At 38.2% G+C, this 144,179-nt stretch overlaps 4 protein-coding genes, 1 non-coding gene and 2 pseudogenes across 14 annotated transcripts; 1 reads left to right on the forward strand and 6 right to left on the reverse strand.

Annotated features, from left to right (window-relative positions):
• Positions 1 to 12,499: 12,499 nt before the first annotated feature.
• On the reverse strand, positions 12,500 to 101,565 carry LOC129767473 (ras-related protein Rab6). 10 transcript variants are annotated; one of them, XM_055768431.1, is made up of 7 exons: positions 101,475 to 101,565; positions 100,814 to 100,978; positions 90,676 to 90,734; positions 58,932 to 59,091; positions 26,454 to 26,659; positions 25,745 to 25,811; positions 12,500 to 15,221 (listed from the first exon to the last, which is right to left on the reverse strand). In XM_055768431.1, the coding sequence occupies exons 2-7, from the start codon at positions 100,881 to 100,883 to the stop codon at positions 15,151 to 15,153; spliced, it is 633 nt and encodes a 210-aa protein (XP_055624406.1). In that variant the 5' UTR covers positions 100,884 to 100,978; positions 101,475 to 101,565; the 3' UTR covers positions 12,500 to 15,150. The 10 variants fall into 10 exon arrangements, with proteins under 10 accessions (XP_055624406.1, XP_055624401.1, XP_055624403.1 ...); XM_055768426.1 differs by having other exon boundaries at positions 101,363 to 101,556; XM_055768428.1 differs by having other exon boundaries at positions 101,350 to 101,556.
• A 7,318-nt stretch (positions 101,566 to 108,883) lies between these two features.
• LOC129770915 (H/ACA ribonucleoprotein complex subunit 2-like protein) lies at positions 108,884 to 109,848 on the forward strand (annotated as a pseudogene).
• A 7-nt stretch (positions 109,849 to 109,855) lies between these two features.
• On the reverse strand, positions 109,856 to 111,431 carry LOC129765898 (jerky protein homolog-like). Its single transcript, XM_055766337.1, has 2 exons — positions 110,267 to 111,431; positions 109,856 to 110,208 (listed from the first exon to the last, which is right to left on the reverse strand). The coding sequence occupies exons 1-2, from the start codon at positions 111,429 to 111,431 to the stop codon at positions 109,856 to 109,858; spliced, it is 1,518 nt and encodes a 505-aa protein (XP_055622312.1).
• A 5,313-nt stretch (positions 111,432 to 116,744) lies between these two features.
• On the reverse strand, positions 116,745 to 118,178 carry LOC129768808 (protein FAM8A1). The gene is made up of 3 exons (XM_055770697.1): positions 117,697 to 118,178; positions 117,496 to 117,637; positions 116,745 to 117,433 (listed from the first exon to the last, which is right to left on the reverse strand). The coding sequence occupies exons 1-3, from the start codon at positions 118,067 to 118,069 to the stop codon at positions 116,965 to 116,967; spliced, it is 984 nt and encodes a 327-aa protein (XP_055626672.1). The 5' UTR covers positions 118,070 to 118,178; the 3' UTR covers positions 116,745 to 116,964.
• A 13,041-nt stretch (positions 118,179 to 131,219) lies between these two features.
• LOC129770638 (H/ACA ribonucleoprotein complex subunit 2-like protein) lies at positions 131,220 to 132,184 on the reverse strand (annotated as a pseudogene).
• A 1,407-nt stretch (positions 132,185 to 133,591) lies between these two features.
• Positions 133,592 to 133,732, reverse strand: LOC129772314 (U4 spliceosomal RNA). The gene has a single exon (XR_008742596.1). It is a non-coding gene; the product is annotated as a U4 spliceosomal RNA (small nuclear RNA).
• Positions 133,733 to 142,577: 8,845 nt separating this feature from the next.
• LOC129767974 (uncharacterized) lies at positions 142,578 to 143,576 on the reverse strand. The gene is made up of 2 exons (XM_055769309.1): positions 143,416 to 143,576; positions 142,578 to 143,351 (listed from the first exon to the last, which is right to left on the reverse strand). The coding sequence occupies exons 1-2, from the start codon at positions 143,486 to 143,488 to the stop codon at positions 142,672 to 142,674; spliced, it is 753 nt and encodes a 250-aa protein (XP_055625284.1). The 5' UTR covers positions 143,489 to 143,576; the 3' UTR covers positions 142,578 to 142,671.
• Positions 143,577 to 144,179: the final 603 nt, after the last annotated feature.

Consider the following 144,179-nt stretch of genomic DNA (forward strand, 5'->3'; position numbering starts at 1 on the left):
CCCATATTGAACGGATCGAGAAGCTCTGGGCATGATTCGTGCCCACACGGCACACGGACCCGAGAGCCACATATTGAACAAAGCGAGTCTCACAATGTTCACAGCCTAGCTTCAGGAAATTGGACGAGTTGCAAGTTGCAGATAGCGGATGGTCTATTAATATACTGAATAAGCGCCCTCGGATAAGCAGCCTGGGAACTTGTGAGCCCAGTAAATTGGCCAAAGGAAAGGAAAAAGGCCACCTAATAGTTCCATTTAGTAATGTGAGTCGACGACGCTATAGCGTTTTACGTCAAAGCCTCGGAGTGTTTGTACTCCAGTGAGAGCTGCCCGTGAGACTAGCCGTTGCTACCCTAAAGGCCCATTTATACGTTGCTAGTAGCTGACTTGTCAATGAGCAGCTACTGACCCGGTGAACTCGCTTGACAATTGGTTTATTCGCCTTGTCCGTTCACACAGTGTGAGCTGTTGGCGAGAAACTAGATATGACGGCACGGGTTTACCAGGGATGCCAGGCGATTTTTCAAAAGTCCATCAAATAGTCAGAAACAGCAATCAGGTCCGAATTTGTCAGATGATTGATCCGAAATCTATTTCTCTATTGGCAGTTTTCTTCTTAGGTTTTCAGTTGAATGTATCATTACACAATTTTATAGCGAAACAGAAGCTGATCGTGATTAAAAATACATACTTTGTGCTGAATTTCTTTGAACTGAAGGTACTATCCGAAAAAACAGAAAGAAAAAAGGGATTCGGGCCAGGAATTGGATGCAAAGAAAAGGAACAACAAATACAATATTGAAGGAACTCTGCGATGAGGATCCCCGAGATTACAAAGCAGTGTTGAGAATAACACCTGAACAGGTGGAAAAACTATTGGGTTTAATTGCTCCACAAATACAACGCCAAGATACACTCATGAGGGATGCTGTACCTGCAAGAGTGAAATTAGAAATGACATTGATGTGCCTTTTTTCTGGAATATCGTTCAGATTGTTATTGATATTTTTTTAGAATCTCGAAAGCATCCATAGCTAAGATAATTCCGGAGGTATGTGATGCTATAAATGGCAGTCTGAAAGATTTTTTTAAATTTTTTTTTTTTTTTATTTATTTCGCCTTGCCAGCAGCTTCGTATACCAATTTGTGAAATGAAAATGATAGTAGATTTGCAGTTGGAATAAATATTCATCAAAAATTAAAATAATGAATGAAAATGTACTTTTTTAAATCGAGTAAGTATTCTGTTTCTTAGAACAATACTTTTTTTTGCAAGTTATGAGTGAATTTTGAATGAAAATTGTGCCTGATAATGATTCTATATTAGAGATTCTCAAGAAAACTATCTCAAAAAGAAAGCGTGCCCCGCCAGCGTGCAAAACGAAATAACAACGATTTCATTTAGAAACTATGAGGGTTTTATTTGTTTTTCCAATAATTCTCAAGTCTTTAAATATCTTCGCATATTTTCAAATATCTTAAAAATAGAGACATTTCTTTATATTTGGCATCCATGATTCGAACGCTAAATTCTGTTTTTGACGTTTTGAGGGATGCGAGTGCAAGTAAATTCAAAAAACTTTGAAGTAGCTCGCACGCCGGATTACACATGACACTAACTGGCATGATGTGTTCACACGGTGTGAGTAGCTCCACTGCAGTAACTGACTAGACCGACTCGTATGCTTACTCGCACCGTCTGAACCCGGCTTAAGGTAGCATAGAGAAACAATATCTCTACGAATAATCAAGAGAGCAGTGTTTGCCAAATGATCCACTCATTGAAAAAATCGCTTTCGGTCGTTCAAATATGATCTTTCAGGAAACATTTCCCCCAGCGGTATTCTATTGTTGTTATGTGCTGCAAATCACGACACAAAAGAGAACGAGACAACTCTGCATCGGCTCGCACTTCATTGCACACCAGCATGCAAGCAAAGCTATCATATACGCTTTCAGTGCAGAAAGCTTATTTTCTTCTTTGCCTCTAACATATGCATACCGACCTCTCCATGCATCATGAAACAGCAGGATCGTACGGACAACGCAAAGCGAAAGATTCATATTCAGCTAATGTAGCAGATCCTGATTTTTAAGTCTCAGAGAGTGCAAACTATATGATTATTTAGCTCGATAGAGGCTAAGGGAAGGGTAGTCAGATTATATTTTCCATTTTTAACGCCGCTATCCCTTGAAATGTGTATATTCATATAGACCGCATAGTTTTACTAGCAACACCGCTCCAGTGAGAAGCAAAAACTCTCGCGTTTTATCTCTTTTCCCATTTGCTGCTCTCCGCAAATGGTGACGTAATGATGACGTAATTTTTCTTGTATCATTTATTGCTTTGCACTTGTCTGTGCAGTGGGTTTCGCTATAGTAAAATGGGACGATATATGCGGTTCAAACTTGTATGCAGGCTTCGAAAATGGTATGCGATGTTTGATACAGATCGGATATGCAATCAACAGTCTTCGTTCCTCCCTCAGTTTAATCACTAAATATTACACAAGTGATTACTGACATTCATACAAGTATCTGAATGATCCTCTCATATTTGGTTATATGTTCGTGAGAGTTTACTTGCATGACACATTGTGTATCATTCGATTTTGATCGTAATCCAAACACTGCAAGAGAGAATACGGTACGGAGCAATCTGTAACGACCTAGGCTTCGAATGAAAAACGACGATTATCATCTCGACACACTGAATACTGTATAGCTATCCCCAGTAGAGACGTCACGTGCAGCATTTCCCGAAGATGGCTAGTGCATAATCCGCACATCCATCAGGGAATCCAGGACGGCGACACTAGGAGTAAAGGTACCGGTCGGCAGAAATGACACATAAATGGTGAGTTGTTCCGTGCCAATGATACGCGAACATTTGCTAGAGCCGTGGTACTCAACCTTTTTTCAAAAGGTTGACGAAAAAAATAAATGAAGAATGTTTTCAAGACAAGAACGTATTGTTAACGTAGAACTACGATGTCAAACTGAAAAATATCTTCTTCTATCCAGTTTGGAAGGCACTGTACTCTTGGCGCTTCTGTAGTACTTCAGAATCATTTACTGCTGTTTTTGCATAAGAAACAATATGACAAAAGGGTAATTTGGCATCAATTCATAAATTCGGGTGTCGACCCGGAAAAAAATTCCCTGATATTCCCTGATTTTCCAGAAGTTTTACAGAAAAATTCCAGATGTAGACTAGCAATCAAATTCTCTAATAGTATTTTAGCTGTAGTTCCTAATACATTTGGTTGGCTTGAAAAAAGAAATTTAAGAACGTCTGACGATATCTTCCAATAAATGAATTGTTTGTTCTATTTTTAATTGAGTAAAAAACGACTGAGAAGTGTAAAAATTAAATAAAAATTAAATAAAGTAAAAATTGAAAAAATGGATTCGCTAATACAGTTGAAAATTATCTTGAAGGCTCAAAACACTAGTACCGAATGAGTCATTTTCATTTCAACTCATTTAACTTAAACGCTTCTTTCTTACATCTTTCCTTATCTTCTAGATTAAGAGAATGAGAATTTCGAACTCGTTGAATAGACTAGCTCACCATTTCTATTGATGCCATCATTCCAAAGTTTGTTTGTTGTGCTCCCGTGGCCGAGTGGCTAGCATCACTCTTAACATGCCGGGGGTTCGGGTTCGATTTCCGTTCTGGTCGGGGGAATTTTTCGTCAAAGAAATTTCGCCCGACTTGCACTGTGGTCACGCGTATTCTAGAGCTTGCTACCACAGAATGCATTCAAGGCGTGTTATTCGGCATAGAAAGCTTAACTAATCCTCTCAACGTTGGGGTTTCCGCACGAGAGACAGAAGAAATTTGTAAAAAGTTCCGTAAACTTATCCTTTCCAAAAATGCTCCAGTCGTTCATTTTTCGGATCATAGTGAGCAAACTTGTTGCTTTTGTTGCTATCAAGATTTTTTCAGTGCTAAGTCTGCTGGAGCTTCAGTGATACGTTCAAAATCTGTCAAATATCAAAAAGGTCAATAAGGACAATAGTCAAAAGTTGCTCGAATCGTTTCCAGCATTTTGACGTAGGACTACGTCTAACCGGAAGATATAGGGGGTGAAATGGAAATCTAGGCACTGAACAAGTAGGAAAAAATGCAAGATTTGGAACGCTTATAACTCGAGCATTTCTCAATAGATCGCAAAGATTTTTGTATCAATTGATAGGAAATATATCTACGCATCTATCATAACGAATAACATTTCATTTTTCTTGAGATAAATAATTGAATAATTGTGAATTATCAACCATTGTCAAAATGCACTATGTGCCCATTTTTGATTGGTCCATTTTGTGCTCCTCAAATCGTACCGACCAAAACGGGCAACCAGAGCAGCAGAGAAATATAATGAAGCACGATTGGAAAGGAAAAAGAAAAAAATGAACGAAACATTGGTCGCAGTCTCACACATGCGTAATTCTCGAGCCAGCCAGTCAGCTTAAAAATCCCCGCTCCGCTGCCGTAACGATCATTCTCATTCAAACCGTACACCACATCGGTTCGCATCACAACACATCAACAAACCAACCCAAGCAGCCATGTCTGGACATGGTAAAGGAGGAAAAGTGAAGGGAAAGGCAAAATCCCGCTCGAACCGTGTTGATCTGGAGTTCCCCGCAAGGGTAGCTAGGCCGAGCGCGTTAGTACCAGTCCACCTAGCCGGCGTTATATAGTTTCGGCCGCCGAAGTGATCGAGTTAGCTGGCAAAGCTGCTCGCGACGATAAGAAAACCCGCATTCGGAACAGAACACATTCGGTTCGGTGGACATCAAGACAACAGGCAGTTGCAGCGAGTAGCGAGTGCCAAACGCAATCGCAAAACGGCAGCTGGTAGCAGAAGAAAAAAGTTTGTTCTTTATACAATCTGTTTTGGTGGCAAATCCAGAACAAGGTGGCATCAATGGCGTTCGAAATGGTTTTTTTCAAAACCACGAGTACTAAGTTTTCTAAATTGGAACCATTCCATAAAACAAGGCGCTTTTCAGGGCCATTAAACCTTCCAAAAAAGAGTTTAGGAAATACAGTTCAATGCTTTCTAAAACATTATGCAAAATAATAATAAAACACAAATTGATTTTTTCATCATTTGTTTGCCAGGATCTGATGAGTATGTGAATTTGGCAGTTGTTCTGAGCTTATTGATAGTTGGGGACTTTCCTGATTATTCAATTTTCACCCATTCTTAAATTGTTTCCAGATTGAAAGTACAGTAATTTACAATTAGTTCGACATTTAGCTAATTGGACGGACATGTAATGCGACTTATTTAGTTGGACATTTTTGTAAACATAGAGTTCGGGGTCCAAATTATGACCCCACATTGAAAGTCGACACTGTACCACTGTCATCGCAAATGTTCAATTACAGGTTAAAATCGCCTCCAATGCGATACTGAGTGGCGCTTCGGCACGTCGCATTGAATGTAATTTACTGTACAACATGTCACAAAGCTGGATGGGAAGAAATTTTCCAACTGTGAAAGCTGTGGCGAGTGGCAACAAATCGCTAAACAGGGAGGTTTAGCCGAACAAGATGGGGATATCGAGTGATAACAAAACAATAAACTCTTTAGATTGAAGATAATTTTGTGATCCTGAAAAGGACCCTTTTTAGCCTGTATGTGAATCCAACGAGCGAACAAATCGTAATGAATGTATTTTTTTGCCATCGCTGCCTTTTAACGGTCATTCGTTCGTCGCGTTGGACTCGCCCCTTTGGCTGAGTCTGCCGATTTGTCTCTATCCTGTGAGTGTGTACCGCTCGAGTATAAAACACGCGGACCCCAAAAAAATATCTTATTTTCTTTCAAACCGTAAACCCGTGTGGTTGTACGGCATCGGCATCGTGGACGTAACAAAGGAGGACAAGTTAAGGGAAAGACAAAGTCTCACTCGAACCGTGCAGGTCTCCAGTTCCCTGTTGATCGCATTCACTGATTGCTCCGCAAGGGTAACTAGGCCGAACGGATTGGTGCCGGAGCACCAGTATACCTAACAGCGATTATAGAGTCTCGGCCGTCGGAGTGCTCGAGTTGGCTTGCAAAGCTGCTCACGACAATCAGAAAACCCGCATCAAGAACAGAGCAGCTTCGGTTCGGCGCTCATCAAGGCAACAATTAGTTTCAATGAGTGGCAAAGTGTTTCTCCGGCACGTCGCATTAAATGTAATTTACTGAACAACATGTCACAAGCTGGATGGGAAGAAATTTTCGAACTGTGAAAGATGTGGCGAGTGGCAAACGCAATAGCTAAACAGGAAGGTTTAACCGAACAAGATGGGAATATCGAGTGATAACAAAAACACAACACCAAAGGTTCTTCTCATAACCATCAACATATTCATAAAGAGTAAACAGTAAACTAATCCATTTTTCAGGTAGATAGGTAGGTATTCACGTAGGAGAAGAAAATAAAACAATACATTTAAAATATATATTTAACAAAAGCTGTCCCCTTTGTATAGTCCTACGTCACTCCGGTTATGTCCCCGACATTACCCACCCGTCTTTTTTTTCTATCGGAATCAATGACGGCAAGATAAGGGATATATCAATGCTTCATAAGCTTTAAAACCAGTGCTCAACATCCCTGATTTGTCTGTCATGAAATATTAGTGAGTTTTTTTGAATCCATTAATCTATTGATGAACCGTGTAAAATATACAATCCGAAGCTACCCAAAATTCAAGAGTTTTTCTTAACCATTTTGAAAGACCTCCCAGCAAACATTAAATCGTATAACTTTGCACATGATAAGTTACATATAAATTCGTATCAAATCACAATCGCATAAAATATCAATCAAAATATCGATCATATATATCTAAAATCGCATAAAATGCAAAAACACGATTTTCCATATATTTGATGAATTGAGTGGTAACATTGTCGGATCAAATCGCATATCAGTCCGAAAAGCATCGTATATCGTTATATACGACTTTATATGCGTACGAAAAATGACATATACGTATATCGCCCCCACTTTTGCGTGTATATACTAGTTATATGCATCATATATCATCCAAATGTGTATTGGTTGTATGTATATCGCCTCCAATTAAAGATATTCATACGACTTAATGTTTGCTGGGCTGTTGCAGCTAGAACTGGGCTGTTTGCTGGGCTGTTGCATATGACAAGAACACGATGGTACCATCCATCTACACAAAAACAAGTTTGTTCAAATATATAATTCTCAGACCTTCTTTAAAAACTGCAAGTTGATCTCTTGAGAACGTTAATGGAACGATTTACCTCCTCAATCTCTTTTTCATCCCAAAATCTGACATGCAGATTCATCTGCAGCCTCTTTGTTGTCTTGTTCAAGGACTCGTCGAAACCAACGACAAAGTATAGTTTACAAAGTTTCATCGAGCTTAGATTTAGAATTCGGGGCAAAGCCAAACATAAAGCTCATTTTATAACGCACTAGAACTTCTCAGTTTTTCGTGTCATCAAAATTTAAAAAAAAAGCAATAATTTAAATTATAATAGGCGGAATTTCATTCTTTCCAGATTTGTGACGTAATTCCCTGATATTCCCTGACATTTTTTGAATTCCCTGATATTCCCTGGTTTTCAAGAATTTTCAAGGTAGTCGACACCCTGTTATGGCATGGTTTAATGAATTGGGGCTTCAGATTCTGGACTGGTCAGCTTGTTTATCAAATCAATACCTTGTCAGGAACTTATGCGGAGTGATCGGACGAATAGTAGATGCAGCTTACAAGCAGTATGAGTCATTTCAATAGCTTAAACGAAAAGTATTCTCTGCGTAGGACGAGATACACACTGCACCATGGTACAGCTTTGTCGTAACCACCCCGAATGGGTTATTTGAACTGATTGAGAACTAAAGATAACCTACGAATTAGAAACTTATCGTAATTCATGTTAAATTGACGTTAATTTTGTAAAGGAGTGAGTGTTCTCCCATCTGGTTCTATAGTTATGAAAAACTGGAATTTTAGTTTTTTAAATGTTTCGCGCCTGACACACAACAATAAAGTTGAAATGACCAGTCTTATAAATGAAGATAGTTATTGTATTCTATACTATATACTTCAATTCAACTGACTTCTTACATATCTCTGGAAACTCAGAAAAAAAATAGTGGTTCTATAATTGTGAAACGCAGTGTACCACTCAGTTCAACCGACACAGAGGTATTAACGCTCAAATCCTTACGCCCCAAACGTAACGTTCTTGTTTTGGAAATTTTTACACCCCAGTACAGATGCAAAAATGCAGAAGCACTCTCCACCAGATGGCATGAAAATTGACACGGTACAATCACCGAACAAAATTGCACCATTGTGTGCAATATCTCTCTTCCATTCTTCCTTTGTATCGAGCAGCTGTGTCTGACATCAACAATGAGGAAGACTGGTATCTGCTAGCTGGAGCGAAACTGTGACTTGAATAATGAAGATCATGGCTTTAATTACCCTTAGAAAAATCCTCGGTCGAAAACTACTAAATACATTTGGTAATGCAAAATTAGTAGAATGTACAAATTTTTTGTACATATTGTCAACAAACCCGCATCCCTACCAGAGATTAGTATATTTTACTCGATAACATTAGTAAGCTTGGATATTGTCATATCTGAAAATTGGTGAGAAAAGCGCGTATTAACCATTTTCATTGTTCCCATAAGGCAATACGGAGGTATAATAAGGATATAATTCTGATACGTGCATTTTCGGCGAGAAAATGTAGCCGATATTGGGCTTCCGAATCATGGTTCTGCTTGACATATGTGTTTATTAGTACGGTCGAAAATGACTATAGATTGGTAGTATTTACCAAAAAATTCGTTATATTTACTAATTATTTCTCTCAGTGTACCTTCTTGAATGGCGCTATTGTGCCATTCAGTGCGAGGAGATAGCGTTGCTTTAACGTTCTCGAAAATCGCGAAAGTTCTTCAAGAAGCTAAACACCTCGCTCAAGGACTTTGTGTCGAAAAAAACAAAGAAAAAGGCATTTTAACGAACGAACGCAACTGGTCGAAAGGATAGGGCAACACTACGATGAACATCAGAACACCGCGCAGACAAGTGACCATCTCCTACGATGGATGATATTAAGGAGGTCATTACTCAGCTAAAGAACCACAAAGAAGCTGGTAAAGATGGGCTCGCAGTGGACATTTTCAAAGGAGGACCTGGAAAACTTGTAGAGTGTATGCACCGTTTGATCAGGATCTTGGATGTGGAACAGGAATAAGCTGCCCCATCTTTGAAAAAGTTGGGGGGTCTTCGTGGCCACTTGGTGACGCGTTCGCTCGCTAAGCGATCGATCGTGAGTTCAAACTCAGGGCCCTCAATTGACCATCTTTGTGTTGTTATAGAATACCTACGTCCACGCAATCATCATCAGCGATGGAGATCGATCCACGGTGGAACAAAGATCGATTCATCCATACAACTGCTCTGTTCTGCAAGAAACATCGGGCTGCTGTTCTGTTAATAACCCAACAATGATCAAAATCAACTGTCTTCGCTGTCCGGTTTGCTGAACAATGGAAGAACTGAAAGAATATCCCTACGCCTAAATTGATACTACTGTGTAATTTACAATTTATAGAAACATAAACATATGTATATGTACACGATTAATAGCATGGCTCTGTTACAGCTAAAATGCAAATGAGCCTAATAAATAAATAAAAATGGGTAAAAAAAACTTTGGAAAAGGCGACAAGCTGGGTTGTAAGAACTACAATCACGATCAGTGTTGCCACATTTAAATCTGTACCAGAGGGGTCAAAAATCTTTCTCATCTGTACTTTATTTTTCAGAAATCTGTACCATCGAAAATATTCGTTGTAAAGAAAAAAATTAAAATTAAATATTAGCATCAAAAAAATACTCATTTATTTACTACAAATACTACATTAACATTTGCAAGTCATTCGTGTGTTTGATGATGCTTATACATAGTAGCCACCACGATGTTTGACCAAATCCTTTGATCTCAAAATAGCGTTCATCGTTGCTGAGCCGATTTCAACGCTTATTTTTGTTCTGATTATATTTTGAAAAAGATCGACCGTTGCAGAGGAGTGAGGTATAGTGAGAACGTTACAAACAAGGCATGGAAGCGTCGAAAAGACGAACGAATCGTCAATTCTTTTTAGGAATCCAATTTTTGTTCACCAAGCCTGCACATGCTCGTTTTCTGAAATTGTGATTTCCTTACACAGTAATTTTATTTTAAGCTACAGAATTATTTCTCCACATCTTATACATTCCCATTGTAGAATCCTGGAAACGCTTCTAACACAACGTTAATGCAAAATTGAAACTTTTTCTGATTTGTTTGATCAGCTCCACGAAAAAACTGCGACAAATATCATTTGAAATTATCTGCCTTTTCATCTGCTGTCCATTGTTCTGACAATTTCTTCTGCTGCTATTCCAACCTAAAATTCTCGTCGCTTTTCAAATTATCTTCATATTTTACCGACGCCTTGGACATTGAAACAACGTAAGATTCCTCGCAGATATTAGTGAGAATGCTCAAATAACAATCTTTCAGCTTTTCATGTAGCACCGTGAATTCTGGGTTTTCAGCCTGGAACAAACTATTGAATCTGTTGATCTGGGGCAAAACATACGTCGCACCGTCTGACGCGAATCCTTCCAGACGATCTTTGTAAGGAATTTCGTCCCTATGGTACTGATCAGTTATTGCATTATAAATGCTTTCATGATCAGCAGCACCAAGCGATACTGCGGCGTAAAAGTCATCATGTACCTCAATGTTGCTTTGTTCAAATGTGAGAAATTTCACAAATGTACCATCTATATATATATAAATGGATTTCTGTCTGTCTGATTCTTATGGACTCGGAAATTACTGAACCGATCGACATGAAAATTGGTGTGTAGGGATTTTTGGAGCCGGGGAAGGTTTTCATGATAGTTTGAGACCCCTCCCCCCTTCTCTAAGGGGGGGGGGGGGATAACTGCCGTACAAATGAAACACAAATTTCTACGTTACTCGCGAATTAATCACGCAAATGCAACCAAATTAGGCATCTGGAGGTTTTAGGGTGCAATAAATGATTCTGTGGTGGTTAGATACTCCTCCCCCCTCTCTTAGGGGGGGGCTGCCATACAAATGAAACACAAATTTTTGCATTACTCGAGAATTAATCAAGCAAATGAAACGAAATTTGGCATGTGGAGGTTTTAGGGTATAATAAATGTTTCTATGGTGGTTAGACACTCCATCCCCCTCTCTAAAGGGAGGCTGCCATACAAATGAAACACAAATTTGCATTACTCGTGAATTAATCAATCAAATGAAACGAAATTAGGCATGTGGAGATTTTAGGATGCAATAAATGTTTCTATGGTGGTAAGACACTCCACCCTCCTCACTAAAGGGGGGGGGGGGGGGTGGTTGCTGCCATACCAATGAAACACAAATTACTGCATTACTTGAAAACTAATCAAGAAAATACCAAATTTGGCATGCGAAGGTTTTGGGGGACACAAAACGATTCCATAGACGATTCCATAGACATGGAATCTACGCGATGGAATGTCCGTCCGATTCCATGGAATTCTTCAACGCACACATCAAAAGTATACACGATGTGTGTATCCCTCTTCGTGTCAGCGCAAGTCGTCGGCGGTACAACCCGTGGTTCACTGATAGTGTACGTCAGTTCCTGCTTGAGCGTGACTTGGCGTACAAAGATTGGTTGCAAGTACCCTCACATTCGAAGGATGTCAAGCGGCAGAGGTACAAGATGTTGAGGAATCGTGCCAACATGAAAATTACTCAAGCTAAACGACAGTACCTAAATTGTTTTTTAGACAGCAGAATACCTTCAAAAACCTTATGGCAGCAGGTAAAGAGTCTTGGAGTAGGCAAGGATAAACAGTCGCGACCTTGTGAATTCGATCCAGATGATGTAAATCGTACATTCGCTGCAAACTTTACGAGCAATACTAATCGAGAAGCAATATCTTCGAGACCAGCACCACTAACGTTGTATAGTTTCTCTTTTCAACCTGTGCGCTACTGGGAAGTCGTGAACGCCATCTGGGATATCAAGTCGAACGCCGTGGGGATGGACGTCTTGCCGATCAACTTCTTGAAGATCATCCTGCCGTTAGTTGTGCAACATATTACACATTTATTCAACATGTTTATTTGGAGTTCCACCTTCCCTGATCCCTGGAAACATGCGAAGGTTTTGCTATTGAAGAAAAAAGCGCATTTGAACGATATCACTTTGTGCGCTCTCAAAAGCTTTCGAGAAACTCCTAAAACACCAGATGACAAACTACATAGGAGGAAATGATTTACTGACTGACTGCCAGGCCGGTTTTCGTAAAGGACAAAGCATCAAAACCGCAGTTCTTCGAGTGTACAACGACTTGGGTACAATCATTGATAAAAAAAAGCTTTAGAAAAGTCGAGCAGTAACAGTATACCAGCTGTTACTGCTCGACTTTTCTAAAGCTTTAGATACTATTCCACATAGCAAATTGCTACGTAAATTAACTTCCCAGTTTAACTTCTCCGACTGCCACCAGACTGAAACTTTTTAACTCTCTGATCCTGCCACATTTTTTGTTTGGCGATGTCCTTCATGTCCGTCCCAGCGCAACCTCTTTCGACCGGCTACGTGTTGCACTAAATTTCTTTCTTTCTTTCTTTGTTTTTAAGAGGCTTTAAACTTTGCAGTTCATTCGCCTCTATCACTAAATTGCTGTGTGAGATACGTATATGGACTGAGCCGCTTTGATCACGTGAGTCATCTGCAACAGAACCTCATTGGGTGTCCTCTACAAAACTTTTACGCGCACCGATCATGCATCTTCTTGTGGAATTTATTAAAGACACAGACTCCTGGCATACTTCATCGAAAACTGATTCAAACTCGTGGGTGACGTTTGCAGAACCTTGTGATACCATCCAACAACACGGCATGCAATGCTAATTCATTGTTCGTTCGAGGTGTGGTAAACTGGAACTCGTTACCGTCCGCTGTGATGCGTTCCCCCTCGGAAGCAATTTTGTGGCTGCGTCAACTTTTGGAACCGGATAAATTGAACTTATTTGAAATAGAGGAGTAGAGAATAGGTTACATTATCATTATATCTGTACCAATTTCAAAATCGGAGGTAGCAAATTTTCAAAAAGATTCACATCTTACGCTACTGGACAATAAATAAACAAAAACACTGCTCCCGTCTCTCTGAGGGGGGAGGGGGGCTGCCATACAAATGAAGCACAAATTTCTGCATAACTCGAGAACTAATCAAGCAAACGAAACCAAATTTGGCATTTGGGGGTTTTTGAAGGTATTGATAACAAAAAACAAATGTTGGGCGGGACGAAGTTTGCCGGGTCAGCTAGTTCCAGATAAATCTGTACGTGGGGCAACACTGATTACGATCCTGAATGTTGACTATTAAATCTTATCCCAGATTCTCCTTTGCCGTCTATCGCCAGTAGTTAACAAATTTGTGGGAAGTTATTAGGCTGGATTCGACGACGGACCAGATTTTTACACTGCGACAGATCCTCCAAAAGTACCGCGAGTATTAGGTACCTACGCACCATATTTTCGTCCGTCCGAATGTTATTATTAGGAAGTTCTATGGGCAACAATTGATTGGTTTGAAGCGAGCATTGAACTGATTATACCATCAGATACGAAGTAGAAATATTCAATCGTGACAATGCTGAGCATTATGTCTTTGAGACGGTATAGAACTATTGAGAAAATTCAAAACTCGATCAATGCAGAGTGCCTACACGTTGGAACAGACACATTGGGTCCAAAGAAGAATAGATATTTTGACAACTTGTCTGAATAATGAGAAAAAGTAGTGGAAAGCAATTGACAATATTTTGAATGACATGTTTTTTTTTCAATAATTCATCCAAATAAAGCGTTCTCCCTAAAAATGTCGGTTTTCACAATCGTATTCTGTCCAAAATTTCTATGTTCACAACATCCATTACCACGAAGAAAAATCTATTCGCCGGAGCACAACTCAGAAAATCCACCGAAATAATACAGGTTTTCTCGCAAGCACTCACATATATTTCGAAGCCGCCATGCAACATTTTCATCTCAGTGCGCTGAACTAAAGTCACTTTCTAACCTTTCCAGCTAACTAACACACAGTGGAAGCCCGGAAAGTTTGCGTACGCAATCCGTGTCAACATTTCCGATTTTTGCTGCGCGGTCTGTGCAGTGATGGGTAAACCATATAACCTATAAACGGCGCTGGGGCTGATAATTGCTTTAAAATCATAATACATACACAATACGGTTCGGTATAAGCATGCACTTGGTTTTGTTTACCGCTTGATGTTTTTTTTTCGAGTTTTTTTGTTAATTCTATTATCTTGTTGGTGTAGTTAACGATTGAAAGGGGTGAGTGGGTGAGTGATTGTGGGTGGGAATGACTTTTTATCGTTTTCTAGAGCGTTTATGATTTGTTAGAATGATAATGTCTTTTTTCTTCAATGTGCTTCTGAGCGTTTAAAACAAACATTTCGTAACTTGTATTCCGCCTGTATGTCTGTTTAGAACAGAGTCCGTGTCCAAAATGAAGTTGATTCAGTAATCACACCTGCTTGCGCTTTTCAATTTTAGCGTTGTCCCCTAATCTAGTACACTACTAATTAGCATTTGTGTGTATTATCCTGCACTGGGTTTTTTGTTTAATGTTTTTCCCCGTCAATTGAGTCACTTAGAAACTAAACTTCACTTTGTGCTTTTTTTTTTCTTTGTCTTGAGATGAATATTCGCTTTGGTTATCTGCATAGCTAAATTGTTAAATCCTAGTGTCCTCCTTCTTTTCGCCTTAATTGAACTCTTTCGTTTTCGCACAAATCGTAATCAGCGGTTTCATTTTCCTATCCTTCTCAACATTCCTACCAATTAGTTGTTTTTTTGCTGTTTATGTTTTATCTCATGTAAATCGATAACGAAAAATATTCTTATGGTGAAAGCAAATACACTGCGTATTGTTTTTTTTCTTGAATTTTTCGTAGGATGCAATACACTGCTTTTGCTTCTGCTGTCTGGTGCGTTTCGTTTCCGTCAGCTGTCCGCACCGCGCACCGCTTAACACATACAACCGCCTTCCGAATCCTGCTGGTCGCCGGAGTTTGAGGGCTGAATCTGCAGGTCGACAGCTGAAAAGCACACGGGGAGTGAGGGGGTTAAGGAAAATCGCAGATGGACAGTGAAATGAATATGATACAATACCACCTCTGCTGCTGTATCTCAAAACCATACTCTCTGTTTAGTGTTTATTTTATCCTGTAGTTATTTTGTTGTCAAAACTTAAAAATGGGAATTATAAGCAATTAACATGGGGTTTGCGTTTCCCTATAGCGACATGACTTTTTTTCTTCGTATAGTAGAACTAAAACCTAGCGTAAAATTATGGAAAGTACCGTTATAGCTTGACAATTCTTACGCAACTTAACTAACGTGTTTTAAATATAGTGTGGATACTAGGTAAGTATTTGCAAGAGAACAATATTACAAAAATCTTGCAGCGACATGTATTCTCATCAATACAAATGAAAAAAAAAATTAAAAAAAAAACAACAAAAAGTACTCATAGAAAAAGTAGAATTTATAGCATAACATAAACTTTTTTCATCTGCCGTTCATACATTATATAATGTGCACTCTCTTTCTAGTGACCCCCTAAATTTTTCAGCGCGAGAATGTCCATTCCAGCACAACTGTTAGCACGTAATTTTCGCTATAAATTAATATTAGTCTCAATAAAAAATGTAGTAAGGATGGAAACGTATCTTCCCCTCTCTCGCTCGCTCTCATTCGCGCTTCGCTCGATTTCAACAGTTCCTGTTGAATTTCAGTAATTGTTTTCCGCTTGATTGGAGACTTGTAGAGACAGACACATAACTTGTGGGGGGAGGAGTGGTGTCTGCACTCACACACACTAGAGGGACACGGAATGTGGTGGTGACCTTCCCGTGTGAGTTTTACTTTCAGCATGCGCATCCACCTTCCGGGTCTTTCGTTTCGTTGGGCGAGTCCTTGAGCACAACCTCTTGCACTGGTAGGAAATCATAAGTTAAGGAAAATAAAGCGACAATAGAACAACAACGACACAACCAAAGTGAACTGAAAATATAAAAGTGAAATCAAAACGATAATAATTTTGGTGGAGGAGTAAAGGAATAGAGGAAATGAAACGGAAAGCTACGCTGGAAGGCTATCGGAATCGGAATGATAGTCGGAGGTGTCACGGGGTGTCGATGGAGAACCAACGGTTGCGTATGGTGGTATTGGGTCGCAAAAATGTAACGGAGAATAAAATCATGGAGACATCTGCTTAAGCGATCTTCCAATAATTTACACATGCCGTATATCTTGAATACACTAGTTGACAATTGCATTTTTTAAAATTTCATCTTACATCCTATTGTAAGATGAGGCAAGCGAATGGCGTGACTATAGTTTATCATTAGAAAAGATTCTAAATCGTGTCCTCATTTGTTACCTACTCGGTTATCAAATAGGGGGCCTGATCACGAACGTTACTTCACGGTGAAAACGAAATGAACTGCATGTGATTTGTATGGACTTCATATCGTATTCACCGTGAAGTGACGTTCGTGATCAGGCCCAGGAGCAAGCAAACCATTTGTCATGACGTAAATGCGAAAACAGAATAGAAACATACGGTATGAGGCATTGGTGCTCCCTTGGCCGAGTGGTTAGCGTCATAACTAACATGCCGGGTGTTCGGGTTCGATTCCCGTTCTGGTCGGGGGAATTTTTCGTCAAAGAAATTTCCTCCGACTTGCACTGTGATTACGCGTATTCTAGAGCTTGCCACTCAAAATGCATTCAAGGCGTGTTATTTGGCATAGAAATCTCAACTAAGTACTAATAAAAATGACGCAAGTAATACTACGTTGAGACGGCGAAGTTCCTCTAGGAACGTTAGTGCCATTGAAGAAGAAGAAGATGAGGCATGATGTCGACGCCAACCTCTCTCAGTTTCTATTCTGTTTTCGCATTTTCGCATGACAATTGTCATGACAAATGGTTTGCTTGCCCAGGAGCTAAAAAGTAAGATGGTTTCCAGAATAAAACGAGAAATTTTGCTATCTCAAGTTACACGTGGTGCAGAATAAAGGGGATCAGCAGGCTAGAAAAAAATACATTCTCATATTTTTCCAACTTTTCCTAAAAAATCCCGACTAATAGTGATAACAGTATGGTAGACTTTTTCCTAGTAAATTTAGAAGATAGTGTTAAGGGATCTATATTGTTCTATTTTTAATGGAAAAACTGCAACATAATGGTAGGAAACGGAAAACGGCACATGAAATGGTTAAAATTACATGAAACGTCAAGATTAAAAGTTATCTCAAAAAAATCTTTTTGTCAAAAATCGACCTTTCAGATAGAAAAACGTTCGTTGTTCGAAATAACAGTGAATCTCGACGATTCGTGCAATTATAAGACATTTGACATCAACTTTTTTTTAAAAACCCCGACTTCCTGTACTTCTCTCTTGCAGAGTTTCCAATTTTATAGTTTTTCCTGTATATTGCCAGTTTCGTTTGGAAAAGCTGGTACGCACGGCACTTTGGGGCATCTAGTTCCCTAATGTGCATCTAGGGTCATCTAGAGTCTAGGCGCATTCCGGTCGATCGAAAATGTCCATAGTAGATCCCTTGGTACTCCCTAGCTTAGACATATATCCCCACGCAAAAAAAAATCAAGAGTATTTAAGTCAGGTGAAATGCCAGCCAATACCATAAATCAGATCTTCACCCGGAGAAATTCATGCTGTGATTGATGGGATTGGAAAAGAATTCTGTATTTTTAGCTACTTTCAAGCAACCAGTCTTAAAATTCCACAAACACTGCATCAGAACTAGTAAAAAGGAAAGGCTTCTGTTTCCATTAGGTTGCAAATGGAACACAATATTCTGCATTACTCGAGAATTAATCAAGCAAACGAAACCAAATCAGGTATATGGAGGTTTTAGGGCGCAATAAATGTTTTCACGGTGGTTAGACACTCCACCCCCCTATCTAAGGGGGAGCTGCCACACAAATGAAACACAAATTTCTGCATAACTCGAGAACTAATCAAGCAAACGAAACCAAATTTGGCATGTGGAGGTTTTAGGGTGCAATAATTGTTTCTATGACGGTTAGATAACCCTCCCCCCTCTCTTAGGGTGAGCTGTCATACAAACGAAAAACAAATTTCTGCATAACTCGAAATCTAATCAAGCAAATGGAGCCAAATTTGGCATGTGAAGATTTTAGGAAGCACGAAACGTTTCTATGGTGAATAAACACTCCTCTCCTCTCTCTAAGGGGTCTTTATTCTATCATATTTTCTGTATCAAACATTTATTCCATGTTATTTGAAATAAACATGTTATTTGCAATAATTTAATATTATAGTGATGAGTTTTGGTAGAAGTACTAGGAATTTTATAGTAAAAGGTAAATTCAACGGGGTCGATTAGATGATCAATCAATGAACAGTTCTGCGATTAGACTCATGAACTTGCGCTTAGTTAGAAAACTTGAATGTTTGAAGGTATTGTTAACAAAAAACAAATTTTGGGCAGGACGAACTTTGCCGGGTCAGCTAGTAAAAATATATTTTTTCAATGTATATCTACCACAAAACGTGGTTTTTACAGTCAGTACATATATTCATAGTTTTATGTTCATTATTTGGCAAATTTCTCGTGTATTAGAACTCTCTGGACTCTTCAGGAAGTGATTCAAGTTTTCCAATTAAAAACTGAAACAAAACATCTCTGCTCTGCTGTTTGGAAGTTTTGCCACGAATTCCAAACATTTGAGATCATTGCAAAAGCTGCCCCATACCAGAAGTTATAAATAAGATAATTTGAAATTCAATAGGCACCACGTGCGTACAAAATTGCAAGAAAAGCGTAGAATTTTCTTAGAGATAGCTCCCATTTGTCACCAAAACTCATAATGCTTTTAGTATTATACAAGTTCTAATATGATCCTCAAAAAACAAAAAAAAAAACAAAAAAAAATAACAAAAAACAGTGTCCTTCGAAGCACAGCAACGAAGCATAATCGTTTTTCATATGTTGAGGGTCCAAATACTGCTTTGAAAATGCTATTTATTGAATTCTTTCCTGGAGTGGATCCAGCATTTCCTTTGTCCAAATAGATCCATCAGCAACAATTTCAGTTTGTTGAAAATCATTCTCAAAGATGACGAACGATATAAGAATTCTTCTTGGCCTTCGTACATTCAGGATGTTCTCTTCTTTACTATTGCTGTCTGAGGAAACAAACACCTCTTCTAATATATGCTGGTCAAATTTCAGGATTAAAATTACCTTGATTGATATCGGAAAAGTCTTCTGCTATATCTGTACATGAAATTTGGAAAATCTAAATTTTGATTTTTCGATGCCAAATGACTGAAAAATGCATGGAACGTCAAGATCTGGTGTGATCTCGGAAAAAAAAATGTTTGGCCGAAATTCAACCTTCTGGGACTTAGCTTGAGTGGCATTGAAAGTATGGAAACAAATTAATCATAGAATTTTAAGAACAGACTATGTAAATTTTGTTTATTGGCCCAAAAAAGGACCTATGCAAAATTTCAGCTCATTCTGACATGATTTAGGAGTGCCTCTAAGCGCCCTAAATGGCCAAAAAATCAAAGCTTTGAGTGCTTCCTTGGCCATCATTAATTGGTTCTTGTTGAGTAAAGCTCTGCTCGTTGGATCGATGTAAATAGCTGCTAACAATATAGGATTAGCCAGAGGTGTACTTTTTCTTCCCTCTATGGACCGTACAACTCCATCTGCAATCGTTCTATCTTACTAGGGCAGAAAATCAGAACTCTTCATTTCAACATAAACTTCATGCTTCAAGCTCTTCAAGCTGACGTGTTTCAGTTAGGTTGAGTGGTTGAAACAGGAGCTTCTTCAGATCGATTGCTTTGTTCCACTGATTCTCGGTTGCGGAAGTGTTCTCATTATCCAGATCATTGAAGAAATTTCTAAATTCAATCAGGCACTGTTTCGTGAGATATGTACTCCTTTTGCGATTGACCTGATCCTAAAATTGCTTCTTTCTCTGCCTTGCTTTTAAGAATTGCATCCGTTTTCGGAGTTCTAGCGGCTATAGCAACTTGCCTCAATTTACTTGCAACTTATAAAAAAAGTAGAGAGCTTTGGTTGACCAACACACAAACAAACGGTTCGGATGTGAATAGGAAATTAATAAGATCATGAAATCATTTTTTTTTAATAAGCTAAATATTTTGATTTTTTTTTTTAACTGGAAGTCGGAGTCGGTAAAATTTTTCCGACTTCAATTCCGACTTCTACAATGAAATTTCTGCCGAAATTGAATAACTGAATCGATTAAGATGATCCATATATCAAATGACATTGAAGAATTTTGAATTAGAGCCAGTTTGAGACCAACAGAACTTGAGCTCAAGGAAAATTTAATAACTCTGTCATAGTTGTAATTTGATCATGTGCGTATGATTTTTTCTTCATTTTTTTGAGTTTGGTTCGATTTGCCAGTTCATCATGGCTGTGAAAAACCCGTGAAAAAGCCCTGAAAAATAATCATCTTCCTCAGAGCAACTAATTCATGCAAACAATGGATGGTTTGCGCAACTCTCTTACTCGACGGAATGAATACATACCGACCCCGTTCGATTTTGGCAACAAGTCCGAATATTTTGTGTTGCCAAAATCGAACCGTGCCAAAAACGAACGGTTTTTTTCATAATTTTTTTAAAACTTTTAAAACTTTTTGAAATTATTAAGGGATCAATAAAAAAATTACATGACGCGAATATTTTAGTTTTTGCTCCACTCGGATACACTATGGTATACACTGAGGGGTCTACTGCTCCGGGGCTAAAGATGGCAAAATATAGAATAACCTTTATGCCATGCGCAAATGCTATGGGTACTCACAAATTCAGAAACTTTCAGAAACGTTCAAATTCTTGTCGAATATGCCGCTTCGAAACATGCATGGACGACTCGCAACATATTTCAGAAGTGGTTTCACGAGTCTCGTACCAAATATTCGAAAAATTTTCAGTAGAGTGGGAATCGAACCAAATGTCGTTCTCTTTCTTGACAGTTGTACGGCCCATCATTTCCAACATGAGCTGATTTCGGATGACGACTTGATAGAGGTAAAGTTTCTACCGCCAAATGTGACCCCTTTACTACAGCCTATGGACCAACATGTCATTCAAATTACCAAAACATACCGAGACAAATTATATCTTGGAATCTCCAATGAGTCTGACTTTAAGCAACGGATTAAGAAAATCAACCTTGAAGACGTTTCTTTTTGGCTGCATGAAGTATGGATGGATGTCTCCGAAACAGTGATTCAACGATCTTGGAAAATATAGGCTGGATAGTTGGAACTGCTGGAAGACAACGCTCTTTTGCGTTTATTTTTCATTTTCCAGATGGACATCGACACAGTTGCAACAACGGAATACCCCGAGGAAGAATTTTGCGTTGATGAATACTCAGACTGAATAAGGACGACAAAGGCTGCGACGGCATAGAGGAAGAAGAAGATGACGAAGATTTCTTGGATAAACAAGGAGACGAATATTCGATTTCGGTTGACATCGTACTTCCAGGTCCAGCATTGACCCGAACCCACCAAGTCGCTCAAGAGCTGGCCCGGGTAATCGAATGGGCTAAGGACAAACACTTCGAGATGGCTGACTGTTGCACCTCAGAAGGATTCGTGATGTTGCGCTGCAGATGTGCTTGGATGAATAAACTTATGACGATACAATAAAATGTTGTTTATCATGAATTGAGATATAGTTTGCATTATTTGAAAATGCAAACACCAATTACTTGAATAAAGATGAAATAAGAGAAAATTAATTTTTCAATAATTATTTCTTAAGGACAAGGTTGTTGGAAACTACGAATGGCTGCCTCTGAGGTTTTTACCATGCCATCAAGCATTTTTTGAGGCACACATCTCAACAAATTGAAACGTCTCATCCCTGTAATTGTTACTCATAGCTAGCTGTAGTGCAGCATGCATGAATTGCATGGATTAACAATTCCAGGTACGAGACGTTTGTGTTTGTCGAGATGTGTACCTCGATAAATGCGGGGTAGCAGGATGAAAAACCGCAGTTGCAGCACTTTGTGATTTCCATCGACCTTCACCTTAAGAAAGTAACATTCCAATGTTACCAAGGGGGATAACAACGGATTGCCGAGGAGTTGGGGACACATGCAGATGAGGCCATGTCAAATGCACCCATTATATTCATCAATTGACTACTTGTTGGATTCCAAGTTGTTAGGGTCAGGGGGTCAATAATAGATGGGCTTACTACGGTTCTAAGTACTGATTTGATCCTGCCCATTATATTACCGGAACATATTCCGGAACCAGTTGAACGATTCCAGTCATTTACAGGGTGGCACATAAGTCACGCAACCGATTTGCACCAAAAAAAAAACCGTATAAAAAAATGTCTCACGATACAAAATATTTATTCTCGAATATTTTTGTTACGATACAAAGTCGACAACTGAACCGCTTAGGAACCAACACGCTCGATAGTTGCAGCGCGATCGTTATTTTTTTTCCTTCAGAGAGCGTTGCGTGACTTATGCGCCACCCTGTATATTGGCAACATAAAGGATCATATTATCTTTCTGTTGTTGAGCTTCAATTGGTTGAATGAAGGACGAGAAAACTAAAAAACAGGATTAAAAAAAAACCCGTTCGAACCGTGCCAAAAACGAGACTTGCCAAAATCGAACGGGGTCTGTATAGGTATAGAACGTTGTTTTGTCATCGCTATGTTCTCTATCAACTGAGTCTGCCGCCTGACCGCTAAAGTCTCCTAAAGAATTTCGTTCAATCGTAGTTTTGCAATACCGAAGGCTCTTGAAAAAAACGCTTTGTAACCATATGTGGTAAAAACATATACCACAAATACACTGTTTTGGAGAAATAGTTTCAAATAGACCACTATTCTCTGAACGACAAATTGTCATGAGATTTAGACGCATATCATTCGAAGGTTTATACTCCCCCTCATTCCACGCGACGAGTGAAGTGAGATAGCAAAGTTTCTCGCTTCATTGTGGAAGTTACCTTACTTTTCAACTTCTATTTGATACCCGAGTCAATAACATATACTGCTGTACTTAACTTTTTTATCTCTACCCTTAATTGTTTCGTGGCTTTCCAAAACAATGCTAAAAAATTTCTTGAAACCAGATTGTCTGACGAATTTATGAAATTACAACGAGAATAGGTTTGAGAAACAACATTGCTTTATTGAGGATAATGTGTATGTAGATGTATCCCCAGAGTTATTAATGTAGGAATACGTTTCAGAGTGAAAAAATCCTTTTTTGAATTGATTTTTTTTGAATCCAGAGTCAATATAAAAAGATTTTATATGTTACCATAGTCCCATCATTAAAGTTGATTCTACTTTGAACTATTGTTCGTCTGATTCAAAATAGAATCAACTTCAATGATGGGTCTATTGTTCGTCTGATTCAAAGTAGAATCAACCTTAATGAAGGGACTATAGTACATATTTTTTTAAACGTACTAAATATCATAAAAATTAGGAAAAATTCAACAAGTCTTCCACTGCTGATATGCTTTCCTCATTTGTTGAGTAAAGATTCATTCCGAAGCTTGGATGATGAATACAGTGAAAATTTTAAATTGATTTCTCTGACTGTAGTGATGCTGTAGTTTTTTCAGAAAAAATATAAACGATCAAAAAGTCAGGCGAAACACTAGCAATTCCGCTTATGTGAGGATTTATACCATGCTAATTAATTCTTCTATATATCCGGTCTTCGCCTGAAGGACGATATACTCTGTTTTTGGTAGGATTTGGAATGAATTCTGTATTATGAGCTACTACCAAGCAACCTGTTTCTCTCGTGTATGCTGCCGTTCTACGCATAGTTGTCCCATGCGTATTGACAGTCACTTTTCTTCATAAATCTATGTTTTTTATGCCTAACCTTCTGGAAAAACACAAAAAAAGATAAAGTTCGTTCTTGGCTTTTAAAAAAAAACATCAAGTTCAATTGTGCCATGTTGATATTCTATTCATTACTGTCTCACCATGTATTTTTTTGTAGATCCATATCAAATAAATCGCTTCAAGTACAATAATTTGATGTCACGCTTTCAGCAGGGCCAATGTACTTATTTCTGGTTTGGAAGAACGAACTAATTCTCAAACAAATAAACAAACACATAAGAACGCGTGTACACCTTGTTAGAGAATGCCTAATAACAATGAGATTTATATTCTGCAAAGGTGTTGGAGATTACTCATTTTTTCATAAAACGATGTTTTTATGCATAATCTTTCGAAAAAAACACTCAAACTCAAACTCATTGTTTGTTCCCAGTATTTCAAAGAAAAACATGAAGGACAATTGTCCCATGTTGATATTCTAAGCATAACTGTCCCACCATGAATTTTAAGCCCGTAACCAAGATTGATTGATTCAAATGAGGGGATCTTTTCACATTTCATTGAACAATAGTTTTCTGCTTATTAAAAACCCAGTGTATTGCTAAACCGAAATGCTTAAAGCTTCTGGTAGACAAATATGCTAGAAAACTTTGAATGCGTTTTCTCAGTTGCTGATTTTGGAACATAGGACAACTATGCGTAGAACGGCAGTATGACTCGCAGCAGTTTTCGACGAGGAAGTAGACATATTCTGGGAGGATAGAATATTCAAGCTGTGTGAAAGATGAAGAAATATTGTGAAACAGAACTATGGATATAAAATTAAATTATAATGCTTTGATTGAAAATAATGTTTTTGTTTTCCCAAAAATTGACATTAGCTGATTTATCCTGATTTTTATTTTGATTTTTCCTGATTTTTTAAAATTATTGTTGGCAACCCTGATGAGGACACGACTTCAAATCTCACTTAGTGACAAACTATAGTCATGCCGTTCGCCTACGGGAATGCAGTGACTTGAGCCATCTCACCTCATTCGCCGCGCGGAATAAAGGGGACTATACATAATTTATATTGGTCTGCAGCAAATGGTCTATTAGCTTTCCGATTAGTTCTAATACTAAACGTTATATGTTCGTTTTAGCCAGGTATACCCTCGCCAGTTATAGTTCTATGTATGATATACAAAAATCTACCACCGCGAGACATCGAGAGCACCGCCAATGAGTTCACATTCGAACTCTTAACGGTAGCATTGCTATACTCACTGCATACCTTTTGCTCGGTATGTTTCGGTACGAACATACGAGCATTTACAGTTGGAGCGAACTTCAATTGAATGCACACGTTAACCTGAGAAAAGTTGAGCAATAATCTTCGCTACGATGTGACGAAAGAAAATTGGGAGCAAGCAACTGAAAACCAGACATTCCATCCGAGTTAACTATACTTCTGTTGGTTGCTGGTACTAGAGAAAATACTTCGAGAGCAATCTATAAAATCCATTTGCCGTTGTTACTCTGAAAACTTTTAGTCCCCTTTAATGAGATGGGGGAATAGAATGGAAACAAAAAAAAAATGACAACTAGCAAAACATCGGGGGAACTTGAATGTGTTATGACTGGATCGGTCTGACGCTGGTTTTCTGTTCTTTTGTAAAAGGATACTGTCTTCTGGTGGCTTGTTCTCCGTGGAATCCATACCGGGCAGTGCGGCGGCCACTCTTCGGAAAAGCTGAAACGAGAGAGGAAAATGCAGACTTGTGAATTGTGTTGGGTGGAGGTGCGGTTGGTCCAATTAAACGAATCAATTAATGCTCTTTCGGGGCTTAATATGGTACATGATTCCATTTGTGTTCTTGTTGTGGTGTGATGGTGCGCAGGGAACCGATTTTTGAATGGGGAACGTTTCATTCAAGAAGCTTGTCGGAGCTTTGGAGGATTCGTAATTCAATGTTACTGCTTGACTATTGATGCCCTAAAATAGGAAATTCCAAACACTGTGCATCCCAACGAATTTAGGGCTACATTTTTCGTCATCACCGACGACCGGCCTAATTAAGTCTTTTTCAGTTCATGGATGTTTATCATTGTTGTTCCATACTTCGATGCTGTTCGACTGGGCGTTGTTTCGCTTGTATGTTTTGTACCATCCGCGTCGAACCAGCTACTAGCTAGTTTGACTTACTATCGAGAACTTGCATCAGCTCTTTAAATAGACATAAGTAACATCTGGACATGGAGAGCTTGCAATCCCTTTCGCGATACACGGAACAAATACCGATGTTCGGGACATGTTGTGGTACGTTGTTTGGCATTGATTCGTTTATTGTTTCCTTCCGTTTTCGCCCCGAGCGGACACCCCCTTTTCTCGTACCTGTTTCACGTTGTACCCAGCCTTCGCACTGGTTTCGATGAACATCACATTAAGCTCTTTCGCTTTCCGCTCGCCTTCCTCCGTCGACACCTGGCGCTTGTCCGAGAGGTCAGTTTTGTTGCCCACTAGCATTATTATTACATCACTGCCACGCTCCGTCCGCACGTCGTCGATCCATTTCGATGTTTGGTGAAATGAATTTGCATCTGTGGACGAAAAAAAAGAGGACAGGCATTAGCAATTTTTTTGTCTGTAAAAAACGACGATGGCGGTGAACGATTGAGGTTCCAAAAGGAGGGCGGGGGAATAAATTAATATAGAGTTAAATAAAATGTGCTGAAAGGTATAAATATTCAATTGATTCGTCTGCTTGTGGGTGTGGACTTTTGGTGCAGCCAATTGTGGTATTAGGATTGATAGATTTAAAATTTGTTTTTGAGTTCTATTTGAGATTGAGTCCTACTGAATGGAAAAAATCAGTTTTACGAGAAATATTTGGAAATACGCGATCGAATGTATGCTCAAGGAAGCAGCTTCCGAAAATGAGTATTGTCATTTTATTAAGCATGTCAGCGAAACAGTCAAAGGCTAAAAATCTCCATTTTCTTTGAATACTTACAGTTTTATTCGGATTTTTCATTCCTTCGTTATTTACAAAAAAAGGCCCAATTAGAAGATCAATCAATGAAGAGTTATACGGTTGAATCCACGAACGTTTGCTTAGTAAGGAAACGTGAATGTTCGAAAAAATTCATATCAAAAAATAAATTTTGAAATTCGCCGGGTCAGCTAGATTAGAATCAAAAATTTCGAAATTTCGAATAAACGTTCCCTGAATTTTCAATATCTTCGTCCGTCAGCAGTGTGTAGCAGGAATCTAGCGTTACAAAGATTTCTCCAGAAAGATAACTCTTGAGTAAAGTTCTGGTGCGATCGAAAAGATAAATAAACAAAGCTCGAGTCACGGAAACGTTCGCTTCTTTTATGGGAGAAACATTTGACAGCATAGTGGAAAAAGATAGCACAAAAAAAAACATTCCAAGGATTTTATTTGAAGCAAAATGCATTTGAAAAATTCGATTGAATCCGCAATCAAGCCGAGAAAAGACGAAACCGAAAACGAAAACGAAACCGAAAACGGAATGCTCAAGCGAGATCAAGAACGTTGTTTGGTGTGACCTGAAGTGGACACGGTTTGCCGAGGAGCGTCGAATGACAATGAAATTGTCTTTGTTAAGGCAACGTTAAAGAAGGAGTTCTGGTAAAAAGTTGCCCCTGTTGGCCCTTTTCAGGGCTAGAGACGAATGAACTGTAAAAGTTCAAAGTCTCTATAATGCAATACCTTACCTTACCTTAGTAGCGAGAAGCATTCAGTATGTTTCAATCGCGAGAGAGCTCAGAAGTGCCGAAGAAAGCAGCCAATCATCCACCGGTGAACATGATCGCAATGAAGACGCTGAGGAAACACAACGGTTTGTGCAAACAAACGACATTGGTGTGTCGGGTTCGTCAAAGATTCCCACTAAGTTCAAACAGGAATCCACGTCACCGGTCCGACCGGTGGGAAAAAACAGCAACCGCTATTATAGGTACAACTGAAGCTAAACCAAAGCCAACTAAACCTTCGGAAACCGTTGCATAGAAGCCGAAAACACCGAATCCAAAGAAAGCAGAAAGCAGAACGGTTTTGAAAATAGTTACAGTCGTCACACATCACGCACAATACGAGGGATTTTGTTTTCAACTAATTAAACCCAGTTCTTCTTAGAACCAAATATTACTTTGAAGAAGAGTTTATAAAATACTGCGATCAAATACATTCTTTTTGTAATTTTGTAATTTTGTAATCGATCAAATGCGATAAACGTAATATTACGTATTTTGGCAACTTATTGGGGATATAGGAATCTTGAGAAAGAATTCATTCTCGTTTATCGCTCGCCAACAAACACACAAATTCTCAAGCAGGAAGTGGGTGTTGTAAGGAAGGAAGAGCGAGTGCAACGTTTATGTAGACTGATTGGAAGCAACAGATTTTTTGTCTATTGGAAATAATATACTATTTTTATCACACACATAGGAAGGAAAGAATTTAATAATTAGTGACAAGCAATGTATTATGTATAGGACAAACATACGAAAGCGGAGAATAAAATTTGCTACTACTTTTGGTGTGCACAAAGCGAACAACAATGTTGCATTGAGGCTCAAAATCTTGTGCCTCCAACGTACCGTTCTCGTTTTCGAAAACACACCCCTCCCCACCCAAATATTCATTCATTCATTCATTGAGAATTGATTCAGATGCAACGAATGATCACTAAACCAACTGTAGTCCTACGTCAACCTTGCGGTTGTACCACAGATATAACCCACTTCCTGTTTTTGGCGTAGGATGACGTCTTTCGGGAACTTATTGGGAGTACAAATTGAAAAATAAAAATCGATGCCGTCGTGAAAAGTGTCCACATTTATTGCTTAGCGATTTCATGATGAACACTTTGCTCGCACATTCTTACTATGCCTATGCCTCACTCCTGGGCAACTATCGAGTATTTTTTTTCTGGCTATATCAACAACAAAACTATACATCTAAATCGACAAAGCAACGATACAATGATCACAGTGTTGAATTCTAAATATTCAATCAAACAGCATATGGCAGCTCGAAACTTTCAATAACTGATGCAGTCAATGTTTAGCAAGAGTGTGTATAACAATCATCAAACAAATTAGTAATTTGAGGCTTGAGTACTATCTTTTGAACATTTTTTTCTATGTAACAAATGTTTCGAATTGTACAGATTGCGATACAGATTTCTGAACGAAATAGTACAGATGAAAAATATTCCAATATAATCAGACTGCTTGCAGAATACTGACTTTCCTCTAATATTCAATGACGTAACCTCTGTTGCCTTTTTGGGGTATTTTTTGCCCCACATCAACAAATTGAATTATTTGTTCCAGGCTTCCAGGTGCTCCCTTGGCCGTTCGATTTCCGTTCTGGTCGGGGGGATTTTTCGTCAAAGAAATTTCCTCCGACTTGCACTGTGATCACGCGTATTCTAGAGCTTGCCACTCAGAATGCATTCAAGGCGTGTTATTTGGCATAGAAATCTCAACTAAGTACTAATAAAAATGACGCAAGTAATACTACGTTGAGACGGCGAAGTTCCTCTAGGAACGTTAGTGCCATTGAAGAAGAAGAAGAAGGCTTAAAAAACCTGAATTCACGATGCTGAAAGATTCTATCTAACATATATCTGCGAGGAATCTAACGTTGTTTCAATGTCCAATGCCACTGAATTTGAAGATCATTTGATGAACGGCAATAATATTTATGTTGAGATCGCAACAAAATAAACTACCAGAATAATGAAGGGATGGCGAAAACAGATAATGTTTAAGGTATAAGAACAGTTTTTTTTGAGCAGCTGATCAAGCAAATGAGAAAAAGACTCAATTTTAAGGCCCGTGACGCTCAAGGCTACTGTTTCTAACGATCTCACTATGCCTCACTCCTCGGGATACGTCGAGCAATTTTGACGTAGGACCAAGTCTTTGATTTCTATATAGGGGGTCACTGTACGTAAATTGTAACGAAAATTAAGAGATTTTAGGTGCATACTACGCATAATCATTCCTACGATATATGTTATAATATACACCATTAGACGGCAAATTTATTCAGCAATGTTTTGCCTAAGACATCAACAGTGGAAATAGTAAAACAAGTGAGCAATTTAACGAATAATAAAATTGGATTTCTGTCTGTCTGTCCATCTGTCCATCATTCTTATGGACTCGGAAACTACTGGACCGATCAACATGAAAATTGGTATGTAGGGGTTTTTGGGGCCGGGGAAGGTTTTCATGATAGTTTGAGACCCCTCCACCTCTCTAAGGGGGGCTGCCATACAAATGAAACACAAATTTCTACATTACTCGAAAATTAATCAAGTAAATGAAACGAAATTTGGCATGTGGAAGTTTTAGGGGGCAATAAATGATTATATGGTGGTTAGACTCTCCACCCCACTCTAATTGGGGGCTGCCATACAAATGACACACAAATTTCTGCATTACTCTAGAATTAATCAAGCAAATGACACCAAATTTGGCATGTGGAGGTTTTAGGGTGCAATAAATGTTTCTATGATGGTTAGACTCTCCACCCCCTCTCTACAGGGGGACTGCCATACAAATGAAACACAAATTTTTGCATTACTCGAGAATTAATCAAGAAAATGAAACCGAATTTTGCATTTGAAGGTTTTAGGGTGCAATAAATGTTTTTATGGTGGTTAGACTCTCCACCCCTCTCTCTAAGAGGGGGCTTCTATACAAATGTAACACAAATTTCTGCATTACTCGATAATTAATTAAGCAAATGAAACCAAATTAGGCATATGGAGGTTTTAGGGTGCAATAAATGTTTCTATGGTGGTTAGACTCACCACCCCCCTCTCTAAGGGGGGTCTGCCATACAAATGAAACACAAATTTCTGCATTACTCAAAAAATAATCAAGCACAATTTGGCATGTGGGGGTTTTTGGGTATGAGAAATGTTTCTATGATGGTATGACAACCCTCTGGAATGGAGAGGGGTTCCCATAAAAATATTACACATATTTCAACCAAAAATATTCCAACCAAACATGACAATTGAAAATTTTCGGAAAACTGTGAAGGAAAAAGGGAAAGTTCTGAAAATTAAATTCCCATATGTTCTACAATTACATAGTGACAAGTGCTGTTAGTCCATTTGATGTTTGCGCTAGCAAAATTGATCTTTGTTCGAAACTGGAAATGTATTTTAATGTGATGAAACGCACTCCTATATGTTCTTCTATCTATAGCAATAAAAAAGTATTGCCGAATGTGTTGATAAGAGCAGAACTCGAGGAAGGAATTGTCCGATTTAGGGCTGTCTTTCTTCTATTATATTTTCTATATAAAATATTTATTCCATGTTACGGAGAAACATGCTATTTGCAACTGATTGAAAAATCTCGAGCGAGAATTGTGTCTGAAAATAATTTGATATTATAATGATGAGTTTTGTTAGAAATACTAGGAATTTTATAGGTAAAAGGTAAATTCAATGGGGTCGATTAGTAGATCAATTAATGGTTTTGCGATTAGACCCATGAACTTGCTCATAGTAAGAAAACGAGAATGTTTGAAGGTATTGATAACAAAAAACAAATTTTTGGCGGGACGAAGTTTGCCGGGTAAGCTAGTTTAACGAATAAAAATGGTGTGTTTGCGAGCGAATGCAAAGGTAAACCATTCATTATGCATTCTTTCTTTCAGCTTGGTTCCCATGAATGTTGTAGGCAAATGTGTGCAATAATTCGTTTTATAAAACGAATTGGACATCCAGTCAATGTGTAGGAACAAGAGTGATGTAGATGGTGGAATGGGTTAGTAAGATGGTTGCAATTCCGTAGAAATTCATTATTTCAGAAAATCCTTATTTCAGCGATACCAAGGTGGTACTGTCACAACTAACAGTGTCAGTGCGTGGGACGTTAATTATAGTCTGCAAACGAACATTATTTAACTGAAAAATCTACTAACGTTTGCATTAAAGGACAAAAATTGCAAATTTTTCATGGGTTTACCTTCACACACACTGACGAAACAGCAGAATAAATTTGACAGTTCTATCAGTCGAACTCTAACCGTGATGGCGTAAATAGTGAAGCTACTCCGTTCAGAAGTGTGCGCGTTCAAAGAACGGTACCCCGCCGCGTCAAAAGCGGACATCGTGTGGCACTTTGTGGACACCGGATACGCCGTTCCGGCATCTACAACATCTTGGCACTATTGGACAACAATCAGAACATCGAAAGAAAGCCCGGTTCCGGACGGCCGATGACCCTGACCCCGATGTGGTACCCAAGTCGGCGAAGCCACCCAACGTCCCCCAGTGGCGTTTCATCGAGATTTTCTGGACAAGTGTAGCGTAAAGTCTATAAAAAATCTACTCCAACAATTTTGTCGCGAAAACTGAGAATTGATAAATAAAACGAAGAAAAAACTCGAAAACATGCCTACATGCATGTTTTCGTCCGCCATGGCGAATGTTCCGGTTAACTGCCGGAAGGCCCATCGCAAGTCAAAATACCACGAAGTCATAGAAAATACCATTTTCAACATTTCTTGTTTCTTCTTCATATTCAATGTAATCAATGATAATAGATTTTTTTGTTTACCGATTCATATATACTTCGTCTACCCTTCCACCCTGTTATGTGTCACTCTGATATTCATTAATCTTTTTCATTTAGACAGTTGAACGTCCTTCCAGAAGCTTATTTTGTTTTTGTTCGTTAGAACCCGTTTGACGGTTATGAGTATATATCACAAACGGCCTTTTCAAAGTCACCATTTGATGTTTCAAAAGAGTTAGAATAATAAATTCTTGAACAATAAAAAGAATTACATTAAAAATGTTCTGAACAATCACATTCCTACGTTAAACTTACGTCCGTGTCACTAGACCCAGACTCTTCTTTTTTTTCTGAATATAATCAGAACAAGAATAAGCTTCGAAATCTGCTTAGCAACGACACGGTGAACGCAATTTTAGGAACAAACGATTTGATTGAACTTCGTGATGGCAGATCGAAAATTTTATTGGATGATGGTATAATACTAAATTTTGAAAGAATGTGTACAAACACAATTTGAGTTTGAGATTGAGATTGGGATTGACGCACGATCAGCGATCTGTACCTTCTAAAGAACTTTTTATAGGGGAAGACGGGGTAAGGCCGCCCCCCTAAGAAAACCATTTTTAAGTTAAACGTCCTTCAGGATTTCCCCTATTTGTTGTACTACATATCATTGAGTATCTAATAATCTACTACTAAAAAATGTGTAACTGTTGATTGTATAACTTTTTTTGCGTTTTTTCATTAATTTTTGAAATGATAAAAAATTGCTTTTTATTTCGCTGGCGGGTAAGAAGGACCACCAGCGGGGTAAAACGGACCATGACGGGGTAAGACGGAGCGATGCTATTTTCAAATAGTTTAGTCTAGTAAAAATAACAGGAACAGTGTTGTCTAAGGTACTAAATGTTTAGGGTTGTTCATAAACTACACACAAACTTCTGAAAAGGCCATCAATATTCCACGTGCAGAATTTTGTAAATATTCGTGAAAAATTTACCAAATTATCGGAATCTACAAGGACGATTATTCGACGACTTTCTTATATACAATCGGGGCATTTGTGTGTAACGAGACAAGCAAAAAGATGGTATTTTATTTGATAGGAAAATCATTCAATATCACGACGTATGGCGCTTTTACCCCGTCGGAAGTAGACCGTCTTCCCCCCAGAGCACCTTTTGCATTATTTTGCACTTTTCACGCATTTTATATTACATTTTACATACCTTCTAACGCAGAAAGGAACAATCTACTGAAGGATTGGGACACTGACAATTAACTGAATACATAGTTTTTGCTGAAAAAATCCTTATTTTGGTTGCCTTGAAAATTAGATCGCTTGCAACCGCAATGGACGAAAACTTTGTTTTGTTTACAATTTTGATATTTCGTGCGCTCAAGTGTTGCCAAGTATTTCGAAACGACAAAAATAGGCTAATCATGCTTCTTGCGTAACATATTTGCCAAAAAACTGAGGATTTCTTATAAAACTAGAGGTGGTCCGTCTTACCCCGCCGGGCGGTCTTACCTTGTCTTCCCCTACTATTGAAAAAGTTCGCGCAGCGCAGCGGTGCGGAATTCAATATGTTAACCGACACATTCTGTAATAAACCCAAAATTAAACCCAAACACTAAGATGTACTCTCAATTTCGCAAGTCACTGTATTCCCACAGTACGCCATGCTTTCCGCTGCCAATAGCGAATAGAGAATGGGAAATGACTGCCAATTTATATGCGATTCTCTGGTGGCTCAGAGCACACACTGGTTTCCTCCCGCACATTTGCATTGTCAGCAAGCTTTTGTGTGGCGACTATACCTCTGTTATGTCTACCATGGAGTTGTTCACCATCTACCCACAACAATCCGAGGTTATTCACGGGAGAAAGAACATAACTATCGGACAACCCAACTTCTGTTGGGTTTTGCCTATTGTCGCAGTCATTTGGAGCTGCACACAAAAAAGCAACTAAATATTTAAATCCGATTTTTTTTTCTCCTTGGGAAAACGAAGCGACAGATAAAATCGCCGCCAAACGTTTTCGCCAATAGCCGCCCCAATGGAAATGATGCGTGGAATATCGTGTGCGGTGCGCGGTTGTACAGCGTCGTAGTGGAATCGAATCCATCGTAGCGTAGCGAAGAACCCCCACCCGCGATAGCGTTTCCGAGTGAGGAAAATGTCGACGCTTCATTGCAGCAGAAAAGCCAAAATCGATCCAAAAATTGTGTCGTTTATTGGCCGCAATACCGGCTAAGCTCACGAAATTCGAGAGGTACGTACAAGTGACCGTTTATTTATTTGACAGCGGCTCATCAGCGGAAAACGAGCAAATTGAATTGCTGGGTCATCGTGATGCAGTCGTGACCTAAATTGGAAGTCAATCTTGCTGAAGCAAGAGTGGTAAAAATAGTGCTTTCGTGATGAAGATTGGTAAACCGAGTTTCTACGTTGTAGGTCCAAGTACTACACTTTTGTTAATAATACAGCAACAGTGGATTCAACCTTGACTTTTAGTCACCACCGGCACAATTCCAATTGCGAAACGTATCGAGCCGGTGATTGTTGGTCACATCGATCCATCGCGGCTTCCTCTAATTGGATGATTCAGTTTTTTATCGACGTATCCACTTTCAATCAATCGCAACTTTCTCGGCAAAAGTGATCATTACACACTTCAACGGGTTTTGCAACATACTTAGGTAACCCGTGCGGCGGCGTTTCGATCGTTTTCAAATTATATCATCCCGAACGAGAGAGGTTGAGAAGCTAACTTGGGCGATTGCGGCCACCAAGAAATGAAATGCTCGAGATCAGCTAAATGGTGGCAGAATTTTTCTATTATGATTGCAATCAATAAATACTTAGGCGAGATGTGATGTTCTTTGCAAAATCAATAATATGTTTCTTCGTTTTCATTTTCACTATGACTCTTGAGGATGTTTTGGATCAGTCAGGAATCGGAAACATTTGTTCAAGCTTTCCCTTCTTCGGGAGAAAACAGTAAATTTGGGATCATCTAGAATATTTCATGACTGCAATTAATTAGGCTGTCAAAAAAGTCCTGCGGTATTTTTTTTGAATTTTCATTTGTTCATAAAATTAGTTACAATCATCTGTTTTAAGTCAAATATGCGCAGTTTTGTTCGATGACTTGTTCCCAACGAGATGCCAACTTCATAATACCCCTGTTATAGAAGCTCGCTTCCTTATTGGCATAAAACTCGAATAGCCAATTCTCACAGGCCTCTTTTGTGGCTAACTTCTGACTACCTAGCTCGTTCGCCATGGACAAAAACAGGTGGTAGTCACTTGGTGCAAGATCCGGACTATACGGCGGATGCAAAAGAACCTCCCATCCGAGCTCCCGGAGCTTCTGGCGCGTCACCAAAGAAGTGTGTGGCCTGGCGCTGTCCTGATGGAAGACAATGCAGCCTCTGTTTATCAAAGATGGCCTCTTCTTCATGAGTGCTACCTACAAGCGGTCCAGTTGTTGGCAGTACAGGTTCGAATTGAGCGTTTGGCCATAGGGAAGCAGCTCATAATAGATTATTCCTTGACAATCCCATCAAACACACAGCAGAACCTTCCTGGCCGTTAATGAGGGCTTGGCCACCGTCTGAGCCGCTTCAGCGGGCTTCGACCACGACCGTTTGCGCTTCACGTTGTCGTAAGTGACCCACTTTTCATCGACAGTCACCATCCGCTTCAGAAACGGGTCGATTTTGTTGCGATTCAGCAGCGATTCACATGCGTCGATACGGTCAAAGATGTTTTTTTGCATCAACGTGTGTGGCACCCATACATCGAGCTTCTTTGTGAATCCAAGCTTCTTCAAATGGTTAATGACGGTTTAATGACTTATCCCCAGCTCGGCTGCTACTATGCCGGTCTTTCTCGGCTAATTCAGTGATTTTGTCGCAATTTTCGACGACATGCCTTCCGGAGCGTGGCGCATCTTCGACGACCTCTACACCAGAACGAAAACGTTGAAACCATCGTTGTGCGGTGGAAATGGAAACTGTATCGGGTCCATAAACTGCACAAATTTTATTGGCAGCTTGAAATGCATTTTTGCCTTCGTCATAGTAGTACTGTAAAATAGTCGGATTTTCTCTTTATTTTGCTCCATATTTGCGACACTATAACTCACGAACGACTTAACCAAACAAAACACTGTCAAGGACTATATTATAGCGCGCAAAAATACCTTTCCAACAAGCTATGACTCGATATAATGAATACAACTAGAACTACGTGCTTACAACGACACCTCGCGGAAATACCGCAAGACTTTTTTGACAGCCTAATATTAGTTGTGCCATCGTAAGCCTAAGGGCCTAGCTGGGTAAAGAAGTAAAAAGTGCCCCCAAACCAAATCACTAACTGTATGGAAAATATTGTATGGGGTAAACCCATCACCATATGATCTACGGTTAAGAAAGTACTATCAATTTTTTTGCACACCATTCCCAATAGCATAGAGATAAAAATTGTAAGGGGTTGTATCTAGGACACGACCGCATATTTTCGACGTACAACTTCGCAATTATTGGGTTGGGGAAAAAGAAATGTCGTATATTGTTAATATATGGCAACACTAAAACATATCTTGTGTTGTACTTATCGCATCGGGTCATACTATACGACTATTTAAAAACGACATTCTGTGCTACAAGTGTCGTTTTGACAGTGATGTGATTGTCCTTTTCAGTCGCGTCAAAGATGGAGTCCACCAAGCAATAAATTCGCCATATTTTACGTTTTTACAACCTGCGAGGTAAAACTGCAACGAAGGCTGCCGAAAAAATTCGTGTAGTTTATGGACTCGATACTGTAATGATTCGCACAGCACAGCGTTGGTTTGATCGATTTCATTCTGGTGTAGCGGCTGTCGAAGATACATCCCGTACTGGTTGGCCAATCGTCGTGGAAACCGAAAAAATCGTTGAAATCATCCAAGTAGACCGGCATGTGAGCACTTGCTCGATTGGCCAGGAACTGGGTATAGACCATAAAACCGTTTGGAACCATTTACAGAAGATTGGATTCCAAAAAAAAGCTGGATGAATGGGTGCCACACGAGTTGACGCAAAAAAATTTTTTGGACCGAATCAACGCCTGCGGTGCACTGCTGAAACGGAACGAACTCGACCCATTTTTGAAGAAGATGGTGACTGGTGATGAAAAGTGGATCACGTACGACAACCTACAGCGAAAAAAGTCGTGGTCGAAGCGCGGTGAGCCGGCCCAAATCATCGCCAAGCCCGGATTGACGGCCAGGAAGGTTTTGCTGTGTGTTTGGTGGGATTGGAAGGGAATCATCCACTATGAGCTGCTCAACTATGGCCAGACCCTCAACTCGGTTCTCTACTGTGAGTAGCTTGACCGTTTGAAGCAGGCGATTGACCAGAAGCGGCCAGAAATGATCAATAGGAATGGTGTTGTTTTTCACCAGGACAACGCTCGGCCTCACACATCTTTGATGACCCGCCAGAAGCTACGGGAGCTTGGATGGGACGTCCTATTGCACCCACCGTATAGTCCGGATCTTGCTCCAAGTGATTATCATCTCTTCCGGTTCATGCGAAACGCTCTTGGTGATACTAAGTTGGCCTCAAAAGAGGCTTGCGAAAACTGGCTGTCTGAGTTTTTTGCAAATAAGGAGGGGGGTTTTATAAGGGGGAAATAATGAAGTTGCCTTCTAAATGGCAACAAGTTTGCGAACAAAACGGCGCATATTTGACTTAAATTGGATAATTTTAAGTATGTTAAATAAAGCGTCAAATTTCGATCAGAAATACGACATTTCTTTTTCCTCAACCCTATACAGGGAAACTTCGATATAACGTACCTTCGTTATAACGTACCCTCGATATAACGTCACTCGATATAACGTACATTTTACCTCGATATAACGTACACATTTCCAAAGTGTAAAGGAAAATTTTTTTCAATATTTTTTTCTGATAGAACAATGAATTACCTGTATTGTGATGCTAAAACAAGTTTTGTACCTTCAATAAATCCCGAAATACAGCTGGTTTTGTGATTCCAGATTCTAAATGAATCAAGCTTTAATCAACAGTACGTTAGAAAACATCATGAGGAAGGCTGACTTCGTCTTCTGATTGAAGTTATTCATTAACTTTACTAAAACAACAACACAATAATGTATTATAGACTACGTTTGTGAGTATTTTATTATGCTTCGATATAACGTACAATTCGATACAACGTACAATTTTGAAAGTGGAATGAACGTTATATCGAAGTTATAAATCCACTTGTTTACCACTTCGAATATTATTTTAGAATGAATTGAAATTTTTGTAATAGATTATGTTCTTCGTTACAAATAAATTTGATGAACGTCCTTTTACGTTTGATATGATGCCTAGGACTACCAAAATATTGGAATTTATTTGAATTGTCAAACGATCATTGTTTTTTACATTTCCCTCTGAAATTATTGCACATCTCATGTTTACATAGTTCTCGAACCGCGAATTTTCATTCACCTCTAGTATCTTAAATGACGATTTTCCCAGGCTTCTTAGTTTAAAAGTACGTTTTAGGGAAACATATTCCGGTCTGCACAACGCCAAGCGGGTACAAAAGTACTCAACACCAAAAATACCCCCGACTTGTATGTATTTGCAAAGCGTATTGCCCCAGGCACATTAATTGCGAAGTCCGTGTTAGGGAAACACAGCTCAGTGGGAAACAATACCCTCAACTTGCATGTTTTGACAAAGCGGATTTCACTAGGCACATTGATTTTGAAGTCCGTGTTAGGGAAACACAGTAAATCGGGATAGGGCGTTTAGATAACGCTTGATATTTTACAGTTATTCAATTGTTCTTCTCATGAAAACTAATATTTTATTAATTGTGATAGACGCGTAGAAATATTTCCTATCAATTGAAGCAAACATCTTTCCGATCTGTTGAAAAAATGTTCGAGTTATAAGCATTCGAAATACGGGTAGGGTTAGCACACAAATCGGCAGAACAAATGTATGGGAGAAAAGGAAGTTCTTCCAGTTTACATGAACTTAAATCGTTTAGAAATTAGCGAATTGTAATGTATAACATATCGAAACAAATCTTAGAGAACTTCCGATTCGATTGGTATGCAAATCATGAGAATTCGTTCACAGTGAAAATAGTTATTAACGTTATTTTTATTTCATAAAAACGTGACCTGTTTTCTGATTTGGCACCCTTCCTGAAAGACGTAGTTCTACATCAAAAATTGACAAAGATACTGAAAGTGCATTTTAATATGGTGTATCGAAAAATATTTAAAACAAAAATTTCATTAAAAATTGAAATATGTACTAGGAAAATTTTGAAATTTAGCAATTTTTATATTTAGAGATTCAGTACTGCTCTAATTCGCATTTAAATATGTTCCTACGCCTTCTCTAGATATTTTTTTTCAGAATTTTAGAAGTGTTGCACAGTACAAAAAAGTCCGTATTTTGTTTTTTTTTGATATTTGTGATTTTTTTCGGAAAATTTCTTGCATTGCACGGTACGAAGAAATCTAATAAACATATATATAAATAAACATGGAAGGCTAAATGTGTTGGTAAGCACAAAACCCGAGGAATAAATGGTCCGATTTGAGCCGTATTTATTTTGTTGTATTTGTCTCTGCCCATAGATCAAAATAATGGAAAGAAAAATTTAATTCCCACATGATTTACAATTACATAATGAAAAGCATTGTTAGTCCATTTGATGCTTGCGCTAACGAAATGCATTTTTATTCAAAGGTGGAAAAGGATTTTCTTGCGAAATAACGCACTTCTTTATCTTCTATCTATATCAATGGTTTTTAACCTTTTTTGCTCTATTCCCCCCTTTACGAAAGTTAATCCCAGTTCTTCCCCCCTTATCAGTATTTCGGAAGAAAGCCTGTAGCATATCAGTAAAATAATAAAGGAGTACAAGTTAAATTCGCAACAAATTTGATTTTATACTTGCATTTGATTACAAAAAAGGTATAGACGGATTTCGAGCCACTCGACCAGATGTTGGCATGACCCTCTCAGAACACAAATAAACTTTCTGGGCGTGAAGACCTTACCTAATTAAGCAACTTGGCATACATAGTTTTCCAAAAATTTATCTAGACTAACATATGAAAAGGGCTAAATATTTTTGATCATGTTTTTATAAAAAAATTTTTTTTACAAAAAAGTGGTCTATGGAAGAGTTTTAGGAAAATAGCTGAATTTTCAGAAAAAAATACTGAAAAACTATTTTTTGAAAAAAACAAAAACTTTTTTAAGATTTTTTCTCGAAAATTTTCTTTTTTTTTGTGTACAGTTATAGAAAAAAAATCAATAACAGGTAGAAATGGATTGATGGTGACCCTTGGATGCTAAAGTACAGTTTTCAGCTTGTTTTTGTAGTCAAAAACAATATGTTTCAATTCAGAAAGCAACGACAGCTCTCAAACAATAGCCATCTGCCAAAAATCTTAGGTATCAGTAATCTTAGGTATCTTAGGTATCAGGTATCGAAGAGTTGTTTCAGATTTAGGTATCTATTAGGAGTCACTATGAGTCACTATAGATATGATAATAATAAATGGATTGTATAGATACCTAAAGAATGAATAAAATGGCTCTGCAGTTGTTTGAAAATTACCAGCGACAAATGTAAAGTGACGGAAAAGAAATAGCATTATTTCGTTTTTGCGTAATCATTCAGAATTCAACAAAGATAAGTGTGTCATTATTTAGCGACATGAGTCAAGCCGTGATCTCCAGGATTTGCGAGGATTCCAATGCGGTGCTGGTATTAACACTCTCCCGTATTATTTAATAAGTCACACAAATTTCAAACCATGTGCAGATCTTGTTCTTTTTATAAGGAAAATATGCTTCGAGTTTAACTTGTACTAAAAAGTCTTCACAAATGCTCTACAATTTCCTTTTTTTATGGTCTTCTGTACTGTTTCGTGGTCTGTTTCATTATCATTCACTGACGAAAGTCTCACAAACATTGCGAATTTGTTCAATCGAACATTACATTTCAGATTTGGAAATGTTTGCCGAGGATCGCAAAATTTTAGCGTATCCAATAAAGTTTTTGTGGAATTTTTTGCTAATCATTGCCATTTTAAAACGAAGTAAATGTGGAATATTCCCTTGCACAAATCCCCCCTTTTAATGACCTATTTCCCCACCGGTTGAAAATCACTGATCTATATGAATAAAAATGGAAAGCCAAATATGTTGGCAAGCGTGAAACCTGAAAAAGGAATCGTTTGATTTGAGCTGTTTTTCTTAATTTTGTTGTATTCGTCTTCGCTCGTAGATCAAAGTTATGGTGACAAAAACTTTTGAAATTTTTGAAAGGCTTTCGAAAAAAAAAACCTATATATTCCACAATGATATCGTTGTTAGTCCAATTGGATTTCGCGTTTGCCGAATTAAGCTCCGTGTTCCGTTAGTTTGAAGCGAAAATGATTCTCAGAACCTAGCTGACCCGGCAAACTTCGTCCCGCCCATGTCACATGTCACATGTTTATCATATCTATAAATAGCACATTACACAGTTGCCATTTTTCGGCGTAAGAGTATTCCTTCTATACCACTGCCTATGGTACATTACGTAACATAGTAGTCATTTAGGCGTAAGAGTGTTCATCTGGGCTTCCATTATCCAATTGGGCCAAATATCTGTTTTACCAGTTTTACAAACTCCTCGTGTTATTAATTTATCAGTACAGAAAATCTATCTCTATCTGTACTTTTTCACAAAAATTACTGTAAAAACTGTATCTGTAGAGAGAGAGAGAGAAGAGAGGGAGAAAGAGAACGAGAAGAGAGAGAAAGAACGAGAAGAAAGAGAGAGAAGACAGAGAGAGAAGACACAGAGAGAGAGAGAACAGAAGGCGAGAGAGAAAACAGACGGGGAGAGAGAGAAGACAGAAAGAGAGAAGACAGAGAGAGAGAAAACAGAGAGAGAAAATAGAGAGAGAGAGGGAGAGAGGGAGAGAGAGAGAAAGAGAGAGAGAGCAAACAGAGAGAGAGAGAGAGAGAGAGAGAGAGAGCAAACATAGAGAGCAAACAGAGAAAGACAGCGAGAGAGCAAACAGAGAAATACAGAGAGAGCAAACAGAGAAAGACAGAGAGAGAGAGAGAGCAAACAGAGAAAGACAGAGAGAGAGAGAGCAAACAGAGAAAGACAGAGAGAGAGCAAACAGAGAAAGACAGAGAGAGAGCAAACAGAGAAAGAGTGAGAAGACAGAGAGCAAACAGAGGAAGAGAGAGAGAGAAAACAGAGATCAGATAGAGCGGACAGAAATATAAGCCTCATTTCTACTGAAGGCAATCGTCTTGCAATATTCACAGCCTAGAAATCAAAATTTCGAAGCACCAAAAATAATTTTGGATTTTAATTTCCGATGCTAATTTTATTTTTAACCATAGCTCTGATAGTGAACCATACAGGAATTCGAATAAATTACTTAATTTTCTAATTTGGTACCTTATAAATATTTATTGCGCTGGTGGGACTCTTTTTACGTATACACGAATGCAATACAATCTTAGATTTTAGGAAAATGAAAAAATATATTAAAAAATTAAAAAAAATTGAAATAAAAAAAAATCATTCAAATTTACCTGGGTTTGTCCAATCTAAAAAAATGATCTTGGTTTGTCCACTTTTTTTAATGCTCTAGTTCAGCGCACTTGTGTCCAATCAGGTATTCAAATGTTTCCAAACATATATATTAAATTGTCTTTTTCATGATTTACAGTATATTTTTACGGATTCACATATTTTAAAGGTTCATAAAGTCCGCCTTTTTGTTCAAGCAGTTTGTTCTAGGTATCCTTTGTAGCAGAAATAAAGTTTCTCTGTGTTGACTGCTGTTCACCTTTAAAATGCCCAAGAAAAGGCAATATAGGGGAACTTCGATAAAACGTACATTTTACCTCGATATAACGTACACATTTTCAAAGTCTAGAGAAACAATTTTTTGAATATTGTTTTTCTGAAAAAAACAATAAAATATCTGTATTTTGATACTAAAGCTTGTATTGTACCTTTAACCAATCTCGAAGTACAACTGTTTGTAATTCCGGATTCTAAATGAATAAAATTTTAATCCACAGTACGAAGGAAAACATGATGAGAAAGATTGGCTTCGATTTTTAGTTGAATTTATTCATTAACCTTACTCAAACAGCAACACAATAAAGTAATATAAGCTACGTTTCTGAGTTCTTTATTATGCTTCGATATAACATACAATTCGATACAACGTACTATTTTGAAAGTAAAATGTACGTTATATCGAAGTTACCCTGTATTTTGAAGAAAGCCTAGTTTATGAATTGATCAATAGGATGGCAGTAAATTCCAGCAATGAGTAGTGCAACATCTACTTGAAAATCCGAAATTTCTTCATTCAAAACTGATCATTTCTAAAACCGGACAAACCATGATCAGAGGTGGACAGACCATGATCATGATTTTTCTTTGAAGAAAATCGTCGAAAACATACCATTTTGGATAATTTGAACATCTTATGATATTATTAGCAACTAGATACTTGGGGCTTTCCAACAAACCCAAACTTGTTTTGATTATACCACCTTGATCAAATAGTTCCTGGAATTTATTCAGGGAATGAAAAATACAAGATTATAGGTATATCAATATCGATATTGTCCCCTTCAAAGCACACCCCCCCCCTCCATCGACTGCAGAGCACTTATGCCAGCGATTGATCTAACTCTCGAAACATTTATTATATTCAATTTGTGGTAGGGCCATCAGCGCCATCTTCGATTTTTCCATTATCTCATCTCGGGTGCTGAAACGTGGTTTCTTGAGTCGTTCGAATAGGTAAAAAGTCGCAAAGAGTCAAACCAGGTGAATTCGGTGGTTGCTGGATGGTATTCGTTTCGTTTTTAGCCAAATGTTCATGAATAACGATTGATTTTGCAAATTTTGCAAATTGTACAAAATTGAGGCACACACTGGCAGATGTACTCAATACAACTTTTAGAAATGTAAAACTATAGAACTACAAATTTTATAAAATGTCAATGACAGATGTGCCAACCTACAAAAAAATGAAAAATAAAAACGGATGACTGAGAGCGCCACACGGTGGTGATTCCGAGAACTTTTTTTTATCAAGGTAGTATGTGATATAAGGCAACCTCAATATAAAGCAACCTCGATATAACCTAACTCGATATAACGTAACTTTTTCAGATGTCTTAGAATTAAAAATAAACAATACAGAAATAGTTTTTGGAGTATGAATTATGTTTCCAGTAAATTTTCAAACAAATAAGTACCGTAAAATGGGGTTTTCTCAATGCTTTGTCAATATGTCCTATATAAACCCAATAATATTACGTTTCATATTTTTAAAACAAGTACAGGTCGGACTCGATTATACACAGACTCGATTATATGTGATTCGATTATATACAATTTTGGACTCGATTATATACAGTTTGGATTTTTTTTTATATTTCAAATATGCCTTATTTCAAGAAGAAATTTAACCTTTCAACATTAAGGTGTAATTTAAGTGGTTATTACATGTACAGTGGGGTAAAAATCGTGATTTTTGAATATTTTGCTTGAATTTTCACCAAGAATTGTTTCTATCGATATTGCAGCCAAATTAAGAAAGATAGTAGTTGGGTGTCAAAGAAAAAATTGTAGGGCGGTTAGAGAGCTTCAATTTAATTGATGAAAACAATCTAGTTTAATATACGTTTTCAGGATGAAATTAATAATAACACATTAAAAATTATTAGCTTTTAAGTTTTTCGCTTCCAAAATGTTATTAAAATCCACTAATTTAGATGTTCTACAACTATATCCTGTACTAGATTTTCTCCTCTTTCAAATGAAAGCAACAGAATCGTATTCCGTAGCGTACTTTGTAATGTAGAGCCAGTTTGAGGCAACAAAGTTCAATAATTTTGTCATTGTTGAAATTCGAACATGTGCGTAGAAGGTTTTTTTTCATCAAATTTGATTGACTATCACTTCCTGCGAGAATTTGGATAAATTAATTTTTTTCATATGAGAAAGGTGTTTTTTGACTTTAAGGGGATGAATCAAAAATCAAATTCCTCTTTTATATTCAAAAAACGAAAAAAACATGCAATAAAAACGAATAATTTTTTTTTTGACTCGATTATATATAGGATTCGATTATATACAGTGAAATGAAATCAGAAACTATATATAATCGAGTCCGCGCTGTACTGTCCTAGTTGAAACGGAAAGAAATGAAGCTCACATTTTTTAAAACATTTAAACTTATTAAAATAAATGTTTCATTTGCAGTTTTCATGTGGAAATCATGTGGAAACTTCGAACGCATATCGACACATGGTTGAATTTGTACTTGATGGACATTTCACAAACGTAAACAATGACGCCGATCGGTACACTTAGCTGATTGAAACATTTCAGGAAATATGTTATCCGATTCGTGTTTTTTTTACCTGAATTTATTTCATTATTTTTTAATAAGAAAGAACTTGTGGAAAAGCAATGCACGAATTGTTTTTTCCCATATGAAACACGCATGCCTTCAACTTGATATTCTTGATATTCCACTTGAAATTATCATGGCATTTTTGAACTTTTCGCATAACATTGAACATGTTTCAAGAACAAAATTCAGAGGTAAGTAAGTAAGTCAAACATGGAAACTACAAAATAAACATTGATACTAGAGATGAAAAGGATATCTGGTCTATCCGGCCCATATTTGCTATCCGGACGGATACCGGATATTGGAAAAAAAAATCAACAATTTCTCATTAACACAACATAAATCATAACAAAATAGCTCATTAGCTAGCTAGTATAGCATAGCAGAACCATTTATCCATAATTAAAAATAAGGTTTTATTACTGAAATCCCAAATTAATTTTTTTAAATTAATATTCACTCATAACATTAATTTATGAACAGTACTAAAAATTACCCAGTGGTAAATTATGATGAATAAATAATAAATTTTCAGATGTTGATGATGACAACCGATTACGTTTTGCCAAATTTTGAATCGATCGCAATCGTCATTCACATTTCGTCGATTTCGTTAGCAAGATGTGCCGTGAGTTTCGTGTACAGTTTTGTCTTAAATTGCGAACAGTCTCAAATTCCGAGCACTTCATTTTTAAATGTAAATTTACTGAACATTAATGTTATAAAAAATTTATTAATAAATATTCTGACATTCTTTGTGGTATAGGTTTGATTTTGAAATCATTTACAGGTATCGATACTGTCTATAACTTTTAATACTAAGCATTTGCAAAAAAGTTACTGTCAAATACTGCAATAAAATGTTTGCGTGAGCAAATTCGGAATTTGAATCAAGTTTCGAAGAACAAATTAGATTTTTTGTGGTATAGTATTTTCCGAAGGAAAATATCTTATTTGATGTACTCCAATAACATTGCCAGTAAGACTGTTTACGTTTCAAGAACTCCTAAATAGTTTGACTAGATCCTCGGTTCTCAAAAGGTTGCAATTAAGTAATTCTGACCTCCTCCTAAGTATCAATTACGAATTGATTTTTTCTACACGGGCTCAAATTTGACAACTGCGTTTCATAGCTCGAATACATTTGCAAGGTGCATTTTCCCGATTCCTGTAGTAGATTTGACTACCCCTTCAATGTACCGTCGTGTTTCGGGACTGATAGGACACAGCAGTGCTCAATGAAAAGGTAACGCGTAGAAGGTATTGACAACTCAAATTCGTTAACTCAACACAGTTCGAACAAACGATGTTATGTCAACACCGGTGACTCGTGCTGCGCGAACCAATCAAAAAACTGCTGCAGAACGACAAATACTAATCAGCATTTTGCGGCACGCCAATTGACACTTTTGAGCGTAAATCGAAGACGAAACCCGGTGGCAGCAGACTTCCACGCGTACTATTTTCAGAAAGTGGAGCACAATTTTCCAACTTGTGTGTGCTCCAATTATGTAAGTTTCGTGGCTCACAGCGAATAAGTGTTAGTGCTACTGCACCGCCTTTCTTTTTACGATTTGAATCGAGAAACGAAACGCGCGCAATAGAGCAGCGCTCGCAACCTCTTTTTCGACGACTTTTTGATTGATAAGAAACAACGATGAGTAAACACAACTGAGCACCCCCACAGGAAGCCAACCTTTATGGTTCACCTGCTTTTTTCAACGACCACGTAGCGATCTCAATCAAGCCATGACTTAGTTGTGTCGTTGTTCAAATAGGTGTTAGTCTGGTGCTGCTTTTTTTCGGCGCCTGTAAAATGAACGTTTCGTTGGGGTTACTGAACATTGTGAATGTAATTGTTTTCTTCTTCCTAACTCAGGCAATTCGAGTGGGACATTGAACTGAACTGGAAAATTGATAGAATCATTTTGTATGACAGCAGGTTGATTGGGTGGGGTGGAAAAGAAGCGCGTTGGAATTGAAATGAACGAAAGTGATTCTTCTTATCGCTTGTTTTGAATACGCGCGTGTATTTGATCGGTGACTTTCACTTGCCACAAGTGAATCATTTTATTTATTTGTCGTGTTACCGTTACGATTCGTTCGACATGATTGATTTATTTGTTTTGCTGATAACGTAATATTGAATTGCGCTACTCATCCATTGGTGATTGGTGGAGCTGTAATAGGAACTTGTTTTTTTAATGTCACATTTCAATTTTGAAATTTTAGTGTGTTACTACATTTTTAAATTCATTTTCAAGCATAGATTTACATCAAAATCACTTAGATGTTTGTGAGTTAAAACCTTTCCATCCAAAGTGAAGGTGAGTGATTCCATCCAGCATGAGTTTTAGATATTTTTAATACCGTGCCCAACCATTTTTGATGGTTATACAACATTTACCAGAAATATAATCACCTGAATGTAGCAATTATTCAAATGGAGAAAAAATAATGAGTTTTTGTGAAATATAATGATAATGAAAATAGTTTTTTCAATAAAACGTGAAAGGGCTCCATTAGCTTTGGTGTTGCTGAATCAGAATTTAGGTGCAGTTAATGGTATTGCTGGATGATGGCTTTTGTATTTGCGTTGCTATATTTGACTTTCGTTGGTTCCTGATGAGTTTTTGACGTAGGACTACGTCTTACATTAAGGGTGCCGAATCAGAAAACAAGTCACGTTTTTATGAAATAAAGTTAAAGTTAATAAATATGTTTGCCACGAACGGATTTTAACGATTTGCATACCAATCGAATCGAAAATTTTCTAAGAATTGTTTTATATGCTATACATTACAATCCCATAGTCTGTATATGGTTTAAATTGATGAAAATTGGAAACATTCCCAATTCCCCATACATTTGTTCTGTCCATTTGTGTGATTTCCCGAACAGAGCTATCAATAGCGGGCAACTTATATAACCCTTATAATAAAAACAACGAAAAGAGAATATTTGCGAAGTAAACTCCACCCTTGCATAGTAAGTAAGCTGTCGCTAGCGTATAAGTATTGCATCAGAATCTTTCTGTGCCCGAAACAACAAAGGTCGCTTATTCTGCTCGTTTTATGTTTTATGTTTCCGCTTGAGCTGTGAACGCTAGCGAATATTTCTCTTGAAGAAATGATGCATTGCAATTAAAACAGTATTCTAGTCTAGAAATTTGAAAAAAAAATCAAAAAAAAAAAAACTTCACATTTCTGTAGTTTAGGCATTCAAGAACATACCATAGAAACGTCTTATCGAAAATGCCATTATTTACCGAGTCAGAGCCGTTTTAGTGATGCGATATCTAGCCCGGTACGGCCATAACTATGAACTTCAAACGTGTTTTTCTCGAAACTAAGTTTTTCAAATTGGCGTACACGATATCTCAAGCTCTACAGAACCGATCCATGTCGAATTTAATGAATACATTCTGTATGCATCTCTCTATCGCATGAAACTCTAAAAACAGTATTTTTTTTAAATTTTACTATTTTAAAAAAATCGGAAAACTTAAGGAAAAACGATTTAAACCGCATTTTGTTTTCCAATTTTGTCAAAAAAGATGTTTTCAACTTGTCCGATATTCATGCGATAGCGGCATCTTTACTGATTTAGAATCTGTTCGATTTTTTTTGTTTCAGATAACCAGAAGGGCTGAAATCGTGTACGTCATGACACAACTTTTTTTAAACCCCCCTCATTTCATCATTTTGTAACTATTCTAGTTATGAATATTTTTTCTCCGTTCAATTTTTGTTTTATTGCTAAAAGATAGATGAACAAATAATGATATAATGGATCGTGAAAATACTTTTTGTTTTATTTTTACAAAGCTCGAAAAAAACGTCCAAAATTCGTGCTTCTACACTAGAATACCCCCTTAACACAACCATCCGAGCCATGGAAAAGCAGGCGAAAAAAGAGAAGAGTGCAAATGGTTATGGCTCGCTGCTAGCCATCAGTGTTTGGCTTTGTTTGTGTTGTTTGTTTTCGTTGCGCGGAACTTAGAATTTGTTCATTTCCTGTACATTGGAATAGCACACCTTCGATACTTTTAGTTGCTATTCGTATTTGCTCTCGTGCGCACCAGCTCTGTTCTGATACAACAAGCTCCTAGCCTTGTTGACGGTTTTGACCGAGAGTCGAGAAACGATTTTTCATAAACGGTCATTCTCGCGATGTTCCATTTTTATCGCTGCAACTGTGTGCATCTGTTAGACGCGTGATTGATGCTTGTTGAATAGCAATGCACGGAAGATGCCTCTCGTGAAATACTCAGTGCAATGCATGCATTGATATGAAGAAACAAATTGCGACATGTGACCAAGTGTATTGTTCTCGCAAAGGCAAGAAAGAATTGTGGCCTCTCAAAATGATTCTACAAAACCACGCAAGCCATTAAACCTTTTAAGGGTCCCCGGAACTTTTTACTAAAAAGCTATTTGAGAAACTTCGACGTATTCGTAAATAATATCCGATATGATAAAGCCAAACAAATTAAAAAAAAAAGTCACAGGAGGGTTGTGTCCGAGACACGACCGCATAGTTGTCGTAGGATTCCGTTAGGCTATCTGTTGATTTTGGATATATTTGAAGAATAACATCGTTAAACTCTTTGATAATGATTTGGTGTTAATGTCTCTGTTAGGGAACACATTTCGGTTGGAACAAAAGTTCCCCTTACCTTCATGTATTTGCAATACCGATATCCCCCAGGCAGCTTAGTTTTGATTGGCAATGCCGATTTCCTCCAAGCAGCTTGGTTTTGATGTCTCTGTTAGGGACCCGCCGCACGTGTCGTCAATGTCGACCAATCAGAAGTGAGTATTTCCGTTAGGATAGCGGTTGAGATTTTTTCAATTGTTCGATAGTTAGTTTCATGACATATATTATTTTCTTTAATATAAAAAATTGTTATGGAGTGCCGAAATCGATTGACGCAAAAATTTCATCAATCCATCATGAAATGACTGAGCAATAAGCGTTTGAAATTGGACAGTTTTCACGATGTGCTCGATTTTCGTTTTTCAATTTGTACCCCAATATGTTCCCGATAGACGTAATCCTACCTCAAAAAATGCCTAGTCCTACGTTCTAAGCGGTAGTTTCTTGGATACAGCCCCTCGAATTTTATTTTTATGTGCAACTTTTCTAAATTTTTTCCTACTTCCTTTTGGCTGCTTTTCTCCTTGCTTGATTGAGGTTCTTGGGCGTTCATTCGACGGGGACGTTTTGATGATAATGATCATGAACATAATGTTTTTTTCGAATTAAAGATGCTTCAACTTTTTCAGTTCATTCGCATCCAGCCTTGAAGAAGGCCAATTGGGGACAAGAGACCATTTCGAGCTCTCGCCGCAGCCGACAATTATTTGCTAGCTGGATGAGTGTCGATTCATATTTGAAAATGTTTTGGCGTATGCACATAATGTGCTATCAAAATTACGTTTGTATTATGGAATGTATAGCGTGATCATCCGCTCATTCCCTATGGCATATTTCACTATCGAGCTCATCACAGTTTCTTATACTGAGGTTTATTGAACAAGATGAAATGAAATTTGAAAAATTAGCTTTTTATGTTACAATTGTTCAGTAGTTTGTTTCAAAAAGTATATAATTTACTTTATTGTAACAGATGCGATGAAATATCTTCAATCGATTTATGCAATCATCTTTCGTAGTCTGTCGAAAAATGGTAAATACATAGTTCATTACGATATTAATTCAAATTTCTATACAGTACAAATGTAATGTAAACAAATTAAATGCTTGCTCTGAGCGGCGCAGCCCGTTTTAAAGCAGCGAAGCAATAAAAATTTCAAATTGATTGAATATAAAAATGTTTTCTGTATCTCTGAGCAAAATTACATCTATAACGCTCCCAGAAACATCGTTCTAAAAAAATAAAAATACACAAATTATGCTAGACAGCATTAGCAGAACGCCAGCAGAAATTTCGAACAGAATCGGTGGGGACGAAGGCCATATCAGCGGAAAAAAATTTCACCTCATGTTTCCAATCGATGAACACAGCTCTCACCGCAGTAAAATATCGCTTGAAAAGCACTTTGATGCCCCTTTTAACCCGCAAACATTCGCACATTGGATGATCGACTGGAAAAAGTCATCAATCAACCAAAAACACTCCCAAATCCACAAAACCTCTCCCCCGCCAACAAATTACAAACATCAATTGCCCGTTTATTGTTCCGGATAAAAAGTTGAAAAGGACCTTGGTTTTATAGAAGCAGTTGAAGATGGTTGATGTATGATTCATTCTTGTTCTTTGAGAACAATACACAATGTGGTTATATGACGAAATTTGTTTCCTTATTTATTGCCAATGCATGTAATGCATCTCTTCTTCTTGACACATAAAAATACTTGCATGTGATTCAACCATACTCAAACACTCTCCATCTAACGGCATGAAAAGTGAAGCGGTTGGTCCTATCTTCCCATCATGCCGCCGCTGTTGTCCAGTCACTAACAGAATGACTGATGAATCGTGAATGAGGTGATTATATTTTATTCCACCAGCACCATTATTCAACATCGCTTCGCAGCAGAGCAGCTTATTTTATGTATACCAGCTCGCAGAAGAGTCATTCAGGGATTGGATTTACGACGCAATGTGTCGATTCTCTTCAAGAACTGAACAGTGTTCGACATCTGCCATTGTATCGAGCAAAACCGCTGTATGTGATATCAGCATTAGAAAAGGCCGTTGTCTGCTCGCTAGTTGCTGCGAGACTGAGGTTGACAGCTCCGTTTTTTCTTATTTCTCTTGGATAGAATGATAAGCAAAGAAGGTAGAATTTAAAAATGCCAAAATAGTTAAACTAGCCAGTCTTAAAGAGCCGAAGGCTCATAGACAAGTATTGTTGAATAAATAAATAAAATAAATAAAATAGATACGATTGTTTTTGCTGTGGTATTGATGTATTCAAATTGTATTTCGCCGCTGCTCTAGTCGTTTCTTTTGTTAGGTTCTTGAATTGAAGGACAAATTGTGCCAATCGAAAAGTGAGAATTCGCGCGTTCAGATAACGGTATTTAACTATAATTCAATTGTTTACTCAAAAAAAAAATCCGTCATGTGATAGATACGTAGAAATATCTCCAATCAATTGACGCAATTTTGCATAGGGTATATTATCTTGCAAATCAACATTTTGCAGCAAATTCCGAATGAAAATTTGAGATAACTATTTTTATTGGCACCCAAAACCATACGTTTTGCCTCGGATTCCTAAAAAAATCCCGGATTGTCGATTTTTGACAAAACAATTTTTTTGGAGATGACAGTAGATCCCGACGTTTCATGCAATTTTAAGCCATATGGCATCAAAAACAATTTTTCTAGAACACCGATTTCCTTTGCTTCCTCCTTGGGTGATTTTTCGAAAATTTTAATTATTGAGCTGTAGTCAATATTGTTCAATAGAATTTACTTTTTAGCACTTTGACATACGCTCTCTAGAGTCTTTTACAGCCACTAGATAAAAATTGCTCAAATTTTTGTGAGGTTTCAAAAAAAGACCGAAACTCAAACTCATGACCTTTGCATCGATGATCTTCCATCTAACCATTTGGTCCGTTAGACTACTTAAAACTGTAATGCCAAGCAGTCGAACATGAGCTTAAAAACGATTGCAGGAACTCTTCATTTCAGTAGTTCGTCATGTGTTGTACAAAAGCTGCTTTGCAGTTGGCATATTATCTAGATAAATATCAATGTTTGAACAGAAGATTCAATCTGGTCTAAATAATATTTCATACAACGTATAGCTCAGCATATCAGGATATTATGTTTAGCACTTGATGCTATTGTTTGACCATTATTCAACTGATTAGTTTTATTCCAGCTAATGATCGGTTCGTGTCGGTTGGGTAAAGTGTAGTTGAAAAAGAGCTACAGTTCAGGCCTAAATTGCGTCTGTTCAACTTTTTATTGAGTAACGAAAAGCACTCGAACTGGCTTATTATCCAGGTAAATGTTAATGGTTTAGCGAAAGCTCCAATCTTACCTGAATAATAATCTGTACAACGTATAGTTCAGCATATCGTTTTATTAAACATTTAATGCTATTTTTCGACCATTATTCAACTACAGCTAAAATACGCAGCTAATTTTTGTTTGTTGAGTAAGGGGCTTCTCTTGTTTCTTCCATTTCATGTCTTATTTTTACATCCTATAGCTTTTCTATCGCTCCTATAGCACATATTTCCCACTATTTTCAATAAGGCACCTCCACTTAGTCTTTAGTTGGTCTCTATCCCTAGCAAAAGATCAATCTGTCAAGCTGCTGAAATACTCCGTAAGAAGGTCATCACTTCCTGTTCAGTTCCGAATTTCCTATTCGTCCCACGATTGTGTATAGACCGAAACATGTGACAGTTTGTTCGACTAAGGAAGATCTAACACTTGAAAACCTAATTCCTGAGCTTTCGCTACTGTCTCTCAGGTCATATCGGTACATTATCGTGCAACAGAGATAACGGAGATAGCAGATCTTTCAAATTGCTTGGTAACTATGCTTAACTGATACCGGTGGCGATCAACTGTCTCGCCTGCATCGAATTACCTTCACTAGCCTGAGACAAACCAGCCCAGGAGGCTGAAAGTCTCTGAAATAAAGAATTAAAAAAATATCCTTCAACAGATCAGATCATGACGATTCCAAAACATGCAAACCATGAAGGATCGGTTAGGATTTTTGGAATAGATTCGGGATTCAGGTCTCTTCTTATCCTGCGAAGTAATAGGTTACATAGTGTTGGTAGTAACTGAACAGAACGAGCCTTTCTCTCAATTTTTCGACTAGAACGTTTAACAGGTGTGCGAGTTGAAATTTTTCGGTTTCTCCGATAAAGAAAACACATAATTGCAAGTGCATGTCCTATTGTGGCAAAAGGGTGATAATCTAACGTGGCCATTTCTGGAGAATACGGTGGGTACGATAACGTTTCACTGTTAAGGTATTTTATTGAGTCCTTCACGATTTTAGTGGTGTGCGCCGGTGCGTTGTCATGCTGTAAGATCACTTTACCGTGTTTTACCCTTCTTTTTCGGGCTTTTTTCATCAGTTCAAATTCAGAATTTTTTGTCGGTAGTAGTTCAAGGCACACCACATCCTCCTGGTCCCACCACACTAGGATTGGACAATCTTGGATCGATATTTAGAAGATCGATCTCTTCCTCTTCGATTTCTGATTTTTTGGATCGATTCTTTGTACTCCAAAAAATCGCGGAAATGATTTTTTTTTCAAATGAAAAAGTTGGCGAATGCCATGCCGCAAGTGCTCTTTATTGAAATGTCCGGACAATTTCAATTTGTACACCTCGTCAACTTCGCTCATTCTTCCCGTTCTTTTCTATGTATTTTGTTCGTTTTCCATCAATTCCCAATGTGCCAGAGCTACGCGTACAAAGGGCAAGGGCAGCTTATTGTAGAAGCGTTCTCTAGTAGACATTCTTCCAATGTCTTAAAATACGACCTTCTAAAAAAATACGCTTAAGAAGGAAGTACACTATGATCATCATAAAATGTATGTGATTTTTGCGATTCAACGAGAAAATTAATTACTATGATTAATCTGATATCACAGTTTTATTAGGTATATATTACTTAACCAAAAAAAATCGAGGGGTTGTATCCAAGACACGACCGCTTAGGACGTAGGACTACGCAATCTTTTTTTTTAATTTGTTGATTTATCATTTGGGATATTATTTGCGAATACGTCGAAATTTCATAAATAACTTTTTAGTGAAAAGTTCCGGGGACCCTGAAAAGGTTTAATAGCTTGCGTGATTTTGTAGAATCATTTCGAGAAGTAACGATTCTTTCTTGCCTTTGCGAGAACAATACACTAATTGGTCATATGTCGCAATTTGTTTTCTTATATCAATGCACGCATTGCACTGAGTATCTAACGAGAGGCATCTTCCGTGCATCGCCATTCAACAAGCATCAAACACAAGTCTGATGATGGATTTAGACTAGGAATATATTCATGTGAAGAAATATGATGAGAAATCGCATCAATCGTTTACACTAGGGTGAATTTATTTATGAATTCCTTCATACAATTTGAAGTCATGATAAATGTTCAACCCGTTTACATATGCATATAGGGTAAATGATCTTGGTTTGTCCAGTCGAAAATATGATCATGGTTTGCCCACTTTTTTGAATGCTCTAAATCAGCGCTCCTGTGTCAAATAAGGCCTTCGAATGTTTCGAAACATATAAATGAAATTGCCTTTTACATGATTTATAGTAGTTTGATAGTATATTTTTACGAAATCACATGTTTTAAAGGATTATAAAATACACCTTCTATTTGTGTCATTGCCCCCTCATTCGAGCTAACTTTTAATCGATCACCAGATGATTATTTGGCACGTATTCAGACCTTTTCTGGATTACAACACTTACAAATATTGTAAACATCATGCTTGCTCACCATTTGTATCGGATTTACATAGCTAAACCATTCAATTAACGCATTTTGATGAACTCAATTTTGATCATGAGTTGTCCAATTCAATAATGTTGTTTTGTCCACATGATTTCTATGGCAACCGCTTGGCGCGCTGCAGTTTGTTTATGTTTGTTTATGGTGTGCTTCGCGCATAGCAGAAGTATGGTTTTTCTGTGTTGATTTTGTTGAGGTGAACACTTCTAAAATGCCCAAGAAAAGGCAATATTCTGAAGAAAGCCTAAATTATGAATGAATCAATATGATGACAGTAAACTCAAGCAATGATAAATGCAACAACTAATTGTGAATTCGAATGTTTTCATTCAAAAATGGAGACGGACAAACCATGATCATTTTTTTGGGCAAACCATGATCAGAGGTGGTCAAACCATGATCATAATTCTTCTTTAAGGAAAATTAAAAAACATAAAAATTTGAATAATTTCAACACCTTATGGTAGTATTAGCAACTAGAGACTTGGGGCTTTTCAACAAACCCAAACTCGTATCGATTACGTGTGATTTTCATGAAGAAAAATCGATTTGCATTTACTAGTTGCGTAAAGACGACCCAAATTGGACAAACCAAGATCATTTACCCTATTTATTCTGAGTTGTGCATCATTCTACCACATGAATAAACAGTATTGAAAGTCAATTTTGAACCAGTTAATTAATTTCGACTCTTATCAATTCCTTCTGCTCACCCTTACGGATCATGGCAATAAACTAACCATCGATGACAGACGCAAATTAGAAGAAATTTATTTAAAATGAGCGTTGTTTCTATTATAACGGCTGCATAAGTTGCCCGTTATTGACAGCTCTGTTCGAAAAAGCGCACAAATGGACAAAACAAATGTATACAGACTATGGGACTGTAATGTATGGCATATCAAACAAATTTTAGAAAATTTCCGATTCGATTGGTATGCAAATCTTTCAAATCCGTTAACGTTAACTTTATTTCATAAGAACGGGATTTCTGATTTGGCACCCTTAATGTAAGACGTAGTTCTTCGTCAAAAATTAGTCACAATTGGACTGTTCCCTGAATAGCCGCAACTGGTTTGTTGCCTTTGCGGCCAAAACACTGTAAACTGGTGCGAGTTCTACAGGTTTTTCTAGTGGGGTAAAAGTGGTAATCGTTTGGTGCTGGGTCCGGACTATATGGTGGATGCATAAAAACATCCCATCTGTGGTCTTGCGTTGTTCTGATGGAACACAAAACCTCTTCTGTTAGCCAGTTTTGAACGTTTCTGGTCAGTCGCTAGCTTCAAACGGCCCATTTGTTGGCAGTAGAGATCTCAATTTAGTATGTTGCACCAAAATAAAAATTGAAGAAAAAATTACAAATGAAAAATTTGAAGAATAAATTAAGTTGCACGTATTTTACTGTTGCAATATCGACACCAGACACACCAATCGCTTTTTCGGCGGCCTGGCGAATGCGAATATGCAATTTATAAAATCAAAAGTGTAAAATGTACCGAATTTTCTCTTTGGTGACCTGTATTGTTAACACCGTGTAACTCACAACTGAATGGAACAAACAAAAAACAGCTAAAGATTTTTTTTAGTATGAAATGTCACCTTTACAATGACCCTTTACTTCAAATTGTATGATCGATATTAAGCGAGATATTGATCACTAAAGCCAGCTACCGAGAAAATAATGGATAACTTTTTCCCCAATCGAATATTTCCTGTCATCGTACGTAAGATTTTTTCAAAATATTGATTTTTGACGAAATGGTGACATTTTTTGTAAACCAGTTTGCAAAACTTAGTTTCGAGAAAAACGCGTTGGAAATTTTGGATCCGCGTTCCTTAAGCAAATACTTAGGTCCACTAATTGGCTTGAAACTTTGAAACGGAGCATCGGACAAACCTGGGACAAGAACTACAGTAAAATAGACATCCCAATGAACATTTTAGGCCAGAATTTTTTATTATTTTTTATTTTTTCTAGTTCCCATAGTGTACTACCCCCTAAAAACTACAGTAAATATTCTTTCCACCTGTAAAAAATACTCAGCCGTCTGTACAGAAAGCTTGTGCAAAATTGAAGATATTTTTTGCTGATCGTTTCGTGATTTGGCGTGGAACTGTTCAGATCAAATTAGAAACAATAATTAGGTTTGCTTTAGAAACAGTGTTCAAAATCAATTCATCACGGTTATTACATTTCTCATATCACCTGACAACAAATCACAACTTGCAGGGTGGGAATTGGATTGCGAAAAAAGGCAGAACGAACTAACAAAGATAATGCATTCTGGCATTTTACTACTCACTTGTAATATCGTACACGACTACGGCTACGGTTGAATCGCGGATGTAGGAAGGTATCAGCGATCGAAATCGCTCCTGTCCGGCAGTGTCCCACAGCTGTAATCTTACTGTTCGGTCTTCTAAGTACATGGTTTTCGACAGGAAGTCTATACCGATTGTTGCCTGCAAAATGGAAAAGAAAAAAAAGAATTTAAAGAGAATGGAGTAAAAAATAAATCAATTCAACAGAAGAGGAAACTTTTTTCTTCCGTGCTAAAACCATTTCAATCAGCAACAACACTCATCCTGGTTCCGCCGACGTAATACGAAAATCGCTCCATAATTCCCTCCCGATTCGTGGCACCGAGCGTTTTCACAGGGGAAATATTAAACACCCATTTCGATATACGCGGAGGATTATTCTACGGTCGCATGCAATATCGGGAATTCGGGCATACGAGTAAGCGAGTTTTTGGCACAGGTGAAAGGGCAAGTCTACGGGCGGGCGTGGCAGCCAACGTGAGAGGTGCGCGGTGGGATGTTTCGCTTTCTAGGGTAATAAATCTTGCAAATTTATGGCGAATATCCTGCGGCGACGGTACGTGTTTGCTCTACCATTCCTGCTGCCATGAGAAGAAACCATTTTTTACTGGTTTTCGGTCAAATTACACCACGGTCACAGGTACGTGAAGATGCTTTTTTCCGAATTATCAGTCTGTGCATGCCTGTCGTTGCTGCTGCTGTGTCAAGAGCAGCGCTCCGGGTATCCCCTTTTCTCGCGAAGAGCGTTCGTGTTCGTGTATAATCAAATATGGATAAAAATGGATCAAGTGGTCAGGTGCGGGACCCGTCTAGTGAATTGCTTTCGTCACTTCGACCCTCGGTTAATATCGGAGGTAACGTAGAGTGTGTGTAGGATACGAATGTTTTCCCTTTTCTCGGTGTGGAATGAAGCTTCCATAACAATAATGTATTTATGGGGTGTAAATGACGACTACAGACGATGTAGAGGTATACCAGAAAGAAGTAACCGAAACATACTAGTAATTGAGCAACTTCGTTATACTTACAAGAGTTGGCTGCGAAATGATGGACACTAGATAGCTGAGTGCGAATTTTAAAAATCGCACCACATACAATTTGGGAAAATTAAGCAAGTGTTTTTTAAACTTCGAAGTATGGACACGTGTACTGATGCTTTGTCACTGAGAGTTTGAACCAATTATACAACCTTCTTATTCCTCGATTGCGATTCTTTTTCTTTTCCTCTGCTGTCTACAGGGTAACCACTAAAAGGTGAAGAAGTTGTCATGTTTTGTATTCAAGGAAAGTCAGACAAAAAATCTTCAGTGACGAAATGACACCAAAAATCTGTGGGAAATGTATTAGCGTAAATGACCCTATTGAACAGAGAAACCCCTCAATTAATTATGACATATTATTTCATGCAAATAACTGCTGACGTGGTACAAAAAAAATCGAAATGATTCTTTATTCTTTATTCAGTATTCAGCTCCAGAAGCACAGTCCAAGCGCCCGATCAACTGTGAGTCGTCCATAAGTCTGATCACCTTCTAGACCAGGGTTTCTCAAAGTGATCGATTTCGGTTGAAATTGGTTTTGGTGGTCGACGGGGTCTGAATATCGACCCCTATAAAATAACACAAGCTCTTATTTGAAATATTTAAGATTCTCCATAAGTTGTGTTACGTGAACCACCCTGTTATAAGAATGACCAGGGTGCCACATTTGATTCTGTAAAATTTTCTGAAAAAATCTGTATATCTGTATTTTTACCAAAAAAAAACTTTATTAAAATACTAACGGGAAACATGGAAAGAAAGATTTATTTTCATTTTGAATTTATTGTTCTTATTTATGGTTTGCTTAACAACAAATTATACAACAAAATAAATCACAAAAAAAGTTTTCTCATAATAAATTATATAATGTTTATACATGGTTTTGTTGAACCTTGCTTTTCTCAAATTTTCCGTCAATTTCATCCCTGACGTTCTTCCTTCAGCCGATACAAAGTTCTTTGCTTTCAAAATAGAGTCCATCATTGTGAAAGCCAACCGATTTCTAAACTTGTTGTTTTGTTGGCATGATAAAGCGAGAATATTCACTCAACATACGCTGATAAATGTGGAATGAAAAAAAGTGTCCCAAAAACATCCTTAGCAGGAATGGAGAAGTGAGGTGGCATTTCATATGGTTCAACATTTTTATAAATCAAGGTACATATCTTCATGACTCAACGATAAAAAATCAAAGTTTATTAGTAAGAAGGTAGACAGAGAAAATGAACTGTAATTAATTTAACGTTTAAATTTGAATTTGAAAAAAATATTTTTAAATTATGTATCTTTGCAGAAAATCTGTAATTCTGTATATACAGATTCTGTATCTGAAATTTGTCGAAAAATCCAAGTTGGCGGAAAGAAGTTCGCGCGTTGGAGCAGAGATAGCGCCACTTACCGATTTCAGTGCGCGGTAGTCCCGGAACTTTTTGAATGCACTGTGTAGATTGGTTTGCGATTTGAATGTTTTTATAGTTTGTGAATAATTACTATTAGTAATAATTTATATTTATTTACCAAATATTATCTCTATTTATTTTGTTGAATATGATGAGAACATATTTTTTCTGTATTATAGTGAATTTCAAAACTGTTGGCTGGTTTGTCACATTACTTCCAATTTTTTGGAAAAATGCGGGAGTGTGAATCGAGCTCGTGACCTTTTGCGTGACAGGTGCGGATGTTATTAATATGTTTTCAAATTGATAATTTCAGTAAGAAAAAAAAACTAAAGATACGATTTTCATAGAAATTTGGCAATGGGGATCTGAGGTATGACTTAATTCTGGAAAAGGGGTCTCTTGCCCAAAACAGTTTGAGAACCCCTGTTCTTGACTATCCGTATTTGCTTATATTTCTCCACAGCTGCTATTGGCCGAGCTTATCAGATGCAACGTCGAGTAGGAACTCTAATACATCAATGCCTCTGTGAAAACAATCCTAGCTATCCACAGAGCATATTATTCATACAAGGAGAATAAGGAAAAAACACCTTATAACTATTGGCCTCGCTCTAGTTAGTCTCCAGAACCAGCTAGCGATCAGAAATAGTCTTTTCTAATGCTTGTAAGTTTTTATTTTTTCTTTTCCTTTCAGGTTAGTGGCTTAGAATATCGTTGCGGCCGAACAGGAGCAGGTTGAATCCAGGTAAGTAATTGGTGATAGGGAGAGAGAGAGGGTTTGGTGGGTTTGTTTTCTCCGAGGTAGCTTCCTTTGTCGTCTGATTCCTGCGAGGAGGGTGCATGTTGCCTGGCTCGTGCGGTTCCTAGGACTCAGCAACTTGTTTCTCCCTTAATTTTTCTCCCACTTCACTCAAAAAGAACAACTTTAATTTTGAATTTTCTTCGATCGGTATATATTCTTCGATTGTCCGTGAGCTATGACCGATTCGAGCCTTTCGAATCTTCCTTCACGGCTCGAATCCCTCTTTTACCTCTCTCTCTCTTCCATCCCATCTCTCTATCCGATTTCTCTCTCTCACCTATGCCTCCTCTACTCCTTTTTGTCTTCCTTTAGTACCAAAAGGGTCCAAATTCGTTGTAAGGAATCATTGTTAATATTTTAAATTTTAGTTTCACAATGATTTTCATTTTGAATTTGCGTTGACATCGTGCAATGTCTTACAGGTAGGTAGTTGATGAAAGGATTTGGGTAACTATTAGTAATATTAAGGGATTTGAACTTACTCTCAGATTCCATCCTAACCATACATTCTATGGTTCATTTTTTGACATAGGACTACGTCTTTCATTCCTGTACCGGGGTGTAAGTTTCGAAAGTTTCGAAAATGAGAGAACGACGCTGGAGTGCAAGGTTTTGAACGTCCGTACATCTCTACCGGCTGAATGGAGTGGTATAATAATCACTTCATTCGAAAGATAAATGTCAAAGAGTTAAATGATTGTCATTTATTCCAAATAAATCGTTTCAATAGTTCAAAAATTGCTTTGAAAACAGACTATCGAAATCATAACAATCTAGCTCATTGATGATGATTGCTTTTGTGATGATCGGAATGTGTTCCCGAACACGGACGCAAAATCAAGGCATCTGGAGAAACCAAATACATGCAGGCTGTGATTTCTTTTACTCGCTGGCAAATGCGCTCGAACGAAGGAAGGTTTGCGCAATCGGTTCCCGTGATGCAATCGTATCCACGAGCAACAGTTTCTGTTTTCGTTTCGCATGGAACGGTCATGAAGGAATGTTTGCTTGTAATTGGGGTCAGGCGCAGGAGCTTTGCGCATTCGGTTTCGGTGATGCAATCGTATCTAAGAGCATCAGTTTCTATTCTGTTTCCGCGTGGAGTGGTCATGAAAACTCTCGTGTATTATTCTCAGGAGAATAAAATAGAATTATGTACTTCATCAGTTGCTTTATCAAAACCAACGGTTCTTTTCTGGACCACCAACAAGTTCGAAATAGTTGAATTTTTTGTTAATAATAATTTCATACTCATACTCATCCACTCACACACTAACAAGAAAAAAATCCAGCAATCTTTAGAGAATTCATTTAGATGCAATTTCAAACAAAAGATTACAGAGCCAGCGGTAGTCCTACGTCTACCTTGCGGTTATATCACAGTTATAACCCATTTCTAGTTTTTCGCGGTTTTTTTCCGTCACATGCTGATATCACATACAACGGTTTTGCTTGATACTAAAGAAGAATGGAAGAGAAGAAGCATCGCATCGCAAAAAGAGAAGCGAAACATTTCGCAAGCTCCACCCCTGTATGATTCTCCTGCCAATAAGTATGCATAAAAAAATTGCCTCCTAGCAAAGCGATCAGTTATTTTCTAACCATGAATCAGTTATCACCCTCAACCAAAAGAATGTAAAGAAGAAAAAAACATTAATCAAATCCAACATCAGCAGTGATAACAAAGCACCGATGTTGTTGGTGCTTTCTTTACTTTCTTTTGGTTGAGAGTGATAACTACTTCATGGTGAGCAACAGTAGTAGTCTCGTTTCGCCTAATAGTTGAGTGTTCGTGATTCTTCTCACCCATTTCCACTAACCATTTTCCCTTCCAAGATAATCGCAAGGGAACCACGCTATACAGGCTACCCTTCTGGCCGCGAATATCATACTAACATTCCTTCCCTTCCACTGATGACTGTAGGAACGGCGTCTTACTCTTAGAACGAATCACCAAAACTTACACAATGAGAATCATTTGCTACTCCCAAGCGCCATTCAGTGTGTTCTTTGTGCAATTTCGCTGGTTAAGTTCAATCACGGAGAGCAACTACGAAGTGTACATTCTACCCTAGATCAAGCTCAAGCTCTAACTAAAGTAATATTCGACATGATATAAAGAAGATTGAATTGTCGAGCTTGTGTAAATTTAGGAGTTTTTTTGTCTTCCTGATTTTTTTTTACGATCGATCATCCAATTGTTGCAAGTTCGTGCATTACGGTGAGTGCTGTGTTGTTCTGACAAAAAGACAAAAGGCATCCGGGTCAACTAAAAATGTTTGATAACGAAAAATGAGAATCATTACTCCATCAAGCTTCCTGTCCAACTCAAACATAGCTTGCAGAATCATTGGGAGTAACTCGGCAAGTTATTTCTAAACGAATCAAAGCCGCAGAATACATCCATAAGCAAGAAAATTATGTTTAATACAAATTAAAAGCGAGAGATGTCGAACGTGTGCTCCCGTGGCCGAGTGGTTAGCCGCACACATTATCATGCCGGAGGTTCGATTCCCGTTCTGGTCGGGGGAATTTTTCGTCGAAGAAATTTTCTCCGATCTGCACTGTGACCACGCGTATTCTAGAGCTTGCCACTCAGAATGCTAATAAAAATGACGCAATACTACGTTGAGATGGCGAAGTTCCTCTAGGAACGTTAGAGCCATTTAAGAAGAAGAAGAAGAAGACGATGTCGAACGGCGATTTTGCATGAAATGTTACTTGAACGGCACAAAGGGGGACTCCCCTATTGAGATTTCCACTATGAATTATAGCTAACCACTTTGATCAATACAGAATCGTAAACTGGTTTTCAACTGATTACAATTTATTTGTCTAAATTATCCAAGGTGGTCGAAAGATAATAGTTTGTGTACTAATAGTTTCCAACAGATTACAATTATATGATCTGGCCGCACAGCCAGCTTATGTACCACAGTTGATTTCTACGTCTACACACTTGTGTTCTCACAAGGAACGGATGAAAATGAAACACATCGTGATGATGCACCACGATTGATATGAGGTACAGACTAGGGGGGCGTCGCGGATCAATGGTCAGTTACACCCCAATAGGAAGTATCTCGTGTCGGCCACACATACATAGTACTGGAGACTGCAACATCCCAATTATGAGATCTTTGTAATACTAACCTCGAGCCAACCGCGAGTAATCGGTTACATATTACTAACATAGTTGTAAGACAAAAATTGTCAAAATATTGGACTCCCGGCCGCATTAGGCTAACGCCACATGTGCCTTAATAAAATATATATTTTGGAAAAAAAAATCGTGATGGCCTCACAAGTTATTAGATATAGTGTTTGTTCGAAAGCGAGATGTGTTTTTCAACAATTTTTGCACCGAATCGTTACTAGGGACGAATAATGAATACACTTCGACAATCCAAAACGCAAAAGATCGTATATAAAACCCACCCAATCAGGAACATTAACATCGAAGCTGAATATCACGGTGCCAAAATAAAGCTCTGGAATCAAAAGGGTGTGACCCACTATGAGCTGCTGAAACCTGGTCAAACGACAATGGAGCCAACAATTGATCCGTTTAAAACGTGCTATTACCGAAAAATTGCCTGAGTGCACCCTTGGCTTCAAAATATGAACGCTTTTTTCGTGGTGGAATTCGTAAGTTTCCAGAAAGATGAGAAAAAGTAGCGGCTAGTGATGACCAATACTTTGAATGAAGGGTGTCAGCTTCCGGGCCCGTGACTTCCCCCACCGTATTTTACCGTTCGTCATGATTTGGAGCATTCTGCACTTTATACGTATGCAAACCCTCCCGGTGCTTGCCTCTCTGAACGAAAGACTTGGATAGATTCAACATTTTGGCCATATTCCAGACCGAGGCATTGGAATTTCGCTTAAATGCTTTCACGACACGATTGTGATCCTAATAGAACATCCATTCTGATCGCATTCGAGTTGCATACAAATTGCAGTGAATTTTCCAAAAAAAATCATGTAAAAGTGTTTTGCGTAATGCTATTTACTTTTTTCTTTGCAACATTGTACCTGGTATTCTATTTACGTTGTGCAATGTATCGATGTTTGAGTTCACGATGGGTAAACAATGGAGCCATTAATGGCGTAACTACTTTTTTGCTTCAGAAATCAATTTTTCGTTGCACTTTATATGGACGTTAAAATAAGATTGTTGGCTCTATTCCAGAAAACGAGACTAGCAATTCGTCTCGTCTCGTCTCGGCTTCAGTCACTGCCGAGACGAGCAAAATTTCCTATTCCAGTACACGAGTGTTTTATTAGGTAGACTGGTAGAGCTCTTTCATTTTTGACGGATATAAATATCAATATTTACATTTGGTTGTGACCAAGGTGTGCATATTGGTTGTGATCAAAGTGTATATATATGTGTATAGGTGTGTATATATGTATATGTACACCAGCATCACCGTCACTTTAATATGAAGGGAAATACGGTTTGTAGAGCAGGGGTTGTTTGTTTTATTATTGCCTTATACCTGGTGTCCAGACCAAAAAATATGGTGTTTGCTCGAATCATTTTATTGAAGAGAGCTATGAGGTACTGAGTGTGAAGATTGGGTCTAAACAGCGCAGATAATTTCTGGAAAATAGTGTGGCAGGAAACTCAAATTATGAAATGATATTCAGAATGCATTTCACTTTTAGAATTATCAATCGGACCTATGAACCAGGATAATACTATATTTTATACTTTCGAGAATTCATTGTTGGTGGCAGCGGTATACTGAGTGGTACACCTAGCAAAAGCATGTGTAACAATAACAAAAGGAGCAGTAGCAACAATGAAGAAATCCTATGAATCAGCTTATCCTATATAAAACAAAGGAATATATCGCTTACCTGTTTCTGCGTAAAGTAAAAATTGGCCATCACAAAGTTTTAGCGAATTGTCAATGCGCAAGAAGCATTAAAAACCAACAAATAATGACTACAGAGTGCACTGACGACACCTTGTGCGACCATAAAGGGATATAGAGTATGACGAATATTTTGGTTTCTAGATACCCACACTGTTCGATGTTTATTTTTGAAACTTTTACTTACTGTTTAATATTTACAAAACACTCTATGTAGGCTTTATATATATAATAAAATATCTACGTAAATATCATTTTTGAAACCAAGAGTGGAACTATATTATTATCATTTAATCTGGTAACTGTAACAAACAACGCAAACTGTTGCCTTTTCATGCAACAACTGTAACAAAAAAAATGCAAAAACTGTATGAGTGATAGATGAAAGTATTCTAAAAACTTCTAGTGAGGGTGAACATTGAAAATAATGTCTGAATAATTTGAAATAAAAATCCGTGAAGCCCGTTTAAAGGCGGGGTTAGGTTGCAGAGCGTTAAACGTCTTCGAAAATGTGGATGAAATCTGAATGAATTATTGAATAGACCTCGTTTTAATCAACTCGAATGAGTTCCAACTTGCAATTAGATTTCGTATTTTAAATTTCAACGTTTTTCAAATTTCAAATTTTAGTGTTTTTTTTTCTGAAAAAGATTATCTGTCAATGTTTACAAAATGAAAAACATCATGTTCTCACATGTGTGTAATCGTATGTGGTATTTCATCAAACCTCCGTCCGCGAGGCTTTTCTGCTTTTATGGCGGATTTTCTTTTGCGGAGCATCCAAACTACCTTTTCTTGTAGTCAGAATTATTAAGGTGTTGTTTTCTTCTTCGTCTATTTTTCTGATATAAGAGTTTTTCATTTTGTCTATTGATTAGCGTTTCGGGTTTCTGTTCGATTGTATCCGTCTCGGAAATCTTATCATTATTTGACAGCTGGTGGCCATCAATCAATAACTCTGGCTCCATCTCGGAAATGTTGTTGACGGTTATGAACTCTTGGTGGTATTTGTCGCACATAGGATAACTACTTAACTGGGAAGTGAAGACTACTTGTAACAGTAATTCATTAATTTACAAACTAAAAGCATCTAAAGCTTAGACTCCGTATTAGATTGTGTAGCATCTCCAATCTGTATATTCTATGGGTGACTTAGTCGGCTCAGTCTGTTTGTAAACAATACCAACAACAATTCCAGTATGGTTCAAAGTACATATCGCATGATTACATCACCTGATATTTATATATACACACCTTATTTATATTATATATACACACCTTGATCAAAACTAACTCAGCTCGTCGGGCTGACAGTTCAGACACTGGATTTTGATCCGTCGGCTCAGAGGAGTTTCTCGTTAGTTTTTCGTCGGGTAAGACGAGTTACTCGTCTGTTTCTTGTCGAGCTGGTCATCTGGAATAGTAAAACAAACGAGACGAGCGCTCGTCTGCTCGTCTCGTTTTCTGGAATAGGGCCCTGTGTTGCAAATAGCAACGCAATAGTTAACTTTCGTCGACCTCCCCCAACTTTTATGGTTTGCTGCATGGGTTCAATCACTACAATGAAGATTACTAATATAAGGAAACAAATGATCCAGAATAGAATAGAGTTTTGAGGAATATGGCCATTGGATCGGTCGAAGTTATAATGTCCTAGAAATAACGTATTAATTGTAAATATATGAGTTGTGAATTATAAATAAACGGACTGTAGTACATAAATCACGTTGGTGTTGCGTAAGGTAATGTAATTCGACGGTTACTCACCCTCCAGAAATATATCCTTGAAGGAAAACCCCGCCAGTGCCAGGTCGAAGAAGGCAGGATAGGGTTCTGTGCAAGGCAAAGAACCAGCTCCCATACAAGCTAAACCAATAAGCCTTTATAAACTTTCCCAAATCATGTAAATCACACTTTTTTATTGTGGTTAACCACCACTCAGAACGAACCAACTAATTCTTGGAACGGTTCTGATGGGAATTACATAAAAAACGACAATGCGAGGAACAGGAAAATTGGCACTAGGCGTCTATGTGTCTCCACACGTACCCACGTTCGAGCGCAAGCGGCCTATGGCGGCGAAGTGACGCAACACAATGGTGACCGGGAGGAGGGGTTTCCGTAAAACCTAGGCTAATGTATGTCTGCCAGAGCGGATATATCAATGTAGACAGGAAAATCTACACATCAGCGCTACCCAAAGCTCACAGGGACGCACTGTGAAAGCCACGTTCAGCAACAGCTGATGTAATGATATTGGATATAATTCCGGTTCGCTCGCTTCGGAGCGTTTAAGAGCGCCCGTAAAAGGATTTATGATTCCTTATTTCCGAACCATTCTCGGGAGATTCCTCGCACAGCATGTGCGAATTTTTCTGGGTCAAAAATATTTCGTTTGCTTGATTCTGTATCATGTATGCGTTGTTGGAAGGAGGCGAGGTTGACTGATGGATTACTTAGAAGAGATGAAAAAAACGCAGCTACCATAAGGGAGGCAAGCGGAGAAGATGAAAACATCTCTTATTCTAAGCGATTGGTTTGCGGCGGTGAGGGATCACAAGTGGCTGTTAAGTTCCACTTGAATTTCAGAAGTTTGCTTCAATAGCCCTAATGGAGCATGGGCAGAATCTTGGACAGCGCGATACGGACACCATCAAATCTCGCGTCAGTTTGATGCGTCTAGCACCACTTTTCGCGCTCATCATAAAGCGTCATAATGAGGGCTGAGACTCCCAAACCGGTATTTTTCGAAACGTCTGTAAAGAGGCCAATGAATACGTCCCAGAAGTCGTATTTTTTTGGCTAATTGATGCTCTCGGTAAAAGTTATTCGCTGGAATAAAACTGCAACATATTTAGACATTTTTATTGAATTCGTTCAACCATTGAAAGTTTAATTTATTTTCCACCCCCATCCATCTATCATTGCGGCAGAGGTGGTTTTCTACGGGACAGTCTGAACGTTATGTTCAGATCGAAACAAAAAGGTATGATAGTGATATCACGTATCATTGCTACCATTTTTATGGGGTTTCCATTCTTTCTCGTGCTGATGTCATCATGTGAAACCAGGTGGAGCTTATCCCCCTAGTGACGGCGAGGCAATGTTTCGTAGTCTAACAACAAACAAAAATCGATGAATACGACAGTTTAGATCTATTTTGAACATTATGAATTACAATCAATTATGCAGCATAAAAGATGATGACAGTTGTTGTTACCTCTGTAGGAGAATGAACCGCTGGAAATAAGTTCCATGACTCGAAGTAAATTTGAAAAGAAAATGGGAAATGACGGCAGCATAAATTCAACAGGGTTGCATTGAGACCCAGCATTTGTCTCGTCGCCCAATTAGAATGCAATTAATAATTAAGGCAATTAATTTGAATCCCGCGGCAGACACTGGCAGTGGGTTTTGGGCTGAAACGAACTCTCGGTGGAAATGAAGGGAAACCGGTTATTATGCTAAGTCTGAGATTCCGCTCGCTCGGAGATAAATTTGCTGTAACAGTAATTCAAATTATCCAACGTTCCCAGGTGGAAAATTGAATTGGAAATTATGAGGCCTGGAGGAAACCATCTCTGTACCCCCATTGGTAGTGTTTTTCCTGTCTTATTCGCAGTCCACACGCAATCTGCCGCAACTTGGGCTGATGTTTCCCAGTTGTTCGAGCAAACTAGATTGCTAAAGTTTAATCGTTTTATCCTATAATCGAGGAGTAAATCCGTAGTGAATTATTAATCAGTTTGGTTTGGCTTTCATTACAAATTAAACACTCCTGAGAGTTACAATTGTAGGGACTACTTTTGTGGCAGCAAAGAAGAAAAACATCAGTAGTAAGCGAACCACCTTACAGTAAAAACGAATGCGGATTTTTGAGAATAAATTTCATTCCACTCATATGCAATGAATGATAGAAAATGAAAGAGATATGTGTCATTATGTGAATGACAGATGGTGCACTTTTTCTCTGAGTTATGTACCGTCTGTGATGTAAAAATGACACGCAAATCTCTTCTTACAACTAATCCTGCATATTTGCCATAGAGCTCTAAAAGCAAATGATGATTCTTAGCTTCAGTTTTCTTTGCAGAAAATCTGTTCAAAACCACTTCTCGCAGACTCAGAATAATTTCGCAGGAATATAAAAAAAAAATGATCCAATTTTTAATCTTACTGTAAGTATTTCAAATTAGAAGTAAATTATGCACCAATATGCTAAAACTTACTTGCAAAATTTTTGAAAATGCGAACAGAATTTTTTTTATCGATTTCTTTCGCAAAACATTTGTCACTGTAGTCTAGAGGATTGTATCATTCCTGAAACTTTTTCGACTGTTCAGGTGGTGGATCGACTTCGTTTAAAATTCGTAGACAGGCAGCTGTGGACAAACGATTCAAGAATTGCTCTGAATGTTGGATCAGTTAGCTGTGTATGGCCCCAAAAATAAAACGGATAGTTTAGAGCAGTGGTTCCAATTTTTTACCTTTCAACCACTTTTGATTGCAATTAACCCTTTCGCTACGGTAGTGTGCAAGAGTGATACCGCTGAACGGAGCACTGGGCCGAAAATTGTGCATATCGCGTTGTGGTGATCGATGTGTCTTACTTACCAGATCCCGACATCATCTGATTCCAGGAGCTGTCCGAAACAGAACAATCTGTTAAAGATTCAGATATGCCTACTTGGAGAAAACGATCACTATCGTCCGATGCCATATTGTGGATTCATGGTTCGCTTTGGATGAAAGCAATTTCGTTTTTTTACAGTCTGCTACACAGAATGTTTGTATTGGAGATGCTGTCAATTGTCCGAATGACATGGTCATTTTACAGTTGATAGATTATTATTTTCTGCATCCAGTGGTGTAAGTAATTCAATTTCGAAAACAATTGTGCTTGGTTCGTTTTGGCAGAACCCCGATCATGTCGTCTATAGGCGACGCTTGTACACACGAGTCATCGCGCGGATGTCGGCTATAGGCGACACTCGTACACACAGACCGTCGCGCGGATGTCACCTATAGGCGACGCTCGTAGCGAAAGGGCTAAGCTTCTGAAACATCCTAAAATATATTATACATAAATAACATTCAGGTGAACAAAAACCGTCTTTTTCCAATTTATTCCCAAATAATATGTTATGTAGGCCAAAAACTTCGACTTTCGAGTAATCCATCGATCAACTCGCTTCCACTTTTGGCATTCTTTGGCATCCTTTACACAAGATCGAATGTCGTCCAAAATCAGCTACTGTGTTTGGGTGTTGGTAGGAATTGCATACCTATAATATTGCCTGGACATCAGAAGAGAGAGGGAGAGCTAGAAACAGGGAAAAAGAGATAAGCAAATAGAGAGAGAAAGAGATATAAAGATAAAGAGAAAAAGACATAAAGAGATAGAAAGAGAGAGATAGAAAGAAAGAGAGAGTGGGAAAGAGAGATAGAGAGAGAGAAAGAGAGATAGAAAGAGAAAGAGAAAGAGAGATAGAAAGAAAGAAATAATGAGAGAAAAAGAAAAAGAGAGAGAAAAAGAAATAGAAAGAAAGTGAGAGAGAAAGAGATAGAAAGAGAGAGATAGAAAGAGAGTGAGAGAGAGAAAGAGAGAGAGGAGAAAAAGAAAGAGAAGAGAGAGGAAGAAATAAAGAAATAAAGGAGGGAGAAAGAGAGAAAAATAGTGTAAAAGACAGATAAAGAGAAAAAGAAAAGAAGAGAGAGAGAAAGAGAAAGAAAGAGAAAGAAAAAAAGAAAGAGAAAGAAAGAGAAAGAAAAAAAAGAAAGAGAAAGAGACAGAAAAAAGGGAGAGAGAAACAGAAAAAAGAGGAAGAGAGAAAGAGAGAAAGAGAGAAAAAGAGAAAAAGAGAAAAGAGGGAGAGAGAAAAAGAAAGCAAGAGTTGAAGAGAGACAGAGAAAAAAAATTAAAGAATAAGAGAGAGAAAGAGAGAGAGAAAGGGAAAATGGAGAAAGAAAGAGAAAGAGAGAAAGAAAGAGAAAGAGAAAAAAATTGAAAAAGAAAAAATTAACCAATCAGCGGCGGCTGCGAGGGCATTCATATTGCCTCTATAGTTGCCGGGAGATGATAATTTAGGTTCAGTTTTCCAAATTGGGTTTTTTGAGGCTAGAAACGGGTGAACTAAAAAAGTTCAAAGCCAAAATAAACCAAGAATAAAAAATAAAATGGAAAAATATGCCAAAAGGAAGTGAAAAGAAATTGAGAAATTGTTTAGAAATGAAATAAAAACATCAGAATCCAACGAAAGTCGAATCCAGCAACACCAACACGACAGCACCAAGTTATGATCTAGCAATGCCAATGACATCATCGAAAGAGCTGTTAAGTATTAAAATGAGAATTATAGGTGTGAAACCTGAAAGTCGTTTTTTTTGGAAAATAAATGCTTTGCTTTGTTGAGCTACTGGGAATAGATTCGCTGCGAAGATTAGAGGATCGGTTTAAAGGGTGTGTCACATCAAATTGCATCACGGAAAAAACGCTGTAGAAATTCGCCCAGTAGACCGATCCTTTTGAAAAATTTAGACAGTAAAATAAAAACTATTAAACAACTTTTGATATTTTCTTTTTATTCATACTTCTAGCCCAAGCCCGTATGCTCGCACTTTCCTCTTTACCCCGTCCATAAGGTTCTGTACAACGTCAGGTTGTAGTTTTTTTTTAACAGATATCCATTTTCTCTTGAAGTCCGTTCCGATTTGACAACTTTTGGGTTCTTCCGGAGGGCCTGCTTCATAATCGCCCAATATTTCTCTATTGGGCGAAGCTCCGGCGCGTTGGGCGGGTTCATTTCCTTTGGCACGAAGGTGACCCCGTTGGCTTCGTACCACTCCAACACGTCCTTTGAATAGTGGCACGAAGCGAGATCCGGCCAGAAGATGGTCGGGCCCTCGTGCTGCTTCAATAGTGGTAGTAAGCGCTTCTGTAGGCACTCCTTAAGGTAAACCTGCCCGTTTACCGTGCCGGTCATCACGAAGGGGGCGCTCCGCTTTCCGCAAGAGCAGATCGCTTGCCACACCATGTACTTTTTGGCAAACTTGGATAGTTTCTGCTTGCGAATCTCCTCCGGAACGCTGAATTTGTCCTCTGCGGAGAAGAACAACAGGCCCGTCAGCTGACGAAAGTCCGCTTTGACGTAGGTTTCGTCGTCCATTACCAGGCAATGCGGCTTCGTCAGCATTTCGGTGTACAGCTTCCGGGCTCGCGTCTTCCCCACCATGTTTTGCCTTTCGTCGCGGTTAGGAGCCTTCTGAACCTTGTATGTACACAGGCCCTCCCTCTGCTTGGTCCGCTGGACGAATGAACTTGACAAATTCAGCTTATTGGCGACATCCTGGACCGAACTTCTCGGATCACGTCTAAACAGCTTAACTACGCGCTTGTGATCTTTTTCACTGACGGAGCATCCATTTTTGCCGTTCTTCACCTTCCGGTCGATGGTTGGGTTCTCGAAGTATCGTTTTAGTACTCTGCTGACCGTGAATTGGACGATTCCCAGCATCTTACCGATGTCCCGATGTGACAACTCCGGATTCTCGAAATGAGTGCACAGGATTAATTCACGACGCTCTTTTTCGTTCGACGACATTTTTTCAAATTTACGAAAAATTGACAGTGAAGCATGACCAACGTGATCTATACACTCTTATCTGATTATAAGCGAAAGCTGAAGATATAATTCCTAAAAATTAAATTTCTACAGCGTTTTTTCCGTGATGCAATTTGATGTGACACACCCTTTAGGATCCATTTGCCATTAGCGGTCCCAGGTTGCTTCCTTGTGGGACACCGGTCGTGTTAGTGAATGTGGATGAAATGCATTTTCCGTGCTCAACGTGCAGCGTTCTGCCAATTAAGTATGATGAAAGCCATGATACCAGTCTGTTAGAGGCTCCAAATCGTGATAGTTAAAAAAAAAGCTCAATGTTTAACAATTATTTCCTCATGATCTTCCATTTTCCTAGAAATGTCTGCTACAAAAATCGAACATTGGCCAAAATTTTTACTGTAGGAGGTTTAATCGATTGTGGATTTTTGTCCTATGTTCAATGTGTATTATTTTATCAAAGGAATACTGTATAAAAAATTAATTATTTTTGTATTTTATTAGGTTTTGTTATTTAAACACTTTCTGCACATTTTCGTTTTAAACTGATGATGAGTGATGGTGATGTTATCAAACTGATGGTAAACACAAACACATTGCCATACAGTTACTTTCCGAGGACATGAAAAATATTCTTAGGTATTGTTCGATTTTTCGAACAGCTGCCCGTTAACGGGTTAGTTGTGTTTGAATCAGAGGTCGAAATTCTCACTCAGCTGCGAGATAAGTATTCAGTGAAGTTTTATATGAGTTGTGCAAAATGGAATTTTTCGTCTCTTCCTTTCCTCCGCGAATTCTTATTCAAAGAGAAAGAGCTGTGCGAAAATCTCTCTCTTAAGTTCAACGAGAATGCTTTCTCGTCTCTCATTTAGTACTGAAAATATGGAACGAATAATCAAAGCAAACTTCACCAACGTTAGCCTGTTTAGACAACGTCTAAACCACCTGCATTTGGACAGCGTCTGAATTTTACGAATATTCACCCACCTCATGTTCACTTCACGGTTTCATGCAATGTTTTCAGCTGTTCTGAAGAAGTGAAAAACCATTATCGGCATCAAGAAGGCACTTTCTAATCTTATCATAACTCGCCGAAAATTAAAAATCGGCATTGCGTTTCTCGCGAGAATCAAAGTGAGCGTATAACATTCTCTCACTCATATTCTCAACCATTTTTCCCTGTGGATGAAAACGGATGTTTTTTCTCTCAAATCGGCGAGCATATCGATCTTTGGTTTGAATCGAATTGGGTGGGACCAACACATCGTAACGATTTACGTTAACAAGTTTCACCAGATGTTCATGAACGGGGCTCTAGCATCTACGATAATTTTATCATGATTTTCCAGATAACCCAATATTATACACAGGAGTTATTTTCTATCAATTATAATATTTATAATAATACTGTAAACCTCCCTTATGTGGCGAAACATCGCTTGTTGAATTTATTCAATCGGTTTCTGGAACATAATATTGTTCCAGATGATTGGAGACAAGTACGAGTTATAGCTATTCAAAAACCCGGAAAACCCGCGTCCGACTTCAATTCGTACCGCCCAATAGCAATGCTGTCTTGTATACGGAAATTGTTGGAGAAAATGATCTTGTTTCGCCTTGATCGATGGGTTGAAACGAATGGCCTACTCTCAGATACACAATATGGGTTCCGCAGGGGCAAGGGGACGAATGATTGTCTTGCGTTGTTTTCTTCAGAAATTCAAATGGCTTACGCCGAAAAAAAACAAATGGCTTCATTATTCTTGGACATAAAGGGGGCCTTTGATTCTGTTTCAATAGAGGTTTTGTCAGACAAATTACACTCTCGGGGTCTGCCGCCTCTATTGAATAATATGTTATATAACTTGCTTTGTGAGAAACATTTGAACTTTTCTCACGAAGATTCGACAGTAAGTCGGTTCTCTTACATGGGCCTCCCCCAGGGCTCATGTTTAAGCCCCCTTTTGTACAACTTCTATGTAAGCGACATCGACAATTGCCTTACACAAAATTGCAGCCTAAGACAACTTGCAGATGATGGAGTGGTGTCTGTCGTAGGACCAAACGAATCCGACCTGCAAGGACCCTTACAAGATACTTTGAACAATTTTTCAACCTGGGCCATTGGGCTAGGGATCGAATTCTCCACGGAGAAAACAGAGATGCTGGTTTTTTCTAGGAAGCATAGACCAGCAAAACCAAAGCTTCAACTTTTGGGTAAACCGATCACTCATGCTATGTCATTCAAGTATCTTGGGGTCTGGTTCGACTCCAAATGTACTTGGGGGCCCAGATTAGGTATCTGAGTAAAAAATACCAACAAAGAATAAACTTTCTCCGTACAATTACCGGCACCTGGTGGGGAGCCCATCCCGAAGATCTTATAATGTTGTATCGAACAACTATTCTTTCAGTGATGGAGTATGGCAGTTTCTGTTTTCAATCAGCTGCCAAAACACACCTCAATAAACTCGAGCGAATTCAGTATCTTTGTCTCCGTATCGCGTTGGGATGTATGCCCTCAACGCATACCATGAGTCTCGAGGTTTTGGCAGGCCTACTCTCACTAAAAAATCGCTTTAATTTATTATCTCTTCGGTTCCTCATCCGGTGTAAGGTTATGAACCCATTGGTGATCGGAAATTTTGAGCAGCTGATCGAGCTAAATTTTCATTCTGGATTCATGAGCTCATATCATGAATTCGTCTCCATGCAGGTTGATCCTTCTTCGTATATTCCCAACCGTGTTTGTTTTCCTGACTACATCAATTCCTCTGTACATTTTGATCTGTCCATGAAGCAGGATATCCATGGAATTCCAGATTATCATCGATCGGGGATCGTTCCTACGATTTTCGAAGCAAAGTATGGGCGTGTCAATTGTGATAATATGTACTTTACTGATGGGGCCTCTATGAATGAGTCCACAGGATTTGGAGTGTTCAACAAATTTTTTAGCACCTCACACAGTCTTCAGTATCCTTGCTCAGTGTATATTGCTGAATTGGCAGCAATACACTGGGCGCTGGACAACGTCGCCTCACGACCTGTTGAACACTATTACATTGTAACGGATAGTCTGAGCTCTGTCGAAGCTATCCGTTCAGTGAGGCCGGAAAAGCACTCGTCGTACTTCCTTGAGAGAATACGAGAAATTTTGAGTGCTTTATCCAGACGCTGTTATGTCATTACCTTTGTCTGGGTCCCTTCACATTGCTCAATTCCGGGTAATGAGAGGGCTGACTCATTAGCAAAGGTAGCTGCAATTGAAGGCGAAAATTATCAGCGTCAAATCGCCTTCAATGAATTTTATTCTTTAGTTCGTAAAAATACCATCGTTAACTGGCAACGCAAATGGAACGAAGATGAATTGGGCCGGTGGCTCCACTCAATTATCCCTAAGGTTAGCCTCAATCCGTGGTTCAAAAGTCTGGACTTGAGTCGGGACTTTATTCGCACCTTCTCCCGACTCATGTCCAATCACTGTTCGTTAGACGCGCTGCTTTTTCGTTTTAATCTTGCCGACAGCAATCTCTGCGGTTGTGGCCATGGTTACCACGACATCGAACACGTTGTTTGGTCGTGCGAGTTGTATCTTGTCGCCAGATCGAATTTAGAAAACTCCCTTCGGGCTGGAGGAAAGCAGTCCAATGTGAGAGATGTGTTGGCTCGGTTAGACCTTGATTACATGTCCCAAATATGTTTTCCTTAAAGCTATCGATCTTCGAGTGTGATTGTTCATACATCCTTTTCCCCTCCTTTTCGACCTTCGCGAGCTATCGGTTCCCTTCCTACTAACATTAGAATAAGTTAAATTGTAAATACATATTAGATGTAAGGATAGTTTTAAGAATTGAGTGTGAAGTGTCAGTGTGAATGAGAATGTGAATGTGAATGTGAGTGCGAGTGTAAACACACATCTCCTTACATCCCATCCTTTTCCTAATGAAAATGTGTCACCCTTCTAAACTCGAGTCGACCGCGAGTAATCGGTTTCCTATTTCATTAACCATAGAATTAAGGAAACAACATGTTGATATATGCTAGTTGAAATATAGTTAAGAGTTTGGCTTCATTAAACTTATGTAACTGAGCCTGTAAAAATAAACGGATTAATAAAAAAAAATAATAATACTGTCACTATTGATATTTTTTTCATGTCCTCTGAAATGAATTATTTTTGTTGTAAACGAAAATCTTCCATTTACTCTATTTTTGATCTCTGTAACATATTTCAACACAACCTTTCCGTCATATCTCAACACAACCTTTCCGCGCATTACAACCCGAAAACGTTTCTAAAATTAGCAGTAGATGTTGAACCAGTTCTGGTTTGGCGAGTTTGGCGGTTGCCAAAATCGTAACAAAAGCTGCAGAACACGTTGCCATTGAGTACTCCCATTCATGAGTTGGACATAATGTGTTGGTGGCGCCTGGCGTCCTACGCAGGGTGAATACGTCGAAGCTAGATAGTATACACACATACATTGGTTGTGTGCCTTAACTTGACATATAATTTGGGAAACGACGTCGATACATCCCACATCCCTTATCACATGGTGACTGATGGAAGATGGTACGCTTTGGAATCATCTCTCTGAGATGAAGGAGAAAAAAAAACTTTTGGGACAGCTATTCCTCGATCAACAAATTCCCAACCATGTTTTTTCCTGAGTATCATAATAAAATATTTAACCATTTCGCTTGCAAATGCTAGCAGCATCTGTACATCGTAACTCGGTACAGAATTGCATTCTCCCAATTCCCTGTGCTGCTCGTTCGTTCTTCTGCTCGCTTGTAGCAATTGGGTCAACGAAAGGGGTTTGCCTTCCATCCAATATACATACAGCAGCAGCAATAGCAGACACGAGAATTCATAATGGATCAATTCTGCCGTCATACTTTGTGTGCAAGGGCAGCGCGGCTCCGCTGAATCATGTTTGTCTGCACTGGGCACTGTGAGAAAAATAAATCGATAACGGCACTTGTGGATGCTAGCAAAACAGTTTTATTTTTACCAGTGCTCCGCCAATCGGTACTCTATTGAAAATGTACAACATTACAAGGAACGGCGGAAGCGGGAGGGCCAATGCACTAACTGGTACTTTCTATCGACGGTTCAACATTACAAGATCTGTGTTTTTGTTATGAGCACTATGTTTGATTAGCACTTTCATGTGGCGAAACATGAGTGCATCTATCTATGTTCTTTTGTGAGTACCGAGGAGAACATGCGTTTGAAATATTAATTCTTGCTTCCATTCAAAGAATTCAATCAAACCAAATTGACTGGAAGTTGATGTTTTCCATGGAAGCTAGTTTGCTGCATTTACATGAACATCATTTTCATTTGTGCTGATACGATAGTGATTGTAAAAAACGGTTCAGGACGAGCGAACAGGAATATACACAAAAGCAGACAGATAGCTGGTATTCAAACTGGTGAAGAGCCCTTTGGAGCTTCACATCGATTTTCATTGAACGGAGCCAGCCAGTTTAATGATGTGCAATTGTATGGGATAATGGTATGTCTGTTTCAGTCGAAGTGCTAATATCATTATGTGATGTGGTTATCCGCAATGGTGAGGCGAAGCAATACGATGGAAGTAGAAACGTGAATATTTAAGATACCATTGACATTGAATATTTCAGATATCCGGAAATACCTCTGGATCTCGTAACCTTCGAACAAATGATTTATTTATTTATTTATATATTTGAGAGGAAAAAGCATACACGGAGCGGAGCAGACCATGCTCCAGCCCGTAAGAGCACAAAACCTCTTATTGTATCAACAGATTACATTCAAACCAACAGATACAATTTACTTAAACAGGCTTATACATAACACTAACATTATTACATTATTACAAACAAGTTATACACTCAATAGTCATGGTGATAAAATATCGTAAAACATAAACTAGTCTTAGCACGAGAATTATTAAAGTCAAATATATAATAACATTTGTTGAATATTTTACACATGCTGGTCAGAGGTTTATTCGCACCATAGTTTGTACGAGATGCCGGAATATTAAGAAACGAGTGGGAACGTAAATTTATTCGTCTTATGTGTATGTTTAACTGTTGGAGAAGTCTATATCGTTTAACTGTTGGAGAAGTCTATATCTGACCGTAATAGATCAGCAATAAACATTGCCTTAGACAGGTCTCGACGCACATTTAGAAATTGCAGGCTCAACAAATAACATCTACTTTCGTAACTTGGCAGGTTAACGGGACCTCTCCAGGGTAGTTTTCGAAGAGCAAAGCGTACAAATCTCCTCTGAATGGACTCAGTACGATTGACTGCATTATTGTAGAACGGCGCCCAAACTACTGATCAGTATTCTAATGTTGAGCGGACTATTGAACAGTACAAGGTTTTCTAACATGCAATGTCTCTGAAATCCTTTGCATAGCGAAATATGAATCCAAGCAGAGAAGATGCTTTGCTGGCGACATATGACACATGCTGTATAAAGGTGAGATGAGAGTCAAGCATTACTCCCAAATCCTTCACAATAGACTCTCGGGTTAGTGACTGCCCACGAAGAGAGTATGTAAAGCAGGTGGGTGATTTCTTCCTACAGAAACTGATGATAGAGCATTTCGAAGCATTCAGTATCATCATATTGTTTTGACACCACTCAGCAAATATGTCCAACTGTTGTTGAAGGAAAACTACGCCAGTACGATCGTTTATGACAAAGTACAGCTTGAAATCATCCGCATAAGACAGCTTCTGGCATTTGATTGAGAAGTGAATGTCATTCAAATACAGCAGAAATACGAATGGACCGAGATGACTGCCTTGCCATGATCGCCTATTTTGACGGACATTTGACGACCCGTGAGATAAGATCGAAGCCAGTTGAGGAGTGTATCATGGAAGCCGAGCCGCTCTAGTTGGGAACAGCAATCTTATGGTTGATTTTGTCAAACGCAGTCGAGAAGTCAGTATAGACAGCATCAACCTGTTTCCCGTTATCAAGCTGGCGGATTATAAATTATGTGTATTGCACTAGATTGATGCAAGTGGCTGCAAGTGGTGTACTTAGGACGTCTATACAGTATTTAATCACCAAGGCGGGGATTCCACGAACGAAGACCAGTTTTAACGAACGTCATCTCTCGATAATGAGGATGGGGTTCAATGGATAAGTGCATGAGAACTTCTCTTGCAGCATTTGAAACGAGTTCATCAGAAAACACTTCGCTAACGAAAACACTGCAAAAATGTGCCATGAACAGATCGGCGATTCCATCAACGGTAGACATTTCTCGATCTCCATTGGACATCGTGGAAGGAAGGCCGGATTCCTTACGTTGATCTTTCACGTGATTCCAAAAACTTTTGGGATTAGATCTAAGCTTATGTTGAAGACGATACTGATGAAATTGAGCAGTTGGAAATTAGCTCCTGACTGAGAAAACATAGATCGAGCAGTCTATGATTCGTATTGGATACACTATTTAGTTGACGGAGACCTGCAGTATTATAACTATCCAGAAGGGCAGCTGCCAAGGGTCCAATGTTTCAGCAACTGGATTGAGTATAGAGGGATCCGGCATCGTTTACACACCATTTGAGTGAAGATAGATTGAAATCACCAATAACAAGAATGTCGTCGTTTGTACTCATCTTCGATACAATTCAGAAGAGAGAATTTATGTGTTGATTTATCAATTCAGAATTTCTTACTCGGTCGGGAGGCAGGTATACTACCAAGGATGCAAAATTTTGAAAGAACATGTTGAAATCGAAAAGCAGTTTTTATCAGTGCAAAATATCTCCACCGACACTCTTCTCTTCTTTCTATCGCGGTGCCGCGGTGCCTATGACTGCTGGCTCACCATCACGTTTGTTTTGATATAGTTTTCGTTCCATCGACAGAAATATCAGTCCATTCTAGATGTCAGTGAATGCCCAAGCCGAAAATATCACCTTTCATTGCATCCTGGTGAAATTTTCTTTGGTCATACACCCATAAACTCAGCACTCGAGTGTGCCGTTGCCCATCGATGTGTGTGCAATAAGAGGCACAAAAATGGGACCGGGGCTAGAAACATACCAGGAAAACATACACACGAACACGCGTATAAACGCGTATCTGTCAGTGAGATGATATTTCTCTGGATGGAGTTTTGTTCCCATCCACTGTCAGCTGATCGAAGATGCGTATGAATATTTCGGGTGTTCATTGTCAGTGAGACAGTGAAACGAATGAGTGTGGGGAATAATGCAAAAACCAAATGTTCCACGTGACGGGGTGTCGGTTGCATGTAATTAAGTTCGGTTCATTTGTCATGAACTGCAGAGGCATTGGTGATTGAATTTTGACGTAGGACTACGTCTTTCATTTCTATACCGGGGTGTAAAATCAAAGTTTCGAAAACGAAAGCGTTACGCCGGAGACCGAGAATTTGAGCGTTAATAGCTCCTAAACAACTGAACGAAATGGTATGAAAAACACTTCATTCAAAAGATAAAATGTCTACGCGTTCTATACTTGTTACTTTCTGATCCAAAAACTTGTTTCAATAGTATTAAATTTGCTTTCAAAACATGCTATTGAAATCACCAATCGGTATATAAGTGAGCGCCGCTCGGAAATCCACTCAGTTCTAATTGAACAGCGATTGGAGCATGTTGTCGCTGTTGTGGTGAAGCTCTTCATTTATCATGAAAGCGCGGATGAACGGTGTCACCAAGAATCTGTTTGTGCACCTTAGGCCAGAAGGGAATCCATCAGGAGGAGAGTGATGCCACAAACGGTTCCCCGGGAAGGTCTCAAAGCAACCGCTACAAACACACACACATACACGCGCGGAATTCTTTCCGTTTGGATGCCATTCAGCATCGAGAAAGATCCGGAAAATAATCTGCCAGTTCCTCTGGGAATTTAAAAATACATTCATGTGAAAGAGTTTATTTGAATGTTTTCTATCCATGTAACACTGTGATCAAATACATTTGGTTTTGTGATTTTTCAATCATTTCAATTTTCAATAATCGCAATTAACAGGATAATTTCTGAAGATTATTCTTTTCCATCAGTAGGATATTTCCGTATCCAATATTGTATGCACCCGCAATCGATTATTGCTCAGTCGCCGAAAGTTCCGAGCTCAGAGAGTTCATTCCCCTCTAGTTTGCCTTCGTAAACCACACCATCTCTCGATTCAATCACACACAAAAAGCATACTTAAGCGATATTCTGGTGGAGAGACACATTCATTTTTCGTGAGGACATCGACAAGACAACATCGTTGCCTAACGTGCTGGAGGAGGTGGACGGCGAAGGATCGACACATACACGCGCAGAATTCTTTCCGTTTGGATGCCATTCAGCATCGAGAAAGTTCCGGAAAGATCTAATCATTGCTGGAAAATAATCTGCCAGTTCCTCTGGGAATTTAAAAATACATTCATGTGAAAGAGTTTATTTGAATGTTTTCTATTCATGTAACACTGTGACCAAATATTTTTCAATCAAGTACTATTAACAGGTGGTTATCGAGTTAGTATTAACCACTGGTGGGCTTCCAGTATCGAGGAAAATGTGGAAATATCTAATCGTTACTGAAAATAATCTGCCAGTTCCTCTGGGAATTTAAAATTACATTCATGTGAAAGAGTTTATTTTAATGTTTTCTATCCATAAAATATCCATATAATACATTTGGGTTTGTGATTTGTCAATCAAGTACAGTTAGCAGGTTAGCTTCTGAAGATTATTCTTCAGAACAAGGTTTTTCGTATCCTATATTGGATGCATAAAACCTTGTGCCTCCAACGTAACGCTCTCGTTTTCGAAGTCTCCCAAATATTCATTTATATTCATTCAGAATGGATTTAGATTCAACTTCAAACAAATGATCTCTAAATCAACGATAGTCCTACGTCACCCTTGCGGTTATACCATAGATATAACCCACTTCCTGTTTTTTGTTGTCTCAATATCTCGCGCTGTCAGTAAAATGAGTGTGAGATTTTGCTACTCTGTATACTACACAGATGAAAACAGATTTTGATTGTAGAGTGAAGGACATCCACAGTTGTTCAACACCAGTGCGGTGGATGGAGCTGTCGAGATTGAAAAGTCGACCGAATGGCAAGTAAAACTCCACCACCATTACTTTTAGGGCTCGTGTCTCGTGACCGATCAGTGCGATATACTGTGAAGTCGTGCTGAATATTTGCCTAGAGAGCGTGCTGCTTTTTAACCATGTCTCCTTGAATTCATAGATGTCGTAACAGGCGTCTGAACAAGCCAATCTGTATTGCGCTACTGACGTGTTGATGCCTCCAACATTCTGATAATAGATGAGTACGTTATCTTTCAGTAGTGTGTTATGGTTACACGGGACATGGTCGCTGTAACGCGAAGATCCATTATGTGGAGAACAAGATGAAAACAATGGATACTTTCCTGATATTACAGGCTGGACGACTCTGCCACCAGACCCAAGCACAGGCCTGAGACGACTGTTGAATGCAGGCAGGAAATGCTCGACTGTGCTGGGGGTGCTCAGAGTCTCCCATAATGCTAAACGGTTTGCGTCCCAGGTTATGATGACTCTGCACACCAAAGAGTACAGAGTGATAACAATGGTCGGTTAGCCTTGCATTGTGGTATTGCATTACATCAGAGTTGAAGAAGCTGCGATGTGATGGATTTTCAACGTATGACGTACTTGCCAGAAGGGGCAGCACGGAAGACCCCGTTTCCAGAACTGAACACAGAGCCAGGACGACTTGGACACTGCTGGTTAGACTCAGGATGCAGCACGACTGTTCCAGACGGAGAGGAGTCTTCCATAGTGCTTAATTCGATGCGTCCTGTGATGCGATGATGTAAGTTGCAGTTAGGTGACGGATGGACGACCCGTTTTTTTGGATAGGCTCAAACATACGTACGGTTACCCCATCAGGCCAGTACAAAAGTCACCGACAATTTCAGATACGGCTTTTGATACGACAACTTTGAAGGATACGAAAGAAAGATCTTCTAGATTCTTTCCTCGCGATACTAGCTTGGGGATTTTTAATAGAGATGAGTCAATGTTAACAATATCATGAATATGCTTCTTCAAGTCGTTTTCGTTCTGTTCCGGTGCGAAGGGGGTAACATAAAAAAAACACCATGTCGTTGTCAGCCTGATTCTTTTTTGCCACTTTCAAGAATGCGGCGTTGGGCCTTGTAGTGCATCCAGTCTTAACACGCGATGCAGCATCAGAGTCGATGCGAGACCGATTGCCTTCATCTTGGGTGGTAATATATTATCGACAATAGTCGAGCGATCCAGAGTTTGGGTTGGAGTGGATTGGCACGAAAGGTTATTACGTGGTGAAATGCTGCACGTGGGACGGGATACATTGGTGGTTTGACTTGGTTTGGTTTGACTCGCATCCGCCTTGAATGCATTCTGAGTGGCAAGATCTAGAATACGCGTGATCACAGTGCAAGTCGGAGGAAATTTCTTTGACGAAAAATTCCCCCGACCAGAACGGGAATCGAACCCGAACACCCGGCATGTTAGTTATGACGCTAACCACTCGGCCACGGGAGCACAATGATTTTATCATCTAGTCGGTGTTAATTCAGACCGGACCATGTGCCACTTTTATGATTTCGAGAAAAACAAACTTGAAGTTTGGTTCTATAAGGGGTTTCCATTGAGCATTCAAATAAGTTTTATACGTATCTGATAAGTGGGTGGGTGGTACTACCGTCGACTCAATAATATGTCTAGTGTCCGTCAGTATTTCTCCTGTTGAGGTCATTTGAAGTGTCTCTATAGTTAAGTTCGATCAAACAATATACAAGCCAACAGAGAATATGCGAACAGAAAAATCCAGCATCAAAGCAAAGAAACGAATAAGGTCTATTGATAGGAAAATTAAACTTATGATCATCTAGATCAGAAAACAATCGAAACTTAACCTATCACAGTGACACCACGGTTAGAAATTCATGCCAAACTATAAGTCAACGGCTGTTCATTTTTCTTCAGGTCTTCAACAGAGGCGACGCGTGACCAACTGAGCTACCTGTTCAATTTCATTTCCAACATTAAACAACAGTATTTCGATGACAGACTTTAACATTTTTATTTCTCAACATTTATGTATACAGTAAAACCAGTTTTTGTGCGGTCTTTTATGCGAATTTTTGATGCGACTTTTTTGTGCGGTATTTTTAAAAAAAATAAGTCATCGGTCATTTTTTTTCTATCCTTGATATGCATTTTATCGCTCTACATAGGGACTGTGTCAGTTAATTCCCATTCTATGATCTGCGCAAGTGAGTAGGCCGCTTATGAAATAGAAAAAAGGAAATAGAATGTTGATCACGAATGGAATCATTAGGATTTGGGTTATTTTTTTAAGGAAATTTTTTTATGCGGTCCCTATCCACCACATAACAAAAAGTTTTTTTTTCAAATTGTTTAGCGAACACGATTTTTTTGTGCGGTCTCTATCACCCGCACAAAAACAGGTTTGCCTGTATAACAAAAGAATCCTATGGTCGACTATGAGCGCAAATTGATCAATGATTTCCGTATAAAATAAAGGCATCTGACTTATGCCATAAAGGTAATCATCATAATTCCGAATAACCGTTTCTGGTCAGATCTCGACCGCAAATAATGCTTGATCCGTCGAATAACAATAAAAGTTCTTTCAACGGATGCCATTGTATTAGACAATGTCAGTATCATTCTGCCCAGCTGTTTCGGAGAAGGTTTGATGCAGGTTTTGTCCAACGATAATCTCAATAATGACTATAATTTAAAAAGAACCGTCAGCTTATTACAAAGCTTCGCTTCATCGAATTTCGAGTGGTATGAAATAGGCATTTTCAAATTCCCAGTAGGTAATGCGACATCGAAGTCGGCAATTTTTTCATGATTCAACAAAGCGACGAATTTGTATTCATCTAGTTCCTTAAACCGAATTGTCGATGAAATAAAAAATCTAACTTTCTTATCTTTATAGATAGAGGTAAACATATTTCGCCAATGTTGTAGCTCCAATTATTTGAGACATCTTTATACAACGAAGTTTTTCCCTATCTCTTGAAATAACCGATATAGCGCCTTTTTTCTAAGTTACGTTAGGGTCACCATGAAAAAAACTGTTTTTTGTTCTAACTTTTATATTTCAAATTTTACATGCAAACTGTCTTCGAAAGACTTTTAGAGCATACTAATACAAACATTTTTTGATGCAGAACTTGTCAATATCTCAACTTTACTTAAAGTTATTAGTGGAAAACCTGAAGAAGGGATGGTTCGATTTTAGCCTTCTTTATTTTGTTGTATTCGTCTCTTCCCGTAGATCAATACAGTGGAGAGAAAAACAGGAAAATTTTCGGAAAACTCTGAAGGAAGGTCGGAAAATTCGGAAAATGGAATTCCCACATGTTCGAAAATTACATCATAATACATGAAGAATCTTGAACGAGAATTGTGTCTGAAAATAATTTTATATTAAAAGGACGAATTTTTGTAGAAGTACTAGACAATTTATAGTGAAAGGAAATTGTAAAGGGTCAAAGGGTAATCAATCAATGAAGAGTTCAGTGATTGGACTCACTAACGTTCACTTAGTTAGAAAACGTGGATGTTTGGAAGTATTCAAATCAAAAAATCTATTTTGGGCGGGACGACGTTCGTCGGGTCAGCTAGTTTTAAATATAAAAGTTGAAGTAAAAAAACCCGTTTTTTCATAGTTACCCTAATACAACTCAGATAGAGAGCGCTCAATAAAAAACAACTTTGTGGGAGATATTTATTGTTCAGACAAAAACTGTCTTAGACAAAGTTGCTACATATAATAGAGCGCTCATTTTTATGTTATCAAAAATAGGGTGACCAAAATTGTCGATGAAATGAAAAATATAACTTTGTTTTCATTATAGATAGAGATAAACATAGTTCAACAATGTTGTAGCCCCAGTTATTTCAAACAACTTTGTAGAACAAAGCTTTTTTCTGTCTTTTTAAATAATCGATTTAACGCTTTTTTCTAAGTTGCATTAGGGTGACCATAAAAAACGTGTTTTTTCGGCTTTAACTTTTACATTTATTCAAATTCTACATCAAAACTGTCTTCGAACGACTTTTAGAGCTTATCGATACCTACATTTTGCGAGGCAGAACTTGTCTATATCTTAATCCTACTCAAAGTTATTGATGGTTTTTTACCCAAAAACTCATGATTTCAATTTTAATTTACTCAAACACAAAAAATAACATAGTTTTGAAAATCACACATCATGTAGAGTGAAATATGCTCTTTCAAATGCCGCCAATAAACTTTGTTTACGTTTGCTCCAGAAAGAATGACAAACAAATGAAAAGAGCATTTTTTTTGGGAAGAAATATCAATAACTTTGAGTAAAGTTAAGATATTGACAAGTTCTGCACCGAAAAATGTTTGTATTAATAAGCTTTAAAAGTCTTTCGAAGACAGTTTGCATGTAAAATTTGAAACATAACACAGTTTTTGTCTAGAGAATAACTGTCAAGCTCTAAATGTTAATTTCCACTTAAATGCATCTCCTGGACCATTGTGCATTGAACTCTGGAAAATAAAATGTATTTTCAGGCCTCAACAACATTTCACTGTCCGGATTTTTACGTGTTCAATCTTTAAATCATTCACCACCAAAAGGGTGACGTCACTATCCGTTTGTAATATTTTCCAGTTTATTTCGGGGAAAAGTGTTCTACAGTCAGTTAATTCAATGGAAAAATATTATTATGTACTATTGACATAGGTAATTAATTGATTTTTCGACTCCAGAATTATCAGAGCCGATGCCAGTGGAAAGACCAGCACTTCTTAAACAATGACCCATTTTAATTCTGCAAAATAAAACAATTCTAATAAACAGCAGCTATATATGGCAATGAATAAACTCCCAGAAAAGAGAAGATATACATCTTCTGCTTTTTATTGTACATTTTTCTGTTACCATTTTCACCGTGGATTTTTTTTTCTCCATTCACAACGTTCTCAGTGTACAAAGCTCACTTGGTCTTTACAAGTCTCTTTATTTGTCATGCATTTACTTTCTTTCCGCCATTTGTGTTCAGAAGCGTGACAGCGACACAGTAGCGAGCAGTAAAATATCAAATTTATTTAATGTCCACCCCATAAAACCATTACTGGACTCGTTGGGATCTTGATGCGGTGTGTATTCGGACCTCTACTTTGGAATCGAGACGAATGTAGTATCCTATTCCAGCAGTCCGGACGATTCTCACGAGATGTAATATCATCAGGACTAGGCTTTTCTTGTTAGCTTGCGACAGCAGCAGCACCAGCGACCGGAACACGTCAGTGTTTCTCGCTTATAACCATTCGCTTTTTTACGATCCACTCCCTCAACCTCCGCATGCTGCATGAAGTTGGCGCACCGGGAACAACCGAGACGGTGTTGAGTACCTTCTCGTTTGCCAGCATCCCCCATCGACTTTCTTCTGCGGTGGTTGTTGTCCGAGGAAATTGGTCCACGGACCGGTTTCTTTTCCCAGCCTCAATACATTGGGAGTGGAATGGTCTTATCATCTGGGAAATATATTTTATAGTTCCGAATCCCGCTAGACCTAATAACATAAAGAACAGAGGGAGGAGACAGGTAACATTCGTCATGCTGACGACAGACTCATCTTTCCCCAAATCGATTTTGCGCCTAACGGTTAAATCGAATCCTGTTTCAGGATTCTGTATGCACCAACGGAATTAAAAAGAAGATTACTGAATTCCACAATGGAAGAGGGTGCCCTTTACGTTTGTTTGATTTACAATCCATGCGAACCGCGGGAATAGATCATCATTATTTGTCGCTATGTAAATTTCAACTGTTGATGGATCATCATTACTTGTCGAGAATGTATTGTGGATTCCGCAGGGTTATTGGACAGGATGTTGTTCTCCCCCTTCGGAACGCCGCTTACCTGGTAGGTGTTGTCGAAGCTGTCATACATGAACCGAGTGATGAGCGAAGTTTTCCCGACTGAAACGAGAAAAAGCATAGTAGAGCATAGATTAATATGGGACTATGTGGCTAGATGAAAGAGTATGGTTGAAGGGTGAGAGCAGAATCATATTATTAGCGCAGCCACGCAACTTTTTGTATTAGAAACCTTGTTGGCGCCTCATGTCTTTTTTTCGGCACTCGCGTGGGTGGGTTACCCCATTCACTGGAACTATTACTCGACTCATAGAGCGGAAAATTTCCAACAAATGAAACGTTTGACATCGCTAATCAGGTTTCTCTTTTTTTTGCAGCACGAATGAACGCTGGGAAAACCAAATAAGATCAACTGTGGATGAAAAGAGTAGACGATTGATTTTTACAGTCGTGAAAAACACAGAACAGTAGAAACAGTAAACACTTGGGAAAAGAGAAAGTTTCTAAACAATAGTGAATAGTTAATTAGTTGGCGGGTTTTGTTTCTAGAGTCTTCTTCAGGTGCATGTTGATGGATAGCAATTCACAGCAGCAGTTCATGGGAAAACGAGGGTAAAATAAATAACTTTTGCATTCGTTGAGAAACTAGCCTGGTCTATGGATGAATCTCAACTGTAGAAAAACGAGAATGCTGTGAAATTATAACACTGTTTTTTTTTCATCGAAGTTACATCTTCTATTTTCATAAATTAAAATCTTGTTCATTCATGAGTTTTCAATGCCAGGAATTGAGTTAATATTGAAGATCATAAAACATAAAACAAAACACAATTCCAAGCAAATGTCGGATCTTTATAGTAGCATGTCCGAAAAAGAACCTAAAACCATCGAGAACCTGAGCAGGGGGTCCAAACCCCCTTAACACTAGGTTTACGGGAAGCGTCGTTTTGACGCATTTCGAATTTTTATTTTATCTCTTGTAATGACTATAGGTAAATATATTAGGTTGGGGAAAAAGTAATCCATTATTTTTGGGTAAAATTCAAAACTATTTTTAATATGCTTCGGATTATCCGATTTGGTTTTGTTGGAAAATTTGCCATTCTAAAGGTAGCTGCATAATGTCTCTATCATAGAGGTCTTGGTAATTATTAGCGAAAAACCATAGCAATAGATTTTTTCAATCTTCTATTGAATCCAATTTCTTATCACTTTGAAAATTTTCCAATGCGAGAAAAAGGTGATAATCGTTTGGTGCCTGGTCCGAACTTTTTTGGTGGATGCATTAAAACATCCCAATCAAGCTCTCGGAATTTTGTGGCCTTGCGTTGTCCTGATGCAACACAACACCTTTTCTGTTGGCCCATTCTGAATGTTTCTGGTGGCACAATGGTCCAGGAAAAGTGGAAATTAGCATTTAGAGCTCGACAGTTATTCTCTAGACAAAAACTGTCTTCGACAAAGTTGTTACATATAGTAGAGCGCTCATGTTCATGTTATCAAAAATAGGGTAACCAAAATTGTCGTTGAAATAAAAAATATAACTTTCTTATATTTATACACAGATGTAAACATAGTTCGACAATGTTGTAGTACTAGTGATTTGAGACATCTTTGTAGAACAATTTTTTTTTCTATCTCTTGAAATAGAAAAAAAATATTTCTATGTTGCGTTAAGGTCACCACGAAAAAAAACTGTTTTTTGCTCTAACTTTTATATTTCAAATTCTACATACAAACTGTCTTGGAAAGACTTTTAGAGCTTGCTAATACAAACCTTTTGCGACGCAGAACTTGTCAATATCTCAACTTCACTCAAAGTTATTGATATTTCTTCCCAAAAAATACGCTCTCTTCAATTGATTGCCATTCTTTCTGGGGCAAACATAAAAAATGTTTGTTGACGGAATTTTGAAAGAACAAATTTCACTTTATATAATATGTGATTTCCAAAGATATGTTATTTTTGTATTTGAGTAAATTAAAATTTAAATCATGAGTTTTTTGGTGAAAACCCATTAATAACTTTGAGCAGGATTGAGATATTGACGAATTCTGCATCGCGAATACTGGTATTGATAGGCTCTAAAAGTCGTTTGAAGACAATTTTGACGTAGAATTTTAAATATAAAAGTTAGAGCAAAAAACAGTTTTTTTTCATGGTGACCTTAACGCAACATAGAATTTTTTTTTCTATTTCAAGAGATAGAAAAAAAATTTGTTCTACAAAGATGTCTCAAATCACTAGTACTACAACATTGTCGAACTATGTTTACCTCTATCTATAAATATAAGAAAGTTATATTTTTCATTTCATCGACAATTTTGGTCACCCTTTTTTGATAACATGAAAATGAGCGCTCTATTATGTGTAACAACTTTGTCGAAGACAGTTTTTGTCTAAAGAATAACAGTCGAGCTCTAAATGCTAATTTCCACTTAAATGCACCTCCTGGACCATTGTGCATTGTTAACACCCTGTAACTCACAACTGAATAGAACAAACAAAAAACAGCAAAAGAATTTTTTTTAGTGTGAAATGCCACCTTTACAACGAGCCTGAACTTGAAATTGTATGATCGATATTACGCGAGATATTGACCACTAATGTCAGCAGACGAGAAAATAATGGATAACTTTTTCCCCAACCTAATAACCTCGATTATCCGCGAGCGGATGATCCGCGATGCTGTTTATCCGCGAAAGCGAGTTCCATAGTAATGTTATGGACTTTCCCGGAAATTATCAGTGAGGTGCAGGATTTTGCATTTCTGTTTTGGTCATGACTTTCACATTATTTGACTTCTGGTGTACACAACCTTATAGATGGATAGTTTAATGATTCCTCTATTGATAAAACATAGTTATCATGCTGAAATATTGTGTTTGCATCTCTTTTTTAGTCATTTATAACATTATCCACAATTTCGTGATCCACGGTGACCTAGCTAGACTATTCCGCGGATAATCGGGGTTCTACTGTATATTTTAGTCTATTTTCTTCAAAAGTGTTGAAATATCGAAATTCTCTATGTGGTATACCTATCTCTACGGATATGCGACAATTTGACTTGATCAAATTTTGAGTAAACATGCAAACACCAATAATATATGAATAATATATAGGAATGTACCAAAGAGCAACAATAGAAAAAATTAAACGCAGAATGTCAATTGATGTCAGAATGCAAAGTGATTTTAAAGGTTCCGGTTGCTTAGTAAGAGTATTGAAAAAAGAAATACTAAAATATTTTTTGAAGTAACATTATTGTGAATCTCAATTTTACATATTTTCAATTTTTACTTATAGTATATAATCAAATTGCTCCCTATGTGTTGTTATATGTGTGTTGCGTCGAAATAACGCGTGTTCGTAGAGATAGTTATATAAGAAACGTCCGCAAACCTAGTATTAGGATGCATGGTTTTAATAGCTGTTATCCATGGCCTTTTTCGGGGATCCGATGTACTCATACTTGTTTATGTATGCCTAAAACTAGGTAAACAAGTATTGGTAAGCTAGATACATCATCACAACTACTAATAAAAGCAGCCGAACTGTCAACTTCTAGCAAGATTGTTGCATGCAAAGATTTTTGTGATATTTTAATAGGATTTCAACTCGTTTTTAAAAGTCAAATCTTATGTGCCATCAAATCAAATGAATTAGAATGCAATGATCAAGGTAAGTATAGAATATTTTAATGGAAAAGTGGCTTGGTTCTTAATAATACTCTTGAGAAATGGAGAAGTTGAATTTTCAAAGAATTAAAAAAAAAGATTACATCACAATTCAAACTTTAGATATCGTTTTATAGAACATCCACCAAATTTCGCTCTCAAACCTCCTTAGAATTATTGTAAAATATGCTTTTTTGAGATCATATAAGACTTAGGTGTGGTTTTCTGCGGTTCTAAAAAATATTCAATTATTTGTGGATCAGCGCCATCATATCATCAAATTTTTGAAAAGTGAGACAACAGAACTTCATGCGTATTCCGCTATCTGATCTTTTATCTGCCAGAAGATAGTTCGAAGCATGTTTATAACAATTTTTACAAATATTTAAAGACCTTGGATTCTTTCAAATTAAAATGCAACAGATAAATTCTTGTTCTTGATTGCTATGATGCTCATCAAACTTATTGGTGTTGACTTAAGAGAAACCTTGTGGCAAAATCCCCATCCAGGATCTACACATTCCTGTAGACCTTTCAAGTTTATGTTCGCAAAAAAGAATGCAAACCTTATTCTGAATGATCAATCTGCAGTAGAATCACTCAAACACGGTATCGATCTGCAGGTAACTTTCGAGTTTCTGTTCACCACGCTCGATAGGAAAGCATGTAGCACACTATTCCACGAGGAAGAAACAGCTATGTGCTATCCTAAGGAGATGAACAGCTCTAACGTCCACGAGAATCCCGAGAATGCTGGAATCTTCAGTTTTGATCTATCGATTCTGTATTGCTGGATCAAATCTTTTGAATGTGTGTTGTATATAGCTCACAGGTTTTTCTCATTCATTTCAAAATTTATCTGATGTCTTATTTTTAGGCTACCATTTGTTGCAAGTGGAGAAGCTAACAAGAAAAAGTTACGAGAAATGCAAGAAACGTACTCAAAGTCAATTTAAGGCTCAAATGGGCTTAATAGTAGACAAGCCGAAACCTGAAATGGTACGACCAACGACGGAAACAACGCGCGCAGATTTTTTTTTCGATCTTTCGACAAATGTACTACAATCACTGGAATAGATGTAAATCTCATCCTAAAATTTTCTATCATTTCGAGAATTATATCCAGCGGCAAGCATTTGCTCAAGCGTTTTGCTCTTAAAACTTCTTCAACGAAAGGATCCTTTCGTGTGTTTACTAATAAAATGATCGCTGCGAATTCACTTTCCCTCATTTCTTGCCAGCTAAGTTGATTTCGATGCGCAACTCCTATAAATCTAACATGAAGGTAGATATGCTTAGAGTACAACGTCATCGCGCAATTTGTAGGCAACAAAGGCAATAGATTCAGCAGAATGAACGATAAATGGAGGGATCACGATAAATTAGTGCAAAATTTACTCCCCGCTGGTCAAAATTTGTCCTATACTTAATACACTGAAATCGCTTTTAACTCGATTTTTTTACACGGCGTTTTTCTCGCAGTTTTAGGCATTTACGCGGATTTCGGAATTAAGGCGTTTTTCACACCGATTTTGAAATTTACGTGGTTTTTCCAGGCGGAATATGTAATTTACGCGTTGTTTTGCGTTTTTTTACGCACCACGCATCCCCTATGTTAAAAGCGACTCTAGTGTACATTGCTTTTCACTAGGGTTGCCAACTATTATTTACAAAAATCAGGATGAATGAAAATAAAAATCTGGAAGAAATCAGGATAGCTCAGGTTGGGCTCAATTTCACAGTTTTGTTCCACCATTTTTCACCATCTTTCAAGCAGTTTAAAAATGCTGTGTTTGGATGCGTATAACAACATTGCATATTCTTCTACGTGTTTTGAATCGGGGAAATTTCTACAGCGAAATGTCTCTAAATTTGTCATCCTTGAAGTAGAATTAGAAAAAAAAACAGCGCAACGCTTTCCTCAATGTTCATTCGCGTTGACTGAATTGAACTTCATGTTCAGTCATTGTGAAGCGAAAATTATAGTAGATTTTCAGGTGGAATAGGGGCACGTTTAAAATCAAAATTATTAATGAAAATTTACTTTTCCGTATCGAATATTTATTCTACGTAATAGAGGGACACGTTTTTTCCGTAAATTGTGAGGAATACTGAACAAAAACTGTATCTGATAATGAATAATTATTATAATGAGGAGTTTTCGTGGAAATTTACAGACAAAAGATTAATTAAGTGGAGAGTTAATGGAGTCAGGACTACTTGCATTAAAAACATCAAATAATCACTTTTACTCTAAATATCACGAAGGCAGATGCGTTCGGACGTGGTATTATGATGAAGTATCTTTCACACCTTGACACACCTTCACTAAATGTGCACACTGTACCTCCGAGAATGCGAATCGCTTCGGAATAGATAGATAATAAACAAAAAAAATTATTCTGGTAAAGTAAGCACAAAAATCAGGAAAAATCAGGGTCATTTAAAAAAAAATCAGGCAAAATAGAGCGTTAGTCAGAATATAAGAGAACGTGCCAGAAAGTCTGGAAAATCCTGAAAAATCAGGAGGGTTGGCATCTCTGCTTGTCACAAATTCTAAAATCTCTTAACCGTTTGAGTGCGGAGCAAATTTTGTGAGCATATGCCAGAAATGCCGATGATTTGGGTATATTCATGTGGACTGATGGATGAATGCAAAAATCATCGAAAAATGGATGAGCAATATGCGATAGAATCTAGATTTTTTCAAATTGCACCCTCAATATGTTCCCAAAAGACGAAAACCTACGCATCCCGCAGTTTTGGCGTACAACAAGATGAGCGCTACCGCGCCCCTTTGCGCTTAAAGCTTAAAAAACATTGTATGTGGCTTTATGTGGAAGATAATACTTTTACATTTTTGTTTGAATAGTTCGCCGGGTCAGAACTTCGTCCCGCCCAAAATTATTTTTCTGTTATGAATTCTTTTTTTTTTCTTTCTGTATTATAGTGACTTTCAACGCTATGAATTCTTTAAAGAATTCACGTTTTCCTGTTAAATTTCCTTTTACCAAAACTCGCCATCTATATAAATATATGTAAACAGCCATTCCATGCCAAACCGATATAGTGGTTCTCAGATTTTCGTGAAAAGTGGTAGTTTTATTCTTTATCGCAAAATATTAGACATTTTAGGGTTGTCTGAAAAATCAACTTTTTCCTCTTTTTACCAAAAATAACCTTTTTTTTTAAATTCATAACTTTTGAACTACTAGACCGATTCAGATGATCGATATATCAAATTAAAGCCAATCACCAATTTTTTTTTGCTCTCGTTATTATCTCAGGACCAAAGGCGTCAATTCACGTTTTTATCGTATGGGTCTTGCTACTAACAATTTATTTAATTGTGGTCCAGGATGTCACAATGTGGAGCATGTTGTTTGATCATATGAAAAATGCAAATAATGAATTTAACTGGCTGCTGATACAGAAAATCGAAAAGATGTACTCACGCATATCAGATTATGATAGCTTGAGTAGTCACGATCTTAATATTATGCTCCCCATGTATGTCTTCCTTAAAACCCGCTTCACTTCCTCAAATGCACATGTCCATTCTCCTTTTCCTTTCCTATATATAAGCAGAACTTTGCACCCAATGAGAGCACTCATGGCCATAGAATGTTCAAAATACATCACCGGGCTATAAAGTTATAACAAACAATGTTTCGGACAACGTGGCAACGAAGAAGAAAATGCTATTTTTATCTATAATATATTTCTGTAGTCATAGATTTATTTGACTTATGCACATATTCATGTAGATCTTAACTATTTAGACTTGTGTTTAAAAATGACACATGATGACTCTTTATCTTTTTCTGCATGAATTGAATAAACAGAGGAAAAGAATAGTAATGGCTTTCATGGTATTTTTGTGTACACTTCTGAACAAAATGTAGTTCCGGATTCTACCACGTTATTTCATCTAACCCGTTTAAAGGATAGGAGTTCATACAGGAAACGGGTTTTTTATGACTTCCATTTGAAGAATCAAAAGAGAAAAAATTAGAGATTTTGAACAATGATAAAATTCAATTGCAATTACTACACACAGTCCTATGTCAAGATCCCGTCCGTGCTCCTAGGTCCAGACCCATCAACTTTTTTTTTTCAAACTTTCTCTCGAAGCATTTCAAAAATTACAAAACTTTTTCTCACCATAACATTGATCTACGGGCGGAGAAGAATACAACAATATAGAGACAGCTCGAATAGGACCATTCCTCCTTCGAGTTTTGTGCTTAGCAACACATTTGGCCTTCAATTTTTATTTTTATAGATAGAAGAGATAGGAGTGCGTTATTTTGCCTGATTATCCATTTCCACTTTCAAACAAAAATCAATTTCGTTAGCGCAAACATCGAATGGACTAAAAACGCTTATCAGGTTGTAATGTTTGAACATATGGGAATTCAAATTTTGGACCATTCCCTCTTCAGGTTTTGCGCTTAACAACACATTCGACCTTCAATTTTTATTTATATAGATAAAAAATAGAATAGGTTCAATGTTACTACTTTGAAAAATGTCAATATTAATTGGATTGTACTCTGAGTCCATTATTTTGGCATTATTAAGTTTTACATATTGTTGTCTGACGGAGAGATATAGCCGCTCGTTATCCCGCAAATCCCATAAATACTCAGCTTCGCTAGTGATATTTTGTGATCTATCGTGTCAAATGCACTCCGAGATCTAAAGACAAACCAGCAATCATTTTTGACGTAGGACTACGTCTTAGGCGTCGTGCACAAATTACGTAACGCTAAAAATCCGGATTTTGGACCCCCTCCCCCCTACGTAACGCAATTTCCTACCTCTAACACACAGAAAATAACGCGTTTTTGCTCTTGTGCCCATCGGCTCTGTTCTGATGCAACAAGCTCCTAGCTTTGTTGACGGTTTTGACCGAGAGTCGAGAAACGATTTTTCATAAACGGTCATTCTCGCGATGTTTTACTTTTATCGCTGCAACTGTGTGCATCTGTTAGACGCGTGTTTGATGCTTGTTGAATGGTGATGTACGGAAGATGCCTCTCGTTAAACACTCAGTGCAATGCGTGCATTGAGATAAAGAAACAAATTGCGACATATGACCAATTAGTGTACTTTTCTCGCAAAGGCAAGAAAGAATCGTTGCTTCTCGAAATGATTCTACAAAACCACGCAAGCCATTAAACTTTTTCAGGGTCCCCGGAACTTTTTATTAAAGAGTTATTTATGAAATTTCGACGTATTCGCGAGTAATATCCGAAATAATACACCAACAAATTTAAAAAAAATACAAGATTGCTTAGTCCTACGTCCTAAGCGGTCGTGTCTCGGATACAACTCCTCGAATGTTTAATCTACTCGGGTACAGTAGACCCTGATTATTCGAGAAATAGTCTGACAAGGTCATCGCGAATAACGCGATAATGGGCAAACAAATGAGGTGCAAACACAAAATAAAGATATTTCAGCATGAAAGCAAAATCATTAAACTATCCATTTGTAATGTCGTGTATACCTGTGATCAGATAATGTAAAATCCATAACCAAAACGAAAGAGTTTACCGAGAATTAGATTAGGAACAAATTTTTGACAATGTTTTTTTGCTAATTCCAATTGGATCGGGAATAAGTTGTTTCCGGTTTCGTATGCTATTCAATCAGGAACTCGTATGCTAAAGATTTCCTGAATTTCCTGCATTTCGGCTGAGTATGAACTTTAACATACCCCTAGCTGACATATCCTACATTTCGCTAATGAAATTAACATGATAGAATCACCTGCTCATCCTTGGAGATCTTTTTGCACAATAATGAATTGGTATGTGGCGAAAGGTTGCGCACTCAAGTGGAATATCCAGTGATAGTAAACCATTGATGATTCGTACAATTCCAACAGACTAAACGTGGTAAGATGACAACGAAGAATGGTTTGAATTTGCGCAACAAACCTCGCTTCGTCTTATGGATTTTATTGGCACTTTTTTGTGCCATTAGGTACTTCAATATAAATAGTTTGAGAAATCTTAAATGGTGAAATAGCGGGATGCTACTCTGAAACTCCACCCAGAAACATTATGTTTCCGGACAGCCTTGCGAATTAAAGAAATCCATCAAATTATGGACTTATAAACATATATCATTCTTTTCCACAGACAGCTGAGTTGAGGCCTAATTTTGACAAACTGCGGTCAACTCCCACCCCCTGCCAGGTGATCGCGTGGACATTAGTCATCGCGTGAGCTCATTTATTCGCTTTTAAAGGGAACCCAAACGTAGCGCACCCACAGATGAGAAGACGTGTGATGGAGAAAGAGAGAGAGAGACTACATGGTCCAAGCAAAAAAAGGCTACACGTCACGCAGCAGCAATAGCGAATTTTCCTGTTGGCGATCCGAGATGCTTCACCATTCTTTCCAATATGCGAGCCACCTACGACCGCCACCTGCTTGGACCGGCCAATAATCGATTGCTAGAGTAAATAAGATATCAGTGCTAATTACCGCTTTGCTCGCCGAGAAAGACCAGCTTAAACTTCCGCAGCGGATTTCCAAAATCGCCGGATGATGACATTGTTGATGAATTCACACTCTTCTTTCTTCGGCACTCTTTCTCGCGCTCTCTCTCTTTTAATTTCTGTGGGCTTCTTATAATTCAGCTCACTATCGCTGGAGGTGAAAAAATTATTTAGTTAAAATACAACACTTAATCGCACGATTTCTCTCCCTCAAAATGCTTTCCTGCAACTAATACTGATTTTTACGTTTTCTGCTCCAAAATCATCCAAAATGCAGCAGTTGCAGGAAAGATCAACGAGAAGTATTCCAACGGGATCTTCTTGCGAGAAGACGCACACACTCTTCTTTTCCACACAACACTTTTCCTTCACTTCTCACCACACCGGAGCACATAAACCGTGGATCTTTCGCTTCTTTTATTCCACCGCTGCAACTTTTTCTTGCCCGATGGAGAAATTTTTCTCGTACTCGAGGAGGAATTGACCCGAAATCTAGCGGAGGAAAATACCAAAAAACGATACCACAAATCACAACCTCACACGGAAACTCGACAACTATTCACGCTGGCGGCCACCGATCAATAAATCAATCAATGTACGCTGGAAAAATCGCTATCCCCGGACCGTTTCCACAGCGTACAACGTACGGAACAGTTATTTCTGCTGGTGTTTTATTCTTTCGCCAGCGGAGAGTGATACTCGCGTAGCTCGCTCCAGTGAAAAACTAGTGACATTACACTTTTCGCCAATGTGACAGCTCCGGGCTCCGGAGGGGATTCCTGCTCGACACTCCTCTTTGTTGTCGACGTTTACATGTTTTGATCGCTCGTGCCCTGGCAGAGGTGCCAGATTTTCGGTTCCAATTCAAACTCAATATTACTCAAATGTAACAACATAACGTTCGGATGAATATCGAAATTTTTTCAGTTTTGTATGACATTGGAGGGTTGATTTACCACAGCCAGAATGAATCAATTTAGTGCAAATATGCACCGTTTGGTAACAGATCTCTTTATTCGAATCCCATCTATTGTATCCGATCGCTCTTACACAAACAATATTTCCGCGTGAGAACTTAGGGTCTGTCCACATACCGCGTGGACAACTTTAGGGGTGGGGGGGGGTGTGTCTTTGGTGGGGTCGGTGTTGAGAAAATGTCCACGCTTATCCACGGAGAGGGGGGAGGGGGTATAGACCGAGGCCACATGGACAGAAAGAATATTTTTGTGTATACAATCACCTATACATTCAAAATTAAATTAAATAACACATATTCTATAATTTCAAAATTATCCGTATTTATCAATAAACCGATTGAGAGTACCGCCCAGTTAAACGTTCATATACTTTTTCTCATATCATTGATCTTCTTCAGTGAAATCTGTGTTATAAAAATATCTCACGGAAACTGTGAATGAACAAGCTACCCAGCAAACATTAAATCGTATAACTTTGCACGTGCCAAGTCTTACAAGAAATCCGAATAAATCATAATCGCATATAATATTAATCAAAGTATGTGTCGTGTATATTTGAAATCGCATAAAATGCAAAAACTCGATTTTATATACCATTATCAAATTAAGTTGCAATTCGGTATAACAAACATCAGTTTTATGATGTACATTGTCGTAAAATATATTTAATCCGCATCATATGCGTATATTACGCTGATGCAGTTTGTGTGTCGTATAGGCGTATAATTTAAATCGATTCAGTACTGTAGCAAATCGTGTTGCATGCTGAAGAAAATCATGAAATAGTAAATCATATTAGATCCTAATAAAGAACATATTACATCATATTGAAATGTCAATGAAATTCTGATGCACTCGAAAGTTTCAACCGCTGTTGAATTAAATTTCAGATAGCCGCGCGAGATAGCTGGTGGATGATAATCCAGACGACCGGAGTTCGAACCCACATCGGAGCAGTTTTCACCAAACATTAATCTGTGCCATTTTAAACATTCATATTCCACGCCCAACACAAGTCAATCAAATAATTATAATTTCTACAAACATAAATACTCATATATAAAAATGGCGATTCGTGAGGCTATAATAAACATTTCACGAAAATATTTTGCACCATTTGTTTTTTTCTATGTCTGTAATAAATCGTATACGAGTATGGCAAAAGTCGCTATTATAGCCGGTCAAAGTTGCATATTCATCCAAACAAATTCGGTAAGCATTGTGCCATGCATGCATATGCCAGTTAGGCGCATTATATGCCAACCAAATTTTAAGGCATATGATGTTGTATATACGCTTGTTATGCGATTTAATGTTTGCTGGGACAATCCACTTGAAGGATATTTGTTGCTACTAACCACACCTCAGGAAGCTTTAAGATTTCCAGATGAAATAAGCACACTTCTGAAATAAAGCTGTGAACGTAAATTAAATTTTTAGTATTGTATATTTATTTTCACATTTCCTTGCAAGTGTTTGAAAAATCATAAACTAAAATTGTATCTGATAATAAATTTAAAACTATCTATTTTTATGTAAATGTCCACGCTTGTCCACGGAGGGGGAGTGGGAGTCTAAAATCGTGGTTTTTCTGTCCACGTGGTATGTGGACAGCCCCTAATATAAAATAATGGATTTCTTTTTCTTAATTCTAAAATGGTTATTTCGTTACACATATACAAATGTTACTCATTATTTTATCAACTTCATTCATCGATTCCAATAACTTTCTATTTTTAGAAAATACGACACATATGCATGCAAATCCAAGACAAAATAAGTACACTAGAACCCCGATTATCCCCGGAATAGTCTGGCTAGATCACCGCGAATAACAAAAATCGCGGATGATGCAATGAAGGACTAAAAATGAGATGCAAACACGAAAAAAGATATTTCAGCATTAAAACTCTGTTTTATCAATAAAGGAATCATTAAAACATCCATCTGTAAGGTCATCTAAACCCGTGGCCAAATAATGTGAAAATCATGACCAAAACAAAAGAGCATGAGCCTACCACTCACTGACAAATTCCGGGAAGGTCTATAGATTTACTATGAAACTCTTCTTCTTCTTGGATGGCAATAACGTTCCCAATGGAACTTTGGCTTTCTCAACGTAAGGATTACTTGCGTCATTTTTATTAGTAGTACTTAGATGAGATTTCTATACCGAAAAACACGCCTTGAATGTATTCTGGAGTGGCAAGCTCTAGAACACGCGTGGCCACAGTGCAAGTCGGAAGATATTTCTTTGGCGAAAAATCCTCCAGCCAGAACGGGAATCGAACCCGAACCCCCGGCATGATAATGTGGGACGCTAACCACTTGGCCAAGAGAGAACAAAGAAACTCGATTTCACGAATAATCCGCACCGCGGATCATTCGCTCGCAAATGATCGGGATTCTACTGTATATACAACATAAGTTGATTGAAAACTGTCATTAGCTTAATACTAAGTTCAAAGTGGGTAAAGCATCAACGGTATCAAGGGAAGAATATGAATACGATTATTCCCGTGTATATGGCAACTCTTCTCCGCAGCGCCGTAGATTTTTTTTTTATGGTTGGTATTGCATACATAACCCAAGGGGGTAGGACAGCAAAAACGAATATTTTTTCAGCTGTGATCAAAATCCAAGGTGCCTAGAAGTATATCCTAAAGCGGACCTTACACGGTCCATGTTATTGATAATATGATGACATTTGAGAGTATTATGACAGCTAAACATGGCCGACGGCGCAGAAATCCGAATTTTCTGATTTTCGAGCATCAATATCGTGACATTTCATATGGATGCATGATGTTGAAGTTTTATCTCACGGGCTTCCAGACTGAGTTGCCAGATTTGCAAGCGGACATTTAGAGCCCCCGCAAACTGCAGACTGACCTGTCGACCGATAGTTCGGTCGGCTTCTTAATAAGTACGGAGAGGAATGCATGTGCGCACATTACACCGTTTCAGTTGGGTCGGTTTTTGCACCCGTAGGCCGATCCGACCAAACTGTCGGCTGAAAAAAAGTCTGTAGTGTGCGGGGGTTCTTAATTCTTGTTAGTCTTTTTTAACTTAACAACGTTTTAGGCATTTTTTAACATTGAACTCGGTCATTCTTTGCGCTAGCGAGCGGGTTTCTTCACACTCCGCTATAAACTTTGGAGAATGAAAAGATCTGGGAAAATCACAGGTGAAAAAACATCACGTGTTAATTCAAGTTACAGTAGAATCCCGATTATCCGCGGAATAGTCGGGTAAACTCACCGCGAATAATGAAAATCGCGGACGACCCATTAAAGGACCAAAAAAGAAATGCAAACACGAGAAAAATAATGTAAAAGCCATGACCACAACAAAAGATCATGGGCCTACCACTCACTAACAAATTCCGGAAAGGCTTATTGATTTACTATGGAACTCGCACTCACGAATAATCTGCACGGCGGATCATCCGCTCGCGGATAATCGGGGTTCTACTGTCATAGTCTTATTTATGGAATAAAAACATTTGCTTGCAGATAAAATAACTTGCATATTTTTTTCGCAAACTAAAATAATCTGGCATCCCTGAAACTGAAAGGATCAGTCTGTATTTGTGAAGCGAGTATTATGATGTTTTTTGAGAAGGAAAAACGAGTTTCAAAGTGTAAATTATGAATGAAAACTAACTTTTCCGAATCAAATTAGTATTCTATGTGAATATAAATTACTTTTTTTTCTGCAAGTGATGAGAAAATCCCATACAAAAATTGTGTCTGAAATTGACGTTATATTATAATAATAAATTTTAGTAGGAATATCTGAAATAGGTTAAGTTAGGGTTAGGACTACGCGCTTCAACTAATTAAATAATATCAAGTAGATATTTTCATTCAAATTTTACCTATTGAAAATTGCCTCTTAGCCTTCTAATCTGATGGAAAACAGTTTGGATCCCAAACTCGATTGTCGCCACTAGCCATCGCGGATATTTTCGTGTCTCGGATTGAGGGGGATATTGACCGTGTGAGGTGGCGAAATATTGATTGAGGTTAGATCGGATGTCGAAAGCCTAGCTGTCACGATATTGAAGACACTTATTGTCAATCATTTTGATCGTGTAAGGTGCCCATAAGGTGAGGCCCGTTTCGTCACTAAGTTGGTTAGGGGAGCCGTATATGAAAACACTACGGAAGAAAGCAGAAGGGGAATTATTTGCTTGAAGCGTGAAAGAGACAGACTGATCAGGAGCGAGCTTCGGCACTCGCGTATTGTGTTTTGTTTACAAACAAAACACAGTAGACTTCCAAGATGGCTGAATAGTGATTTTAGCAAGTTGGCCCACCTTATGATATTCTCCTAGGCGCAGTTGATCAAAAGCAAAGTATGCACTTATGTAAATGTATAACAGCACTGACCCAAAAAATTGGTGTATATAACGAATTTTTTGGTAAATATTACCAAAGATTAGTAAATTTTTGAAATACTTTATTTTTGAATTATTTGTACATATTACACAATGACAATGGTAAACAAATGACAAACCAGCCAGTATGACCCTAGATAGTGCGGACTGAATCAAAACGGCTGTCAAAAAAGATCTAATGGTCAGGAGTGTTATTTTTCTTATGATAATCAACACTATGAAAAAGGTATTGTTATCAAAGGCGAAAATAATTAAATTTATAAAATGAACGAACTACATTTTTCCGTCAATTTTTTAATTGTCTATTACATCTCTAAAAGAGCATCTTATATTGCAAGGCATCAGAACCTGACAGAATATAAACAACTTACGAATCACGCTTAGTTCACTCCAAGATTTCAATGTGGGAGCAAAATTCGACGTTGGCGAATTTCGATACGTACATACATTGCAAAAGTGAAATGTTTTGGAGACTTTTTTTTTTTTTAACGTCGGTGAAAACAGCTTTGCTAGTGAGGCTGACCGAATGAAATCCACTTAATTATGATCCGCTAGTCCTGGTGCTGAATATAACGGTAAAGCAATCTGCGCTTCGTGTTGATGATGGACGTAATCTTCTGAGTCAACTACCGGCTTAATTGTGGAGAAGGCATTACGGTTTCCCACGAGGTTTCTTTTCCGGTTGAAATGTAACGATGTATTTCTATCAAAATAAAACTGAAATGTGTGTGAAAGGTTTGCTACACTTTTGGTTTTTAATAATTCAAACATCGTACTTACTCCACGGATTCGAGAACCCTTATTCGGAACTAGTTTGTCGTCTCCGCAAAAATCGACTCAGCCCGTCTGTAAATATATTTCCGAGGGTATACGATAAAAGCTAACGCGAACATTTTCACTCGTATTCGGGCAGCCTTTCACTGAGCAACGCGTTTTTAATGTCCACTTTCCCTGATACAATATTTCTCCGAGCGAAATAAAAACAAACGAACTCACAGTCACGTAAATTCTTACTCCTGCTATTAGAAAATCTCTATATATATAAAAATGTTCTGTTCGTTTGTGTACGCGTCAAAAACTCGAAAAGTAAGGAACCGATTGAGCTCAAAGTTGTACACAATATACAATCCACTTCAAGAAGTGTTGTTACGACATAAAAAATTGGAAAATTGGAAGAAAAATGATTTTATATATGACCAGAGTGCGTTTCTGAAATTGAGCTTCTAATGAAAATCGACTATTCAGTAATGAATATGTGTCCTATATGATGGAAACATCTTTTTTCCACGTGTTTGACAAAATCATGAACTGAAATTGTGTTTCGAAGTGATTTAAAATTTATCGATTTCCCTCATCAATCTCTATATATATATAAATTTTCTGTTCGTTTGTGTGTGCGTAAAAACTCGAAAAGTACGGATCCGATTGAGCTCAAACTATGATACAATATACAAAACAACCAAACACATCTAGGATTGTTTACAACATAAAAAAATGAAAAATTCAACTCAACCTTGCCACCACAATGTGCCACAGCAAAGCGTGGCAGGGTACAGCCAAGGCGCCTAGAAGTATATCCTAAGGTGGGCCAACTTGCTAAAACCACTCTTTAGCCATATTGGAAGTCTACTGTGTTTTGTTTGTAAACAAAACACAATACGATAGGGACGAAGCTCGTTCGTGATCAGTCTGTCTCTTTCACGCTACAGGCAAATAATTCCACTTCTGCTTTCTTCCGTACTGTTTTCATATACCGCTCCCCTTACCAACTTAGTGACGAAACGGCCTCACCTTAGGATATACTTCTAGGCGCCTTGGGTACAGCTAGTATTCGACAAAAAGTGGAACGAAGAGTTGCCAGATGATTTTTAGAAAAAGTCTGTAAAAATATGTGAAAGTCTGTTAAACATGTGGAAATGTCTGTAAAAGTGTGCGGATTTGTAGAAATGTCTTTTAACGTCAATTTTCATAGATTCATTAATATTTTGTACATCGCGATGCACGTAAGATTGTCTTTTGTATATTATTGTATATTTTGTATATATATATATATATATATATATATATATATATATACATATATATATATATATATATATATATATATATATATATATATATACAGTAATTTACATTTAATGCGACATTTTTTTAATTGGACATACCTGTAATGCGACACATTTAATTGGACATGTTTACATCTAATTGGACAGAGAAAAATCCGCACTGACAGTGGTTAGTGTCGACGTCTGGTGGCAACTTTCGATTTGGGACAAAACTCGATAGTGTAATCTCTATCAGATTAGAAGGCACGAATCCAGTTTTCAAATGTTAAAATTTGAATGAAAATTTCTACATCATGTTATTTAATTACTTTAAACACGTATTTTTGACTCTTACGTAGCCGTTTGTCTATACATTTCTGATATTTTGACTGAAACTTTTCATTATATATAATATAAAATTATCTTCAAACACGATTTTCGTATGAGATTTTTTCACCACCTGTAAAAAAGTGTTTTTCATTTAAATAGAATACTAATTTGATACGGATAAGTTAATTTTTATTCATAATTTTTATTTTGAAAACATGCTCATTCCGCCTGAAAATTAATTACTATCTTTGACGTTCCCGAAATCGTGACACGAAGCTCAGTGCCGTCATCGCAAATATCAACAAACACAGCACAAACGAAAAACAGAATGTGAAAAACAAGTTAGAACCAGAAAAGAAAAACATCAAAATGGACTCAGATAACATTTTGATAAATCGTGGTGAGAGTGTTCTACAAGTGGCTGACGAACCACTTTCCACCGTCGAGAATTTACGGAATCGAGAAGCAAGAAATGGCATTGAGGCATTGCAAGGCGTTGGCCAACAAAACTATCCACTGATTTCGAGATAGTAATGGGAAATATAAAGGTAAAGAAACCAGATGCCGAAATCGACACAACTATCGTTAAGGAAGGATACGTGAAACTTAAAAATACGAATGCAATCGCTCAGCCCATGGCGCCGAAGGAATTAACCAAGAACATTCATAAACTTACCAAAAAAGGTTTAGATGGATATTTTAATGCTATTTCCGCGTGTTCTTATCTATATTAATTCATTGCAGCCTCAAAACACAAATCTTATTTATGTTATGGATTAAGGGATGTTCAAGTGCGTCCGCGGAATAATGAAACAGGGTAAGCAATGTGTATATTGTGTGTTGAAATGGGTGTTGCAATTTACAAAAAAGTCTAATAAAGTCATATATCTAATCGGAAGTCTCTAATTCGCATCTCAATTTTTACAGGATTGTTATTTTCGCTGCAGAAAAGTGGAAATCATGTGTCGCTTGCCAACTGTTTGTGAGAAACGCAATATCCCATATTGCTATACGCCGAGTCGGAAAGACTCGGGAGCAGCAATGGGTGTGAAACGAGGCACAGTTACAATGCTAATCCGAGAGCAGCCCGATTATCAAGAACAGTTCGATAAACTAAAAGTGAAAAATCAATGCCGTCAACACGAATATACCATTGTGCGAGTTTTTACAACACGATAAATTTTTAAGAGTGTTTCAACCATTTTTCCAATCAAGACAACTTATGGTGTTACAATCAATTATTTTGTATTTTTGTTATCATGCCATATACCTAATTACAATTCACTATTCACTATGTTGTCTGAGTTGCTTAGCCATTCTTGAACTTCTTCTTCGGTCAGTACGTAGTTTGGATCAACGAGTTGCACTACTTTAGAAAGCAACACGCGGGGGTCACTTGTTGGTGATGAAATTGTGAAATCGTTGAACGAGTTATAGTTTTGATCTTGACTGACACTTAAGAGATTGCGCCAACAGTTAGCAATCGTTTCTGGAGTTATAGTGGCCCACGCATCAGTCGCTAGTTGAATAGCGTCATAAAGGCTAAATGATTTGATAACTTCTGTGACTGGACAATCGCTGTCAGTTTCCAAAAGAACACGGCGCAGAAAATTCGATTTGTAGATAACTAAAAAATAAAAATAATATTCACTATCTTGGACTCGAAAATGTAATGACATTGTTACCCTTAAAAGCATTGATGATGCCTTGATCCATAGGCTGCAGAATGCTTGTCACATTTGGAGGAAGGAAGATCACCTGAATTTCTGCGTCATCCACTTGAAACTTATCTTTACTGCAATGTGCGGTGCAATTATCTAAAATTAGAAGCGCTTTAGCCGGTCTATTCTGTGCAGCTGCCTTCCGTTTGATTTCAGGAACGAAGACGGAGTAGAACCAATCAGTAAACGTCGCACTAGTTTGCCACGCTTTCTTATTTGAAAAATAGTGTATCCCATCAGGCACGCCTTGCGTTTTAAAGCATCTAGGATTTGCTGCGCGGCCAAGCACTTGTAATGGTAATTTGTGGCTACCACTTGCATTGCTGCAAGGTGTAATTGTCAGTCGCTCCTTCAAAGACTTGCGTCCGGGTGCAGTTTTTTCGCTAAAACTAACCAATGACTTTGAAGGCAAGGCCTTTACAACTAATGCCGTCTCATCAGCGTTATAAATATCATCAGCACTATAGTTGTTTGAAGTTATAATCTCTGTCAATTTATTCTTCAACGGTTCAACCGCAGCAATATCCGTGTCAAGTTTCTCTCCAGAGACAGTTAACGTTCTGATCCCGTTTCTAGCTTTGAAGCTACGTAACCAACCATAACTTGCTCTAAATCGACGAATGCACGATGTTTCAGGGAGAAGCTTGCATTTTTCACATAAGAGTGCATCTGATATCGGTATGTGTTTCTGACGTTTTCCGTAGAACCACAATAAGACGGCTTCATTCAGCAATACATGCGTCGGAAGTCTTATCCGTTTGCGAAACTGGATCGTTTTGTTGGCCATCGTCTTGCAATGCCGCAATGCTATTTCTTGCTTCTTGATTCCGTAAACCGTCGACCGTGGAAGGCCCGTTTCGTCAGCCACTTGTAGAACAGTCTTACCACAATTTAGCAGGTCCAAGACTATGTTCTTATCTTTGATGGTGAGGACATTATACTTTCGTCTCTTGTATTTCACTGGACGGTTATGTTTATCGGGCTTGCTGTTAGTTTCACTGGCAGTGATTTGTTCTAAAGCAATAGAACAGCTCGAATGAATGTTGGCCGATAGTACATCTTCTAAATGTTCATCTAAATATTCTGCCTGCATGTATTCTTCACCAATGTCTACGAAAGTTGAGTCCATTTTGCTGTTTTTCTTTTCTAGTTCTAACTTGTTTTTCACATTCTGTTTTTCGTTTGTGCTGTGTTTGTTGATATTCGCATTGACGGCACTGAGCTTCGTTTCACGATTTTGGGAGCGTTAAAGATAGTAATTAATTTTCAGGCGGAATGGACACGTTTTCAACATTAAAATAATGAATAAAAATTAACTTATCCGTATCGAATTTGTATTCTTTTGAGATGAAATACACTTTTTTTACAGGTGGTGAAAAAATCTCGAACGAAAATTGTGTTTGAAGACAATTTCATATTATATATAATGAAAAGTTTCAGTCAAAATATCAGAAATGTATAGACAAACGGTTAAATAAGAGTCAAAAATACGTGTTTAAAGTAATTAAATAACATGATGTAGAAATTTTCATTCAAATTTTAACATTTGAAAACTGGATTCGTGCCTTCTAATCTGATAGAGATTACACTATCTAGTTCGGGACCCGAATTGAAAGTCGCCACCAGAAGTCGACACTGACCACTGTCAGCGCGAATGTCCAATTACAGGTCACAATCTCCTCTAATGCGACACTGAGTGGTGCCTCGGCATGTCGCATTAAATGTAAATTACTGTACCTTCCACACTGAGAGAAATAATTAGTAAATATAACGAATTTTTTGGTAAATACTACCAATCTATAGTCATTTTCGACCGTACTAATTAACACATATGTCAAGCAGAACCATGATTCGGAAGCCCAATATCGGCTACATTTTCTCGCCGAAAATGCACGTATCAGAGTTATATCCTTATTATACCTCCGTATTGCCTTATGGGAACAATGAAAATGGTTAATACGCGCTTTTCTAACCAGTTTTCAGATATGACAATATCCAAGCTTACTAATGTTATCAAGTAAAATATACTAATCTCTGGTAGGGATGCGGGTTTGTTGACAATATGTACAAAAAATTTGTACATTCTACTAATTTTGCATTACCAAATGTATTTAGTAGTTTTCGACCGAGGATTTTTCTAAGGGCAGATAAATCTGTACGTGTGGCAACACTGCTTGTATGCCCGACTAAAACACGAAGCAGGACTGATGTTAGAGGCGAATGAACTGAAAAGTTTAAACCCTCTTAAAGCCAAAAAGAAGAAGAAGAAGCAGGACTGATTGGGTTTGGGATCAATGCGTTCAAGGCTAAATACAAGGCTGAAACAGAATCCTTCTTGGCAATAGTGAAATTCGAAAGCGGACCTTACACGGTCAACTTTATTGACAATATGATGACATTTGAGAACATAATGACAGCTGAAAATGGCCGACAACGCAGAAATCCGGATTTTCTGATTTTTGGGCATCAATATCGTGACATTTCATATGGATGCATGATGTTGACGTTTTACCTCACGAACTTCCAGACTGAGATTTGCAAGCGGACATTTAATTTTTGTTAGTCTTTTTTGCGATTGCAATTAAAATTTATAAACTTCTGAAATTGTAGAAATCATAAACGAAAGCATTACAGGTCTGTCCAATTAGAGAAATGTCGCATTAAATGTAAATTACTTTACTTTAAGTAGCAAAATACAGTACTTTTCACGATACAAATCAAAACCTCAAAGTGAACTAACAATGTGATGATGAGAAAGTGAATGAAAATTAACAACGTGTTAGGAATTTTTTAACGTTGAACTCGGTCATTCTTTGCGCTAACTAATGCACTTTAGTCTAATGGTGCTCATACACTGTTTGACCGAAGCCAAATATTTGACTCTTTTTGACAGATAAAATTTGGTCGACGTGTACTGATCAAATATATGCTACACAAAACACAACAAGCAAATATTCAATTTTTGGATGCCTCGAATACTTTTTTAGTCTGTTCTTCGAACCTGTCGGTACATGGTTAGGTTACCTTGAATATTTCAGTCGATTTTATCCATGTTCGGTGTTTGACATTGTTTAACACTGTTGAATATTTAAGAGTGGCAAACAAAATAGTGTTTGTACAAATATCAAATCAAACTTTATCTGTCAAAATATATCAAATATTTGACCTCCGGGCAAACAGTGTACGGCCACCTTAAGTTGTGTGTTTCTTCACACTCCGCTATAAAATGTGGAGAATGAGAAGATCTGGGAAAATTACAAATGAGAAAACATAATGTGTTAATTTAAGCTACAGTAGAATTCCGATTAACCGCGGCATAGTCAGGCAAATTCACCGCGAATAACGAAAATCGCAGATGACCCATTAAAGGACTAAGAGAGAGATGCAAACACAAAAAAAGATGTTTCAATATAAAAACTATGTTTTATTAATACAGAAATCATTAAACTATCCATCTATAACGTCGTGTACACCTGTAGCTAAATAATGTAAAAGTCATGACCACAACAAAAGAGCATGGGCCTACCACTCACTAACAAATTCCGGAAAGACCTATTGATACACTATGGAACTCGCAGTCGCGAATAATTCACAGGACGGATCACCCGCTCGCGGATAATCGGGGTTCTACTGTCATAGTCTTATTTATGGAACAAAAACATTTGCTTAACTTGCATATATTTTCGTAAACTAAAATAATCTGGCATCTCTGAAACTGAAAGGAACAGTCTGTATTTGTGAAGCGAGTATTATGAGGTTTTTTTGAGAAGGAAAAACGGATTATAAAGTGTAAATTATGAGGTGACCGGAATAAATCGCCACAGTAAACAACTGCAACAGAAACAACCGCTTAGAAAAAGTGTAGTAGGCTAGAAATATTTGGCGCGGGAAAAACATCATGTGCCTCACATTTCTATTATAAATTTATTCTCTTGTTCTCGTTTTTCGAAATTTATTCTGAGGACAATGTAATGGGGACGAAGTCCCCATTTGGCGAGGATAAGGAATCGAGGCGGCCCATGCCGCCAAGATGACGCAATCCGAGTCCACCGCCGACCCGCCGTCGGAAGCGGCGGTGTCTCGCACGCAAACCTGGGATCCACTGATTGCCCGGTTAGTTTGAAACATAGGATACGATCCTTTAGCAATGTCCGACCGAGCTCTAGCGAGCGTCGGACGGTATACGTCTGCCCGGGGCGTTACGTTTGCCTGGGGCGATACGTTTGCCCGGTTAATTCTTGTTTTGAAATACAATACCGCGCCACAATATTTATAGCCTACTACACATTTTATAAGCGGTGGTTTCTGTTGCAGTCGTTTTCTCCTGCGCTTTATTCCGGGAATCAAATTATGAATTATGAATGTATTCTATGTGAATGCAAATCCCTTTTTTTCAGCAAGTGGTGAGAAAATCCCATGCAAAAATTATTTCTAAAATTGACGTTATATTATAATAATAAATTTTAGTAGGAATATCTGAAGATTCAGAGGAAATAGGTTAAGTTAGCGTTAGGACTACGCCCTTCAAGTGATTAATTAATACCAAGCAGATATTTTCATTCAAGTTTTACCAATCGAAAATTGCCTTTTAACCTTCTTATCTGATGGAGCATAGTTTGGATCCCAAACTCGAATGTCGCCATCGTCATCGCGGATACTTTCGTTGTTTCGGGTTGAGGGCGATATTGACCGTGTAAGGTGGCAAAATATTGATTGAGGTTAGATCGGATGTCGAAAGCCTAGCTGTCACGATATTGATGACACTTATTGTCAATAATTTTGATCGTGTAAAATATCCAGAAAACGCATAGTCAACGGAAGTCAAGGTGATTGGACTAGGTAGAGCAGGACCTGGCAAGAATCGGTGCGGCCCAGAGTTCTCAAACCCAGGACGCGATAGTTTCCTTTACATCATTGTCCGAACTGTGATAATTACCTTGAGGGTCTATTTTTAGTAAAGGAAAGTAGTATTTTTTCAAAAAATTATAACTTTTGAACATCAGTAATCGTTTGCTAACTGGTCCTGGTTTAACTGGTCCGTATTTTATCTGGACGAACGTTAACTGGTCCTTGGACCAGTTAAAAAACAGAATTTCGTAAACAATCAACGCCATATTAAAATGGAAGATTTGCTGTGAGGGGCATTCGAATGTAATTTGAAATGTTATGAAAATTGACATTATTCTCGCATGACAAAAACATTGATTAAATAGCAGAAAAATAATTTCCTCAAATTATTTTCATATCTGTTGTAGCACTCAATGCGAAACTTCCATTGGAATCCTTTTGTTTATCCAATTTCATGATCAACGCGAATCAAACAATTCATTGTAGTTCCCCTCGATTTTATTTAACGTTTAACATGCCGGCCCAGTTAAAACGCGAATATCGGTAACTGGTCTTCCTTTCTCGCCCAGTTAGTGAATATTTACTGTACTGGGTCGATTCAGATGATCGACATATCAAATTGAAGCCAATGAGCTAGTCTTCTTTGAAAAATATTACCACCCTAAAATGGAAACGGGCATCCTAATGAAAAAAAATTAAAAATACGGGTGTAATATTTTACGACAAGGCTCAATTTTTTTCACTTTCCACGGAAATCTGAGAAACACTATTTCTACTACACGGTTTGGCATGGAATGACTGTATATAAACAAGTTAATGTTGATAAATATTATAAATACCACTTTTTATGTGTTTTCCTTTGGCACAACTTTTGTGACTTAATCAGTTATCTACATTTATTAGTATTTTTTAACAAGCATTCCATGCCAAACCAATATAGTGCTCTGATATTCATGAAATGTGGTAGTGTTGTCCATTTTCGCAAAATATTACACCCTTTTTTTATTTTTCATTAGGGTGGTCGTTTCCATCTTTGGGGTGATCCGAAAAAAAACAATGTTTTCCAAAAATGACTTAATTCAAAAATTCATAACTTTTGAACTGCACGTCCGATTCAGATGATCGACATATTAAATTGATTAGTCTTCTTTGAAAAAATACTACACCACACGAAAAGTGGGAATTTTTCTTGCAAGTCAGCAACGAAAATGAACACATCGCTGATTTTTGAATATGTTATGTATAAAAAACTCCAGCTTTCACGAAAAAATAAAAAAGCAGCACAAGCATTGGCCAATACTTTCAATAATGTATATATTCATTTTATGCAAATAAATGTGTCTTTATGTAGAAAACGGAACGAATTAAGTTGCACAGTCAATTTAATCGCAAGAAACCAATTCTGCAACGGCATGAATATGCATGATTTCTAAGTATCAGTTTTTAGCAGCCAAGCGTTGCAGGAATTAGTTTTTAATTTAAAATTTGTTACAATTTTTAATTTATAATTAATGTGCTCTGATTCCTTTTCTATTTTATTTTTGTTTGAATAATCACATTTTAATAAGAAGAAATATGCATATTCATCATATAGCGCACTTTAAGGAAATTTATTTCATCACTTAAATGTTTGGTAATGAATTCTACAAAACATACATGTTCATTATCACAAGAAGTAGTTAACAAATCAATCATACAAGACAGTCCCGCAGTCCCATTTTATTTGCCGACAATACTCTTCCACAATATATTAAAATTCATCAAATACAAATTCCAAAATACGTTGCTAAATGATCAGTAGAACCCACGATGACCTAGCGCCGTCGCAACACCGGTGCCGGATTATCCTCGACCACAATCGTTTTGGTAAGAATATCGTACATGGTCCGATTGTGCTTGAAAAACATGAGGAAACACATCGGGAAGAAAAGCACAATCAGTGCATTCTTAGCTACCGAACGACATAGAGCGCGTTTAAATCCTGGATTTGTGGCCGGATACAGCAGTGCCTTTATTGGGTTCTGATTATTCAACATAAAACCAGGCTGTGGTGGTTCCAACAGCACAACGGCCTCAACGTGCACAATTCGGATTCCCATCAGCATTTTGCCCGGCGTTGCGCCTCCGATTTGTCCCTGGCCGTGAATTGTCCACATCGTTTCGTACACGCAAACCGCAAGCTTAATTATTATCTCGAGGAAAATCAACTCCGAGGTGAAATGCAACAATTCCGTGTAATCCTCCTCGATCGAGTTCCGGATCGCATCGAAGTCGATGTCTAGTCTAAAAGAGAGAGAACGAATCTGATCACCGTCATGATAAAATGAATCAGAATTCCGTCTCACAGATTTATGTCGAAGAAATCAATAAATGCCATCGTTGTCATCACTTTCAGTAAGAATATTATAATTATATCGATCGCCTCCGCTACGAAACGCTTCCATAGGGGAGCAATTACATACTCGTAGCCACCGTTTCGATTGATTACTTAAAGAAAAAGTTATGATGCAAATTTAACAACTCACAACCAGCTAACATGCACATACTTTCCTCCTGACGAGCAGGATCCAGCGTTTCGGCCCCTCTTCTCTGGTTAGCATTCTGTGCCTGAACCTGATTTTGGTTGCCAGCGACCACAGCAGTACCCGTTCCGTTCGCTGCGGTCTGTCCAGCAACCAGCGCCACTCCACTTCCAGCTGTGCTCCCGTTTGGGAACTGACCATTTGCTTGGAACAACTGTGGATAGTTGTTCATCAGATAGTATGGGAAAAAGGCCTGGATTTGCTGTTGCATCTGAGCGTGTTGAACCCAGGCGCGGAGAAGCTCGAAATAAATCTGCTTTGGAGTTTTGGAAGTCCCCGACGTGGATCCAGCATCGGGTTCGCCACCCTCCGGCTTGCTTTTGGGATTATCGTCCATTTTCAAAGATGGTAAAAATAAATATATTGCACGGAGAACTGCAACTTCGTCAGATCAGCCCAAGTTGTACGTGTTTTTATTTATTATTGTGATAAGACCGAAAATATATAAAAACGAAGAAATGTCAAACATACGATTAGAGTTCTGCGCCGACACTCGAAACATTCTGTAAAAATGAACATCAGATAGTTTTAAAATGTCGGTAAATATAAAAAAACTGTAAATAACATTTTCAGGACGATAGCGGTCAGGGCTACCATAATAAAGTTTGTGTTTTGACGTAGGACTACGTCTAACCGGAAGATATAGGGGGTGAAATGGAAATCCAGGCACTGAACAAGTAGGAAAAAATGCAAGATTTGGAACGCTTATAACTAGAGCATTTCTCAATAGATCGCAAAGATTTTTGCATCAATTGATAGGAAATATATCTACGCATCTATCATAACGAATAACATTTCATTTTTCTTGAGATAAATAATTGAATAATTGTGAAATATCAAGCCTTGTCAAAATGCACTATGTGCCCATTTTTGATTGGTCCATTTTGTGCTCCTCAAATCGTACCGACCAAAACGGGCAACCAGAGCAGCAGCGAAATAGAATGAAGCACGATTGGAAAGGAAAAAGAAAAAAATGAACGAAACATTGTTCGCAGTCTCACACATGCGTAATTCTCGAGCCAGCCAGTCAGCTTAAAAATCCCCGCTCCGCTGCCATAACGATCATTCTCATTCAAACCGTACACCACATCGGTTCGCATCACAACACATCAACAAACCAACCCAAGCAGAAAAGTGAAGGGAAAGGCAAAATCCCGCTCGAACCGTGTTGATCTGGAGTTCCTCGCAAGGGTAGCTAGGCCGAGTGCGTTAGTACCAGTGCACCAGTCCACCTAGCCGGCGTTATATAGTTTCGGCCGCCGAAGTGATCGAGTTGGCTGGTAGAGCTGCTCGCGACGATAAGAAAAACCGCATTCAGAACAGAACACATCAAGACAACAACAGGCAGTTGCAGCGAGTGGCGAGTGGCAAACGCAATCGCAAAACGGCATCAGGTAGCAGAAGAAAAAAGTTTGTTCTTTATACAAACTGCTTTGGTGGCAAATCCAGAACAAGGCGGCATCGAGGGCGTTCGAAATGGTTTTTTTTCAAAACCACGAGTACTAAGTTTTCTAAATTGGAGCCATTCCATAAAACAAGGCGCTTTTCAGGGCCATTAAACCTTCCAAAAAAGAGTTTAGGAGATACAGTTCAATGCTTTCTAAAACATTATCCAAAATAATAATAAAACACAAATTGATTTTTTCATAATTTGTTTCCCAGGATCTGATGAGTATGTGAATTTGGCAGTTGTTCTGAGCTTATTGATAGTTGGGGACTTTCCTGAATAATTTCACCAATTCTTAAATTGTTTCCAGATTGAAAGTACAGTAATTTACAATTAGTTCGACATTTAGCTAATTGGACGGACTTATTTAGTTGGACATTTTTGTAAACATAGAGATCCAAATTATGACCCCACATTGAAAGTCGACACTGTACCACTGTCATCGTAAATGTTCAATTACAGGTTGAAATCGCCTCCAATGCGACATTGAGTGGCGCTTCGGCACGTCGCATTGAATGTAATTTACTGTAAAATATGTCACAAGCTGGATGGGAAGAAATTTTCCAACTGTGAAAGCTGTGGCGAGTGGCAAATGCAATCGCTAAACAGAAAGGTTTAGCCGAACAAGATGGGGATATCGAGTGATAACAAAACAATAAACTCTTTAGATTGAAGATAATTTTGTGATCCTGAAAAGGACCCTTTTTAGCCTGCATGTGAATCCAACGAGCGAACAAATCGTAATGAATGTATTTTTTGCCATCGCTCCCTTTTAACGCTCATTCGTTCGTCTCGTTGGACTCGCCCCTCTGGCTGAGTCTGCCGATTTGTCTCTATCCTGTGAGTGTGTACCGCTAGAGTATAAAACACGCGGACCCCAAAAAAATATCTTATTTTCTTTCAAACCGTAAACCCGTGTGGTTGTACGGCATCGGCATCGTGGACGTAACAAAGGAGGACAAGTTAAGGGAAAGGCAAAGTCTCACTCGAACCGTGCAGGTCTCCAGTTCCCTGGTGGTCGCATTCACTGATTGCTCCGCAAGGGTAACTAGGCCGAACGGATTGGTGCCGGAGCACCAGTATACCTAACAGCGATTATAGAGTTTCGGCCGTCGGAGTGCTCGAGTTGGCTTGCAAAGCTGCTCACGACAATCAGAAAACCCGCATCAAGAACAGAGCAGAGCGGTTCGGCGCTCATCAAGGCAACAATTAGTTTCAGTGAGTGGCAAAGTGTTTCTCCGGCACGTCGCATTAAATGTAATTTACTGAACAACATGTCACAAGCTGGATGGGAAGAAATTTTCCAACTGTGAAAGCTGTGGCGAGTGGCAAACGCAATAGCTAAACAGGAAGGTTTAACCGAACAAGATGGGAATATCGAGTGATAACAAAAACACAACACCAAAGGTTCTTTTCAGAACCATCAACATATTCATAAAGAGTAAACAGTAAACTAATCCATTTTTCAGGTAGACAGGTAGGTATTCACGAATTCAAAATAAAACAATATATTTAAAATATATATTTAACAAAAGCTGTCCCCTTTGTATAGTCCTACGTCACTCCGGTTATGTCCCCGACATTACCCACCCGTCTTTTATTTGATCTGAAAATCTGTATTTGATATCTGTATGATTTTAATCAGTCCAATTTGAATAATAAGGTAACAATTCTAAAACGGGATAATTGGCGAGGCATGAAAAAGGACTTTAAGTTGCTTAGGATACGGATACGGTTTGATATTTTTTTTTCATTTTATACAAGTTAAATCGGGTATGTTTTACCCTAAGTGGTGCGGACTCAATTCACTTCATTTTCAAGCAAATTTATGCATGTTTTCAAGCGATTTCTTGCAATAAATTCTCAGACCACCAGAGATGCCAGATTTACAGATATTTTTGCAAATTCACAGACATATATCTAAAATCCTTTTTTATTTTTGTTGCAGCCTTTTTGGATATAACAATGTTTCACAGGTTTATGAAAAATGAGAGGCTCTATTCATTACATCAAAGATATTTGACTCACCGTATGACATTTTCCATAGTTTTAATACATAAATAGTTTTCATATTTAGTTTATATCAATACACATGACGTTAGACCTATTTTTTGAGTCATTCATTAACACTTTGCCATCCGGCGTAACCACAGTGGTTACGTTCGCAAAATAGGTCGCACCGCAGTGATGTCGTGAGCATGGTATCGCTTAGTTACCTACGACAGTACTTCAGTATCTTTTGCATTCTGTTGGTGTTTTGTTTAGTAACAATAACTTGTACACGTCAACGTTTTTTACGATTTCGTAAGTACTTTTGCCCTGACATCATTGCAGATGAAAGAAACGATACGATTCTTCACGATGAATGAAAAATTGCATTCACTTACTATACATACTATACATTTACTATACTACACTTCGAAATTTCATGACAGAGAGGGAACAGAGTCGAGAACCTATGAGAACTATCGATGAGATTGGTAAAACTTAACAGATTGTAATTTCCCGATAATGTCAAGAACGGCCGGCGACAAACCAAGTAAACCAAATTAGCGCTGCCGGCGCCCAGTGAATCATTTTCTAGCAAACGTGCGGACGGCAACAAGTGTGTCGCTAATTTCGCTCAAAATGACTCTCCTGGAGGGGTCTCTTTTTTGAGTAAACGACAATGAGTTGATTCTCAAAGACCTGACTGAACATCTTTGAGTAATATTAACTACATCCAAGCGATAACGGAGATCGTTCCATCCCAGTTCATGAGCCTCTCTTCAACCTCGCACTGTTAACCTATATCTATCTATATAAATAAAAATGGAAAGCCAAATCTGTTCGTAAGCGAAAACCCCGAGGAAAGGATGGCCCGATTTTAGCCTTCTTAATTTTGTTGTATTCGTCTCTTCCTGTAGATCAATATAGTGGAGAGCAAAATCGGAAAATTTTCGGAAAACTCTGAAGGAATGTCGGAAAATTTGGAAAATTTAAGTCGCATATTACTGAAAATTACATCATGATAAGCGTTGTTAGGCAGTTCGATACTTGCGCTAGCGAAGTTGATCCTTATTCGAAAATGGAAATGGATTTTCAGGCAAAACAACACATTCCTATATCTTCTATCTATCTATCTACATAAATAAAAATGGTAAAAATGGAAGGCCAAATGTGTTGCTAATCCGATGATGGAAAGGTCCCTTTTGAGCCATCTTAATTTTGTTGTATTTGTTGTATTCTGCCCATAGAACAATGTTATAACATGAAACAAGTTTAGAAATTCGTTCTAAAGAATTCATATCAAAACAAAAATTTTGGGCGGTACGAAGTTCGCCGGGTCAGCTAGTATACATATATACAGCCTTTTCATGCGTTCTCAAGGAGAAAAATGATTTTCCGGAAGTTCAATATTTTTTAATAAAAAGCCAGATCGCGCCTTCATTTATATATGTCGATAATCTAAATCGGTTCAGTGGTTCTGAAGTTATGATTTTTTGAAAAAAGTCAGTTTTGGGAAAAAAATATTTTTCGGACCACCCTAAAATGTAAATGGTCATCCTAACGAAAAAAATTAAAAAATACGGGTCTAATGACCCGTATATACCACTTTTCATCGAAATCTGAGAACCCCTATATCGGTTTGACATGGAATGGCTATATATATATATATATATATATATATATATATATATATATATATATATATATATATATATATATATATATATATATATATATATATATATATATATATATATATATATATATATATATATATATATATACAGTAATTTACATTTAATGCGACATGCCGAGGCACCACTCAGTGTCGCATTAGAGGAGATTGTGACCTGTAATTGGACATTCGCGCTGACAGTGGTCAGTGTCGACTTCTGGTGGCGACTTTCAATTCGGGTCCCGAACTAGATAGTGTAATCTCTATCAGATTAGAAGGCACGAATCCAGTTTTCAAATGTTAAAATTTGAATGAAAATTTCTACATCATGTTATTTAATTACTTTAAACACGTATTTTTGACTCTTATTTAACCGTTTGTCTATACATTTCTGATATTTTGACTGAAACTTTTCATTATATATAATATGAAATTGTCTTCAAACACAATTTTCGTTCGAGATTTTTTCACCACCTGTAAAAAAAGTGTATTTCATCTCAAAAGAATACAAATTCGATACGGATAAGTTAATTTTTATTCATTATTTTAATGTTGAAAACGTGTCCATTCCGCCTGAAAATTAATTACTATCTTTAACGCTCCCAAAATCGTGAAACGAAGCTCAGTGCCGTCAATGCGAATATCAACAAACACAGCACAAACGAAAAACAGAATGTGAAAAACAAGTTAGAACTAGAAAAGAAAAACAGCAAAATGGACTCAACTTTCGTAGACATTGGTGAAGAATACATGCAGGCAGAATATTTAGATGAACATTTAGAAGATGTACTATCGGCCAACATTCATTCGAGCTGTTCTATTGCTTTAGAACAAATCACTGCCAGTGAAACTAACAGCAAGCCCGATAAACATAACCGTCCAGTGAAATACAAGAGACGAAAGTATAATGTCCTCACCATCAAAGATAAGAACATAGTCTTGGACCTGCTAAATTGTGGTAAGACTGTTCTACAAGTGGCTGACGAAACGGGCCTTCCACGGTCGACGGTTTACGGAATCAAGAAGCAAGAAATAGCATTGCGGCATTGCAAGACGATGGCCAACAAAACGATCCAGTTTCGCAAACGGATAAGACTTCCGACGCATGTATTGCTGAATGAAGCCGTCTTATTGTGGTTCTACGGAAAACGTCAGAAACACATACCGATATCAGATGCACTCTTATGTGAAAAATGCAAGCTTCTCCCTGAAACATCGTGCATTCGTCGATTTAGAGCAAGTTATGGTTGGTTACGTAGCTTCAAAGCTAGAAACGGGATCAGAACGTTAACTGTCTCTGGAGAGAAACTTGACACGGATATTGCTGCGGTTGAACCGTTGAAGAATAAATTGACAGAGATTATAACTTCAAACAACTATAGTGCTGATGATATTTATAACGCTGATGAGACGGCATTAGTTGTAAAGGCCTTGCCTTCAAAGTCATTGGTTAGTTTTAGCGAAAAAACTGCACCCGGACGCAAGTCTTTGAAGGAGCGACTGACAATTACACCTTGCAGCAATGCAAGTGGTAGCCACAAATTACCATTACAAGTGCTTGGCCGCGCAGCAAATCCTAGATGCTTTAAAACGCAAGGCGTGCCTGATGGGATACACTATTTTTCAAATAAGAAAGCGTGGCAAACTAGTGCGACGTTTACTGATTGGTTCTACTCCGTCTTCGTTCCTGAAATCAAACGGAAGGCAGCTGCACAGAATAGACCGGCTAAAGCGCTTCTAATTTTAGATAATTGCACCGCACATTGCAGTAAAGATAAGTTTCAAGTGGATGACGCAGAAATTCAGGTGATCTTCCTTCCTCCAAATGTGACAAGCATTCTGCAGCCTATGGATCAAGGCATCATCAATGCTTTTAAGGGTAACAATGTTGTAGGAAAGAGATGTGGTACAAATAAAAATAAATAAACATTCACCGGATTGAGTACTTAATTCATAAGCGTAAAGAAAAAGAAGAAAAATATACCCCTAATATCTCCCCTTGTATTTCGATGGGCGGGTGAAACGAAAGAATATCGTCGGGAGGGAAACATAATGAACGCCGCTATATAAACGGCGCGCAATTTCGAGCGAGCTCATTCTTAACTTGGATGCAGAAGAACACACAGTGGAAAGCAGCAAAACCAACTTTTCGGACATTATCCACGGGCACAGCAGCAGCAACAGGGGAACCGACCATTTGGACAGTAGCGGAGCACACATCGGACAACAGCAGCAGAGGATCCAACCTTTTGGACAGCAGCGGAGTGCGCATCGGGCAGCAGCAGCAGAGTTCAGTCGTATAGTAGCGGAGCGTACTTTTGGGACAGCATCAGCGGAGCACACATCGAGCAGCAGCAGCAGCGGAGTACTTTTCAATCGGCGGAAGGAAAATCGTAACCAGACAGCAAATATGATGTCCGGATACGACAATGGCGCAGCAGATAGGAATGAAGAACCTACTGATAAAAGTGAGTTCTCTGAAATATCAAAATTTTAGGAAAGTGTCTTAACCATAGAATTTCTATATGTAAAGACTCCGATTGTAAAGGCGGAGTACCTGTGAAAAAAAAAAATGGAACTATGATTGGAAAGGCATAGTAGAGACTCCGATTGAAATGGCGGAGGACTCTTTTATTCGAAAACTATAATGGAGAAGATATAGTTTTTTTTTAGTAGAGTTTTAAATTAACTAAAATGGAGGAATATAATTATAAAATTCTTATAAGTAAAGAGTTCTATTTTACTAGCGGAATATTTTTTCACGCAAACGAACTATGATTGGAAAGGCATAGTTGAAAAAAAAAAAAAAGAGAAATTTGAAACATCAAATGTGAATGTTGTTTTGATGAAATATGATCTGTACGTAAAGTAATTTAGTGTTATATTTACAGAAACAAAAAAAGAAAAAAAGTCTCGGAAGCTGAAGATGAAGATTTTAGAAATGAAAGCAGAATTGGAAAGAACACGTATGGAAAACGAGCAATTAAGTCATACCCTGGCTTCCATTGAGCAGAATGATAATTTCCTCGAGGCAAGATCAAGCACGATACGTGACGAACAGAACAACGGTAACGAGACACTGCTTACTACAATGAACAACATATCATTGAGCAGTCTCAGCATCCCGATATGCGCCCCCACAGCAGGAGATACGGAAATTAATAAGAGATCATACGATCACTGGAAAAACGTGCTGAACGCCTCTATGAATTTGATTCAAGCCATCGATGAACCAACCAAAATGGATTTATTTCGTATAAAAGCAGGTCCATCACTTCTAGAACTGTTTGAAGGAACTGCCACGCAACCAGGAATGCCAGATGAAATTCTTCTTCCATACTCGAACGCGATTGCTCGATTGGATGCCTATTTTGGTTCAAGAGCATATATTTTGTCGCAACGCAGCAAGTTGGCCAATATGGTACAAAAGACGAACGAACTTAACATCGAATACGTGAACAGAGTGGCAGCGGCCTCGAAACTGTGCAATTACAAAACAGATGAAATATTCGAAGCAATTTCTCGTACGATAACTAGAGGATCAACTGACAGCCGTGTCAGAACGTTAGCTTTTCGGGTCCTAACTGATGGTGGGACGCTGAATGAATTGATTGACAAAGTACGAAATCGTGAAGTTGAACTGGATAATGAAGATGATTATCGTAGACTCCATCAACCGAGTTCGGCCAGAGTGGCAGCAGTTTCACACCAACCAAATGATTATGGTCAACGACGTCGGGTTCAGAACAATTCTTTGAGGGGATACAGCGGTGGTCGCGGCAGAGGAGGTTTTCTTCACGGTCCCGTGAGAAATCAAAGGGTCAGCCAATCTTGTTGGAGATGTTTAAGTGCTTATCACACTCCGGATAATTGCTTCCATATCGATAAAGTTTGTCGCAAGTGCGACCGTCGCGGACATTTGGAACGAGCTTGTGAAACAAAGCAGGAGTCTCAGAAACGACGATGGGCAGGTGAAGAAGCAGGTCCTTCGAGCAAGGTAGCAGTTGTCCAGAAAGCGGAAGAAGATAATGAGCAAAAAAAGGTAAAAGAAGTTGACACTGAAACATAAAAATAATTTTTAGATGTTGAATTATATTTTCGTGAACAGAGAAATAACATGAACTAAAGAATAAAACTATTTCAAAATGAATTAAAACGGTTTTCTTTTTTCATAAATGCAACCATTACAGGTATTACAGCCATCTGAAAAGAAAATAACCGATATAAGTAAAATCGACTTTTGTGTCCCAAACGATGAGACTGGATACGTTGCGGCATATGTTGCAGGAATAAAAGTTCTATTTTTCATAGATTCGGGTGCACAAGTTAATACTATTACTTCAGAGTCGTTCGATACTATTCTTCGAGATAAAAACGCTAGACAGAGTATTCATGAACTAAGTTACGATTCGGACAAAACGCTCAGGGCTTATGCTTCACAAGGAAATATTCATGTAGTGGCTACGTTTTCGGCTGAGCTGTTTGTTTCGAAAGAAAGACCAGTGACTATTGAAAAATTTTATGTCGTTCGTGAATCGAGAGCCCTCCTCGGGCTCAATACTGCTGCAAGATACAGTTTGTTGGTGGTAGGCATAAATGTACCAGTGGCTGGAACTGCGGAATCAGACTGGCGATGCGAATTTGCTACAGTACACAGCATTCTAGGGGCTCACGTCGCAGAATTTCCGAAATTCAACGTACCGGCAGTTAAATTACGTTATGATGATTCCATGCCGCCTTCCAGAAATGTCTACACGCATATTCCAGTAGCATTCAAGGAGTTAACTAAACAAAAATTAATGGAACTGCGAGAGTCCGGTATTATAGAAAAAGTAACAACGGATATGAATAAAAGTTTTTGCTCTTCATTGTTGGTTATTCCAAAAGGTAAATCAGATATTCGTCTTGTCATTGATTTGCGTGGACCAAACAAATGCATTTATAGAATGCCATTCAAGATGCCAACATTTGAAGCAATTTTATTTGAATTGCACGGAGCGAATTACTTCTCCACGATAGATTTAACCAACGCCTTTTTTCACATTGTCCTGGACGAAGAATCACGACATCTTACAAATTTTTTTGCGGGTGAAGCGCTCTACAGATGTTGCCGATTGCCTTTCGGACTTACAAATGCCCCTGATATCTTTCAGGAGGTTATGCAAACCATAATACTTGCCGGATGCGAAGGAACTGTTAACTATTTGGATGATATTTTGGTGGTCGGACGAACGAAGGATGAACATGATCAAAACCTGCAGAAAGTTCTCAAAAGGCTGGAAGAGCATAACGTAAAAATAAACCATGAGAAATGTTCTTTTGCGCAACAAGAAACAAAATTTTTGGGTTTCAAATTGTCGAATAGAGGATGGCAAGTTGATGTAGAGAAAATAGGTGCAATCAAAAACTTCCGAAAACCTGAATCACAAGCAGAGGTCAAAAGTTTCCTAGGCTTAATTACCTTCATTGAACGATTCATTCCTCAGCGTGCAGATAAAACTCGTTATTTACGAGAATTGGCGAGTGCTAACGACTTCTACTGGAATCAGGACTTGGAGAATGAATTTAACTACTTGAAGAGCACAGCCTGTACACAGATAAAAGAATTGGGATATTTTTGTCGTGAAGATGTAACAGAGTTGTATGTAGATGCATCGCCTCATGGCCTAGGAGCCATTTTAGTTCAGTATGATGCGGATTATAATCCACGCATAATTTCATGTGCATCAAAGACGTTGACACCGACTGAAAAAAAATATCCCCAAACTCAGAAAGAGGCATTGGCAATGGTATGGGGTGTGGAGCGCTTCCATATGTACCTGCTAAACATATATTTCACAATCAGAACGGACGCGGAATCGAACGAGTATATTTTCGGCGGTTTACACAGAATAGGAAAACGAGCTGTTTCAAGGGCTGAAGCATGGGCACTACGATTGCAACCGTACAACTTTAGAGTTGAACGAGTTCCAGGACATGAGAATGTAGCTGATGCGTTATCCCGATTGGTCACGGAGTCACAGTTTGCTGAACCTTTCGACGATACTACAGAGAAACATATGTTGTATTTTCTGGACACAGGTACAATGGAGTTTACATGGAATGATATTGAGGTTGAGGCCGAGAAAGATGTTGAACTGATTTTAGTACGTGAAGCATTGAAAAGTGGTCGATGGGATAAGACATTAAGAAGATATGAATCAGAAACAAAGAATTTAAGAGCTATGGGAGCATTAGTTTTTATTCGAGATCGAGTGATTTTGCCCAGTACTCTTCGGAACAGAGCACTCCAATCAGCACACGAAGGACACATGGGAATGGTTTCTATGAAAAAGATTCTACGAAATTACTTCTGGTGGCCAGGAATGGCTAAGCAAGTAGAAAAATTTGTAGAGAGTTGTGAAACATGCGTCAGACTTTCACGGAAAAATCCACCTGTACCTTTGACGAGTCGTGAGTTGCCGGAAGGGCCATGGGAATTTCTTCAAATTGATTTTTTTTCATTCAAAGATTGTGGATCCGGAGAATTTTTAGTAGTTGTAGATACCTACTCGCGTTATCTTCACGTCATAGAAATGAAAAACATAGACGCAGAGAGTACGAATGATGCGCTGGGCAAAATTTTTCAACTGTGGGGATATCCGCTGTCAATTCTCAGTGATAACGGGCCTCCATTCCAAAGTGAAAAATTTGTTAGGATTTGGGAGGAAAGAGGTGTGAAAATTCGAAAATCAATTCCATTGAGTGCTCAATCAAATGGAGCTGTTGAGCGCCAAAATAAGGGAATTAAAGACGCTTTAGCCGCCGCGAAGATTGATGGAATTAATTGGAAAGTTGCTCTTGAAAAATATTTGCACATGCATAACAAGGTACGTCCACTCTCGCGGCTCGGTGTTACGCCGTTTGAACTACTTGTCGGATGGAAATTTAGAGGAACATTTCCGTGCTTGTGGGAAACAATCGATCCTGACCAGCTTGATCGAACGGATGTACGCGAGAAAGACGCTTCGTCTAAACTATGTAGTAAAACGTATGCTGACACAGTTAGAGGAGCAAAAGAATCGGAGATAATAGTTGGAGATAAAGTATTTTTAGCACAAAATAATAAGCAAAAAGGGGACCCAACATTCTTGAAGGATCGTTTCACAGTTCTAGCAAGAGATGGACCAAAAGTTATTCTGCAAAGCAGCAGAGGTGTACAATATTCGAGAAATGTTCAAGATGTGAAGAAAGTACCAATTTTTTTACAAGAGATAGATAACACAGAATTATTGGATACTGGTGAGATGCAATTTTCAGAAATGTGTACAAATAATAATGTGGTAGATTCTAATAGGTTTAAACGTACAATGAAGAAACCTTCTCGTTTCAACGATATGGTTTTATACAGCATTTTTGATTAGAGAGTACAGGTGCGTGGTATTGTAGGAAAGAGATGTGGTACAAATAAAAATAAATAAACATTCACCGGATTGAGTACTTAATTCATAAGCGTAAAGAAAAAGAAGAAAAATATACCCCTAATATCTCCCCTTGTATTTCGATGGGCGGGTGAAACGAAAGAATATCGTCGGGAGGGAAACATAATGAACGCCGCTATATAAACGGCGCGCAATTTCGAGCGAGCTCATTCTTAACTTGGATGCAGAAGAACACACAGTGGAAAGCAGCAAAACCAACTTTTCGGACATTATCCACGGGCACAGCAGCAGCAACAGGGGAACCGACCATTTGGACAGTAGCGGAGCACACATCGGACAACAGCAGCAGAGGATCCAACCTTTTGGACAGCAGCGGAGTGCGCATCGGGCAGCAGCAGCAGAGTTCAGTCGTATAGTAGCGGAGCGTACTTTTGGGACAGCATCAGCGGAGCACACATCGAGCAGCAGCAGCAGCGGAGTACTTTTCAATCGGCGGAAGGAAAATCGTAACCAGACAGCAAATATGATGTCCGGATACGACAAATGTCATTACATTTTCGAGTCCAAGATAGTGAATATTATTTTTATTTTTTAGTTATCTACAAATCGAATTTTCTGCGCCGTGTTCTTTTGGAAACTGACAGCGATTGTCCAGTCACAGAAGTTATCAAATCATTTAGCCTTTATGACGCTATTCAACTAGCGACTGATGCGTGGGCCACTATAACTCCAGAAACGATTGCTAACTGTTGGCGCAATCTCTTAAGTGTCAGTCAAGATCAAAACTATAACTCGTTCAACGATTTCACAATTTCATCACCAACAAGTGACCCCCGCGTGTTGCTTTCTAAAGTAGTGCAACTCGTTGATCCAAACTACGTACTGACCGAAGAAGAAGTTCAAGAATGGCTAAGCAACTCAGACAACATAGTGAATAGTGAATTGTAATTAGGTATATGGCATGATAACAAAAATACAAAATAATTGATTGTAACACCATAAGTTGTCTTGATTGGAAAAATGGTTGAAACACTCTTAAAAATTTATCGTGTTGTAAAAACTCGCACAATGGTATATTCGTGTTGACGGCATTGATTTTTCACTTTTAGTTTATCGAACTGTTCTTGATAATCGGGCTGCTCTCGGATTAGCATTGTAACTGTGCCTCGTTTCACACCCATTGCTGCTCCCGAGTCTTTCCGACTCGGCGTATAGCAATATGGGATATTGCGTTTCTCACAAACAGTTGGCAAGCGACACATGATTTCCACTTTTCTGCAGCGAAAATAACAATCCTGTAAAAATTGAGATGCGAATTAGAGACTTCCGATTAGATATATGACTTTATTAGACTTTTTTGTAAATTGCAACACCCATTTCAACACACAATATACACATTGCTTACCCTGTTTCATTATTCCGCGGACGCACTTGAACATCCCTTAATCCATAACATAAATAAGATTTGTGTTTTGAGGCTGCAATGAATTAATATAGATAAGAACACGCGGAAATAGCATTAAAATATCCATCTAAACCTTTTTTGGTAAGTTTATGAATGTTCTTGGTTAATTCCTTCGGCGCCATGGGCTGAGCGATTGCATTCGTATTTTTAAGTTTCACGTATCCTTCCTTAACGATAGTTGTGTCGATTTCGGCATCTGGTTTCTTTACCTTTATATTTCCCATTACTATCTCGAAATCAGTGGATAGTTTTGTTGGCCAACGCCTTGCAATGCCTCAATGCCATTTCTTGCTTCTCGATTCCGTAAATTCTCGACGGTGGAAAGTGGTTCGTCAGCCACTTGTAGAACACTCTCACCACGATTTATCAAAATGTTATCTGAGTCCATTTTGATGTTTTTCTTTTCTGGTTCTAACTTGTTTTTCACATTCTGTTTTTCGTTTGTGCTGTGTTTGTTGATATTTGCGATGACGGCACTGAGCTTCGTGTCACGATTTCGGGAACGTCAAAGATAGTAATTAATTTTCAGGCGGAATGAGCATGTTTTCAAAATAAAAATTATGAATAAAAATTAACTTATCCGTATCAAATTAGTATTCTATTTAAATGAAAAACACTTTTTTTACAGGTGGTGAAAAAATCTCATACGAAAATCGTGTTTGAAGATAATTTTATATTATATATAATGAAAAGTTTCAGTCAAAATATCAGAAATGTATAGACAAACGGCTACGTAAGAGTCAAAAATACGTGTTTAAAGTAATTAAATAACATGATGTAGAAATTTTCATTCAAATTTTAACATTTGAAAACTGGATTCGTGCCTTCTAATCTGATAGAGATTACACTATCGAGTTTTGTCCCAAATCGAAAGTTGCCACCAGACGTCGACACTAACCACTGTCAGTGCGGATTTTTCTCTGTCCAATTAGATGTAAACATGTCCAATTAAATGTGTCGCATTACAGGTATGTCCAATTAAAAAAATGTCGCATTAAATGTAAATTACTGTACTTTGAAGACCTTTCTCGCGTAACTTTTGAAAAGGTCCAATGTAACATTTTCGTCAACTCGAGAAAAACGAAGTTGAAGACCCAAACATTAATCTGCGAATTGTCTTGAAAGGTATCGATCTCTATCACTACTTTCACCACTAGCAGTCAAGAATAACTCTGAAAAACCAATCGTAACTGTTGTTCCGTGATTTGAGCTTAAATTTGAAGCCTAGGAACGAAAAATGTTACATTGGACGTTTTGACTGCCGCGTTTGCACATTGGACATATTACGTTGCACGATGAGAATCTGAAACTAACTACTAAACAGCAATCGAAATATCAGCATTTCGTTCTAAAGACAGATTATTGTTGTTATCACTCGTTGAATTGCACTGAAATCGCTAACAACGCCCGAAGGAAACAAAAACTCAAAACGACCAAAGTACGACTTCGTGTTGTTTTGACTGCTCTGTTACTTCGGACGTTCCGAGTGTCGGAGGAAAGTGGCGTCCGAAGTAACAGCCGAATGCTTAAAATCCGAATCTGCACATTGGATATTTTTTGTATCGGCGATAAAAAGATGAAGAAGATAGATACATGAACGATTGTTTTTGTAATGCATTCAATGATTGAAAACTCATAGCGTGCATCCATTAACTTGATTTGTTTACTTTTGTTACATAGGACCTTTTCAAAAGTTAAGCGAGTTTTGATTTCGTGAAGGCATTTTGAAGACATTATGAAATATGTGAAGATATTTAGTATGATAGCCTATGTGAATTTTTGAGAGATATTATTTAAATTCTAACTATTGGCCGAAAAGATCGTCAAAAGAAATGGGGCTTTTGTCTAATTGTTATTCGCTCGCTTTTTATCGCGTGTCATTTGTTTACTTTTGTTCTTATGAATCAACGAAGACTTTTATCTCGGGTTTTTTTTAGTTCAACTAAAAATAATCGCACCTCGGATAAACCTCATTGGTTATGATATCGCCACTGCACAAATCTAGCCTCAGGATAATTCACTCGCTTTTTTAAAACTTTTTCAAGCAGAAAATCCATAAGTATACAGAATTAATTCAACAAGAATGCGACTTTTACTTCAAATATGGATCTGGAGAACTTCAAGTGGTCTGAATTAGAGATGGGCAAACCGTTCACGAACGGTACAAACGAACTAGTTCGCCGAAAAGAGTGAACGAACGGTCGTTCTTTTTTAAAGAACGGTAGTTCTCCCCAAGAACTGATTGCGAGCGAACGGTTTGTGAACGAACTGATTCCGAAAGAACGGTTTGCGAGTGAACTGTTTGAGAGTGAACTGATGGAGAGTGAATTGCTTGTGAACGAACTGTTAGGAGTGAACTGTATGGGAAAGAACTGATTGAGAGCTATTGAGAGTGAACTGTTTGGGAACGAACTGTTTGAGAACGAAGTGTTTGCGGGCGAACTGTTTGCGAACGAACTAGTGCAGCTGAACAGATTTGCGTTGGACGGAATGGACAAATATAACGATAACGTTTGTAAGGAAAATAAAACGACAAAATGCATCTAACGCAGGGTTTATTTTGTTAACGTATACTCAATTTTGTGTTAAAAATTAAATTAGATTTTCGTAGTTTTAAAAGTTTATTTTCAATTACATGTATTCTTTCAATTTCGCGTAACATTCATATATTTCCTGATTATCAGAAAAAAAATCTGGGTTAAGCTGGGGCGATTCATGAATTAGGTAAACATAAAATCTTATAGTGAGGGCAAAGTTTTTTAGTTGCTTTCAATTCATTGTTTGGCCTATTGCGTATACGTGTTCGCGTGATTATTTGTATGATTGATTGTTAGTGAAAATCGCTGCTGATTTTTTCCCCTGAATGAATATTATGAAATATGATCTTACATGGAACCTGTGTGTTGTCCAAAAAGAGAATATGAAAAATTGCACATATTTTGTGCACATCAAATTATTACATAAACTTTTGTCGGTCGACATATTTTCACATACAGTTTGCGACTTTTAAAGAAGAAGCAGATTATCTTTCCCCACTAAATTTTAAAAATATGAATCCCATACGTACACCATCCAATCCAACGATATCAATTAATAGCTGTCTATTGATGGTGGGTTCTAGCGAACATTCTATGTTGTTCTTAATACCGGTGAACGAAAGAGCGAAAGAACGGTTCAAAAGAACTGATTCACTTAGATGAACGATGATTGAGTGAACCGTTCATCAAAGTGAACTGTTTTGCCCATCTCTAGTCTGAATACATATTGTCCCTAGAAGACATTAGCTCATTTGCATTAGAAAATTTGAATGATTGTGACATTGTATTTTTATTATTTTGGCCTATATGGGCAATATTCACTCAATCAACGGTATATCAAACTAATTATTATTTCTAAACTCATGAAATTTAGTTCGCAGTTGTGAAATATATTCTTCGTTCACATTTATTGAAATAAACTTCAAAACCTCAAGGCAAGTTTAGTGAAATGCGACATATAACAATGCCAATTAAAATAAACATTGAATAAGCCATCAAACTTTGTTTAAAAGTAAGCTATGAATTTTAGTTTCCTTCGATACGCTTGTGAAGACATTTGAAGACATATTTTCGTACCATGTGAAGACATTTTCTCGTACCATGTGAAGATTTTTGAAAAAATCACCTGGCATCCCCGGGTACAGATTACAGATTTTCGTCATAAAGTACAGATTGGTACAGATTTTTTTTCTGAATGTAAAATTTCTCACTTGTTTTGCTCAGTGTTATTATTTGAAATCCTACTTTTTCTTCTTCTTTTCCATTGTTTACGGAGTCTTTAAGGTGAAGGTGGAAGCTAGCCACAAATGGCTGCCACAATGGCGCTCATTTCTTTCATCTCCCTCCCTCACTCTTCACCCGAAAATCTATAATTTTGCGAAACAGTGTGAAGAAAATATTCGTTATCACACACTTCCCATCAAGTAATATTAACCAAACTCTAATCGATTACTCATAAGATATTAAATTTTCATCTGCTGTCGCACTGTATAGTGAAAAACGTCGGAAAACTCGAGCTAGTGCTCTAAAAGTTAAATTTTCATTTTTCAATCTTCGGCAATGGTTTTGTTTGTATTGGTGAAAGCATCGTTATTTTTTCGACACTGATGCCAGACAACATAATCGAAACAGCTATAAAAACTATGCTTTCAAAAACAGTAAAGGGAAAAGTACTACATTCAATCAAAATACCTCGGGCAACGAAGAGAAGGGTTAAGGCTCTCCATCGTGAATATGTGAAAACAATACGATCAACGAAGGAAAATATCAAAGAATTATCAACATCGAGTTACTATGCGGAAGAACTTGTTAATATCAAAAGAGCCCCAATTCGCATGTGTTATAAATTTGCTCAAGTTACGCTCGCGTGTAATCAGAATTTTACTTCATATGCAAATGCACCTTCTATATATATTTATATTTGCAAGTTGTCATCGGAACATATCGTTCATACATTTTACTTTATTATTGAATTGTTATTGACGTAGGACTACGTCTAACCGGAAGATATAGGGTGTGAAATGAAAATCTAGACACTGAACAAGTAGGAAAAAATGCAAGATTTGGAACGCTTATAACTCGAGCATTTCTCAATAGATCGCAAAGGTTTTTGCATCAATTGATAGGAAATATATCTACGCATCTATCATAACGAATAACATTTAATTTTTCTTGAGATAAATAATTGAATAATTGTGAAATAACAAGCCTTGTCCAAATGCACTATGTGCCCATTTTTGATTGGTCCATTTTGTGCTCCTCAAACCTTACCGACCAAAACGGGCAACCAGAGCAGCAGCGAAATACAATGAAGCACGATTGGAAAGGAAAAAGAAAAAATATGAACGAAACATTGGTCGCAGTCTCACACATGCGTAATTCTCGAGCCAGCCATTCAGCTTAAAAATCCCCGCTCCGCTGCCGTAACGATCATTCTCATCCAAACCGTACCCCACATCGTTTCGCATCACATCACATCAACAAACCAACACAAGCAGCCATGTCTGGACATGGCAAAGGAGGAAAAGTGGAAGGAAAGGCAAAATCCCGCTCGAACAGTGTTGGTCTCCAGTTTCCCGTATGTGTATCCGCCAATTGCTCCGCAACGGTGGACATCAAGACAACAACAGGCAGTTGCAGCGAGTGGCGAGTGGCAAACGCAATCGCAAAACGACAGCAAGTAGCGGAAGAAAAAAGTTTGTTCTTTATACAAACTGCTTTGGTGGCAAATCCAGAACAAGGCGGCATCGAGGGCGTTCGAAATGGTTTTTTTTTTCAAAACCACGAGTACTAAGTTTTCTAAATTGGAACCATTCCATAAAACACGGCGCTTATCAGGGCCATTAAACCTTTCAAAAAAGAGTTTACGAAATACAGTTCAATGCATTCTAAAATATTATCCAAAATAATAATTAGACACAAATTGATTTTTTCATAATTTGTTTGCCACAATATGATGAGTTTGAGAATTTGGCAGTTGTGCTGAGCTTATTGATGGTTGGAGACTTTCTCGATTATTCAATTTTCACCAATTTTTAAATTGCTTCCAGATTGAAAGTACATTAATTTACATTTAGTTCGACATTTAGCTAATTGGACGGACCTGTAATGCGACATATTTAGTTGGACATTTTTGTAAACATGGAGTTCGGGGTCCAAGTTATGACCCAACATGTCCCAAGCTGGATTGTAAGAAATTTTCCAACTGTGAATCCTGTGGCGAGTGGCAAACGCAATCGCTAAACAGGAAGGTTTAGCCGAACAAGATGGGTATATCGAGTGATAACAAAACAATAAACTCTTTAGATTAAAGATGATTTTGTGGTCCTGAAAAGGACCCTTTTTAGTGTTTGCTTCCGAATCAGCAGTCGGAAAACGCTCTTTATTTGGAGCTGGTATACTTCTTCACCGCTTTGGTACCTTCGGAAACCGCATGCAAGTTCACCGGGCAGCAACAGACTGATTGCGATCTGAATTTCCCATGCCGTAATGGTTGACCGCTTATTGTAGTGCGTCAGACCCGGGGCTTCCGCTACGATACGCTCAAAGATGCATTGACGAAGCTCATGACGCTCATCGCCTTCGATGAGAAACCGGTGTCGGTATGATCCTGATTCAGCACCTTATGATATAGATAGCATATGATTCCTTCTCCTCCCTCCTGTCGGTTTCCGAGATATTCTTCTGCGCCGTGCCGAACTTTTTGGCGGCTTTTCCATTATTCCACTAGTCTTCGGTATCTTCGTGTTTATTAGAAACAACTGCATGTGAATCCAACGAGCGAACAAATCGTAATGAATGTATTTTTTCTTTCATTCTTTCTTTGTTTTTAAGAGGCTTTAAACTTTGCAGTTCATTCGCCTTAAACGTATTTTTTTGCCATCACTGCCTTTTAACGCTCATTCGTTCGTCTCGTTGGACTCGCCCCTTTGGCTGAGTCTGCTGATTTATCTCTATCCTGTGAGCGTGTACCGCCAAAGTACAAAACGCGCGGACCCGCTGAAAAATATATCATTCTCTTTCAAACCGTAAATCAGTGTGGTTGTATGGCATCGTTTCACATCACATCGCATCAACGGATTGGTGCCGGAGCACCAGTATACCTAATAGCGGTTATAGAATTTCGGCCGCCGGAGTGCTCGAGTTGGCTTGCAAAGCTGCTCACGACAATAAGAAAACCCGCCTACAGAACAGAGCACATTCGGTTCGGTCGCAACAACTAGTTTCAGCGAGTGGCAAACGCAATTGCAAAACGGCAGCAGGTAGATGAAGGAAAAAGTTTGTTTATACAGACTGCTTTGGTGGCAAAACCAGCCACCGTAAAACACGGCGCTTTTCAGGGCCATTAAACCTTTCAAAGAAGAGTTATTAAAAGTTTTTCACAATACATTTCACAATGCATTCTAAAGTGACATAATATAACATATAATATAAACCGATTTATTTTGTTTATGCTTGTTCTTGAGCTTATTGGTGGCTGAGGTCTTTTGAATTGATCATTCAGTTTTCACAAACCCATACATGGTTTCCGAATTAAAAGTGGCTTCAGATTACAACACATTGTATGCAGGATGGCATTAACGAAATTTCTCGGTAGCAAGAACTGCTTTCTTTGGTTGATAACTGATGTTGAAAATTGACGGACGTTACATCTGCATTGTATAGAAATATAACTAAGGAGCAACATGATGAGCTATGTATTTCCTGCTGCTCTGTTCTTATTTTAAAGGACTTTAATCCGAAGGTTATCCGTCCCTGTATTTACTGTTGGCTTTTCAGAACGTTTATAGCTCGTTTATTTCTCGACAGATCGTAGAGTTCGTCTCCAAAACCTCAGTTCTGTTTCATTTTTATTTATTTTGTTTGCGGAGACTACAAATCTTACAATTCATTCGTCTCCGAAACCACAGTTTAAGGTACGATAATATGCTCAATAGTGAAATATATGATAGTGAATGAGCTGATGACCACTTATGCATTCCCTATCACAGCCATCATTTTGATTGTACGATATGTGCATACGCCGAAAGATGCCCGGCGTTGAACATTTAATAAGTACAAAGTCTTCAGAAAAAAACAAGAATCAAGTTTGTAAAAAAAAACGCAAAAACACAACACCAAAGGTTCTTTTCAGAACCCCCAACATTTTCATAAAGAGTAAACAGTAAACTAATCCATTTTTCAGGTAGATAGGTAGGTATTCACGAAGGAGAAGAAAATAAAACAATATATTTGAAATATATATTTAGCAAAAGCTGTCCCCTTTGTATAGTCCTACGTCACTCCGGTTATGTCCCCGACATTACCCACCCGTCTTTTTTTTCAAATGTATTCAAAGACTCGTGTCAATGAAGCACCACACAGTCTGATAAGTGAATCGATCTATTTACGTGTGCTTTGCTCTTCTCTCACAAACACTATTACCCCATTTTTACACGTGGGTTTACCTATACTACTACAATGGCTAGATTGCACCTTCACCTTAATCAAACTAGGAATAATCTTTCAAATCGGCTCAGCGAAGACGCGAAGAACAAAATTTCACGATCAGAAGATTTGATCAAACATCGTGGCGGTAGCTCGAAAACTTTATTGAATGATAGTATGCAATCTAAATTTAGAAATACTACGTATAGGCATCAAAAACACACGAGTGATTCGAGACTAGCAAATGCTAATGTACATTACAAGCAGATAGGAGAGATCATCGTCTTGTCCCCTGTGAGTTTCAAACGATTTCGACAGATCACCTGAGATCCGCACACCGTTCATTGTTGCCAGAATCAGTTTTTTCAGTTTTCGAGGAGACCCGTGTTCGTCCATGATTCTCTATAGCAGTCATCGGTCGATTGTATCATATGCGGCTTTGAAGTCCAAAAGATGTGGTGAGTAGGAATACTCATGGCACATTTGTAGGAGATGTCGCAGTGTAAAAATCTGGTCCTTTGTCGGGCAGCCGGGCATGAATCCGACCTGATAATATCCCGCTCACAAATCTGCTTACTATTGACGGAAGACGGCGAAAGAGGATCTGGGATAAAACATTGTAGACACCATTCAGGATTATGATTACACGTTTATTCTCACAATCCAGCTTTTCATGGTTTTAAAGATTGGACAGCTTCTCTCCACTCCTCCGGTCCCAGACCCAGACGCTGACATAAACTACATAAGTTTTGGTGTAACTTCCTTGAAGATCTCCGCTACAATACCATCCTTGCCAGCTTCATTGAGGGCCTCCTTAACGTCACTCACCGTAGGAGGTGATACATCGTCATTGTTCACTACACCGGTGTAGTCCTCTTCAGCGCCGTCTCAGTCCCCTGTCTACGTGTTATTTAGGTGTTCATCACGAGGGAATGTCGCTATAAAACCACATGGCACTCAGAGTCTTAAGATGTCTCTTCCTTTGTTCTTGGACATTTCATACCGCGACACGAGGCGTTCAGTTTTTTTTGAAGAAATTCCGATAACAATAAAGCTGTTCCGTCTCCTCACAGTCTTTCTCTTCGGTGTGACGCTTTTTCTCTCGAAAGAGGTGTGATTGCTGCCTTCGCTTCAGTCGACATCGTTCCACGTTTTGTCGAGTCGCTCGTTGCAGTATGGTTTCATATACTGCTTCTTCCTCGCTCAGAAGAGTACGACACTAGTGGTAAAATCATTTGTTTCGTTGTTCATGTTGTTCATACCTGATAACGGTCACTGCTGTGCTGCACATTGCTGTTTTCAGGGTACTCCAGCATTCATCGAGGCGAACAACATTCAGTTCATTTACCCCGGGGACGCAGCTTCAAGACGCCATGCGTATGTTGCGGCAATGTTCGATTCCATCATCGCCATCATCAGATAGTAGTCTGAGTCGATGTTAGCGCCAAGATATGTTCTGACGTCGATGATGTCTCAGAAGCGTCAACCATCGATCAACACGAGGTCAATTTGAGTTTGTGCTCTCCAGCTCTCCAGGTGGAACGATATTGAAAGCTGAAAGAAGGAGGTGCTACGTACGGCCATGTTCCTGGAAGCAACGAAGTTGATAAGTCTTAGATCATCAACGTTAGTTCGCGGATGGGCGCTGAACCTACCAATTAAGCTCTAGCTGCGCGTAGAATTCTTCTCTATCATCATCGGTGCTACATAGATGGAGGCTGTGGATGTTTATGATACTGATGTTGAAGAAGTGGCCTAATATCCTTGTGTACAGCTCTGTTTACAGTCCCATACTGGCACGAGGGCAATGATTAACCGCTCTACTGTTTTGAGCCGCACCTCCATGGTGAACAGATGCTCAGATAAGCCCCTTTCCCTGTCAGAATTAGACCAAGATCCCACCGGGGCTGGTTACCCAATCTCCACTATGGTTACTCGTGCCCCAGTCGGCACCGCAGGGTGGTAGGGATATGAGTTACTGGACAAGAAGTTGGTGCACCATGAATTTATGCATGCAGGTACACGTAGTATCGATGGTTCGCTTTGTCCAGTCGTTTAGCAACCCATCGTCCATATTAGGGAAACTCAATTGTGATACGAAAAATTGATGGTCATTGCCCTGTTGCGGTAGCGGTTAATATTAACTGTTACGGGATCACATTTGGAAAAAAGGCCCAAGGGTCGCATCAGCCCTTAAAGTACATGAAGCGTCGTCACACACTGATCCACGTTTATGACGATGCGTCTATGACGTCTATGAGGTGTAAACGGTTCATCCGTTGTGTGGACGAAGAGCACAAGTTTTCTCTCGAATTCTGATTTTTTTCAAAAATCTGCCCAATTCGGAGGCGTTGTTTAGGTGTCAGTTTGATCATTATGGAATGGCAAATGAATCTAAACACAAAATATGAATGACTTTCACTAGAGACGAGTGAACTGTAAAGTATAAAGCCTCTTAAAAACAAAAAAAAACAAAGAATACAACTTTCAAAGTGGCGCATAGATTAATAAGTGAAGTCAGCTTAAAATAGCTTCTACAGAGGTCCAGAAGTCTTAAATATGCAAACAATCTTTCTTAAATAAAATTTTGGGAATTTGAGTGGCAAGCTATCAAAAATGTGTAAACCAGTGCAAATAAAAAAAAACATTCTCTGATGAGCTTGAGCTTGAGCTTGGGTAGACTGTACACTTCGTAGCTGCTCTCCGTGATTGACCTGAACCAACCAATAAATCAGAAAAACATTCTCTGATGTAAAAATCCTCTGATCTGAACGGAAATCGTAACAGAAGCTTTCATGAAGATCATGGAGATGATTTGTTTTCCCCCAAGTTATTTATGACATTCCTAACCACCCGCCACAACTTTTAAATTAAAACTATGCTCTTTCGTTGAGATGAAATGAAATCGCTTTATTCCACGGAACAAATACACACATTCATTTAAATCACTTCCACCACATTCTGTCCCAGCTTTTCAATTAGTTAGCGTCGTTGTCATCCAAATCCTGGTTGTGGAATTCGAGTTCCTTCTCGTTGTTGACGTTGGTGGCGAATCTCTCACGAGCACGGATGCACTTGCGCGATGTATCCTGCTTCTCCTTGGGGCAGGCCAGGGTTGATTGACGCCACATGCAGTACTGGAAGTGCGAGGCGGATGGGTTGCAACGGTATTCCTTTCCAGATGGCTTGGCACTCTTTTCGGCCACCTCCTTCAAGCAGGTATCAACAAAACCGGCGACCAATGGTTCCTGCCAGGCGTCGGCAGCATAGTTCTCCTTGACAAATGGCACCAGGATGGACGGCTCGAGCAGGTTGCCCTCAGCATCGACGACGTTTTTCTTGCGGCCAACGCATTCCATGGCACAAACCAGATCTCCCTTGGTGCGGTTCACTCTTTCGCAGGAGAACATATCCACCGATTCCGATGCACCACGGGCGGCATTTTCTCTAGCAGCTCTGATCTCGGCGAAGCACTGCTTCTTCAGGTCGCGCATCTTTTCCAGATTCTCAGTGTTGTCATCATTGCAGCACTTGTGCTTGTGGTGGCGTCTACCCTCGCAGCGGTTCTTCTCTTCGGTGGCGTCCGCCGCGGATCGTTTGAAGCGGTCCATCGGTGTCAGGGTGTCCCCGTCCAGCAGATCTTCCAGGAGAGCCTCATCTGTTAGGGTAAAACAAGTCGGTTAGTTTATTGCAATACAATTAATGTAGATCATTCAACTAACTGTAGAAAGAATCCTGGAAATCGTAGCTTGCAACCAGACCGAGGAACGAAAGGCACAAAACAAGTTTCAACATTTTGCGCGTTTGTCAATTGTTTGCAGATTGAACTCGAATTTGAAATGATCTCTCGTCGCTGGGGATTGGGGCGAGAGTGAATGGTATGCATAATTCGCACGTCGTTTTTATAGTGGTGAAATTTTATCCCGATTCGCAAATAGTCGATCGTTAACATCGGTCCGGCGTGCAGATGGTTTCCAGGAATGAGATGGATACAATTGAACTAGAGAAACGGGTATTCACATTTTTTTGCACTGGAGTAGTTTCGGAAATTGATTGGGCTGTTCACCTACAAGGGTGATTGTGAAGATTTGGTTGAAAACATTGGAATTATAGATTTTTGTCTATTTGCCTTTTTTTTATATCAAGATATCGATACTTCTTGAGGCACAGTAAAACTTAATGTTTCTAGAGGATGTAGGCAGAACATTCTTAAAAAAGATCAATCTAATTACAAATAACTAGATTCAATCTAATAATTTTAGCTCAGCAATTTTATATTTGAAGTCATTGATGTGGTTATCTCAGTTCTGAGATATGGTGTTGTATATTTTTAAGAGTAAGAACGAAGCGGAAAACCCGTACTCGAAAAAAAAATGCAACAGACAAAAATGATCACCAAAAATTCATTGGACTTCGTTGCTTGGACTTGACGCTACCCATAAAATTCTGTGTAACGCTTGCCATATTCTTATACACTTTATCCACT

The sequence above is a fragment of the Toxorhynchites rutilus genome, chromosome 2 (assembly GCF_029784135.1).
Source record: "Toxorhynchites rutilus septentrionalis strain SRP chromosome 2, ASM2978413v1, whole genome shotgun sequence".
Lineage (NCBI taxonomy): Eukaryota > Metazoa > Arthropoda > Insecta > Diptera > Culicidae > Toxorhynchites > Toxorhynchites rutilus.

Coding starts and splice junctions, on each gene's coding strand:
- LOC129765898 (XM_055766337.1), bottom strand. CDS start 111,431: ATGGACTCAACTTTCGTAGACATTGGTGAAGAATACATGCAGGCAGAA. Junction 110,209..110,266: donor CATCATCAATGCTTTTAAGG/GTAACAATGTCA, acceptor TTTATTTTTTAG/TTATCTACAAATCGAATTTT.
- LOC129767473 (XM_055768431.1), bottom strand. CDS start 100,883: ATGTCATCATCCGGCGATTTTGGAAATCCGCTGCGGAAGTTTAAGCTG. Junction 59,092..90,675: donor GCTTCGACAACACCTACCAG/GTAAGCGGCGTT, acceptor TCCATTTTGCAG/GCAACAATCGGTATAGACTT. Junction 25,812..26,453: donor CTGGGTACAACGTGAAACAG/GTACGAGAAAAG, acceptor CTCTCGTTTCAG/CTTTTCCGAAGAGTGGCCGC.
- LOC129768808 (XM_055770697.1), bottom strand. CDS start 118,069: ATGGACGATAATCCCAAAAGCAAGCCGGAGGGTGGCGAACCCGATGCT. Junction 117,638..117,696: donor TCCTGCTCGTCAGGAGGAAA/GTATGTGCATGT, acceptor TTTTTCTTTAAG/TAATCAATCGAAACGGTGGC. Junction 117,434..117,495: donor GATTTCTTCGACATAAATCT/GTGAGACGGAAT, acceptor TCTCTCTTTTAG/ACTAGACATCGACTTCGATG.
- LOC129767974 (XM_055769309.1), bottom strand. CDS start 143,488: ATGTTGAAACTTGTTTTGTGCCTTTCGTTCCTCGGTCTGGTTGCAAGC. Junction 143,352..143,415: donor TTTCCAGGATTCTTTCTACA/GTTAGTTGAATG, acceptor TTACCCTAACAG/ATGAGGCTCTCCTGGAAGAT.